Raw genomic sequence first — 124,111 nt, forward strand, 5'->3', positions numbered from 1 at the left:
CAACAAAAAAAATTGACAAAACGTCGACCCCCCCCCCCCCACACACACACACACTTGCGCTGGATACGCCTCTGCTCACCCCAAATAAATGAATTATAGTCCGCGCATGACCACCGCGGACTATATGTGGGTATTTCCAACTAATACTTCAATAAATAAATAAATACATTTAATCAAAACAACCAAATTAATCAAACAATTTCAAATAAACACAGACGCAAACGTCATTGTAAGTTGTACAACAAATATATATTTGAAATTTTTCCATCAATTTTTCCTAATTTTTAAACATTTGTTCAAAAGCTCGCGTTAATTTTTGTGATCCCTATACTTGAAAAAAAGCTTTACTTGATCAAATTATTAATAAAAAACACAACAATTTCATATTAACAGTATTATAAAGTGTGTAATCAATTCATAACCCGTGCATAAAATGTGCTACGCAATAACAGTCCCAAATAAACAAGTACATTTTCACAATGACACACTAATCCGTTAAAACGCTCACTGAAATATACTTTTAGCACGTCTAATTTCAAAAATGAAATTGAGTCGGCATGTACCAAAATTGGTTGCTAACAGTTTGATCAACTTGGTAATACAAAATATTCCGAAAGATTATTTATGATTTATGTAAATCATTTACATACATATACCAAATATAGCATTATGTCCTTTTAAGTCTTAACACACTACTAAAAATATAATTATTTTGTTCACAGTTTTGTGCTTTTCTGATGCATTTAAATTTACAGAATTGGTGCACATTAGTTTACAGAATATCAACACCAAAAAAATGAAAACAATTGAAGACTTTATCCATCACAGGCTGATGATTTTAAAGATTTCACAAGTCATGTAGTACTCAACTTGCATTTCGACTTGTGACAAAATTCGCCTTGAAGACAATAAAGTCTGGCTCGTAACGCCTGTGCTATCAAAACACCGATAACAATCAAATAACAATTTCGTTATGAAATGGTAAATCTTAGTGTTTTCTGTGAATAAATTCGAAAATAATCAGCTTTTATAAACATAAAATTCAGATTTTTACAGAATTTCTTTTTGAATGATCGTTTCAGCATGACAATCAGTGCCTGAACATTAATAACCCTCCGCCAGGGAGGTTATGTTTTCATCGAATTGGTTATGGACGGATTTGCATGAACACACATTTTTGCAAACAAAGCTTTTTTTTTATGATTCAGGTCTTGTAGAAGTATGCTTTCTTTGAATGTTAGTTAACTGAATGAAAAAAGAAAAAAGAAAAGAAATAATCTATTGAGTCCTATACTGCCCACCTTGACATTATTTATGCTTCCTAACCTAATTAGTCGTTTACATGCATACCTATATCTTGATTGCATTGTTTCTTTATCTCATTCCAACCGTTGCTGCTTTTTGTTCATATTGACGATGTCTTTTTCCCCAAAAATATGAATTTGCATAATAGTTGGGGTTGACTCTGGAATGTCGAAATATATGGAGTGATCCTGAAAGACTGAAGATTGTGAAAGAAAGACCACACATTCAAATGTGCAAAAAAAAAAAATAGCATTACATTGTATTAAAATTCAAGTAATAACATTATTTAAATAAATATTTCTCAAAGTAAGCATATTCATACATCAACCATCCTTGTAGAACGGTGCATGTTAAGGGATTTTTTTTCATGCAATACTTGTGCCTTTGTTCTGTGACATCGATTATAAAATCTTATGTAGTCAAAGCAGTCATTGTTTTTGTTCACTTCGTAATAAAAGCTGTCATAACCTCAGATATTAAATTTCATCCTGCTCTGACCCTGCCCACCTTGTACCTCGATCATTCAGCCCAAGGTTTTCTGGAATGTGACCATGGCGACAGTCCCCATGGCTTCTGCCCCATCCAACCTCAATGCTAGAATGTCATCTTCCCTAGAATATGACCCTGACACGGAGATAGTTCCATCGCCCCCCCCCCCCCCCCTGTCATTCCTAGAATGTGACCTTGACGATAAAGGGACTGTCGGGGACATGCTTGTCGCCCCACTTAACGGAAATGACGTAGAAGCCGGCCAGACTGACGTCATAGATGATCTCATACAGATCGTCTCCTGTGTAGACCACATTGGTCTCGTTGACCGTGTGAGGGCGCGGTCCACGGATAGTGACGCTGAGGGAGCCGTCTCCAGCCGACAGCGTTCGAACCTGGTGGGAAAACAGTGCAAAATCAATATGAAGAAGCACTGAGAATGAGTCTGAAATGCACAGAGGCACTTCGTCAAAGAAATAAGCAGCGATGTTTGAGAATACAATAGATCGATTTGGACTTGATGTCCAAGGCCACACATTATCATGAATAATTTTGAGAACTTGTATGATTTTTTTTATTACATCGTGTCCACACAAAAAGAGGTCATCTTTTTATTTTACGGAATGCTGGTATCTTGTCATTGGTCTTTATTTATGCATCTCACCATTTTTTAGAAGAGATTCACACTGCCGATATTGTGCCAGAATCAGCCCGATAAAAGAACCGCACACAAAATGCGAATGTATTTATCGGAAACTTTTTTTTTTCTAAACCGAGAATATCTCCCCTACTCACTTCATTTCTAGCGATCATCATGATCCCTAATGACATTACATACACTTGTTTATGCGAGCTCGTTAACGATCGTCATTTTCTCGCTATGTCTCGTGAGAATTGCAGAGGGCGATGTTTGTTTGAATTTTTTTTTTTTTTTTTGACTTTGTCAACAAGAAAATAACTAACCCTGGTATGAGTCTAAGTCGCCCCTTAAACTCGTATAGCTAGGCTGGATAATGCTTTCAGCTACACGTAATAACGCAATCTAGCATACGCGTATTACACCCATTGTTATTATAAAACAGTAAGTCGGTAAAGTTATGAAGGCTACGTATCTGTAGCCAATTAATATTGTTGCACACAAAACAAAAACGACGCAAACGCAACACTGCTGACATCACACATTTCTTTTATCGAGAATCATGTGTAATATTATTAAGAAGAGAGACAACTTTTAGTTTTACGTTGGCATTTGGAGACCCCTAAGTGCATGCAGTTAAACAATAGCTCAAGGTTGTATTTTTCGCCTGCAAGACGAGGCATTAATGAGATAATATTGTCATCGGCTGCCGTCGCCAATGGCGATGTAGATCCCTTCCTTTCGGTAGCCATAGCAACGCCTTGCATTTCAGCCAATTTAATCAGTGTTCAAGAAGTCATACCGCTACGCATTATGCGTGCACTCCCATATAGACTGGTAATATAATAAAGCATGCAGCATGTATTGAATGCAGTGTGTGTTTATCACCCCACAGCAATAGAACGAGTAATATTTAAACGCAGCAACACAACTCCTCAATCACACTCATCTTGCTTAAAAGCTGAATTTTTTTCCGTGTAAATATTAACTGAAGTGATGGATGCTCAGTAGAGTGTAAAAACAAAATGGTAATAATCGCATTTTTCTGTATCTTTCCTGTGTAGCATTAATGGAGCGACAGAATGAATTATCTGAATGCAATGTGTTTTTTTTTTTACATAATTCACAACAGTCCTGTATCAGGACTGGCTTGCTATTCCAAAGAGAACAAAGTCATTCGAGATGATGACTTTTGATGGGATCTGTTGTTTTAGTGTAAAGATAATACCCGGAAATAGGCCTACAGCAAAACAGCACCCCGGTCCGGAAAAAAAAAACTTCATTACGATAGCCCACACAATGTATTCATCGTCCACTATGGGACGAGGTTCGACGTTCATTGGGAAGGCGGCGAACGTATTTCGGAAAACCAATTTGTACCGTAATGTAGCCGAGGTGTTTGCGCCTTTTTCGTATAGCCGGGGGTTGGATTTCGCCCCCACTCTGTAAGACCCCGGCTACATTGAAGGGTTGTTATTTTTAAAATGTTACGAATGTCTTGATTTCAGTGCGAAATGCACTAGTGTATATGTCTTCAACCGATTGAAACGTTTTGTAATCTTTCTCACTATAAAAAAATACTTTGTGATTGAGCACGTTTTCATAATGCATGTTAAAAAAAAAAGTGTGTTAATATTAACGGTACCTTTTCTTATTGAAAAAATGCATCATAGGAGAAAGGCGCGTCCCAGTTTAATAAATATGACGTCCAAAACGTGCACAAGATAAACCTAGCCTCGACAGGAGCATTGCCTGGCGGTGATGTCGGATTATTGTGGGGCTGAGTACGCCCCGGCTCTGACATATAATGATTGGATTATCGCGGAGTGTTATCTTCTGACCGAACCGTATTTCACCTTCCACTTCCCAACCATCAACCATCGCGTTGCTAGTGGTCGTTTATTTTTGAGATGTTCTTGTCGAAATAGGGTTTTTATTTATACATGGGTTTACGGAATTCTGATGTTTGTTTGTTTGTTGGGTTGTTTGTTTGTTGGGCTGTCAAAACTCACCTGAAAATTGTTCTTTTCCCCGACGATACCATTATACAGTCCCACTCCTGAGGCATGGCATCTTTCCGGTATGGGTTGACTCAATGCTGCCAAACTCTCCTCCTTGGATGCTGTCCTGTTGTCTTGGAAACTGGACACATCAGCTTTCTCTTTCTGGTACTCCTGATGGTCTCCGTCGGGCTCCGTAGTCGGCAGTTGGGACAGTATTCCCAATTCGTCCTCCATCATCGGCCGGTACTTGCGCAGAAACTCCCTTGTCGAGTAATCGGGATCGTTCTCAAGGCTCTGAAGCATGACGTCCAGGGACATCTCCCTCAGTGTCTCGGTGTCTTCCAGGGCTTCACCCGCTGAGACACCGCCGGCAAAGTTGTCGAAAAGCGCCGAGGGGGATTTCCCGCCGGGTATGCCGCTGCTGGTGTTTGACTTACAGTCCGTGAACGTAACGTCTTCCTCGGGTGTTGAGATGTTTCCAACGGAGGAGTCACCAGGCGTTGGGGCAGTCGAGCTGTCAAGGCAAAGTGGCTCAACGCTCAGATGCTGACCGGACACAAACTCTTCCTTGTCACTGTCATTGTCCGACGAAAATCTCAAGACATCCTCAGCGATGGTTCCCTGATTACTTGATTCATTTTTGAAATGGTCATTCAGGGGGGTGATGGGTGACGCTGGCACTATCTGTATGGGAATGTTTCGGACGTCAGTTTGTTCCTCCGCACTTTGTTCGTTGCTGTCTTTTTGGATCGCAACAACATTTGAGTTTGTTGCCGTGCTTCTCATGTTCTCATCGCGATCTAGACCGATCTGGTTGTCCGGAGTAGATGATCGATTGCCTCTGTCCGGTTTACCGTTCACCAGTGGTCCTAGGCGTCGACCTCTGATATCGTCTGCATTTCGCCTGTGCTCCTGCCCGACGATGTGTCCGTTTTCATCAGAGAAGCCACTGTCGAAAGTCGACTGTCGACCTTGGCTGGAGCTCTGTGTTCCAGATCGGCCTCTCCTGTGTTGCACCGGGGCACCGATGGTCCTTCCGCCTGGGTCAAGATCAGCCTGCCGTGTGCTGCTCTCAGATCCCCGTGGCTGGGTCGGTCCTGGCACTGGTGGTTGGTCAGTCGGTCTGCGAACAACCTTGTTGGTTGCAGGATGCGCGTTGTCTTTGTCGCTGGATGAGTTGACAACAGACCCTTCGCTCTCCCCCAGGGCGCTGTCACCGTTGCTGTCTTTCTGCCTGCTGTTGACGTGGGCGTTTCTGTACACGTTGCGTCTGCTTATCCACCCCGTGGCTGTCTTGATGTCCTGGGCGGTGCACTGTGTCGCCTTATCCTCCTTCCTCTTTTTGTGTGTTTTTCGGATATGTCCTGCTGGCGTGTGGGTGGGTTTTACATTGCTTGGCACCTGCCGTGGTCTTGCAACTGTTTGTGTCCCTTCTGATTTGTCCTCGTTTGTCTTTTGAGGTGTCGGATCGGTTGGATGAGTGTCTTTATCGAAGCTTCGTAAGAACTCATTTCGGTACTTCAGATACTGATCAAGACTTGCAGGGTTCTCAGTTTGCTTCGATGGTTGTCCGGATTGCTCTGAAACATTGTGTGGCTTCTCAGCTTCAGCGCCACGGGTTGTGTTTGCGTCTGAAGCTAACTCTTGCGGAATTGAATGTGGCTTGTGATCGACGGCACTCGGCTTTGTTCTGGATGGAATAACTTCCCTGGAACTGCTCGGACTGTGTCCACAAGGCGGTTTCTTGTCCGTCTGAAGGTGGGCATCTCTCTTGTCACTCTCGTCTTTAGCCTGGCGCTTGGCCATCAGATTCGTGGCCACCTGCCTCGAAATTTCGTTGAGCGCACTACCGATGAGGATCTTGGACATGTGGTCGGCGTATTTCTCAGAATGGTCGACGTTCTTGGCGCTTTGTGAACGTGCGAAGGAGGCACTAGCCGCAGACGAGGAAGAAGATGTGCTGAACTTGGGAGATCGGTCATCAATACTCATGGAGGTGGATATGGAAGGAGTGCTGGTCATGCTAGACATCTGAGATGAGGATAAAATGGAGGAGCTTCGAATGTTAGGATAGGTCACCTCCTCCGTGCCTCCAGCACCTTTAATGATTCTCCGAATGACTTTCCTTCGAGTCTTCACAGTGGGTGGCCGTTCGGTGCTGTACATGATGGAGCTACTTCTGCTAAGTATGGAGCCGCTGCGTGAAGACCCTGTACTCACCGAAGAGTTGTGGCGAGACAGGAACGGGTGAGTCCCGGCTGGATGACCGTGGTGATTGGGCAAGAACACATCAGAAGCGTTATCCATACTGTGATCCATGCTGCTGACCATACTGCTACACATGCTGCTGAAGGGGGATGTACTCGTACTCTCGTAGGAGTCTCGCAGCTGGGAGATATGTGCTTGTCTGACCAGGGACTGTCGACGGGACCTGGTCGAGTTACTCTCAGTGTCCGAGGGGGGTGTTTGCTCGGACCCTCCCTCCTGCTCCGCCGCTACGTCATGATCATCCTGGAACGACACTGCTTTGACAATGCCTGGGCTGGCTCGCACGGCAGTCTGCTCGATGTTCTTAGCCGTGGTGGACCGCACTTTGAACGGGCTGTTCTTGATGTGCTCCCCGCCCCATGTGATTGCCACTTGGTACATCCCTAAGCTCCTCGGTATGTAGTTAACCTGATACGACCCCGGTTTGATAACTTGATAATCCAGAGGTATGGGCTCCGGTGGACCGTCATCTTCAGGGTGTTGTTCATCCTTGCTGGACTGGCTAGACTCACCATTCATCAAAACTCCTCGAGTCACCTTGGTAGTCACAATCTTCCTGCGGACTTTCTCTCTGTTGGGCCCGGTGATCTCTACGTACAGGTTCTTGTACTTGTACGTCTGGGTGGTAATAGTAAACCGGGCTCTCTTGTCGACCACAGCCACGACCAGGCCGCTGCCGCTCGCGCTGCATTCCTTCTCGATGGCCGGTTCTATTGGACCGCCACCACCCTCCACAAGTTTGATGGGGGTCTCCGGTTCCTCTATAGGGATGAAGCTGGCGTTCTGCATACTGATGATGTACTGCGTCATCTTCCGCTCGTTGATACGCTTAGCATCTGCCATCTCGTCCGGTGTCATAGGCTGAAAGGTAAAAACAAACAAAAAAGGAAATTGAAGTGACCTCGTGAAATGATATGACAGCACATTAATCGTAGGAACCAGATGCAACCTTTCTTGGGAGAATCCTGTGATTCCTGTCGCTTTATGTTTTGTGAACACGGATTTTGAATTATTGAAATTCATTTAAGCTGACAGCTCTCTTTTACTAAAAATGATTCAAATATATTGTTTGTTTTTATTTTGTTTCATTTGGTTAACTAGTAATAGACTGTTCATTCGTAATAGGCCTATAATGTTTTATTCTGGGTGGTTTTTTTTTAGCGATCTACTGTTATTTTTTCGATTGGTAAATTGTAAATTTCAAATACGTGTTATTGACATTTGAAGAAGTGAAATTTATGACATGGAAAGTTCTCCTACCTCTTTAATTCCCAGGTTTCGTTGCACCAGTCGCATGGCCAGTCTGCAGTTGTTGACGGCGTGTTCCCGCCGTAGCAAGTCATGGCCGGGACACGTGCCGGGCACAACTGCATTGATGAGCACACAGAGTGACCTACCGTCACACCATTGGCTGGACAGGTCGGTCACGTGTTGGAGACTTGGCGCTTGCTCTTTGACCCATCGCAGCAGACGTTTCCTATTGGCTGATTCTGATCGAGAAAAAAAAGTTTCGTCAGGTTTTAAGTCTTTTGAAAGGAGCAAGATGAGGCATAACATAACCGCACAAAAACAAAAAGTAGAACAAAATAGATATCATGAGCGGCTGTTGCAGCTGTATAATGCAACTAATGCCAACAAATTGGGAGTAAAAATTCTGGCGAATACAAATAGCGTTGTACGTGTCAGAAACTGCGCGACAACATGAAACAAAATAATAGGGGCTTATAAAACTAACTTCTCGTCTTTTAAACTGACTTTCCTGACCAATTTTCGTATAATTATGGTTATACCTGTGCTGACGAACTGAAGAAGTCTATCTCGGAAGCCAGACACGTATGTCACGCTGTCATTGACCTCGTACTGTTTCTTCCTGAGTTGTCGGCGAGGCTTCAGGCATCGTGAGATGGTCGGTAAGACATTGAGATAGGTGACCAGACTGAGGAGCCAGACGATGAATGCTCCTAGTGCAATCGAGGCCCGGCGTAGCAGCGTGAAGACAGACCTGACTGCTCTGGAAACTGTATAAGGTGAAACAACAGACAAACACCTGTTTCGTCAAACAAGAGTCAATTATCATGTTGGCCTTAAGTCATCAGGCGGTATTCATATACGAAGGTTGAACGTGACCTACAAACATTGGCGCAATAATTATGTCCTTGGAGACACTTTGCCACCCACAGGATGTGTAATCGCTTTACGAAATGGCGAATCATTATCTAAGAAAAAAATATCAAGACCGGTACGTGTACGGCCGTGTGACGCAGCGCTCGAGAGAACACAACTGTTATTATCATGGTAATAAAAGTTGTGTTCTCTTGAGTGCTGCGTCACTGAAAATGGATGCAGGGAGAGACACCTTGTATAACGTTTATTTTAACTCTTTAATTTGTTTTGTTTATTTACTTTAATTTATTTTTTTTTCAAAAAAAAAGGGAAAGAATCCGTGCTGTAGTCTGGGAGATGGTGGTTCGCAAAGCCATGGAATCCGTATGCTCAAAATGCACATAAGGGCAAACTCGTATCCAGTGCAGACAGACGTCGGTATCAAACTACCCCTAAATTCACATCCGACTTGACAACATTAAAAAGTTGAGCCAGGCGAGCGCAATGTTACGCAAACGCAATTCCGATTTCCTAAACAGTCTAAAAGACATTGCTAAGCTATCCGCTATATTTTTCTCCCTATATAAAAGAGAACACAAACAACAACGCGTCACGGTAAACTCACACTCGAAACACATCGGCAAGAACTTAAAGTTCACAAAGAACTTTCGTGGATCCGGGAACAATTGAGAGAGAAAAAGAACAGTTAAAAACGTCAGGAAAATAAAACCTAATTAATTTTTCATAACTCTCACCGTTTGTCCTGAAGTCTTCGGGTGTATCCCTGTACCTTGCATATGACGCAATAAACCTTTTCCTGCCCATCTTGCCTATACTATAGGTCGAGACAAAAGCGGCTAGCCCAATCACGGATTAAACACTGTGAGCAGTTTCGGCGTCTCTACACTTCCCACTGATTCGGCACTCAAAACCACCTCTGAGGCTCATCATCCAAATTTATCCCCTTTTTAAGGACTGCGATAAAAATCTCTTACTGTTTTTTGACCATCTGCGCGTGTTAACGATGACAGATTTACTTGATTGGGATTGGGAATTCAACGTGACCAAGAAGTCACGTTGGTCTCCTCGCATGAGACTCATCGGGCCTCTCGGGCGAAGATATAACTGCGTACTTGACATAGCTACGGGGGAAGATGATTATCTGAAGTGTCTCATGTGTCTATTTTGCCACTGTTTTCTTCTGTAATGCAAGTATGACTTGCGCAACTTGGAATGAATATTGCATATGCTACTTATGCGAATGTATACACAGATTGAATTTCCGGTCAACTTACTGCCGACCCTGGTATCGTAAAGAAATAGTTATCAAGAAAATCAACAAAATCAAAATTCACAAAGGGAGCAATCTGACATAATTTAAAACTAGAGTCGGTCAATGACCGGGGTTTTAAACATCATTCAAGAGGCACATCTTGGTGGGATATTGCAGCAAATGGTAGATATATTGGCCATTAAGATCGTGCGCCCGTTTCAACATAATAGTTAGCACAACGTGCATATACAAAATAATATATAGTACATAATAGTACGTATACGTACATTGTCGAAGGGGCAAAGGAGTTGTATGAAAATGACACGTCTGTTTGGCTATGCATGCGAGGGGGCAAGGGGTCATATCTAATCATTTCCGAGCTATTAATTTTTTTCTGAATATTGGTTGGTTCTCCTTTTATTAAAAAAAAAAAAAAAAACAAGCAATGTCGCAGTAACTCGTGCGGAAGAGCACGTGGCTAGGCCTGTTCACCACCACACGTGATGGCGGGAGATTGGTCCGTGAAGTGATTCCTATAATTATAGTCTCAGCTGGCGCTAGGACGTATCTGCCAATTCATCTCGGAAATCCCAACTTTCACGTCATTCAACTCATTTTTGGCCACAAACGTGGAAGAAGAGGGTACAATAATTAATTACCTTAATACACAGATACAGCCATTTATTCTGCTGGTCACAGAGATCCAGAGTAGTGTTCTCCCCGACGTGATTGACTGATTCACTATTATGCGTACTTGTAAGACCTTGAGACGTTTGTTTACAAAAATGGATGCTGTGGTCGTGTGATGCCATCTTTCAGCGAACGGGTCTCTTCTGCACTGCTTTTTTCTTGGAATTTGAATGGTTTAAAAGTGTTGAAATCAACTTTTTATTAGTGGGCCAAACAACATGCAAACAATGCTTAAATGTTTGGCATGCCCGGCAATTGCCTGCCGGCATGAGGAACACGGTCTATTTATATTGTGTAGACCAGACGAATGAAAAGAGGCTACCAGTGAATCTGAATCAATTGAATGGAATTTTGTGAGCTCTGGGTCCAGCTTTACTCGGTGTGCCTGGTCTACTTTTTTTCCTGAAAGTGGACTTTGTTTGAGAGATAGACAGCCTGATCAGGTCCGGAGAGTCAGGTTGGCGTAGCGGTACTTTCCTCGCCTTCCACCACTGTGACCCGGGTTCGAATCCCGCCCGGGCCAACATGTGGATTGGGTTTTCAGTCCCTACCTGATTCCGTGGGTTTCCCCAGAAATTCTTCTGGGGTTTTCCTCCCACCGCTTGAACTGTTATTTCTTCTCACTGTCTCCTCTCTACAGGTTTCTTCAGGCTTGCGAGCTACAGTGCCTGTGGCGCTTTTGAGTAATCCTTGGTTTCATTACAATAAATAAATAATAATAATAACATTGATAAAACAGATCCCCAAACATGAGCTGATGCGTCTGCATGACAATTACATCATCTCAAAGATTTCATTCTCAAAGATGTAACGGTGATTATTAGCCTATTGGGTCTAACAACAGTGATGTGCGTCACAAGTTGAGATGGATAAAATGGCAATGCAGAAATTAAATTGAATTTTAGAGCCACACGAAGAAAATTCGCTATACACATTGCAATTACGAACGTCTTTCGGGATTCGTAATTTTGCAATGTAATTGTGTTTTTGAGCCACAAACTAAAAACGGTAATTCACAAACAATACGCAAACGCGAGAAGAAGAAAAAAAGATTGACAATATCTGCGATCTTCGTGAAGCATGATGCGTGGTTCGTGTCCGTTTCGGCTCCATAAATAGTTCGGAAATAGTTGAAGAAACCTGCTATAGTGGTCGAAGTTATCAACAAAAAATTGCTGCGAGTCCCTTTAACAATCCTCCGACTTGGCATTGGCAAGACAGCTATTTGCACATTCAATCTGCGCGAGTCAACATTGTGATTTTTTTTTTCCGCGATCGGAAAGTTTACCTAGTGACGCAGTCGAGTTGACCAACTGCAGTCGCACATGCCTAAAAGCCACGTAGTGTTGCTATGGCAATGCTAGAAAAAAATGGTTAGGTTGATTTAAAATCGTGATCTTTTCATTTTGATTACAGTTGCTCAATATTGTCATAGTCTTGATTCATTATTAAGCATTTTACAATGTACCTTTGGAAGAATTTTTTCTATAGGCTACTATATGTTTGTTTGTTTTTTAAAACTGATTGACAAAAAAAAAACCTGTTTGAGTTAAGGCAGAAGATATCCTTTTGCAATGGCACAGAATATTGTTTACATAATTTTTTGGGGGGAAATCTCACTAGTTTAAAGAAAGACTGAGCAATCGAGATAATTACTGTCTGAACTTGTGCTTACTTTTGAACTTAGGCCCACAGTTTACAATGACTCACCCTCGTATATGCGAATTTCTCATCATGTAAAATAATGGCTTCTGCATTTCTGATAACAATCATGTTCAACTACAAATACTATATTGATTTAGTTTGATTTCCATTTCGTACTGTTCATCCCCTTGAAGATCAGACAGTAATTATTTCAAATTGGGATTCGGATTGTGGACCTGCATTCCATCGACCGCATAAGATGTACTGCACTTCCGCTGGTTTGAATCTGAAATTGGTAATTTTATGCAGGAGCCGTAGTGAAAGAAAGACATCTGCCGCGGCAGCTGCAGTAAATGCCTGAATAACCGAAGAGAATGCTCCCTAAATCGATTGGCTAACAAGCTGCCTGTCAATCATCTAAAGGGAGCTGAACCATTGGTACAAAACGTGTATTTTTTTAGTCACTCACGAAGCGCCAAATTCACGAAGATAGTTGTGGGCAATGGGTTAAATCTGTTACAAAAGCGCTTCGTGCTTATGGACCTCGTGGTTAATTGGCCAACTGAGCGAAATTTATGCTTATATTTTCAGATTTTTTTCCAATAAAAAAAATCACAATAGGTCCTCCCCCACCAAAAAAAATAATCCGTTGTCATTTTCCTGTCATCTGGTAAAACGAAATACATATTGCATTATAATGAGTTGGTTTATTCTGCATTTTGTGTGTAGGAAAAAAACACAAAATATTATTGTAAGGCCTACGGTATATATGACATGCGAACATTATTTGTTTAGTGATGTATACTTTTTTTCTGTTGATGAATGACGATTGCATTCCGGTTCAATCGATGCATGGGCGTCTAATTTTGTGCATCGTAAATTTACCGGAAAACCCGCATCGGCTCGGGCCTTCGGTTATCTTTTCTTCTAGGAAGAAATTAACGTGGCTCAGACTTAAATGATATCAGTTGAAAACGGACTGTGAACAAATTTTTGAATTTAAAGGATACCGAGAATTTGAAAGCAACTTAATTATAACATGGTGGACAGCAAGGTGTATTCGTGCAGGTTTTTGGAAACTCGACGTGTAGGCGTCGGGAGGGGGTGGTTATAGGTGCCCTGGAAAACACGGTAAACAAACAATCCCGGCAAAGATAATTTCCACTCATTGCGTTTGCTTTGATTATTAAACCCACCCTTACAGTTTGCATTTCTCAATATTAGCTTTTTTTCATATTAAGCTTATAAAGTGTTAGAGGTTCCACCGAAGTCTGATAAGTACAATGGCCTAAGGCCAATGACATGAAATACGTCATGACGCCGTGGTAATCTATATTGTAATCATTAGTCACATCGCGATCAGTGTAAAAATGTCGTAGACATTTCATCATTTATCTTCATCACTCATCTAAGAATTATTATTATTGTTCATTTTTTTATATCGTTAGATTTCAATTCCAATTTCGAATAAAATACGCATGAATAAGGACCATTATTTACCTCTTAATATGTCATGTATACGTGAGAGTGATATCATCTCCATTAAATCTTGCGAAAAGGTGTAATACGAACGTCTAAATTTGAAAAAAAGTACATTTTATGTTGAAATATAACTGCCTTTGGAGTATGTTTGCCTATGCAGAAAATTGAAAGCCACTTTAAAGTTCAAAATTTAAAAAGAGTTATTTCTTTAACGCACTATTATTATGTCGAAATCATCTTCCAAATGTATTTATTTCATATTTTAATCGGGTGTTTTTGCAATAAAGAAATCTGACAGACGCAAGCAAAAATCAAAACCTCGTAATCATTTGGTGCAAACCAAGTCATCGTCATACTTAATAGAGACGAATAAACGGGAAGGCCACAGCAAATGAAATAAATGATTATATTGCCTTCGGCATTGTTCAATTTTTCATTAAAAAATTATTTCATCACCACATAATAACGCACAGTTTTGTGCGTATACATTTTTTCACACGGACCGTACCTACACAGATTTAATCATTGATGAACAACATTAGTGCATGAAGCATTATAAAGAAATAGATGATTTTGATTCGCAATTATGATAACAAAATCATGTAGGTATAAATGGATGACAATTACGAAGCCTACCTTTCTGTTTGACATAGGAGGACGGTGAGTATGCGACGGGCGTATGTTTCCTTGCCACGGCACGAGGCATGGTTGATGCGTTATAACGGACATCAGCAAGTAGTCTGAAGAAGAACGACTACAAAATCACTTCTCACGCAGACACACTGCATGGGCAAATAGATTCATAGATTCAACATTTTGTCCCACACGTCGACGACAATATTGCTACGGCAAACCCTCGTCATTGTGCGAGGCTTTCTTCATCCGATGTGTCTGTTTTCCGTACAGCATGAGTCTCTCAAGTGATCGCATCGGTTTGTTAATACGAATCTTCCCCTGCATCCTACGGATCGTCTTCCATACGACCCCACTGATTAGATTTGAATAATGAGACGAGCGCGCGGCCGGTCGGAGATCACTGATGCGGCGGACGTGTGTAGACCTACGTACCAGGTCGATGTGTGTACATAAGAAATCTAACTTGGCAGTTGCACAGCACTGAGAAGCAAGCGTTTTTTTCGTGGAGGCTTGCCTATATTCCCAAGGTCCTGATCAGCTTATTCCGTTATAAACCCTGTACAACTGTACTTTCCGGTAATGCCTACCCATGCCCATTTATTATTACGCATAAGTCACCTGCATATTATACTGGCACACCGGTCAAAATCGCTGCTTCTGATAACACGATGCTTGGAGACAACAAAATGTGGGCTGGCATGATATTAGAAAACCAACCTCATTTTTTTCTTTGTCGTTAAGGGATCGTGAGTTATCGTTTCCACTCTGTCGTGTAAGAAACTAATTTCAACGTGGCCTCGTGGATTCAGTGTCGAAAATAACATCTTCAAGAAAATATTTGTTAAAAGCCGTTAGTTTTGTCATTTTTTTTCAGCAATAAAGAGCATATCACGAGCCGCATGCATTCAGGTCCATAGACAAAGTCAAGAAATTATCGATCAGAAATTATTGATATAATTATGGGTGTTTAAAAATAAAGGAGCGATACCTTTACACAGGCCTACCTTTTTCCATGGGCGTCGCCAGAATTTTTTCTAAAGGGGGGGGGGGCAAAGCACATTTTCCCAAAAAAATCCCCATATTTTCCAGCATTTTTCCGATTTATCATTTTTTCGAGGCTGGGCAGGGACATTTGCTCCCCTCCCCCAACCCATTCAATTAACAATAATATGACTTCGCGCCTCTTTTCCTTCCCCTTTTCCCCTCCTTTTTTCCCTCTTTTTTTTTTGGCCTGTCGGGGGGGGGGGGGGAGCGCCCCCCCCCCGCCCCCTCGCGACGCCCATGCCCTTATCATATTTTGCGAAAATTATTGTACTTTCAGTATATCAAAACAAATTGAAAAGCAATTACGAAAAAAAGTCGTGAACAATTTGAATAAAGTTTGAAAGCAGGGGCGGTTTCGGGTTTTTTTTTTTTCGAACCCCCCCCCCCCCCCGCCTGGATCCGCGCCTGGAAAGGCAAGTTGTTAATCCCGCGTGAAAATGGAGGTATGAGTAACCGTGATAAACAATGGGACTTTTTCATTTGTTTAATTTTTTGGTACTTATAATAGAACTAGTAACAGTCATTTGCCATTTTTTTTTCTTACAAAGTAACAGATCCACCCCTCCTACTGAACAATGTTTATATATAATACGAAAAAAATGACGCAAGTCTTTTTTGTCAGAAAAAAAAAATATCCATTAATTGCCACGCCCCCAAACCTGGATACATTACCTTGCTGGTCAAACAGATAGGCCTAATCAGCCTTCTCCCCTTAAAAGTCACTAGGAAGTCTGAAAAAAAAGGTATGTCTTATTATTATTCTTTATAATTTTTGTAACTCTGGTACGACCGTGCTCCCCCCCCCCCCCTTCCCCCACTGCCATGTCTGATCCTGGGGTTAATTGAAATAAATCTAAATAAATGAAACTTGAAATAAATTACCATTTCAGGTCAGGTCACGTGTATGAGATGAGTGAATAGATTTATATTATAAATCGGTTGTTTTTTTGTGGGCGGGGGGGGGGGGGGTATTTCCCACATCTCAGAAGTTGTGGCTACTGGCTAGCCGACTTCAACAAGTGGGTATCCTATCACTGCACTGTGATGCGTATTGTAATCTGTGCAGGGCATCAGCGAAGCTTTTTCTGCTCTTTCTATAGGAAGCGGTTGCGGATTACCAACGAAGCTCCGTTGCCTGGGAGCTGCAGAGGTAAATCAACATGGCGGCCATCGCTTGACAAGTGAAAATAAGATTTCGTACACCGATGTCAACTGGCAAATAGTTAAATTATGTAATAGTGAAACCTTATACACCGTTTGGAATATCAAAAGTAAGTCCAGTTTGTTTATATTATACATTTTGGGTAAGAAGTTTCGTCACAGATGTGGCGAATTTACGAGGTTTTGTTGTGTTATGATCGTCCCGGTCATTCAAGTTTATTGCGTTGACTGTGCTGTGCACGGGCCAATGCGTAATGCATTGGCAGTACGAACTAGACAATTGTTCAACGGAATGATTTTCGGAAAAAATTGTCCTTTTTAAAAAAATATCACCCAAAGGCAAAGCCACGTATTATGAAGAAGAAAAAGAAATCTAGGCCTAGCCTACTTAATTAAACAAAATTAAAGAGTGATATGATAATTAATACAAATAATGAATTACAAACATGAAAGTAAAAAAAAAAGAACATGAAACTGAAACATAAAAGAAAACTAGGCCTATAGGCCCTAGAAATAAATAAAATAAAAAAAGGAGTCGAAGGTGTACCAATCAAACTAACAAAGCGTTAGAAGGACATTAATATGTAGGCCCCTAGTTATAGATTGGCAATGGACAAATGGTGATTTTGCAATTGGCGTACCATGAAAAGCCCCATAAAGATAGCAGTTAAAATTGTGTTACAGCTGCTGTAACGATAGCCACTTACTTGAGTATAAGTTTATAACTGTGTAAAATTGTTGAAGTGAACAGCAAATTTTATTTTAGATTTCATTACATGATACTTGATAGGCCTATTTGCATGGTCAAAACATCATTGAGGTTAAGCCCATCCCTACGGTGACAAATTCTCTTGGTTGTTTGATTTGAAATCCTATTCCAAGCATTGCCATTCTTTTCAGATCCGTCCAAGTTAAGGAGCCATGTCGCAGCACATGAATGGCACGGCGGCCCATCAGCGCAGTGCCAACACAAGCCTGAACGGCAGCATGAACGGCCATTCCTTCGGTCTTCCAGGAGTCGACCAAGAACAGCTCAAGAGCCGGCTGTATTCCTATGCTCCCAACCAGGTCTCAGAAAATACAAAGGCTCTGAAGTTCAAGAGGATAACTCCAGCACAGAAAATCACTAGATCCAAACCCACATCCACAAAGTTGGAGCCACTGGTGAGTTTTAAGGGTTTTTCTTTCAATCCCCATCTCTGTAACCGATTTATGAATCTGTTTAATAATTATTCGTTTTCAAAAAGACCACACGGCCAATTTCACATATTTGTTTGATGCCAAGCCATTTTGAAATTTTGATTCTGCAAATATAAGAGCAATGCATTGGCACACTTGATAGAAAAGTTAATGAAAAGCGGATTTTTGGCTGAATTTTTTTGACAAATTTTTTTCAACAATGTGTGCAGAGTTAATTTTTGAATATTGAATTGGCCAAGTATTTTTCACCTTTTTTGTTTTGGTGTTTTTGGTAATTTTTAAAATTTTGATGTGTTTTGCAGCCGGGCCTGGCGAAATTCCAAGAACATAATCAGCCCGAGTACATCCGACGCAAGGCTGCCGAGGAGCAGGCAGCCAGAGGGTTGGTGATTGGTCAATCACAGGGGGAGCCTGACGCTAAGAAGCCATGCAGGCCCGGGTCCGTGGAGCCGCTGGAGCGACCTCCAAGTGCGACCCCTTTACCAGAGCTTCCTGATGAACTCAAACAGAAACAGGTGCTGTTATAAGATCCCGTGTTTTATTTGCAAAATGTGAACAATTGCTAGCGTTATTACTTTTTGCTGACCGCGCAGTAATTCAAGTCATAATGATTGTGATGTGATGAAAATTTTGTCTACTAGTGTCAGTATCTATGTTTAGGGAAGTAGCTACTGGCCCAGGGACAGTGCACCCAGTAGTATAATAGGGGTGTAAAAAGTGCCACCAACATCAAAATAGTCTGTCCCCCAATTTTTTTTTCAAAAAATCCAAAATTTTTGCTGCGGCCAAAAATTTTGGGTAACATTTTTGAAAAAATTCAATTTTCTAAAAAAAATTGTGCCCCCCCCCAACCAAATCTTTGGTGCGCTACTGGCCCAGGGATGGTCATTCCCAAGACTGGGATCTTGAGTGCAGAAAAATAAAATCAGGCCAACTTCACTCACTCTGTAGCTGACAAAATTCTCCAAAATTTTCATGACGCAAAGACAAGGTCCTCAGTATTTCACCAACCAAGTTTGAGGTCTCAATTCAATTTTTAAAGGGACATTTTCTGAACGTTTTGCATCTAAGAGTGAAGCCAAGTGATTTCAATTTGAAGCCTAAGACTAGACTGGTACATGTCCAACTTTTTGAAAAGATTGACCCTTCAGTAGTCTGGTGGCATGACCTGATGACTAAGGAGAGAATGTGTAGAAATAGAGACTAGGTACCAGATGTTTCTTTTGAAATGGTTGATGCAGTACTAAAGGGGTGTTGGACTGGTGGTTTCCTGTGCCAGTCTATTTTCATGTATAGCATATTTTCACTACCTTCAATATTGGGACTCTCATACACAGTGTTGAGATTCCCATAACCATAATTTAAAGTAATATTGAAAACGTGGCTATTGGCCGACATTTTTTAGTCACTTTTCTACGATATTTACTAACAAAAATCTGACAAGGATGGCAAATTAGTTGGCTGAAGCGTAAGGTTTGTGTTGAGCAATACTGAGAAAATTTAGATTTTTTGTTGGGGTTCTTCATGCATTTTGTGGAGTTAATAGGTGTTTTTAATAGTTTTTAAAAAGAAAATAATTTTGAAGTTTTCAAGCCCCCAAAAATTCATGAATGCTGATTTATTTGCAGAATTCCTTTGTGGGAGGTGCACTACGGTCCCCGACCCCACCCAAGGAACCCAAGCCCCCTAGCCCCCGTCCGGGGCACACCCGGGGCGCCACGGTCAACATACCGGTCCAACAGGGTCCGGAAGAGTTGGAGGGAGTCCGTGACATCAGTGAGATCATTCGTATCATGAGGGAGAAGCCTAAACTAGGATTTCTGTACATGTCCCCTGCCGTGCCCAAGGCCTCTGTGTTGTACCATCCATACAATCTCAAGTAAGTATCTGAAATGCTAAATAGATAGGTTTTAGGAAAGCCTAATTACAGATAGAAAAGGTGGGTAAAATTCGGCATATTGAAAAATTACAATGATCCGAAAGAGGTTGAAGTTCCAAAGTCAGAACTTTTTTTATAATAAAGTTGAAATAGTTTCCCAACAGTTTGACAGTTTAGTACTAATATATAATTGCTTGAAAAATTGTGCTGAAATGGCCTTATTGACAACAGTATGAAATTTCATATTGGTTGGAAACAGCAAAACTTAGGTGAAGTTCAAAAAAAAATTGAAAGCAAATAATGGAAAGTCAGTTTATGCTTACGTGAAATATTTGTAGTTTATAGTTTTTTCAGTCGGCAAGTTTTCTTCTCACCTCTTAGCCCTCATACCGCCCAAACCGCCCTGCCTGCTGCTCCTCATACAACCCCAGCAATCTATGGTTTTATTGATATATGGAGGAGAAAATGTAATGTAATACAATTTTATACAAGTGCTAAAGGGTTAAGAACCTTGCAGTACTGAACCAATTCTCTTGGCTTGATCATTTATTGATCGGAAAAACATAGAGCTAATAATGAGAAAAAATAATACAGCATCTTGAACACTGTCTTATTAGGAAGCTGCAAGAATATGGCTTGCCAAAAATAGCAAATCTCAATTTTGAATAATACTTATAACAATGTCATAAGTTCTCTTTCAAGGGCTATCAACATGCATTAAGATGTCAAAGCATTGGATGAAAATGAATGTTTCAGGATGTACGTTAAATCAGCTATATTTCGTTTGTCTAAGGGGGGGGGGGGGGGTTTCATCTCCCCAGAGATTGCATTCCATATTTACTTTTCCATTGGTGTTGCCTCACAGAATTGTCGACCACAACGGCATCAACCACAGCGATTACTACACCATCAGTCGTAAAGGCGTCACCCACATGCAGCCCAACGAGACCGTCTTCACTGACTTGGACCGATGGGAGCAGGAGTACATGTTCTACACGCGCCTCGTCAAGATCCCGACATTTGCCCTCTTCCGCAAGTGGAAGGCCTTCACCACGTGGCGCAAGAACGTCTGTTCGCGCAAGATCGCAAACTGTAAGAAGCAACTGCAGGAGAATCTGTTCATTGTGAACCCGGTAAGCGATGACTCATTTGTCTAGAACAGTTTTCCTTAGTTTCGCCTTGAGAAATTGAGAAATGAGAAATTAGAAAAGTTGAAAGCAGATTACTTTCAAAGCATCATTTGCAGATTCCTGAAAAACTTGTTTTATTTTATTTTTGAGATAACTTGTAAACTCTTGCAGAAAGTCTTAGGTTTGATACTTGGTTCACTTATATTATTGGAAAAAGTGATTGACACCGGATCAGTCGTTGACACTTGTTTAGTTCCTGTGTGTTAATTTTGAAAATGCATTTGATTGATATCAAGAAATTTGAAACACTGCATAAAAAAAACATGTTTGGTCTTTCATTAAAATTTAAACTCCATTTGTGTATATGGGTACATTTAAATTATCAAACAAATGATATTTGCTGAGTTTATCGTCAGTGGCTTTTTCATCAGATGTAAACCAAATGGACAATTTTTTAAAATTTTTTTTTGTTCTCCCATCTAACTTTCCCGTTTGAAACCTTCCACACTTGCTACATCCTTCTTGCTGATTTATATGATACATTAATTCTACATAACTTTATATTTCCAATGTTTTGAGGAAATCATTAAACCCTTAGTCTTGAATTTTTTTTTTGTTAATATTTTTTGCAGTCTTTGCGACCAGCTCTCCTGAATGTGCGTGAGATGTGCTACCGCATCAGCGACATGGGTCTGTGTAAGGTAGAGAAGGGAAACACGTACACGCTGGCCGACTTCACTATAGCACAGTTTGCACAGCTTAACGAGGTAAGACATGCGCGGCTAATAATCACTCGAGGGAAAATAACAAGATTTTTTTCCAATTGATTCTACCTTGCCCCTTGAAAAACAACCTTGTCACAAACATGAAGTGGACATTGCATGGCTTTCTACCTTGCCCCTTTGAAAAACAAACTTGTCACAAACATGAAGGAGATATTACATAGCTTTCTACCTTTTGAGTATATATACGTACATTTGCATTACTTGGGCAATTCCATGAGAAATTGGACAAGGCTGAAAAAAAAATGGAAAATTTATACAGGGATACGTGTGTGTCTTCAAAACTGGTTAAGAGTATTTATTGCCCAGAAAACTGCTGGTTTTTTTTTTAGGGGGGGGGGTGTTGGTTGCTAAAATTATGAATTTTTGGGAGTAATTTTTGCACCTTGTGTTTACATGCAAAATACAAGTGTTAGGCCAAACAAAAAAAATAGTCGGTCTCTGGTCAGACCAAAGTTCCGGAATTGACGCGGCCAAGCGGCTTTTTTTTTTTTTTTTTTTTTTTTCTTTTCTTCAAGCTTGGATTGTACAGACAAGGTGGGTACTATTTTGCTTTTTTGGTGTCCTCATGTACATTGGTGTCCTCCATAATTTGCCTTGGTGCTTTCGATCATTTGCCTTGGTGCAATTTCCCATTCCTTGGTGCTCTTTGGTAAAAAGAAATTGAGGAGGTGCGGAAATAGAGGGCGCTGTTGGAGCTACCGCGGAACATTTTGGAAAAAAAAAGATCGACGCGCATGATTAAAATCGACGTGCGCGCTGACCAGAGACCGACTTTTTTTTTTTTTGGCCTTATTGTGAATTTTTTTTTTTTTTTTTTTTGAGGCAGAGAGAAAGGTTCACATTTTATGGGAATCTGAGATTTTGTTTATTATTTGCTTCTTATATGTTTCAACTTGTACCAAAGATAGGCAAACTGTAATGTGAGTTACTATAACGTGAGTTGCCGAAATATATCCCTGTAGAGATTTTATGATTGTTTATTAAACAATCACGAGGTAAGATATGTGCGGCTAATAATCACTCGAGGGAAAATAACAAGATTTTTTCCCAATTAATTCTCAATAGATTTTCTACCTTGCCCCTTTGAAAAACAAACTTGTCACAAACATGAAGTGGACATTGCATGGCTTTCTACCTTGCCCCTTGAAAAACAAACTTAATTGTCACAAACATGAAGTGGATATTACACAGCTTTCTACCTTCCGAGTACGTATACGTACATTTGCATTACTTGGGCAATTCTGTGAGAAATTGGCCATGGCTGAAAAAAAAAATGGAAAATATGATATCTTCAAAACTGCAAGCATCACAACCTCAAATCTGGTGTCAAATTAAAGGGGACAACAAGGCCTTTCATTTGAGTGATGTGGCAGTGAGATGGAATATGATGAAGTGTATTTTTTTTAACACTGTCCTAAGTTAACACTGACATTTGAACCCACGACCTTCTGCTGACTAGTGCAGATGTGGATCGTGCAAACATTGTTGACAAGAATACATTTTTTAAATTACATGCTGAAATGATTTTTTTTCAGGTTGCTGGCCGGTTGGCAGAATTCCGTGAGTTAGTGAAAGAGGTCGTCCGTAGCGCCTGCCGCACTGCCCTGCTTGAAGCCGGCTTCACTCCGGATGACTACTTCCTGGATGCTGAGAGTCCTGGAGGAGGTAAATGAACAAACAAACAAACAGACTCACTAGTGGACAGACAGATGCACAAGCCCAAGCAATGTATAGCTCCAACATTGAATGTCAAAAAAAAAAACTAGTTTCCTGTCCAAATTGTTGAAAAAAGGAGGACGTGGGCACTTTTTTTCCCCCAAAGATGGATCCAAGATGGCGGATGCTGCTTTTCTCAGAATTGCCATCATTTTTTTTTAAGACCAGCTTTTTAACCTCAAAATGGCTACTCTTTTGAAATGGAAACAAATATAATGACACCAGATATTTCTGATGGTGAAAATGTCAAAACCTACAGCAGATTTCGCCGTGGAAAAAAGTGAAAATTAAAAAAAAAAACTTCCGTCTAGTCCCAAGACTGTTGCGTAGCAGCTCACACCCCAAGAAATGCCATCGCACTATTCTCAGATAGCCTTATCTGACCGGGATTAAATTTCCCATTTTTTGTTGTTGTGATTTTTAGAGGAAGGAGGCCCACCAGGCACGGCAGCATCCAGTTACCTAATGCAGAGCAACTTTGACATGGACATCTATGGAGACGCACCGGATAAGATGACCTACACAGAGCAAGCTAATAAACGCAGTCACTGTAGACGACTGACATGGTAAGTAGGGGCCTTTGCACACTGTCGTTGCACCTGCCCGTGTTGAAATCAACACCGGTTCGGGGCAATTCAGCATTATGTAATGTCGGTGACAGAGCTTAGTGAAGAAACCTGAAAACGTATTTTTCCATTCTTATGCATCCATCATTTAGTAATGGTCAAGGAGACTACAGACTAGGGGTTTTGGTTTGTTTCCCTGAGTCTTTGATAAGATGTTGCGTTATTTGGCTCTGTCACGGACATTATACTTCCTTTCATAACGCTAGAATTGCCCTTCACTGCGAGTCTAACACAGTTAGACAACGCATTCAATTCACTCTTACACTGTTTTTATAGACATGTGTCTTGGCAAAAGTCAACATTGATTTATAAACATAGCTGTATTCGTGATGCACTGGGACTCTGCAGTGTCCTCTTTTTGGAAACGCACGGCTCAAAGAGATTTCTGAATGCATTATGTGTATGTGATACTACATGCAAACAAAGAAGGACAATTTACTATAATGCAGGAAAATGACAAGAAACACTAATACAATCACGCCTCACCGTGCATTGGCCGAGGTTTTTTGTTGCATTTTTTTGTTTTTTGAATTTTTTTTGAGGATGCCAGTATTTCTGCTCCTCTAAGGCAATTTGTCTTTTTTTGCTCAGTTTCATTCGGCTGGCCGACTACCTGATAGTCAACACCATGCACGTGTTGGCAGTCAACTCGGTCACCACCTTGCTGAACTACCTGAAGGAACAGCTGCAGAATACGCCCTCCCTAGCCCAGATACAAGGCAAGGAGGAGAAAGCAGAGGAGCCTGAAGACAAGGTAAACGCTAAGCACGAAAAAAATATTTGCTTAGCAAAAACGGGTTACCAGCCAAATTATCATGCAGTGTATATTGCAAGTGACTGGTTCTCCGTTGCGTCCGGCCACATGTCCAGTTGCAAGTAAAAGGGATGAACAATAACAGAGAGAATGCTAAGTTTGAATAGCTTGTGAATCTGGTGTGTTAGTGTGATGTCATCTCAATTCAACCATGCGTACTTCACATGGTGTAGCATAGCATGAATGGAACCGGAAGTTAACGCACCTCAAGCATTTATCCAATGGGCGCTAGAAATCTGTGGTGCGCGCCTGTGTATGGCGTTTTTACTAATGAACCAGATAGAAATCAAATTAGGTTTTGCCCTTCACCGACGTTTTTAACACTGTATACTTAGTGTGTTGCCTCCCGAGTGAAAGTTGGAAAAAAAACACTCGGGTGGGACTCGAACCCACAACCTCCTGCTTTCTAGTGCAGACGTCTTACCACTCGACCACCGAGCTAACGGGATCGGTTGGCCGGTTTGAATCTGATGTACATAGCAGCGGGTACCGCATAAACTATTATTAGATGGAATTTTTGCGCTGGGGTGATATAAATCAAATTAGGTTTTGCCCTTCACCGACCAGATAGACTTATCCATTAGGCCAAAAACAAAAAATTGTTGTGTTTGCCCTCAAATATCAGGGGGGTCAGTCTTTCGGGGCATTTATGTATTTTGTTTGGGGGGGGTAGTAGACAGTTCACATATATATACATGTAGGCGTACCCTTTCTTCTCATTGACTAATGTTAGGAGAGAATGGCAAATTGTCAGGATTTTACTGATTTCAGGATTTTTTGTCAGAATTATTCCTGATTTTGTGATTTTTTTTCTCAAGACTTTTTGTCTGGATTCTTCATGATTTCAGGATTTTTTGTCAGGATTTTTCCTGATTTTGTGATTTTTTTTCTCAGGACTTTTCCCAATTTTAGGATTTATTGACATGATTTTTCCTGATTTCGTGATTTTTTTTCTGGATTTTTGCCGATTTCAGGATTTTTTGTCAGGATTTTTCCTGATTTTCCAATTTTTTGTGTCAGGATTTTTTCTAAATTTCAGATTTTTTAGATTTCCCTTTGAATTCTGGAATTCATGAGGTTTAACCGTATAGGTTTTTTAACTCATGAAAGGAAATCTAGAACAAATGAAATGCTTTTGAAAAACGTCGGTGAAGGGCAAAACCTAATTTGATTTATATCACCCCGACGCAAAATCCCATCTTATAATAGTTTATGCGGTACCCGCTGCTATGTACATCAGATTCGAACCGGCCAACCGATCCCGATAGCTCGGTGGTCGAGTGGTGAGACATCTGCACTAGAAAGCAGGAGGTCGTGGGTTCGAGACCCACCCGAGTGATTTTTTTCCAACTTTCACTCGGGAGGTAGCACACTGAGTATACAGTGTTTAAAAAACGTTGGTGAAGGGCAAAACCTAATTTGATTTATATCACCCCGACGCAAAATCCCATCTTATAAATGAAATGCTTATTGTAAAGGGGTGTCTATAAACAAATACCAACAAATGCCGTAGCCCCTACATTGCTCTGGGCCCTCGGAGACCCTCAAACTCTCTGCCGATTTTTTCGTTTTTTTTTTTTCATTTTCCACCAATCTCACCCGATTCATCCAAGTTCATGGTCTGCACCTTTCTCCAACAGGGTACCTCTGACCTAACCGCCGCCTCCTTAGCCGGCACCAACACCTTAGGCTTCCAGGAGGACACCATCGACCACTCCCTGACGCCCCTCTTCCTGACGGAGTTTATCCTGGAGCCCATTCAGATCCTCTTCGCTCCGGACCTGGACGAGTATCAGGATGGAATAGCTGAGGTCATCACTGAGTTCCAGAACTGTGTGTTAGGTGTCATCAACTTGGTGCCTGACAACTACTTTGATGCGTTCACCAGGTAGGTCTGATGACGAGTTGAGCAAACGTTGGATCAGGTGAGCCCTTTCCTTACCATGGGCGACTTTTGTTGACAAGAACTACCCCCCTGCTGATTCCCATGGGTGACTTTAGTCGACCAGGAAACCACACACAGAACACCCTCAACACAGATATATTCACTACTTTTCAGAAAGGAGGCATGTTGATATGTTTGGCCGCCCATACATCAACTATATACCAGCTAAAAGAGTGTTTTTGGATCGTTCTAATGGTGTAGTTTATTCATAGTGCTACCATTACTAAAAATTGAGAAAAGAGCTTCAGAAGTATCCACTTCAGAAGTATGATAATTGGGACCAGATGAACAAAAAAGTATAACTTTCTTATATTTGCACATATGGACTTCATTTTTACATCACATAAAAGAGTAAGGTTCAAGGAACAAACTTTACACACAACACCTATGATTTGAATCACTCCTTGGCAGTGAAAATCTGGGTTGAAAAAAGTGAGTTTTCAATTTGTGGTCTTTTTTTCACGCTCTAGTGATTTCCGCATGACTAAGCAAACAATTTAGTCCTGGGGAGAGCCAAGTCAATAAACAATGTGGTAATGAAAGGGTTCAGTTAATTTTTATATTTATCAAGCCAAAGAACTGTAATCCTTTTTTTATTTTTTGGCTCTTCTCCAATGTGGAAAGCACTTGCTTAGCACTTAGCCCATGGCGCTTACAAAAAGTGCTTATAAAAAGTATATCTGTGAAGGGTAAAACTCTTTATTAAAATTGGTTTCTCCCTGATACAGATTTCTTTCAAAAGTCTTTGTCTTTTCAAGTTTGAAAATGTGTCCACTTTTAAAAAATATTTTGTCCAAGTTTCTTTTTCAGGAAAAACAAAAACCCGAAACAATTTTTAAAATCCAAGAATCCAAAACAGTGTGAAAAGCAAAACAATTCGAAATATATATGAAACTCAATAACAAAACCTTTTGGTATTTAAAGCTCTTACGATACGCTCCTATCAGAAATACAAGTAAAATAAACAAAGTTTGTGATAGCTGGCTACAAGGACTTGTATTTTTCTCTACCAGACCGATTATCAATGGCAAGTTTGAGGAGAAGACAGCGGGAGATGGACCCAGTCTGACAGCCATGTTTGAAGACGACAAGCATCTACACGGCGTCATACAGAGTCTCAAGGTCAGTTATGAAACTATTTACCTAAACAAATAATTGTCTTAACCCTAACCCCCTAGGCCCTTGTTGCTTACAACCATCCTCAATCCTCCAAAATCCTCCAAAATTTTTCAACTCCGCCTAAATTTTTCAAAATTGTCAGACAGTCCTGCCTCAAAATGCATTCATCCTCAATCCTCCAAAATCCTCCTCATCCCAAAACTTTGCACTCGTGTTTAAATGAAGGATAACCAACGCCAAATCCTTCAAAATCATCAGACAGTCCTGCCTCAAAATGCATTCATCCTCAATCCTCCAAAATCCTCTTGTGCTTCATTCACCATTCATCCTCAATCCTCCAAAATCCTCATGTGCTTCAATCACCATTCATCCTCAATCCTCCAGAATCCTCATTTGATTCAATCACCATTCATCCTCAATCCTCTAGAATCCTCCAAAACCGCCAGGAGGATTTTGGAGGAGTGAGGTGGGTTAGGGTTAAAGCATTTATCCCAAAAATGTGATGTGATCAAGCTAAATGAGTCGTTTGTCGACTTCGGTAAAAAAAAATTTATTACAGATTTGAAAAGAACACAATCTCAGCATTTCTTCTGTGAAAACCACATGCTGATACTTACTTTAGTTTAAAAATTATGGAAGTCGGAACACCAAGAGATGTGATGAAGTGATGTGATGAAGTGGCCCTATTTTGGCCTGTATCTCCAAATGGAAATTCCCGACAAACGACTCATGTAGCTTGATCGCATCACAAATAACCTACCAAATTATTATCAAAAAGCTATACTTGGTTGAAGATCGCACTGGTACTAAACACCCCGGTAAATTATTCTGTCTGACTTGCCATCCTTAAGAAGAAATCAAGTAATGTTCGTTATTTCCAACGATCAGTCAATTGACTGATTTTTGTAAATAAAGAGTTCTATAGAAGAAATTGTGTTTTATAGTCAAATGGTTTTTCACTGTTTTCTTGAAAAGTGCAATATCCACAGAGCTGAAACTTCAACAGATTAGGTTTTGAACATTGTTCTTTGGATTTTGAGTGATGTTATTAGTGGAAGCAAGTGATCCTATAGCCATGAATGCTGTTTCATGCAATGCCATTATAAACTGGGTCACAGGTGCATTTTGAAAGAATCAATTTAATCGCAAACCCTAAAAGCATAGTGTATTAGAATTTGGTTGTCCCTCTTTAACACCATTAGTATAATTGTTGATGATATCTCTGTACAAATGGAGTTTAAAGTAGACTTATCTACTTCGATCTTTACGAATTCCCCCTCCAGCATTGATCATTATCTGCGTGAAGGCATGGTGCCAGAATATTTTCTGAGTGTTACATATCAGGCAACCCAGAACATGTCGTTTTTTTTGTTTTCTTCATCTTATTTTAGTATTACCAATTTTCCAAGATATGACTAAAAAATTTTAAATTTTGATGTGAACTCTCAAAATGTCAATAGTAATCAATAATCAAAAATCAATAGTAACTGCCTTAAATATTAAATCATATTATCATTTATACAACACCTGAATAAATCTCCTTCAACTGATTGGTGAGTCTTTAGTATTCATCCCAACGCACGTCCCGGCTGCACCGCCAAAATAGAAGTTCTATTCCACGGTACATAGAAGTGCCATTGCACGGTCACATGATTCGTGGATTTGACCAATCAAATGACAAGGATTTATTCAGGTGTTGTATAAAGCAAATCATGAATTTTTCACATTCGTGCAAATGGAAAGAATAAATTCAGTCGGTGATATCATAAGGCCAAAAAAAAAAGTCTCCGGTTTTGCGCGTCGGCAAAATTTAAAAAAAATTTTCAATGAAAGATGATGTCTCAAACCCACCAAACTCACTGGTTTGACTGGAATCCTGCTGCTGCACAATTTTAACGTGTTTTAATATGGGGTTATGATCCCGGAATAAGCTTTATGTGGCCTCTCTGGACTCCCATATATTTGCACTAAGTTTAGTCGGGCACCAGTTGCAGTCATCAGCCGACATTTGAAGCAAAAAAAAAGGTAAAAAAAAAAAAAAGCCGCGTCGCCGCACCACTTTTTGGGCAAGCTCCATACCAAAACCGGAGACTTTTTTTTTGGCCTAATCATCCATTATATGTATAATATTCTCTTCTGTTTTTTTTTTACAGGACTGCATCACGAAAGCCTTTGATGCGGCCAACCAGTACGCAGACACCTTTGAGCCCTTCAGAGAGTTCTACCGTGAGAATGAGAGCTTGGACGTGGAGGCCATGAGGGAACAGGAACACGGTAAGCGGAACTGTTACTGACCCGTGAAAAACCCTGCCGTCCAAAATCAGCCACAAGACCGTGGAAGATCAACTGCTACAGCCATCCAAAATGAATCCAGAGTCCTGTAAAGCAAAAATAATACATACAATTTGCCTGTTGGAAACTAAATATATGTGATGCGATCAAGCTAAATGAGTTGTTTGTCGACCCTGGTCAAAAAAAGTATATTACAGATTTGAAACGAGCACAATCTCAGCATTTCTGCTGTGAAAACCGCATGCTGACACCATTTTTAGGTCAAAAATTATGGAAGTTGGAACACCAAGAGATGTGATGAAGTGATGTGATGAAGTGGCCCTATTTTGGCCTGTATCTCCATATGAAAATTCCAGACACACGACTCATTTAGCTTGATCACATCACATATTTGTGTCATTTGACAATATTTTTTTTGAGTAGTCAGTGGAGCACTGTTACTCTGGAGGTCCCAATTTCAAATCCCCTATTTTTCTGTTATTTTTTTCCGTCAGCTTTACACAAAATATTTTCTGCAGTTACTCTCTAAAGTATTTTGAATACAAACCTTGAGCCCTGTTTAATATACTCCTTATGTGCTCCATCCTGACTAATTTGAACAATTTCATGCTATGAAATCAAAAACCATCTGCGATTTTACACACCATTGCTAGTAGCAAGATTATAGAATTTTAGAACTTATTATTTCATTGATAATATTAAAAAATATAAAAGCAGCCAATATGTAACCACACATCTCAGTTGGTAAAGCTTTGGTGTGGTATTCCATATGTTGCAGGTTCAAAATTCACTTTGGCAATTTTTTTTTTTGAAAAAAAGTTCACGAAATTGTTACTTACCTTTGTCGTCAGATGTGGAGTTTTTCTCAGAGGCCCTGGAGCGATACAACAGACAGCATGCCGGGGTTGAGGCCATCGTCCTGAGACGACCCATCGGGATGTTGATGGTGGACGCGGTGAAGATGAGAAATAAGCTCATCCCGTCACCGCTCAGATGTCTTGATGTGAGTACTGATAACAACACCAGAAAAGATGGAAAGATGTACAAAGCAACTTATATGTTTTTCAAGTCTCTGCTGGTGAAGCAACAATGGAATTTTGCATCAATTTGTTTACGGACCATTTTTTTCTCAGGTCATCAACGACATCCTGCCTAAGCTATCCAAGCGACGTGTTGATAAGTTGATTGCGGAGGCCCAAGACGCCCAGTACAAGCTGGAGATCATCCCCAGCACCACCAACGAGTTTGTGGAAGCTCTGACCTTCCTGGATGAGATACAAGAAAGGGTAAGTTAGGTGCCATCGGTGGTCATGTGCCTCATCAGCTGACTACCAACCCCTCCCCTCCAATTTAATCTCATCCCATTTTTTTTTTTACATTTACATTCAGACTTCTGGAAATGTCACACCTGTTCAGCAATTTTTTTAAAGATTTATGGTCATTCTATAAAATTTGGGATCCACTTATTTTCTTGTCCCCGTTAATACATCTGACATCTATGATTATGTAATTCTGGGCACTTCTTAATACAGTCGTCCTCCAAGAGTGATTGTGAAAAGCAAACTACCAACAAATAATAAAAAAACATTTGAAGTCATTCTTGATGATATTTGAATGGCAAATTACAAAGTACCAAGGTAACAGGGACAGGAAAAATGGCACACTTTGGACCCCAAATATTAAGAACGACCCGTGTGAAAGGTGGTGATTTTGGTGTCCTGATTTGAAGTGTGGGTCACTAGACAATATTTGACACCACTCTGTCCACCGCACAAACAGACTTTTAAGCCGTGTCAGAATTATGGGGCTACGGCTTGCGATTACACACGCGCCTATGGAAGCGGCTTAAGCCATTTCCCATAGATACAGTGCTACTGCCAGCCATAGCCATATCTTTGCAGCCTCGGTATCTCAAACCAAGTCCCATTTCTTTCCCTACCCTAGATTGATCCCTTGGAGGCCGAAGCCATCATCATCAAGGACATGTATGACCTCGTGGATCAGTACCACGTCCCTACCCCACCAGAGGACTTCGCCGTCTACCAAACCCTGGCTCCGTCGGTCACTGCCGTACGCAACGCCATTGACAAGGCCGTGGGTGAACGCGACGCCAATGTGGACAAATTCTGCAACCATCTTGACAAGGACATTGCGGAGCTGAATAAGGATGTCAAGAGTATCAAGCAGGAATCACAGGTAAGCACTATTGGGTGGTTGGTAAGCAGTTATATTACAGTAATTGTGGTAGGAGGTAAGCAGGTTTTACATGCTTAGAATTTATTCTTACAGAGCTAGATATTCAAGTGTGGAGTGGAAATGACCACGCATAACAAGGACAGCACTCAAATTTGCTAAGCATAAACAATATTTGCTAAGCCGAAGCAGGTTACCAGCCAAGATACCATGTGGTGTATACAACCTGTAACTGGTTCTCAGCAGATTTCTCCTTAGCTCATAAATTTGCCAAGCAATATTTTCTTCAGCAGCTTCATAAAATCAGGCTCAGGCAATACCCTCAAAGCTTCTGATATTTCGTTGGTTTTTTGGGGGGAATAAGATGATTTTACCTTCACTGTAACATGTTAGGCCTGAGATGTGAAAAGTGTGCCCTGGAAATATTTGAATTAAGAGACCCATATCGCAGGTCATTAGTGCTGTCCCGAATATTCAAATATTCAATCTTTAACTGAATATTGGAATAACTTTTGCCAGTTTGAATATTCGGAAATAGAAAATTGTGCACATGCGCACTTGACTGTTGTGTCATTTTAATCGTAAATTTGTGATTTTGTTGTCAGATGATACTTTTTGTCGACGTTAAGTTTCTTGTCCACACCTATTTATTGGTCCCATAATAGCCATCTTCGCATACAATTTGTAACCGGCGCGCTTTGTATGCTACTTTTGACCAGCGAGGAAGGCAGCTTTAGATGACATGTGTAAGACTTGATCGACAAGTTTTGAATATTCAAATATTTGGTCAAGTGCAGTTTTGAATAATCAAATACTAAATATTTCGAAAACGGAGAGGTCATCATGAAAATCATGTTCCTGCTAGTCTCTGCTCTTATTCAGGTACCCCTGTACTCCTGAGTGGGTACAAGCAGCTTTCTTCAGAGTAAAGTGTCCTGCCAGAGGACACATACACCTCAACCCCACAGGCTGGACGCGAACCCTTAATCCCTAGAAATACTGTTAAACGATTTTGAGTTCAATTCTGCAGACCACGCCACGCCACCGCACTTATTGCAAATAGTCCTAATGTACTTGTCATTTTTTTCTTTACCAGAACCCAATGATCTTAGATTCCAACGCTGAGCAACCCAAGGTCATGGCTCTACTCAACAAGCTAGGAGGCAGACTCGAAATGCTCCAGAAGACTGCGTTCTTGTACAAGTCCTACCAGAAGAACTTTAAGGTAGAGTCCTTTTCTATTTTAAAAGATTTGTAAAGGGGAAAGAGCCCATTCAAGTAATTTACTCATCAATTTAATTCAATTCAAGGATTTTATTGTCTATTCATCACAGCCCAAGGGCTGAATTGTGAACGATTTACAATACAGTACAAATATAACAAAACATTTGAATTACTTCATGCAATAATGATTCATCATGAATTAATAGCTACCAAATAAGAACAAATGAATATCAAATGTCAAATAAAATAGCAATGTAAAAACACACATAAAGAATACATATTTTTTCTTTTAAGTAAACAATAAAGCAACATTAAAATTTGTTTAAAAATTTGCTTCAGAATTTTTAAATGTTTTAGTTGCAAATGAAATTTTTAAAAGGCTCCAAGTTTTACCACAGATAATCTTCACTTTCAACTTTTCAATAATTTGTCATTGGGGGCTTAACTGTTTTGGGTTTTTATTTTGAGAAGCGTTTGTTGCCATTAATTTGCACTGATTAGGCCAACAAAAAAAATAAGTCGGTCTCTGGTCAGCGCGCGCGTCGATTTTAATCATGCGCGTCGATCTTTTTTTTTTCAAAAATGTTCTGCGGTAGCTCCAACAGCGCCCTCTATTTCCGCACCTTCTCAATTTTTTTTACCAAAGAGCACCAAGGAATGGGAAATTGCACCAAGGCAAATGATTGAAAGCACCAAGGCAAATTATGGAGGACACCAATGTACATGAGGACACCAAAAAAGCAAAATAGTACCCCACCTTGTCTGTACAATCCAAGCTTGAAGAAAAAAAAAAAAAGCAAAAAAAAAAAAAAACAGCCGCGTGGCCGCGTCAATTCCGGAACTTTGGTCTGACCAGAGACCGAATATTTTTTTTTTTTGGCCTTACAGAGACCAGTACATATTTAACATGTGGGGTTTTTTTTACACTTTTTTTGCAATTTAAACTTTAGGTGGAAGTGTTCAAGTATGAAGAGTTGGAGGAAACCCACGCTGAGTTGAAACTGAAACAGCTACTGTGGGAGTCACTGGAGGAATGGGACAAAATTGCTGTACAGTGGACAGAGGTTTGTACCAAAAATGCTTAGGAAATAAAAGCAATAATAAATTTTCATTCAAACAGATTTGAACAATCGTCACTTGCATTTCATGATTTTGAGAAATATCAAGTGTGGTGCTGAACATGCACCTGTACTCTGAAGCTTTGTTGACAAAAAACGCTAAACTAAAACCGTCTATTTGGTCAAACGATGTCTGGTGCAAAAAGAAATTAATACATACTAGTATTAACTAGTTTGTATCACTGAGATTTTGAAACAATGTTATGGTTATCATCTTGTGAAAGACAGAAAGTTACAGTTGTTTGAGTGTTTCTGATGGAGCCGTTTTGTTTTTGGTTTAATACTCACAGTGTGAATTTGACAATCTGGATCCTGAGGAGTTGTCGGGTACTGTGGCACGCTACGCCAAGTCCGTGCATCAGCTGGAGAAGGGACTACCGCCCAATCACGTGGTTCCTAAACTGAAGGAGAGAGTAGAAGGAATGAGAGAGAAGGTAAGACTGTGTCCCAATATGTGGCAACGGCTAACAATTACACATGTGCCTATGGGAGTGGCTGAACCCACTTCCCATAGACATGTGTGTAATTGCTAACCATAGCCAAATATTTCAGATGTGGCCTAAGATATTATTGCTTACCAAATTTATCTGCTTAGCCAAAATCAGCAGGGAACCAGTCACAGGGTATATATGTTGCATGCCTTTTAGGCTGGTAACCCATTTTTGCTAAGCAAATCATTTCCGTGCTTAGCAAACTTTCTTTGCTGAGCAGCTCCAACAAATATGGCCCTGAGTTTACTACAAGGCAAGTTATGGATTCGTAAATAATTGATCTCTTCTTAGATTCATAATGGACTGAAACTGAAAAATGGCTTGTCCTTTCCAGACATAATTGACCTATCGTGGTAGAATCGCGTCAACGTAGGTTGTGAAATATTGTCCAATTTACATGATATACAAATGGACGGGGAACGCGCAACATCTGAGACAAACAAAACTTGGTGTACAAAAATTCCAAAGGGTTGTCTAAGGGGCGTGGCTAACTCACAAATGGCGATAGGTCAATAGTACTAAGCACTGTATACGTACTCTAGCCTTTCGTAAAAGCTTGTGAGAAGAAACTTCACAAGCTAACTCAAATAAGACATGAACCCACAACCTCCTGCTTATCTCTGCGAAAGGACGAAAGTCCTCATATCTCTGACACAAAACTGCATCCAAGCAACTTGCTTAGTAGTTCAAGGGGGTCATGTTGGCGCAGGAATATTTTTCTCACCTTCCACCTCTGTGACCTGGGTTCGAATCCCATCCAGAATCTAGATTGGGTTTTCAGTCCCTACCTGTTCTATTTGGTTTCCCTGACATTTCTCCTCCCTCTAAGTTTCTTCAGGCTTCCAAGCTACAGTGCCTGTATATTTTGAAGAAGTTGGGTTTAATTACCAACGGAACCAATATTTCAACAGTTGTTGCCTTTTTGTTCTTACAGTTGCCAGTGATCACCAACCTGCGCAACCCCTCCCTGAAGCAGCGTCACTGGGAAGCCATCGAGAACATCTTAGACTTCAATCTCCTCAAGTCGGAGGAACCCATCTCCCTGGGTCTCCTGACCAACTTGGATGCCTTCAGCCATACTGAAGAGATTGAGGAGGTATCGGGCCAAGCGTCTAGCGAGGCTGCACTGGAAACCCTCCTCAAAAAGGTACATCACTGTAAAAGAAAATTTAACTGAACCTTAACTATTCCAATATGGATATCCGTGAATAACCATAACAGCCCCTTAATGATGACCTTCAAGGTTTTTTTCCTTGGATGGGTTGCATTCAACATCCTGAAGAAACAATGTTGAAAGAAAAAAAATGTTCAACTTCTTGTTTTGCCAAAGATTTCTTAACTATTGAAAAATGTGAAATGTTCTGTCGAAATCAAACTCTTCTGTGCAGCTTTTGAACAAGTGTTAAAAACAGTTTTTTTCCGTATTAAGATTATGCTCATTTGAAGTTCTTGTTGTCACAAAAGAAAACGGAGAAGTGACCTGCAAACTTTTTTGAGTTGTGCATTTCCTGAACTGACACGCCTCTTTAGATAATCAAAAAGTTCCTTCAGAGGAACAATTATGCTCTTCAACTTTTCCAGTATACTACAGACACATGTAGGATTACAAAGTGGCAAAAACAAGAAAATTGTCGAAAGAATAGCTTCACATCACAGCAACTCTGTGGACATATCCCTATTTCAAGCTGTGCCCGAATGCATCTGGTTTTGACAGAACATGTAACATATTTAGTTTCAGATTCTAAAGTCAGATTTGATAATCTCAAAATTTGTTTGAGGGATCTTGCCCTAAATCGTTTACCTTGCCGGGGATATGAAATATTTGCTTAAATGTCATGTACCTCTGGACCCAATTTGTGCAGGTTGAAGATGCCTGGAAGACCACAGAGTTTGTGGTCTTAGCCCACCGTGACTCCAAGGACGTCTTCATCCTGGGCGGCACCGACGAGATCCAGGTCCTCCTGGATGACAGCCAGGTCAACATCTCCACCATCGCAAGCTCCCGCCACGTGGGGCCCATCAAGCCCAGGGTGGAGGAGTGGGTGCGCAACCTGAACCTCTTCAGCGAGACGCTGGAGGAGTGGCTGACCTGCCAACGCAACTGGCTGTACCTGGAGAGCATCTTCAGTGCTCCGGATATCCAGCGTCAGCTGCCGGCCGAAGCCAAGATGTTCATGCAGGTATGGGGCTTTTGAGCTCTGGTTGGATGTGGGAGTGGTTAGTGTGGGTGGGGGATGGTAGACTCTTGGACCAATTTGTCAAGAGAGAAAACCTCTATGATGTGGATTAAAGTGGGAAGGGGGAAGGTGACTAGCTTGAGAATAGGTTCTAATTTTGTTGATTTGGGGGGAATTTCTACGTTTTTTTATTTTTCTGTGCTTACAGTACTAAATATGCAAGCACAAAATCCTCATGTGTGGACAAGCCTTTTTTTTTTACTAACATGTGATTTGTGCTAACCATTACCACAAAATCACAAGATGGCAAGAATTTTCCAACTTTTGGTAAGTAGACCCATGAAATTTGACCAATGCTCAATATAGTTTGTTTAATCTCCTTACAGGTGCTTGATGATGATCAGAGGATAATCAGTTGGTGTTTGTAAGCAATTCCAATCCTTGCGATCGTTTGCTTACGTCCAATTCTATTCCCGCTGTAGGTTGACAAGTCTTGGAAGGAGATCATGCGTAAGGCCAACCGCCTCCCACTAGCCATGCGGGCTGCCACTCAGCCTGGCCTCCTGGAGACCTTCAAGAATAACAACGCCCTGTTGGACCAGATCCAGAAATGTCTGGAGGCTTACCTGGAGTCTAAGAGATGCATCTTCCCCAGGTGAGTTTGCAACTGTGGTCCATGAAATTTTTTGTGTACCCTGGAGTACCATGTGCAACCTGATGGTGTCAATAACTCATGGACCATATGGGCTCCGTGGGCCAACGAAAGAGGGCGCCCTTTTACTTAGCAACGATGTCCCATGGGCGGGACATGTAGCTGGTTGACGCTCACCGTTTTTCGCGTTCCTTGTGCATGATGCACATACACCAGGGGATTTGTACTATGTACAAGCAGTGGTACGGCCGCACGTCACGGCAAAATTGCAGTCAGGCAAGATGGTGTCGGTCGGTCACCCCCAACTGTACTTTCTTTGCTGGTGAGGGGGTACTTGTAAACGGACCAGATTACAGCAAAAAAAAAAAGAACATTTTTCTTATACTGTCGAATGGTTACACGTGAATTCTGAAATATTTCACGTAAGCAATTCTCATCCATAAGAATTCCAACTTCTTTTCCATTTTTTTTTCTAATCGCTTCTATTGTTAAGTTTCTTGTAGTCAAAATAGAACTTAAACCCAACACATGGATTTCTCTTCAGATGTTTTACTTTCCAATTTGTCATAAAAACTACGTCACCTTAAAGGGAAGATACAACATTTGTAAACATCACGAAACGAAATTATCAAATTATCACGAAATACCTTACTTGATTGTTAGAGAATGACAGTCTAAAGCATCCTGTAATATCGTGGCTTCTGGTGTGCTGACATTTTCAAGAAAACTGGCTATTTTTAACAAACTGCTCTGACTTTTCATAATTAGTTATTCTGCATTTTCTTTGCAATTGATTACACACATGTGAAGGGGTACAAGCCTGCTAGACTGATTCTCTGACCTTACAATTTCCCAAAGTCTATAAATTGCTCTGTTTCATCGTGAGTGGGTCAGGGAACCAGACTGCAAGAACGTGATTGGTTTTCTTGGTTTTTCCAGCAGCTACCAGCCCAAAATGTGAAAAAAAAAGTCATTTTAACAATATTTGCTATAACATGCTAATCCTCCAAATCCATTTATTTCTGAAAATTGCAGCAAAAGCAAATGTTGTACATTCCCTTTAAAAAAAAAATTAACGCCCCCCTCCCCAAATAAAGAAATTAATGGTCTTAACCAGGAATGCCAGTGGAAAAAATCAGAATGCCTGTTACCGAGTGTGTGGACTGTCTTAACAGTAACGATTTTTCTCTCCATGGGCAGGTTTTACTTCTTGTCTAATGATGAGTTGCTGGAGATCTTGTCACAGACGCGCAATCCTCACGCCGTCCAGCCTCATCTCAGGAAGTGCTTTGACGCCATCGCAAAACTGGAGTTTGGAACGGTGGGCGCTACCGACGGAAAAACATCACCCTCAGGAGACAAGGGTAAGGGTTGGCTTGCTTTTTAGCATCTTAGGCCAAAAAAAAAAGTCTCTGGTTTCTGGTATGCGCGCGCGTCGCCGTAGCCATGTGCGTCGGCAAAATGAAAAAGTTTTTTTTTCAATAAAAGATGATGTCTCAAAACCGCCAAACTCACTGGTTTGACTGGAATCCTGCTGCTGCACAGTTTTAACGTGTTTTTAGATGGGGTTATGATCGAGAATAAGCTTTGTGTGGCCTCTCTGGACTCCCATATATTTGCACTAAGTTTAGTCGAGCACCATTTACAGTCATCAGCCGACATTTGAAGCAAAAAAAAAACAGGTAAAAAAAAAAAAAAGCCGCGTTGCCGCACCACTTTTTGGGCAAGCTCCATACCAGAAACCGGAGACTTTTTTTTGGGCCTTATAGACACTGGTGCTGATATTTACTTTAATAAGTTTGACATACCTCTTAAACATTCACATACATTCACATTAACCTGAAAACAATTTCCACATAAATCATTGTGAAATTTGCGCCACACCTCTTTCTATGGATTGTGGTATCTGTTGATTTGTCAACTAATATTCCTTTAGTAGTTATATTCAAGAATGCTTAACCCTAAAGGGGCCGGGTTATTTTGACCATCTCTCAGCCGGGGGGGGGCGGATTCCGCCCCCCCCTAAGATCTCGGCCATCGAGCGACGAAAAATTTTGAAACTCAGCACATGCATAGAGCAACTCTTCCTAAACATGCCCAAGAAATTTCATGACTATAGGTCAAAGGGTTTTGGAGTTATGGCTAATTAATTATTCATATGTATGAATGGCAATTCTGCTCGGTGTACACGACATATATGCGAAAATTCAGTTTTTACGGCGCGTAGCGCCGGAAAATTTTTCGCTACAGGCTAACCCGTGGTCCGATTTTTATGTTTTTGGTATCAAAAGATGCGCAAAGCTCGAGGCTAAAAAGTCATAACAGCTCGGGTCGCGAAAAAAATTTTTTTAGAAGCTATCGCGGAAAATGTTGAGGGGGGGGGCGGATTCCGCCCCCCCCCCGGCCCTTTTAGGGTTAAGCATGAATGTAGAAGTATTTCATTTCTGTCATTCTTCTTAAAGCTCCAGTCATTTTTTTTTGGACTTTGGGTCAACATTGGTTCATTGGGTGGAGAAAATCCTGTATCATTATAAACTTGAAGAAGACAAAACTGACTTGTTGAAGAAGTTGTAGAAAATGTAGTTTTTAGAAGAATCCGAGGTGTTAACCTGAAGTTTCCATTATTATTATCTTACAAACATCAGATGCCTAAAGTCTAATGAGGGGAGTCTTAAATAGATAAAAGATGGATCAATAGATTTCTACACACTGAATATTCATGAATAGTTTTGCATATATTTGCATAATGCAGAAGCCGAGGCCGTGAAGACGTCCACCAACGACATCATCGCGATGATCTCCCCCGAAGACGAGAAGGTCATCCTGGGCAAGGGCCTGAAGGCCCGAGGCAACGTGGAAGACTGGCTGGGCAAGGTGGAGGAAGCCATGGTCAGCTCACTGCGCCGGCTGACCAAAGCGGCGTTGTCCGACTTTGAACAGCGCCCCCTGGAGGAGTGGGTGACCCAGCACGCCTCCCAGGTGGTGCTGACGGTGGCCCAGACCATGTGGTGTCGGGACGTGATTGAGATTCTGGACGGGGACTGCGACCGGATCGAGACCATGAAGGAGTTTGAAGTCAAGAACTTTGAGGTGTGTTAACAGGAACAGAACTTCTTGTCTGTCAATCAAGCAGTGGCATTAACCAATTAGGTCACGGTCTTTTGGTCAGCTGACCATGGTAGCTCAGTCAAACACAGAAATGTACACAGGTGGGAGGGGCTTATGACCAATTCCTGATCAGTCCATTGCTTCTAAGAGGAATTGCAGTTTTGCCTTTTCCCTTATCAGTGTAAAGTAAAACATAAGCTTCTGAACAATGTGGCTAGGAATCCTTTAAACTTTGGGGAACAGTGTCAGGTTTTTTTCACTGGAAGGAAAAGCTCAGAGAATAAACCCGGAGAAACCATTTGTTTCTGTTAACAATAACGCATACTGTTAAGTTAATATTGAATATGTACAAAAATGCAAAGAATCAAATTACTTTAAAAAATATGAGTTTATCTTATTTTTAAAGAAGTCATTTCATAGCTTGCCCAGTAATTGGGCACTTGGTCACTTTAGGTGGAATAAAGGCCTCTTTTTGTTCTTCGTCTAACAAGTCCGGAATTAAGACCCCCCCCCCCCCAAATCAAATTTTAAAGTTTGCGTATACGTGCTTTTTGGGTGTGGCACCCTGAAAAATAGTTTTTTAAATTGAATTGATAATTTTCTAGTATTACATTAGTAATGAGCTTTCCAATGAGACATGGCACGAAAAAATCAGCCCGCAACAAGTAATCAATTAATTAATTTCAACTTTTGAATTGAGAGCTCCTAATTCGTTCTAAATAGTGTGCGCAATTTCTGAACTGGAGTGCGCCATTTAAAACCAGTTTTTAAAGCTGTATAAAGGCCTGCAAAAATAAAAAAGCAAACTCATTTGTTGCAGGACGTTATAATCCTTTAAATTTTGTTTGGAAAAGAAAATTGAAATTTTGAAAAAGCACGTATATACCAACTTTAAGAGTCCTGTCACACAGACATCCGCACAAGAAACAAATACACATCCCTCCGTTACATAATCAAACTTCACCCTTTTATGATTTCATTCCCCCAGAGCCTGAACCGACTCGCAGCCATGGTGCGTGGCAACCTGACCAAACTGGTCCGCAACATCCTGTGCGCTCTGATCACCGTCAGCGTCCACGCCCGTGACATCATCACCAGCATGGTCAAGAATGGCGTAGACACCTCCAACAGCTTCGAGTGGGTGAAACAGATGCGTTACTACTGGGACTTGGAGCTGGATAACTGCGTGGTGCGCATGTCCACGTCGCAGTACGTGTACGGCTATGAGTACCTGGGAGCGTCAGCACGTCTGGTCATCACGCCACTGACAGTAAGTCGAGGAGAGAGCCTTCACTCTTTGGATAAGACCTCAGAAATGACTTTCACTGAAACTATACCGAGGATCTAACGCAAATAATTTTCCTGAAGATGGTCAGAGCATGCTGACCGGAACGTGGAGTTTACACTTCTGGTTTTTTTTCAGAACCATTCTCTTAGTTGAGAAATTATTCACACATGGTGTTTCATGCAAAGCCTCAAATCTTACTTATAAATAATTTTGAAAAGTTGAACAAGATTGCCGTTCCGGTGCTCTACCAACTGAGCTATCCAGCCCTGTGTTGGCAGCTCCCCAATTCTTTGTTCAATATCTTTGTTTAATAAAAAGCCGTTTCCTCTCTGACTAGCGCCCCTTGAACAAAGATATTGACAAATATATTCTTGATACCTCCCACGATTTGTCATGTTATGTCCTGAAGTCAATCCTTAACCTTTATTCCAGGATCGTTGTTACCTATGCCTGATGGGAGCCCTCCAGCTCGACCTAGGCGGGGCACCGGCCGGCCCGGCGGGTACCGGCAAGACCGAGACCACTAAGGATCTGGCCAAGGGTCTGGCCAAGCAGTGCGTGGTCTTCAACTGCTCCGACGGCCTGGACTACAAGATGATGGGACGGTTCTTCTCTGGTCTGGCGCAATCCGGCGCCTGGTGTTGCTTTGATGAGTTCAATCGTATCGATATTGAGGTGTTGTCTGTCATCGCGCAGCAGCTGATTACAATCAGAAACGCAAAGGCTGCGAAGGTAATTACTGTAGTCTATCACTATTTTTAAAACTATTTCTGCTAACACAAGATTCATTTTATTAAACTTTTTTTCTTCAAATGTGTATAGGCTTGTTTTACCACCAATTAAATCTTTTCATTCTGTAAATTTGTAATAGTGAAATGAAAAGAATGAATGACTTCTCATTTTACTATTATAATTCTTATATTCTTTTCATTTTACTATTGGAAATTTGCACAATGGAAAGATTTTGTTCCCTTTTTTTGTAAACTTGAATGCTGATCCTGTGGTGTGTTGAGGGCAAGTCCAAGAATTTGCGCACGCTATGAAGAATGTTTATATCATTTATAGTCTTTGCGATGATTATGTAATTAAAGAAAACATGGCGTTACGTTTGGGACAAAAAGGGGACCGTTTCTTGGACTTGCCCTTTACCAGACATTGTTTTGTGTCTTTCTCTAAGGGTCTTAAAGCACTAGACCAACCAATTCCACACAAAATCAAAGTAATTACATGTAAGTGTTTATGAAAATATACACCGTGCCCTCTGGAGACGTGCACACAATAGGGAACAAAAGATTGTATACGTCTTCACAGGGCAATTTCTATAGATGAATACGTCTCCACAAGATTTTCACGAAATAGATATATGGATTTTACTCAAAAACTAGGAATTTCCAAGGTGGGTTAATCCGTCGCAAATGGAAGAGTTTTAGAAAAGGGATATTAAGTCCGAATTTCAGCCAAGGAAATTAATTCTGGTTAAAATAAGAGCATTTTCAAACTTCTCTTTCAAACTCGAAAACTTTACTACACGAGAACAAAGAAATGTCTCCACAAGAATACAAATTTCAGTATGCATGTACTCCAGTGTGTCTACAACCAAACTGCTGTACTTGAGCTTAGAAACAAAGGTCTTGAGTTCCAGTATGATTACTACATTGCTGGGAGTAATATTAAAAAAGTCAGATAGTTGTGTCAGTATAATTTTCATCTTGTTGACGATTTAGTTAAAAACATTTAACACTGTCACTTTTTATATGTGATGTCCAATGACAAAACCAGGCTGCTCTCGGAATCACTGACATGGCTCTCAACTTATTTAAAACAAAAAACTAACTAGTATTCCGAAACCTATTCTTCTCTTTCAGCTGTCCCGGTTCATGTTTGAGGGGCGCGAGATCAAGCTAGTGTCATCCTGTGCAGCCTTCATCACCATGAATCCTGGCTACGCCGGCCGTACCGAACTCCCCGATAACCTGAAAGCTCTGTTTAGACCCATTGCCATGATGGTGCCTGATTACGGTGAGTTCTTATCAATCGGGAGAGTGTTCATTGGACCTGTGCACAACCGCTAGAGGGCGCCATCATATAAGCAATTAGAGAGGATGAACAGAAATGAAATACTTTTTTGTGCAGGCCATTAAAATATTGTTTTCAAATGAGTAAAACTGCTTGTTGTCTATGTTGCTGAAAAATAATATTGTGTCCCCAATCTTCAAAAATAATTGTGGGAAAAGTAACAGGACGTGCAGTTGAAATGTTAGAATAACAGCAAATTATGACTGAGTTTTTAAGGGTCAGTTTGTAACTAGAAGCAAATCTTAGCAATTTTTAAGATGTCAATAACTTTTAGGACATTGCTGGGTTCCTTTTTTTCTCGAATGAATTCACTTTGCACTTAAATATACATGCAGTATAAACGGGACCTTAGCTTCAGTGATCTGTACTTATAAATGATAGAAACAAACTCAAACTTAATTTTTCACAATGAACATTACATTATAATGTTTACGAAACATGAGTAGAATTAGCCCGTTTTTTTTAACAAGGCAAAAACATTGTTACTTTCTTATGATTCTTTCAAAGCGTGAAAAAAATAAAATGACTGTTTGTGAGGTCACAATTGAAAGAGAAACCAAGTAAAATTCAAAAATTCTTCCTGCAGCCTTGATCGCCGAGGTCATCCTGTACTCGGAGGGTTTCGAGTCCTCCAAGAACCTAGCCCGCAAGATGACCCAGATGTACAAGCTGTGCAGCGAGCAGCTGTCCCAGCAGGATCACTACGACTTTGGCATGCGTGCCGTCAAGTCTGTCCTGGTGATGGCCGGGGCCTTGAAACGAGGCAACCCGGATCTAGGGGAAGACATTGTGCTGATCAGGGCTCTTCGGGACAGCAACCTGCCCAAGTTTCTGGCTGATGATGCTGTTCTGTTTGGGGTAAGCTTCTGAGGGATATGATCCAGGGTTGGATTGAATCTTTTCTGGGGAGAGGAAATAACATGTTTAGTTTAAAGTCTGGTAATTCTGTGGTAAATTTAATGCTGGATTAAAGCTTGAAAGAGAAGATTAGAAACTTACAAAATGGAGACAGTGCTTGAATATTGGAAACCATTCTGAAGTAACTCAAATAGATTTAAAATTAATTTTTTTGAACTATCCCTTTAATGTTGAATTAACAAATATAGCACTATTGCAATTTGAAGGCCTTAGTAAGGAATGCTGTTTTTTTTTATTTGATGTGATTGTAGCTCTACGTTGAAGGGCGCTTGCGAGTTTTTAAATCTTTCAAATTGTTGACAGTAGAATACCATTTAAAAGTTTGGTTTAGAAAGATGTTACTTTTGGCTGTTTGGGGGCACATCTGAGCCATGTACCACACGCAGGCACGTTCGCTTTTGTGCCGAAAATGAACCGGCCTTTCGATGCCTTCCAAAGTTGGTTTTTACCTTGCTTGTTTCCAGTTGTCTTCTAAAATAAATTTACTGAGTTTACTCAATATTGTTCTTGATTCACATCTCATAATATCCCAAGAGTAAGTAACGATGTTTGACTTTATCTCACCAGGGCATCTTGTCGGATCTCTTCCCCGGCTGTGTCCTCCCGGAGCACGACTACGGCACCTTGCAGACCTTCATCGTTCAAGCCTTGATAGATAAGGGCCTACAACCCGAGGACTGTATCGTCAAGAAAGTCATCCAGTTATACGAGACGATGATTGTACGTCATGGCGTCATGTTGGTGGGGCCGACCGGTGGTGGAAAGACGACCACGTATGAGGTAGGTTACCCAGACTGCGTAGCTTTTGAGGACTTATTTTATAGATCTTCTAGGCACAGAAATTTAGAATAAAAGCACCGACAAGTTTGGTCTGGCGAATACAGGTTACTGCTTGTCAAATGTACAGTGGAACGCCGCTATAACGAACATCGTGGGATCCACAGAAATTGTTCATAACAGCGATTGTACAGTGTAGCGATTTGAAGCTGCCGGTGCTCCAGTACTCACTTTTTAATAAACAACGCCCTTCAGAACTTCACCCTGCATGCCCTGGTAGTTACTGAAAGACGACTTTGAACATGTGCCAACTATTGAATTATGTAGTTACACATTTTTTAGCTTACTACAGCAATGGGTGGCTTTCCCCTTCTATTCGATGGGGAAATAATAGCCACGTGTCGCTCTTCTGCTGACATTACCCAAATTTTGGGTACAGCGGTGTTTGGTATAATGACTTTCCACTTAATGTATTCATTCATACATATTCATTATTTCCAAAATGCTACCCAAAAAAACAGTATAGGAGGCGGTCCTTGGCCCATAATTGCATTTTATTACATTGTATTTACTCCTCACCCGACAGTGCTTGGGCAGTTTGGGGCAGTACAAGGAGTAACAGGCAGGGCACTTTGGGGCGGTATTGGGAGTAGTAGATTCAATAAATAATATTCAATATTATTCTATTTTCCAGATTTTGCAGCAAGCTTTAACTGAGCTTCACAAGGCTGGCGAGGACAGCCCATACTACCAGCCAGTTAAGACCTACGTATTGAACCCCAAGGCCGTGTCCATGGGCGAGCTGTACGGAGAGGTCAACAAACTGACCTTGGAATGGCAAGATGGGTTGATGGCTACCATCGTCCGTGTTACCTCAGCCGTAAGTCAATTTATACAAATTTCCATTTTTCAAAAAAAAAAATTGCATCTGTAAAACCTTTTGTTACAAAGTATCACGCTTATATATATATTCCTGAGTGCCCTTGTGCGAATGCAGTTATAACGATAAACGGTTGCCTCTTAAGCTGTGTGTGAATGACTTGGCTAGGGCTAGCAGTAGCACACGTGGCTATGGGAAGTGGCTTCAGTGGCTTCCCATAGCCGCATGTGTAGTCGCAAGCCATAGCCGTGTTATTCTGATGCCTTACTCTACTGCTTACATGCTAGCTTCATTCGACTATCGATTTAGAGCTACAAATGCTGTAATGGTATATTTTTACCTACATGGCAAGCCACACAGAAGAAAAGAGTTCAAAATTTCCTTTGCATTTTTTTTCTACACACATTTTTTTAATCCATTTATTAGTGTGTAAACCTCTTTAAGGAAATCCTTGGTGCCTTGTTGCACTCCGAATACCAACAAAAGAAAATTAACTCTGAAGAATTTTTCTGGTCAGGAGCATAACCGAAGTGTAAAAAATCCACAACTGTGCAAGTGCCCAATGACAAATTCTTTGCACTTCAACTTTCAAGAGGTATCAAGAGCTATGTAGATTAATAGTGGCTGGGCTCTACCTTCTTCAATCCCACAAAATCCTCCACTGTGCAGGAACCATGCGGCACACTCTTTGTACCTACCAAGTTTCAGGTGCATCAAGCCCCATGCAAAGTAATAGTAGCTGAACTCTACCTTTCTCAATCCTACAAAATCCTCCACTTTGCAGGCACCCAATGTCACACTCTTTGTACCTACCAAGTTTCAAGGTGCATTAAGCCCATGTACAGAATAGTGGCTAAACTCTACATTTCTAAATCCTACAAAATCCTCCACTGTTCAGGAACCCAATGGCACACTCTTTGTACCTACCAAGTTTCAAGGTGCATCAAGCCCCATGTAAAGTAATAGTGGCTAAACTCTACCTTCCTCAATCCTACAAAATCTTTCAACACCTCCCGTATAAATGTTGAAAACCTGGGAGGGCATGGATTATAAAAAAACTTGACAATTTTGTTCTGAAGGAAACTACCGACGACCACAAGTGGATCATATGCGACGGTCCCGTCGACGCTCTGTGGATCGAGAACATGAACACCGTACTTGACGACAACAAGATGTTGTGCCTGGCCAACAGTGAACGTATCAAGCTGTCCAATTCCATCCACATGGTCTTTGAGGTCCAGGATCTGGCCGTGGCCTCCCCGGCTACCGTCAGCAGGTATGACCCAAGAATTCTACCTCAGAATGCAGGGATAAAAGTTAGAAAATCCTTGGCGTCAGGTATCCGTGGTATCAGGAATTCATTTCATTTCCAGAATCTTTGAGAAATGAAGTTATCATTTGGATGGGGGTGGGCAGGACTCAAACACATAACTGCGGTAGGTCTGGTGTTGAGGTGAAGACGATACTTTGTGCCTTGTGTGCTTGAACCAGTTCTCTCACTCAATGTGTTTCGCATATATGGACCTCTTATGAGTGGTCACGACGCGCCGTCTTTTGACCCCTCTCATAGATAGCCTTTTTCGTAGGTAAATTACAAATGCATGTTTAACGCCATCAGGTGTGAGTACGCGCAGTGTGCTAAAAGTGTTCTAAATATGCGCAAAATTTCTTCAAAATACAGCACAGCTGATGTGCGTCATGAAAATTTGATGCCCAAAATTCCAATGCACTTGGCAAACTGTAGGAAGTGATGCATTTGAGAGAGACCTATTGTGTATGTACAGTCTATCAAAGAACATAAAATCCGTAGTCCAAAAATGAGCTGAGTTCTGCGATCTCTGTCTTAAATTTTTGCTTCTTTTATTCCGTTTTTCCCAGATGCGGTATGGTGTACATCGATCCCGGTGAGCTGAAATGGATGCCTTACGTCCAGACCTGGATCACCCAATTCAAGGGAAAAGTCAAGGAGGAGACCTTCAACTACATCCTGGAGTTGTTTCAGACTTACGTTGAGGACGGACTGAAGTTTGTCACTAAGAAATGCATCCAGGCCATCAACCAGGTAGGCGCTAGGTTTTCATCTAGAAAAGGGACAGTAGTGTTAAGAAGTTGTGATTGAAGTTGAATAACTGTGTCATTTGGGTCATTCCTTTTATAAATTGATAGCAATAAATGATGTTGTTCACACAAGAAGAGACTGTTCTTGAGTAAACTACATTAACACATTGGCGTTTTTAGTTTGTTACGTGTTTTGGTAAGTCTTAACATGCAACAAAGAACAGACAGACTGAAGCATGTGTTTAATATTGAAGGCAGATGAAATTTGAAGCTGTTTCAATAATTAATATTTCAAACATGATAAAGATTGTAAATTTGAAATGTAATTTTCTTAAAAAAATTAAGCCAGTGAGTTTTTTTAAATAATTTGTCTGGGTCACAGTACATGCTGTGTTCTTTGGAATTCGGCAAGAATCCATCATATGTAATGCGATCAAGCTAAATGAGTCATTTGTTGGGAATTTTTATTTTATTTGGAGATGCAGGCCAAAATAGGGCCACTTCATCACATCACTTCATCATATCTCTTGGTGTTCCAACTTCCATAATTTTTGAACTAAAGATGGTATCAGCATGCGGTTTTCACAGCATTAATGCTGAGATTGTGCTCTTTTCAAATCTGTAATAAAAAAAATTGACCAGGGTCGACAAACAACTCATGTAGCCTGATCGTATCATATGCATAATTATACAGAGAGATAAATGAAACACAAGTTGTGTTAGGACAGAATAAAGTGGAATCATTACTTCTACATTTTGCATAAACAACAACAGGCATTTCCAGTCTGATATCTTATGTCCAATTTCTTATGGTGTCTATTTCCTCCGCCCCCTCTTAGGTTGACATCAGCAAGGTCAACACCCTCTGCTGCCTCCTAGAAGCCCTCGTCTTCAAGGGAAGCATTGACCTCAAGATGGAGACCAACCGTCTCCACTCCTTGATCTGCACCACCTTCGTCTTCTGCTATCTGTGGTCGATCGGTGGGAACCTAGTCGAGGGCTGCTGGGATCTGTTCGACACCTTCGTCAGAAACCAGTTTGAGGACAACGGAGACGCTAAGGTAAAGACAAGTGTTGAAGCGAGGTATTTGTAGTGGATCACAAGAATTTCAATGTTAAGTCTGGTCACAAGTACATCACAAGTTTGGTCACAAGTACATCACAAGTCCGGTCACAAGTACATCACAAGTCAATCACAAGTCTGGTCACAAGTCAATCACAAGTCTGGTCAGATGTAAATCACAAGTCTGGTCACAAGTCAATCACAAGTACATCACAAGTCTGGTCACAAGTACATCATAAGGCTAGTCACAAGTAAATCACAAGTCTGGTCACAAGTACATCACAAGTCTGGTCACAAGTACATCACAAGTGCTGTCACAAGTACATCACAAGGCAGGTCACAAGTACATCACAAGTCTGGTCACAAGTACATCACAAGTCTGGTCACAAGTACATCACAAGTCCGGTCACAAGTACATCACAAGTCAATCACATGTCTGGTCACAAGTTAATCACAAGTCTGATCAGATGTAAATCACAAGTCCGGTCACAAGTCAATCACAAGTACATCACAAGTCTGGTCACAAGTAATTCACAAGGCTGGTCACAAGTACATCACAAGTCTGGTCACAAGTACATCACAAGTCTGTTCACAAGTAACAGGGTATGAACAAAGACAAAGGTATACTTTTGTCACAGTTCATTTGGAAAGCTTGAGATTTAATTTGGGATTGGACAACTTTTTATTGATGTGTGATGGACTTGTGATAATTTGTGATCTGTCAAAAGTACAACAGCACCAGCAAACCAAAAAAAAAACTGCATCTAAAAGATTTTACAAACTTCTTCAAATATCTACTCTCAAACATGCCAAGCCTGAAATCACATTTCGTTCCCTGGTAACCGTACCTTCCGCAGCTGAATACCAGCGGTGACCTGTGGAGCTGCTACATTGACTTTGACACCAAGCGCATGGACATGTGGGAGAAGATTATCCCCACCTTCAAGTACGACCCGGAGCAGCCGTTCTTTGACATGCTGGTACCCACCATGGACACCGTGCGTTTTGGCTACCTCATGGAGAAACTACTGAGTGTGAACCGGTCGGTGCTGTTCACCGGTACTACAGGCGTAGGAAAGGTTAGTGAAATATCTCTCTTCATGTTATTGCAGTGTCATTTGTGTATTAACCCTTTGGTCACTGAAACGCCTAGAACCACCCATTCTCAAATTTGTATCCTTGTGGAGACATTCCTTTGTTCTCGTGTAGTAAAGTGTTCAATTTTTAAAGTGAAGTTTCAAAATGCTCTTATTTTAACCAGAATTAGTTTCCTTGGCTGAAATTTGGACTTAATATCCCTTTTCTAAAACTCTTCCATTTGCGACAGATCAACCCACCTTGGAAATTCCTAGTTTTTGAGTAAAACCCATATATCTATTTCGTGAAAACCTTGTGGAGACCTATTCATCTATAGAAATTGCCCTGTGGAGACCTTTACAATGTTTTGTTCCCTATTGTGTGTGAGTCTCCACAAGGATACGAATTTGTGGTCACCCTGCCTACTACTGTAGTGCGTAGTGGGCGAGCTGAAGTCTTATTGTTTATGCTAAAGCTGTGGCAAATTACGTTGCTATTGTCAGAGGTGCCCTCACCCTCCCTACCAACAATGGAACCACCCCCTGCAACAAACCCAGGTGCCAACTTTGCCAGCACATAGACTCCAACACCAGCATTATTGGACCTAACAATGCCACATATACCATCAAAGGCTCATTCAGTTGCACCTCGAGCAAAGTGATTTATGCCATCACTTGCCAACTATGCCCTCCAGCTGTACACATTGGACAAACTGAACAGACACTAAGACAACGCATGAATAACCACAAGTTTGACATCAGGAATAAAAACACAGAGAAACCTGTTGCTGAACATTTGAATCTCCCTGGTCACAATTTAAGCCAGTTAAGAGTTGTGTACTCCAACAAAGGGTATTCAAAACTAGGATGGACAGAGAAGCAGCAGAACAAAGGATCATCCTTACACTGGACTGTGTTGGCAGAGGGCTGAATAGAGATCGTGGCTTGTTGTCACACTACAGCACTGACTTGTTACCATCCTTTGTTTAGATTGCACTGGACTGTATATAAACCTTGGTTGAAGTTGTTTTTCTTCATTGCATCTGATGAAGTAGTTGTTGCTACAAAAGCCTATGCACACATTTTTCTTTAGCTAGTCATTAAAGTGCTACAATCGTTTTTTTTACTGTTGCTATTGTTGACAGTAACACATGTGTCTATGGGAAGTGGCTGTGGCTGTGGCTGTGGCTGTGGCTGCTTTCAAAGGCTCACCTGTAATTGCAAGCCGTAGCCAAAGAGATGCACGTTCCTGGGGCTGTTACATTGACTGCTCTTAATATGAAAGGTTTTATCATAACCCCGGGTCAAATATCAAGGCTATGTTTACCCTAAATGAACAGCTTCACTCTGTACAGCAGAAACATTCGTAGAAAAAGGGTTGTTTATTTCTGAAGTATGCAGGGACTTTTGAGGGTGTTTTTGCATGGTAGATCCAGCAACAAAAGTTTCTTAGGGCTAGTACAAAAATTCTCTGTCGGTACTAAATACCCAGAATTGTGATCACGAAACGCATAATTCATAAACTTTTCCTCGGATCAACTGATTATTGCTCTTTGTTAAATTGCCATGTCTGCCATTAAAAATTGAAAAAAAATATTGCACAAAGTCTTTTGAAGTCTTGGAAATTCCCTCTTTTTTTGTGTGTGGCCTGACTGTTACATGCCTCGGTACTGGAATCAGCAGAACAGATTTTCAAGAAAAAATGACTTTAGAAAAGAAAAAAAAACAGTCGCAAAATCCATGTTCTTCTTTTCCTCTATACTTCCAGTCTGTGATTGCGAGGGGATTGTTGGATGGTATCAGCGAGAAGGTAAACTACGTCCCTGTCTACATCAACTTCTCAGCCCAGACGACCAGCATCCGTACGCAGGAGATCATCGAGGGGAAACTGGAGAAGAAACGCAAGACCATCTTGGGTGAGTCAGACATTCTTCCCAAAATTAAATAATTCTCACTGGGTAGAGCACCCTCACAATGTTTTGGACATTGGGGGTTCATATCCCTGTTCAACCAAATCCTAATATTGATTTAAAAAAATTACTTCGTGGGTAATACTAGCCTATCTTACAATATTGTGCACTTGATAAATTACTATGAGTTTTTAGCAATTTTGAGCAATTCAGCACACAAAATATTTCTGCAGTTTAGAAATAAAAAAATTCATTAATTGCTTGGGTGACACTCGAACCTGTGACCCTCTGCTTTTGAGTGCAGAGGTCTTAACAACTGACCAACTTGTTCAGGGTCACAACATTTTACATCTTACTATAATTCCAGGAATCTCTGTCTGTCTGTCTGTCCGTCGATTATCTCCAGAACCGGGCACCGTATGAAGTTGAAAATCGGCGGGTATATTTTTCGGGACAACAGAATGTGCAGTGCAAAGTTTGAAGTTGTTTGGACCAGCGGTTCTCGCAAAAGCTGCAAACAGCAGTATTTTCTGAGGCAAACGTGGCAGTATATAGCTTAGAACATAACACCCGCACGCACTGCCGTTCTTTTCAATTGTTTACGTCATGTTTAAGCTAAAGCGCGCGTGCTCAATATGACGCAAACAATGCAAAAAGGACGGGCACGCGCACGTGCACTGCAGGGCGATACACTGTCCAGTATGGGTGAATACTAATGGATCAATGGGTGAATAGCACTGCATACCATGTTTTCGTATGTACACGGGCACATTATTTTTGCAGTCGACTGAGCGACCATTGTAGGTGGTCGAACTTCAAACTTGGCAAAAATTTTGACGTAAGTGTGCGTTCAACCTGTGAAAACAACACCATTGAATCGCGTGCGTTGTTTGCACGAGCAGTTCTCCAAAACTCTGCAAGTATGCAACCTATACCAGCGGCAAAGCAATTTGCGTTTCCCGAACATGCATATTTTAGACGGGCACTGCACTAGTTACTCTAAACACGAAATATAATCAAATGTCGGTATTCCAATTAAGTTTGAATTTTGTCCTTTTTTTCTTTAACCAAGGTGCCCCGGCCGGCAAACGTATCATCATTTTCGTTGACGATCTGAACATGCCTAAGCTGGACACCTACGGCTCCCAGCCACCCATTGAGCTTCTCAGACAGTACCAGGACTTCCGGGGGGTCTATGACCGGGAAAAACTCTTCTGGAAAGAGATTCATGTAAGTTTTGATGAAAAGACGCCGTTGTAGTCGAGGTTCTTCGGATGGATCGCAAGTCCTAACAGGTTCCCTACCAGTCCTCACAAGTTTGTCCAGTCCCAAGTCGACTCATAAGCTTTTCCTATTTTGCAACAAAAGCATTCCTCTGTTCTTGTTCATCCCCCGTTACTGGACTTGTGACTGGACTTGTGATTGACTTGCGATTTATTTTGTCTGGACTTGCGATTGACTTGTGATTGACTTGCGATTTACATGTGATTGACTTGCGATTTACATGTGACTGGACTTGCGATTGACTTGTGACAGGACTTGCGATTGACTTGTGATTGACTTGCGATTTACTTGTGACTGGACTTGCAATTTACTTGTGATTTACTTGTGACTGGACTTGCAATTTACTTGTGACTGGACTTGTGATTGACTCTTGATACATCACAATCCCTGAGACGACAATACTGAGAAAAAAAAACACTCAAAGAGGTCAGGTTGTCATAGATTATACAGATTTAATTACTTAAAACAGATATTTCCAAGATAGTACATTGGCAGCACGTGAGACTTCGAAGTATGAATTTCTTCCAAGACTAATGATTTTTTTTAAGGTGTCTCAAATGAATTTCTGGCACCATACACACATGATAAAAGACAGATGACTAACTGCAGGAAAACTGTATTCCATAAATTGGCTATGAAGTTGCAAAGTGATATACTATGTTGTGAATCCCTTCTCTTTAAACAAATTGCTCTGTGTACTTTCTTTGGCCCCAGGATGTGACATTATCGGCAGCTTGTGCTCCCCCCGGCGGTGGGCGTAACCCGGTCACCCCTCGACTCATGAGACATTTCAGTATGCTGTGTGTGCCCACTGCATCGGACCACAGCCTTAAGCATATATTCATGGTAAGTCCACGACAGGGATAAAAGGAATATGGCAAAGTAGACTGTCTTTAAGCCGTCCCATACATCATTCAAATGTTTGGGTATTATTCCCCGTATCACCCAATTTAAAACCGCCGTTCTATCCCAAATTGCTTGAGCACTTTGTGGAGTCATCAGGCAATAAAACGATGGGAAAGAGTGTTGCAACCTGACGCCACTTTTTTCTTTTACCTATCATCTCAATAAAGGTCAGTCATTGCAAAAATGATGATAAGACAAGAATCTGGGACTTAGAAACGTTTCCAATTTAGTTAGGAAATACTAAGACAATTTTCTTGATTCTCTATGGACTTTATGCACAACCGCTTAAGTGGCGTCTGCATAATACATTCTTTCCAAACAATGTACTAAAGATGCTGATGGTTTAATGTGAGGTGAATTCCACATCACGAAACATTCTTGCTCAATAATTTGTTTGTTTGTTTCTAGGCCAATTTCTGTACTTTGCAAACCCTGAAGAATCCCACATTGATTTGTTAACCCAAAAGATCCTTCCTCCCTCCCCCCACCATCTGCTTGCTACTCCCTGTACCGCCCCAAACTGTCCCACCACTCTATGGTTTCAGGAATTCATCGAGAATAAGTACAATGTAATACAATGCAGTACAGGCTCTAATGGGTAAATTTGGGTGTGTTGTTTTTTTCAGTCTATCATCAACGGATTCCTGCACGACTTCCCACCAGCCGTCAAGGGCACGGCCGAAGCCATCGTGGGCGCGGCCGTGGAGATCTACGGTCGCATGAGTACCGACCTGCTGCCAACGCCGGCCAAGTCTCACTACGTCTTCAACCTCAGAGATCTCTCCAAATGCGTGCAAGGTAAACAATTATGATTCAGTGTCGGGTACTTCCAAGTCCAAACTGGAAGTTAAAGGTGGCTAGGAACATCGGTAATTAATCGGAAAAGCACCTGTCGGAGTTGATATGAAAACACCTTGGTCAAAGTGAAGCTAGGGATGGTACCACACACCCTGTGAAATTAGTTCACCAGAAATGGTTCTGATCCAATGAAAACAGTCATTGCAGGCTGCTGTAAAAAAAAGTGTGCTTATGTATGTGTGTTAACAACGGAATTCAGTTACAGGACCCAGAATTTTGTGCATATGAGTTTTCTGTTTTCTCCAAATGTATAATATCCGCTGAGCTATTAACGTCTGCAGGTTAGTTATGTACCCTTCTTAGGATTTTGAGCAATTTTGTGGCTACAAATTTATTTATTTATTTTTGTTTTATTTAACCAGGGTAACCCAATCAGCTTTCAAAGAACTGTTCTCCCTGGAATTAAGTAAACTTAAAAACAACAAACTACAAGAAAAATAAACACAATCTAAAATAGAAGTTAAAAATTACAGTAAAACAACTTGACAAAAATACAAAGAGATTAGAAATTTTATTAGATTATAAGATAGCATAAAAAGGTGACAGGTAAATTAGAATTAATTTGAAGTAAAATAAATAGTCCCCGTCTCCCTTCCAGTACAAGCTTCTGAATGTGTTGACGTTAGCAGTTTAACAGTAGATTGCAGACAATCAATTGAAAAAAATGCAGAAGGAGCAAATGATCCAGATATTTGCATCTGAATGTCTTGACTAGAGCTGTAGTCTAGATCTTTGACAATGAGGCCATTGATGGTGATAATGATGATGATGACAATGATGATGATGACAATACTTCTGGGCAGAGGTTGAAATTGAGATATGGCCAAAAAAAATTAATGTTGGCCGTATTTTTTTTCGATTTTCAAATTTTTGCATATTTGTAATCCTGAACATGTCTAAAATATACTATAAAAGTTTGAAACCCTAATTTGAACTCTAAATATAGTATTTTTTGATGATTTGATAAGGTATATCAGTTTATAAAGAAATTACTGTTTTGTGACGTTCGTGGCCATTTTCTCCGTTTTCTACTTTTCGACACAATGAACTTCAAAATAGCATAACTCTGCCCAGGAATGACCGGTTTCAAAAATTAAACCACCTATTAAAAGGGAAAAGAACATATTTTAACAATATGCAAAAATCTCATTTTTGACCTTATGCCCAGAAAAGTCTGATTTTGACAGAACAGGTCACAATTGTGTTGATGTTTTCAAACTCGTATCCTCTTATTGTGCAGGTGTACTGCAGGCCGACCCGGGCGTGATCCGTGACGGCGTGGGCATGTTCCGTCTTTTCTGCCACGAGTGCCAGCGCGTCTTCCACGACCGTCTGATCAACCTGGAGGACAAGGCCTACTTCAACGAGATCATGGCCGAGATGGCTAGCAAGCACTTCAGTCAGAACATTGAACCGGAGACCTTTGTCAAGAAACCGATCATCTTCGGGGATTTCATGAAGATGGGTGCTGAGGAGAACGACAGATTGTATGAGGACATCATGGACTTGAATAAACTCAAGAACGTCTTGCAAGATGTGGGTAGATTTTCTTACCTTTTTTCCAATTGTCAAACGAAAAATGAACTTGCTTGGAAATTTTTTTGAATAGAGCTACTGAAAAACTCTGACCTTCCACTGATAGAGCAATACATAATCGTTGACCATAATCGACCTTGTTTTGGAGTAATCATTAACTTTCTCATTCAGTAAGGTTAATATTGCGAGTCATCTTCTTTTGTCCACAGTACCTGGACGACTGCAACTTGGCATCCTCCAAAGAGATGAAGCTGGTGTTCTTTGTGGATGCAATCCAGCATGTTGCAAGGTAGGTCAGACTACTCCTCTTTCTAAGCACTTAAAAAATGTCCGGTCAACACCTTAGGGCCCAATTCCATTCATATTCAGGAGAAGTTCCGGACCAGTTGCGAACATTGTATCGGGTATAAGTCGCAGGAGTCTGAACAACTTCCCCGCAATCTTCCCGCAATGAAGTTATCAGTTTTGTTGAGTCAAGCGGTTGCTAATGAAAATCTTCTAATGAAAAATGAGCTTCTTCCAGACAAAGTGAAATCTACCCGCAACGTGTCCAGAACTTGTCAGGATGTGAATTGAAACAGGCTCTCACTGCTGTGCTTATGAAAGTCAAATGCATGATACAAGCAGGAGATTGAAATTCAAAAAAAAAATTAGAAGAATTAAGTAAATTTAAGTATAAGGTCTAGATTTCAGTCCTCCCTGTGAAGATTTTTCTCACTAGTTCTCAGAATCACAGAGCACAAAGATGTTGCGTTGTTGAAAGGCAAATCCTTGTATTAAAATTTAGCGGTGATTACAGGGTTGTGAAATCTCAGCTTTAAAGCTGATTTCAGGTTTTTTTGTTTTGGATTTCAGATTTTTCCCTCACTTGCTGTGTACAAAAGTATAGGAGATTTCCAAAGTTCAGCTTTTTTAAAATACCTTTTCCAGCTGTTTTCAGCTATTTCTATCAGTGGTCACTCACACCCCTGTGATTACTATGGCTCAAAATGTTGACTCTAAACTCATTTGTTTGTGACAATGACAGGATTATCCGCATCATACGACAGCAGCGTGGTAACGCTCTGCTGGTAGGCGTCGGCGGGACCGGCAAGCAGTCTCTGACCAGGCTAGCCGCTCACATCTGCAACTACAAATGCTTCCAGATTGAACTGTCTCGTGGCTATGACTACTCCTCCTTCCATGATGATCTCAAGAAGCTGTACGAGTTAGCCGGTGTCCAGAACCTGAACACCGTCTTCCTGTTCACCGATACACAGGTTGGTTTCCTTTGGGAAAATGTTCCAAAGAAACACCTTTTGTAAGACATTTTAAGAGGGTAGTGTCGTATGTAAGTTAAGAAGTAATTACATCTTCTTTTTTATGATTTGGTTGTCATATTCTGTACAGAATGTATTCCCCACACAGAACAAACAAGAAAACAAAACACATAAGTAGCAAAAAGATTCTAGACTGAAAAAGTTTCAGACAAAAAAATAAATAGATAAATAAACTTTGGAGGACCAAAAACTAAAAGTTTTTAGAAAGTCTTTAATTTAACGGTTGTGGCACTTTTTGTTCTATGTAAGGAAGATCTTTGAATTGTCTTTAGCTAAAAACAACGAGGAAGCAAAACGGCAATAATGAAAGAGTAAGAAAGTCGATTTAGGCTGTTCTTTTATTTATACAATATGTTACATAAAGTTGCTTCATCATTGTTCTACTTATAAGATATTGTTTTGTATGATCCTTGGGGTTTTGGAGCGGCCGAGGTTCTCAAGGTTTTAATACACAGTTCGTACTGAGATGTTTTTTGTGTGTGTCAAAATTGTGACAAGTTAAAGCATTAGAATGAATATGAAAGATTAGATTATTTACCAATCTCACCAGATAAGTCATGATTTGCTTTGCTCTGCACCCCTAGATTGTAGTTGAGGGGTTCCTCGAGGACATCAACAACATCCTGAACTCCGGCGAGGTGCCCAACCTCTTCGAGGCGGACGAGTACGAGCGCGTCGTCATCGGTTGCCGGCCGGCCGCCAAGGAAGCGGGCATCCCCGAGGGCAACCGAGACGAGATCTTCAACTTCTTCATCAACCGTGTCCGGCAGAACCTTCACATCGTGCTGTGCATGAGCCCCGTGGGCGACGCCTTCCGCTCTCGCTGCCGCATGTTCCCTTCGTTGGTCAACTGCTGCACCATCGACTGGTTCACTGAGTGGCCGCGCGAGGCGTTGCTGTCCGTCTCTGAGACGTTCTTTGAGAACGTTGATCTGGGTGCTGAAGGCATGAAGGTATGGAAGTTAGATACTATTCCCCTTTCAATTTCCCATCTCTAAGCTGGGAATCACTGCTAACTGTACGAGAAAACAAACTTATGGTTTAGATTATTACACAGGTTAGCAAGAAATGTTGTCTTTTGTCCATGTGTTCCTAATGTAACGAAGCATCCTGTGCCTACAGGCGCTGAAATTATGTCAGAATTTGACACTGGAGTCCATTTCTCATTTTCTTTGAAATGAAATTTTCTCCCTTTTCAGAAAAAAAAATCTGACAAATTCCTGTAACTCTTTTCTCAAAATTTTGCTGTTTTTTTTCTGAAATTTGTTTCCTGATCAGACTTTCAAGTTGGTACAACTCAAGATATGTAAAATTTCTAAGGATCCTTTGCTACTTTAGATCACTGTTAACATGATAAATTTTGTATAATCAGTGGTGTTTTTTTTTTTTTAAACAGAGTTCTTTTTTACAACCATTGTGTAGCTTCCAAATTTCACCGTGCGATTGAAGATGGAATTATGGACATCATTTTGGTGATTTTCCTATATTCCTGTCGTATTTTCAGGGTAAGATTGCTGAGATGTGCGTGGAGATCCACACCAGCGTCAGCACCATGGCAGAACGTTTCTACTCCGAGCTGCGCCGCCGATACTACACCACACCCACCAGCTACCTGGAACTGATCAACTTGTATCTCTCTATGCTGTCTGAGAAGAGAAAGTGAGTCGTGCAGCATAAAAGCTGACATTTTATCTGACCTAAGGAGCTTGTTCTTATGGGTAGGGCTTGCGACCCTTCATTGGAGGGTCAGGGGTTCGAACCCTTGTGTGTCTCTTCCTCAAGGCTAGGCACTGGCATTGGCTAGGGAGTATACGCTCCGTTCACAAGTACCCCCTCACCGGCAAAGAAAATACAGTTGGGAGTGACCGACCAATGCCATCTTGCCTGACTGCAATTCATTTATTACTGCGTGTACATAGTACGAATCCCCTGGTGTACGTGCGTCCACACACAAGGAACGGTGCGCGTCAACCAGCAAAATGTCCCACCCATGGGATGTCGTTGCTAGGTAAAAGGGCGCCCTCTTTTGTCGGCGCATGGAGCCCATACTTTGTGATAGACTGACATTTCATGAAAGGGAGAAATATTTTCAGTTGTAGTTGAGATATTTGTGATGGATCGTAAGTGAATCACAAGTCCAGTCACAAGTAACAGGAGATGCATAACAACCAAGGAGTGCCTTAGTCATAGGTCATTTGAATAGCTTGTGACTTGACTTAGGACTGGATGACTTATGATGGACCTCTTAAGACTTGTGATTGACTTATGATGGACTTGTGATGATTTCTGATCAGTCTCAAGTACCTTGACCACAACATCACTCAGTCCTTTTATTCATTTAACACTGCTTTTCCTGCAACCCCCCCCCCCCCCCCAGGCAATTGGTGAATGCCCGCGACCGTGTCAAGAATGGCCTGACCAAGCTACTTGAGACCAACCAGCTGGTAGCTGACATGGAGGTCTCTCTGACGGCCCTGGAGCCGGTCTTGAAACAGAAGTCCATCGACACGGACAAGCTGATGGAGAGGCTGGCTGTGGATCAGGAGGCTGCTGATCAGGTAGGTCCGAAGGTCAAAGGTCACAGGTCGTAATGTCAGAGAGGGTAGTCTTGATTTTGATGGAGAGACTTGCGGTGTTTACCGAACTCTGGAAGTTCCTGGCTTCAACTCAAGTTTGGTTTTGTTTCTACCACAAGATTTATAAGAATCCTGCAACATTCTCACCAACAATTGGCCATATGTGACAACATTCTGTGTATCGAAAGCAGAAAATGCACCAATGTTGCATTGGAGACTGTTAATGCAGAGGACTAAAATCAAGCCGAAGCCTGGAGGCAAAGCTGGAAACAAATCCGAGGTTTCATAAACCCTAACCCTGTTGGTCAGAAAGTCAATCAGTTGAATATAACCTTTTGATACTGCTCGCAACAGGTGCGTAAAGTCGTTCTTGACGACGAGGCCACAGCCAAGGTCAAGGCGGAGGAGACCCAGGCCATCGCTGACGATGCCCAGCGGGATCTAGACGAAGCTCTACCGGCCCTGGAGTCGGCTCAGAAGGCCCTGGATGCCTTGGATAAGAATGACATCTCTGAGATCAAGGTGTTCAACAAGCCGCCGGACATGGTGTTGACTGTCATGGAGACCATCTGTATCCTTCTCGGTGTCAAGTGAGTTCCCAGTCTTGTCAGAAACATATCTTGACCCTTTTGCTTCTCATTATTTATGCTTCTCCCTTGTGCTATGAACTCTCTGCATAAACAGTAAGTGAAGCTTTGTGATTACCTGTGAGAGGAAAACATTGCTGCTTGGCACTGGTTTACGTTAGGGCTGTGCATCGGAACCGGGCACCCTAGTACCCGACCGTCAATGTCAGGAGCCGATTCCAAATTATGGGATCGGGTACCAGTAACCAACTTGACAAATTACCGAGTACCTTCTTAGACAAAGAAAAAGAAAGGTTTGAATGTCATTTGTGGATATTTAAAAAAAATGAAAACCAGGCTACATGGTAAAACAAAACATATTTCATGTTTATGGCGTTCATGAAAGTTGCATTTTACCCCGTAAAGCTGTAAGCTCACTGTAGACGCTTGTATCTTGCTGTATCGATGCACAGATGTGGTAGTATTATTGTACGGACCTTTATGAACAATCTGAACGGCAACTGCCAGGATTCAATTTTTTGGGGTTGGGTTTCTTTAACGGGTACCCGTGTTTTTTTTCTTCAGTCGGGTACCTGGTTCCCATTCTATCCGTAAATACACACCCTTAGTTTACGTGCATATGGCCTGAAGTATCTTCACCAACTTTTATTGTCTATGCATGAGCATCAGCTGTACAGTGGTTAAGCATTCTTCAAGTCCCTCTCAACTGTCTCTTTGTAACTGAGTGAGGGGGTACTTTGTGAGACCCACAGCTTTCACCATAACATAGAACTGCAACTTGCCTTTAATAGTGCTTGTAACCGTTGTGAGCCAAATTGATTTTCCCTTTGTGCACGTGTGAACAAGGAAAGCCAAACTCCATTTCGGCCAACATGTGGTTCGAACCTGTACATTATTGCCGATACAAAGAGCTTCCTTGAATCCACACATGGTATTTTCTGGGCTCTGTAACTTATACATGGAAAAGATCCTACTCTGAGCACTTTGCAATCCCCGTCACATATGCTCAAAAAATTTGTTCTGAGCTTGGATTTTTTTTGTTTCTAAATTCTATAGATTTTTTAAAAACCTGGTATTTTCATGTCATTTTCTTCTCATCAGGCCTGACTGGCCCAGTGCCAAGGGTCTTCTGAGCGACCCCAACTTCCTGAAGAGATTGATGGACTATGATAAGGACAACGTCCCGGATTCCTATCTCAAGAAGCTCAAGAAGTACATTGAGAACCCCAAGTTTGTACCAGAGGTTGTCGAGAAAACTTCAAAAGTAAGAAACTTCATTTTCAAGATGTTTTTGTGATGGTATCATTTACCTGTTTTCTGAGTTCTTTTCCTTTTTTGTGTGTTTCTGAGAACAGTTTCGCTAAATCTTTTAGTGCAATGTACTCTGTTTGTCTATAAAATTCTCCTGTTTACAGGTTCTTCTTGGAGTACAACTCAAAAACCTGAAAAAGAGATACCTACTATCACCACAAGTTTGCTTTCTCAGAGCTAAAGATTGTAAAAGTTTTCAAAGTATACTCAAAGTGCTCAAAATTACTCACAGAGTTGCCTGTTGCCTTTTTCATATTTTCATGTTTCTCGCCTCCACTGAGTCAACTCGGGGCTTGCCTAGGTAGGCTTTGGGTGTACTTGAGCTTTCAGACTAATACGCGAATCGTTTTCAACACTAGTGAGGCATAATTGTTTGTCACGTGCATGAAGCCATATCTGATGAATTTTCTATCTCTCCTATAGGCTTGCAAGTCCATGTGCATGTGGGTAAGAGCCGTGGATCTCTACTCCAAAGTGTTCCGCACCGTGGAACCCAAGAAGAAAAAGTAAGTTACACTCAAAAACCCATTATTTTTTTATAGAAACTTCTTTCTTGATACACCCTGCTGATCAATTTGTTTGAGGTTCATTTTTATTTGGCAGTCGGCCGGAATAGCCCATGAAAGACTTTTTGACTTATTTCCAGTGGGGTTCCTTGGTAGAAAATGAAGAATGAAATTACAGTTGTAGAGGTGGGAGGAAAATCTGGAATTACATTCCAAGGAAAAGCCAGGGAAACAAGTAGGGACTGAAAATCCATCCACATGTTGGCTCAGACGGGATTCGAACTAGGGTCACAGCGGTCGAAGGCAAGGAAAGTCCCACTATGTCAACCTGATCCCTCAAATAAGTCTTGCCCAAAGCACAGATCTGTAGTAAGCTTTCAATATTCCCGATGCCACTGCTTCTTTTTTTAAATCGGTCTTAAAGTTGAATGAGTTAAAGTTTTGAATGAGACATCGACTGACAAAATCGTCCCATGTTAAGTTATTGAATTATTACATCAAAATTGTGAATTATTGGCTGCCAGACAATACTTTTATTTTTTTAAAGTAGGCTGGTTCCCGCCCCACAATCAGTATTGATAACGAACGGACCGGGAGCAGATCTTTTTATTGCCGAAACGAAACACAAATTTAGAAGGTTGCAGAAACGGGGAAAAAAAGCGGGGCTTTTGGTTGAAATAAAACATGCCCGTTAAAAGTTAATTAACCACTTCGCGCCGGGCTTATTTTAGCCGAGAATTTCGAAATTTTCAGAAACGGGGAAAAAAAGAGGCTTTTGGTTGGAATAAAACATACACGTTGAAAATTTATTAACCACTTCGCGCCGGGCTTATTTTTGCCGAGAATTTCAAAATTTTCAAAAGGCAAAATTTCCCAGCCAACTTCTGATATACAGCCAAACGCCACAAATACTGATTCGCAAGAGTGATTTCAACAGTATTTGTACGATATTTCTTGCCGATACCTCCTATGTTTCAATACTCGGGGGGTGCACTGGAGCGTTAATTGTACAACAATAGGCATTGCGCAATGACCCACACAAAGGTCAGCACACGGTCCCTCTCCATAGACTTCACAGACTTCGTGGGTGCGTACAAAAAGGCATGAGGGATTAGCGTGTTTAGACGTCACCGGGAGGCGAGTCGAGGCAATCTTGACATCTTAACCCGTCAGTCGTGCCTGTTCACATAAACAGGCAGTGGTTGTTATCACAGCCTCCGACGCAACTGGTTAATAGACAAAAATAGAATTTGTTGTAGAGCAAGGGGAACTCATCTTTTACTTCGAACATCTTTTTTACCCTCACTAACAGGCTGAAAGAGGCAGAAGACGAGCTAGCAGCCACCATGAGCGTCCTCAAGGAGAAACAAGACAAGCTAGCGGCCGTGGAAGCCCAGATCGCCGAGCTGCAGGCGTCTTACGACGCCAGCGTCAATGAGAAGGAAACGTTGGTCAAGACGATGGCTCAGACGGCCGGGCGACTCAAGAGGGCCGGCAAGCTGACCACGGCGCTGGGGGATGAGCAGGGACGCTGGCAAGAGAGTGTTCTGGTGGGTGGCAAGAAAAATCAGACCCTAACATTGAAGATATTTTCTCGCATATTTGACCTGTCATCACAAAGTCAGACTTTTGAAGAATTGGGATATTTATATATTTGAATTCTGCAGAACAAGAGCTTTCCAATGGTATACAACATTAAGGGGTACTGAGTTCAGTAATGGAAATATAGACCACCAACTATCTTCAAGTTGCAAAACTGATTCTTGAGAAGATGGCACTTAAAAATCTTGCAGTTGTGTTACAGTGAATGAACGGTCAATTTATATAAACGGGATGAGATAGGTTTAAAAACGTTTGACAGAACAGAAATTTGGAGAAAGGTAGCACAGGACTTCAGATTAAGGTTCTCCTGAAAATATAAAAGTCGACCATCCCTTCAAATTTTGAATATTTTTTAAATAGAATCACTTAATAAAAAAGATGAAATTCATTGGTTGATGTGAAAGAAAAAGTTTGAATTTTTTGTTCTGTTGTACAGGAATTTGAGAAGGAAATTGGCAATGTAGTGGGCAACGTGTTTGTGGCAGCAGCCTGCGTAGCTTATTTCGGAGCGTTCACCAGCTCTTACCGTGTGGAGCTAGTCAAACGCTGGACTGATTGCTGTAAGGAACTGGAGATACCCGTGACTGATGAGTTGACACTACTCAAGGTAAATTGTGGGATATTCTCCACCCCCTTCCCCCTCTCTCCCCCCCTCCCCCTCCCCACGATGACTGCTGTGAGCCTTTGTAAAGATTTGTTCTCGTCTTTTATTCCTTCTTTTCCACAAATTATGTTTCTGTCAGTTTTATGTTGGAATTGGCAAATTCTTTATTCTTAGAAATTGTGATGGCTGATATTCTTGTTTATGTAGACCATTTTCTAGAATTTCTTAGAAAGTTGTGCTGTATTTGCTTTTATTCATCTTTTATTTTTCTGCTGTTGGATGTCATAAAGTCTTTACGTGACAATTGTTATCTATAAAAAACACCTTTTTTGAAATTGGCAGTAATTTTCTTTGGTAAAATCTTGCATTAAAAACATCGAAATCATATCTTTCATATTCTAGGTCTTAGCTGACCCGTTTGAGATCCGTCAGTGGAACGCAGACGGCTTACCCAGGGATAACGTGTCTACAGAGAACGCCATCTTGGTGACTCGAGGACGGCGCTGGCCACTGATGATTGACCCCCAAGACCAGGTGAGGTTGACCATCCCTTTTCGGCGGGATTTGGCAGGATTGAGCCTGGCGACTATTACCTCACATGATTCCTAGAATTGCTCTCTTCGTACTTCAACAAATTCAATTTTCTCAACAGTTTTTTTCAACTTGGTATGATTCCTTTTAACAAACAAACTCCTTTTGTTTCCTATTTTGGGTATCAGTAACCTGCTGAAAAAGGCCTTTATTTTTGTTGTCGTTATCTGAGTTATTGTTTGGCTGCAGATAATTGAATTATTTTTAAAGAAATTAGTCCAGTAATTAAACTTCAGTGAAGTTTGTGTATGGTGCCTCATAGAAAAAAATCAGCAATTTAAATATAAAATGTATTTTTGGGGGGTTAAAACTTGAAAATAGCACAGGGAGAGGAACTTTAGATACAGCAAATGTTTCATTTAGTTCAGCACGAAGGAGTACTTTTGGAGGATTTTGTGGGAGTGAGGAAGGTACATCCCAGCCGTAGTTACTTTACATGGGACTATACATAGAATCTGTCGGTAGTCCCCTACCATTCCTGGCTGGCCACAAGATGCACACATCCTAATCTTCATCTTTTCTGTATTGCTGACATCTTAAATTTATTAACATCTTCCCCCCAGGCCAACCGATGGATCCGCAGCCGTGAAGCCAAGAACGGCTTGAAGGTGATCAAGCTGACTGACGCCAACTTCCTGAGAACCTTGGAGAATGCCATCCGTATCGGTATGCCGGTATTACTGGAGGAGGTGGGCGAGACGTTGGATCCGGCATTGGAACCCATCCTACTCAAACAGACATTTTCCCAGGTAATTCTCATCTGAATTCCTAAGTTGCACAAAGATATTGACTGGAGCGGGTTGGACCTGCCACCTCCGAATTACAGTTCCGGGGCTCTATTAACTGAACCATCCAGCCATATGTTGGTTTTTGCAATTTTTGTCTTTTTTTTAAAGAGACGCTAGTCAGAATCTTTAAACCTGTATATATGCCATGAAGCCAGGGATCACGCCCTACGTCAATTCCAATCCCGCTCCAGTCAATTTTTTGTTCAACTTTGAAATTATTATAGTCGGTTTCCCTGTGTGGTTTAATTCTCATCTTGTCAGATTTTCTTTTTTACTGGAACTTAAATTTACACCATCAACTTCTGGATCAGCTCCTTCAATTTGGCTCAGCACACCAGTTTATATCGAAATTAAGACCACGTGGAAAGGGTGGATTTAGTCAGTATTTGAAAACTGGGTGTGTGAATTTGCCTTTTATTGAAATAAAACAGGGCGTCAAAGTTGCAGAAGTTTGCACTTTTACACTGACGCCAAAATTCTCCGTTGAGCACATTGTACTCGGACAGTCGGTCAGCCTGTGACTCTTAGGACAAAGGCGGTGGCCTTTCCCGTCCAACGAAAAAACGTCAATGATGGGCAAGTACCAGTATTAGACTCAACACTTGGTATTTCTATATTCCAATCAGGGCGGGCGATTGCTGATTCGTCTCGGAGACAGCGACATCGATTACGACAAGAACTTCCGATTCTACATGACCACTAAGATGTCTAACCCTCACTATCTGCCAGAGGTCTGCATCAAGGTCACTATCATTAACTTCACTGTCACCAAGTCTGGTCTGGAGGATCAGCTACTCAGGTTAGACAAGTGATCGATTTACCAACCTTGTTCAATTTTCAAACGGAACTTTTCCCTGTTTACCAACCAATAGTCATGTAAGTTCTTGTGACTGAACACGTCTTCCAGGATTTCAGAAGTTTTTCTCCAGTGAAGTATCATGATAAGTATTTTTTATTGTCTCGCAGTGACGTGGTGCGTCTGGAGCGACCGGATCTCGAGGAGCAGCGTAACCAGCTGATCGTCCGCATCAACGCTGACAAGAACCAACTGAAAGCTATCGAAGATCGCATCTTGAAACTGCTCTTTGAATCTGAGGGAAACATCCTGGATAACGAAGAACTGATTGACACCCTCAACAAGTCCAAGGTTTGACACAGCTTTAGTTTTTGTCCCCCTAAACCCTTTGAATTCTCTCCACTTGCTCCTTTTTACCAAAAGGGACTTTTCAAGCAGAGTAGTAGTAGAGTCAATTGCAAGTCAATCACAGACCAATTACAGACCAATCACAATCCAATCACAAATCAATCACAGACCAATCACAGTCCAATCACAAGTTAATCACAGACCATTCACAATCCAATCACAAGTCAATCACAGACCAATCACAATTTAATCACAAGTCAATCACAGACCAATGACAATCCTCACAAGTCAATCACAGACCAATCTCAAGACAGTGTACCGTAGGGGTTAGGGTTCGATCCCAGCTGGAGTCAGTTTTGTTTGTTTGAACAGTCCATGCCATTCTTTTTTAATCCAGGTGACGTCTGGAGTGATCTCAACCCGTCTCAAGGAGGCAGAGCAGACAGAAGAGAAGATTACCTTAGCTCGTGAGAAGTACCGTCCCGTGGCTGCCCGAGGCTCTGTCATGTACTTTGTAGTTGCTTCGTTGGCCGAGATTGATCCCATGTACCAGTATTCACTCAAGTACTTCAAAAATGTAAGTCTATATCCTCTCTGATGACAGGCAGAGCATAAAACAACAATCGAAACAATGTTTTACTTCATGTAAATTGAAGAGTCACTACGTTCTCCACCTTTCACTGACCCCAACGGAGTTCACTGTTAATTCTTTACCGTTTCTCGCCTACAGTTGTTCAACCAGTGCATTGAGAGCAGTGAGAAGAGCGACAATCTGGACACCAGACTTAAGATTCTCCTGCGCCAGACTACTATAGCAGTCTACACTAACGTTTCCAGGTACAAGCCATTAATTAGCCCCGTCAATCGATGCACCTGCTGAAACCGACCAGGTTATATCATTACCCACTGTACATCCAAAATTCTTAAAAGTTTAAGGCATTTCATGCCGGATTTTGGAATTGCAGTGATACTTTTGTGTCCCAATCATAGCAATGGCCCCAACTGCACCCCAACTATAGTTTGGACAGTCCTAACTATAGTTGGGACAGTCCTAACTATAAATGGGACAGTCCTAACTATAGTTGGGACAGTCCTAACTATATAGTTGGGACAGTCCTAACTATAGTTGGGACAGTCCTAACTATAAATGGGACAGTCCTAACTATAGTTGGGACAGTCCTAACTATAGTTGGACAGTCCTAACTATAGTTGGGACAGTCCTAACTATAGTTGGGACAGTCCTAACTATAGTTGGGACAGTCCTAACTATAAATGGGACTGTCCTAACTATAGTTGGGACAGTCCTAACTATATAGTTGGGACAGTCCTAACTATAGTTGGGACAGTCCTAACTATAAATGGGACAGTCCTAGCTATAGTTGGGACAGTCCTAGCTATAGTTGGGACAGTCCTAACTCAACTATAGTTCGGACAGTCCTAACTATAAATGGGACAGTCCGAACTATAGTTGGGACTGTCCCAACTATAGTTAGGACTGCCCCAACTATAGTTGGGCTGTTGCTAAAATTGGGGCGTAACAGGACCTCCCTGTGGTACACCGAAAAAAATTCCACAATTTATGAAGAAATTAAGATGTTATTTTATCTAATTTAATACTGATTTGGTAGCTCTGGTTTTGAAAAACCCAAAGTTCAATTGAAAATGAATTGTGTCTTGTCCTGTTGTTTATTTAAAAGTTAAATAAACCTTGAACATTTTACAATTCTTTTCCTTCTTTTTTTCAGGGGTCTGTTTGAGGTTCACAAGTTGGTGTATTCCTTTATGCTGTGTGCCGACATCATGAGACAGGAGGAGAAGATCGGACCGACAGAATGGAACTTCTTCCTGCGTGGCACGGCCGGAATGGATAAGGTAAACAAAATAATAACTCACAATCAGGCCAAAAAAAAAAATAGTCGGTCTCTGGTCAGACCGAAGTTCAGGAATTGATGCGGCAACGCGTTTTTTTTGGGGGGTTTTTTGGTGGCTTTTTTTTTTCCAAGCTTGTAGTGTACAGACAAGGTGGGTACTATTTTGCTTTTTTGTGTCCTCATTATACATTGGTGTCCTCCATAATTTGCCTTGGTGCCCTTTATCATTTGCCTTGGTGCAATTTCCCCATTCCTTGGTGCTCCTTGGTACAAAAATTTGAGGAGGCGCGGCAATAGAGGGCGCTGCAATAGAGGGCGCTTCCGTGTTAATTTGAAAAAAAAAAATTGACGCGCATGATTAAAATCGACGCGCGCGCTGACCAGAGACCGAGTATTTTTTTTGTTTGGCCTTACTCAGTTTTTTTACAGATTGACTAAAACCCTGTGTTTGCTCTGTTTGTTTCTACAATATTTTTGTATGTGTTGAAAGCTACATTTTCAGAAAAGATGGGATGACGTTTTTGAAATCCCTGTAAACCGGTAAATATTTGCCATTGAATGCATCTTCTTATTCACGTATTATGACCAAACCTTATACATGTATTGTTTTATGATGGTGTATATATTGGCATTGTGGTTTTATACATGTTTATTCATGGTTTCTTTAAAGTTGGCAAAATTCCATCTTATGAATAGCTTAATGCGGTACCCGCTGCTATGTAGATCAGATTCGATCCAGCCAACCGATCCCGTTGCTCGGTGGTCGAGTGGTAAGACATCTGCACTAGAAAGCAGGAGGTCGTGGGTTCGAGTCCCACCCGAGTGATTTTTCCAACTTTCACTCGGAAGGTAACACACTGAGTATACATTGTTTATACGTCGGTGAAGGGCAAAGCCTTATATTGATTTTTGAAAGTGTTTATGACATTAAATAGACCTCAAAATAGCTTTTTATAATTTCAAATTAGCAAAATAGAATTTGTAACTTGTTTTTGCAGAATCACAATGGTTTGGCCATATAGGCTGTCACTGAGAAAGAAAAGGGGAAATAAATCATTAACAAGAAATATTCTGTGTTCTGTTCATCTTTAGGAGCGACCACCCAAACCAGACATACCCTGGCTGTCAGATCAAGTGTGGAACACCACTGTTGATCTAGATGACACAGTCCCTGCCTGCAAGGGTTTATTGAGAGACATCCAGGCTACCCCTGTCCACTGCAAGATAGGACGTCTGGAGGTAGATGCACTGCTAATGCAACTCTTAAATTTCTCTTGAAGATTAAAACAGAAACGATTGGCCTACATCAACAAGACTTCAGTGTTTCTTGGCTGTTGTCATTCATTAATGTCAACTTCAGATTAATTTCAAAATTGGTCTATTGGGGTTTTTGAGAAGAAAAGAGTCCGGAAAAAAATGAGCATATCGTGTTAAAATCTCGGTACAACATTTTCGAAAAATTTTTGGTGTGTAGTTTCTTGACTGTTGTCATTCATTGAAGTCAGCGTCAGTTTAAACAGCAAAATTGGTCTCTAGGTTTTGGAGATGAAAGAATCCAGAAATGAGCATAGCATGTGAAAATTTCGGCAGAATATTTTCCATTTTTGTATATTGTGTATTTTTGTGCTTGTTTGGGCATCTCAAAGCTTCAAAATGTTTTTTTTTTTGGGGGGGGGGTTAAAAAACATGCAATTTTATACCATCCTTTTGTGATTTGGTGATGAACGTATTCTGTCTTCTGACTCACAGGTGGCTCCTAATCCTGCCTCCTGGGAAGGCTACGGCCCGCCCCCACCGGCCTACGAACCTCCCCCGCCCCCTCCAGAGGGAGAAGAGGCCCCGCCCATAGAGGACGATGGCAAGGTCAAGGGTCACTGGGAACAGCGCCTCAGCAGCTTCCAGAAACTCATGATGGTCAAGTGCTACATGGAAGAAAAGGTGAGTAGTTTTCTGTGTAGGGTACTTGAAGGGACACTACGTCATGGAATGCGTCTAATTGGGCTACAAAATGCGTTTAAGACAAATTAATGCTAATTGGAACGAACATTTAAAAGTAGGATATAAACATCCACACAACCATTCTTTAAAAACTGGGCGTTTTTGTGTTATTCTTACAAGAACAATGCGAGAACGAATTTCGGGGATCAAAATTTTGACTCTCAAAAATCGAGCTGTTGAGTGCTAGTTGTGAATCCTGCCGCACAGTGAATCGCATTCTGCAGACGTGCGAGAAACAGCATTTGTGTATTGATACTGTGTGTATCATGCGGCACGTGCACAATGTGTTTCCTACATTGTGTGGACACGGCGGGAAATATGTATGCGTATGCCACAAAATGTCCACTGCGTCCATTGTAAACAACCAGGTTTTTCCGTCTATTCCCAGGAATGGTAAGACATTAGGTTGGTTTCCTTTCAACCAGACCTTTGAAATAGGATAAGTGAACAAATCCAAAACATACAATTTTCAGGGATTTCAGGCCGTAATGCCCCTTTAATTATCAACTGAAAAGAAAGGTGATTGAAGTGGGGTTTGAACCTTGACCTGCAGATTACTGTACGGGTGCTCTACCCACTGAGCCATTCAGCCCTATGCTTGGACAATGGTTTGAGTTGTTTTACTGCTTTGACTGTAAAGAATTCTTGGTTCATCAAAGAAAATTTCACTGAAGTGGAATTCGAACCTGCATGACCTCTGAATTACTTCACCAGTGCTTTACCCAGTGAGCTATTTAGCCCTAAGATGGAAAACAAAGTTTGAACTGCTCTGTGACAAAAAAAGTTGGATTCGAGCCTGCCACCTCCGTAACAATTTACAGCTGCTCTACTCATTAAGATATCAAGTCTTATGGTCAAATAAACCATAGATGAAAACCAAATTGGTTCATTTGAAACAACTCTTAGTAGAACTAAGAAATTGACTTCAGTGGGACTTGAACCTATGCCCTCTGGAACACTGAAACAGCACTCAGACTAAGCCATCCAGCTCTATGTTGGCAGTCTTCCAAACCTGGACAATCCATTATCATTCGTTGCAAGTTTTAATTTGTGTTTATATTCATATTTCAACAGGTTGTCTTTGCCGTGACGGACTTCGTCCACGAGAACCTGGGCAAGGTCTTTGTGGAGAGCCCAGCGGTAGACCTAGCCACCCTGTACGAGGACATGACCCCCACCACGCCGCTGGTCTTCGTCCTGAGCACGGGCTCCGATCCCATGGGGGCGTTCCAGCGGTTCGCCAAGGAGAGAGGCTTCATGGAGCGCATTCAGGCCATCTCGCTGGGCCAGGGGCAGGGCCCCGTGGCTGAGAAGATGATGGATGCTGCCGCTAAGATTGGAGACTGGGTCTTCCTGCAGGTAGGGGCAGATGTGGTCATATAGACCCTATCCATTCAGCCGCCATCTTTGAGGGTTTTTGTTTGAATTCGGTAACAATGAATGCACAAGATGTCCACTCATGCGTACCCTGTTGAACAAAAGCACAGACATCCGAGATGGCTGCAGTGAAAAGGATCTACTGTGCTAAGTAGCTGGCTCATCAAGGTTTACCTTAACAATTCAACAAAAGCATTTATTTCCATACCTTCCACAGTGAAAGAAGATAAAAGGAAAATACAATTGTGTAAACACTTATAAAATGCTAACTGAAGAAGAATAAAAATAGAGGAAAAATAAATATAGAAATAAATAAATATAAAGTGCATAATATGTACAAGATGAAAGCATGGAGGCACTTTCAAGAAGCCAAGGCTTGTACAGAAATGCATTTTGTGTAAGAAAAGTAGGAATTTACATTTTAAACACGAACAACAGACAAGACACAAAACAGGATGACTAGGGCAAAACCAAAACACCACAGACAGATATACTAGGACGGGCAAAAACACTGAATGGATTCCGACAACAAAACAAAGTAGTATAACTTAAGATGAAACAATCAATTCAAGACAAATACTGTTAAAGAATGAAAAGATGAGAGAAGAGAAAGAAACTATGTCACATAATGAGAGATAAGAGCCCGTTTAATAGAACTTTTTGAATCGCTCCCAAAACCGTGCTGGGAAAAAAAATCAAGAATTTCCCCAACTTTGTTTCGAATAAAGTGATGGGGAACACTTTTGTTCCGTAATCTCTGGTGTGTAGGCTGTACGCCCTACCATTTTCAATATGAGACAAATTCTTTGACTTGCTTTTCTTTAAAGTGGAAATAGTATCAAAAACAAGAAGCATACATTAACTGCATGATTAGAATCTCAAATATAAACCCTGTTCAGAGTCAGAGATAACAAAACTTATTACCCGAACCCTGCCAGACGCAACACAGTCCATCAGGTGTACAAGTCTGTGGGGCCTTGCTGCACTGAGCCATCCACACCAGTGCATAAACAGCTAATTCTGAAACCTTGGAACTAGTCCCATTGAACAATGCCACAGTTGTATCCTGCTGCAGTTGGTGACCACAGACTCTGAGGCAGTTTGGCCTTGAGACTTTTGACCTGATGGATCTTGCTAACACTGAGCAGGCTTGTCATTTTAACAAGTGTTGCATATTGCTGCATTCGGCATGGTTTCTACTCAGAATAGCCTTAGGGTTAAGTTTGAAAACCGAATAGCTACAGCAAATCAAATTTTAAAGCCGTGTTTCACCTCTTTATCGACAGAATTGTCATCTGGCCGCATCTTGGATGTTGTCCATGGAGGAGAAGATCAAGGAGCTAGGAGAACCGAGCTATGACATGCACGAGGACTTTCGTCTGTTCCTGAGCTCCATGCCTACCACCAAGTTCCCCGTGTCCGTCCTGCAGAACAGCGTCAAAGTCACCAACGAGCCGCCCAAGGGACTCCGGGCTAACGTACGCCGGGCCTTCTCTGAGATCACGCAACAGCAGTTTGAGGAGCACAGTAAGTCCTGAGAAAACAGTCACAAGAGTCTGTAGTCAAGTCAATCACAAGTCAATCACAAGTCAATCGCAAGCTCCTTCTGTCTTAAATCACAAGCTTTTCAGATGAATTGTGACAAAGTATTTTTGTAATGTTGTTCATTACATTGGTGTTACGTGTGACTTGACTGATGATTTTACTAGTGGTTTCGCGTGATTTGACTTGTGAATTGACTTGTGATTGACTTGTGATTGATTTGTGATTGACTTGTGATTTGACTTGTAACTTGACTGTCGTCATGACCTGTGATTTGACTTATGACATGACTTGTGATTGACTTGTGATTGACTTGTGAATTGACTTGTGATTTGACTTAAGATCGACTTGTGATTGATTTGTAACTTGACTTTCAACATGACTTGTGATTTTAATTATGACATGACTTGTGATTGACTTGTGATTGATAAATTGTGATTGACTTGTGAATTGACTTGTGATTGATTTGTGATTTGACTTGTGATTTGACTTGTAAATTGACTTTCGTCATGACCTGTGATTTGACTTATGACAAGACTTGTGATTGACTTGTGATTGACTTGTGAATTGACTTGTGATTTGACTTATGATTGACTTGTGATTTGACTTGTGATTGATTTGATAATTGAATTGTGATTGACTTGTAACTTGACTTTCGACATGACTTGAGATTTTACTTATGACATTTTTTTGTGATTGACTTGTGATTGACTTGTGATTGACTTGTAATTGACTTTTGATTTGACTTGTGATTGACTTGTGATTTGACCTCTGATGGACACAACTTTACTCGAAACACCACAATCATCAAATTTTGGGTCCTTGAGCTAAGCATGCCTTGAGAACATACAAAGGCAGGATTCTTAGGAGAATTGATTAAGTAAGGAGAAGATCTCACAAAGAAGAGATAAAGTTCAAGATGTAGGAGGAATACTTGAAGAAATGTAGATGACACTTTGTGCCTGCTATAAATAATAAAGGAAACATTAGGAAACATTTGACCTTTTTCTGAAGTTCACTTTTGCCACATTGATTTTCTTTTGTCACTGAATGATCATTTATTCTTATTCTTGATAACAGTTCTTGGCATCAAGTGGCGGAAGCTCAACTTTGGCATCTGCCTGTTCCACGCCATCATTCAAGAACGCAAGAAGTTTGGCCCTCTAGGCTGGAACATTAAGGTAAGGCCAAAAAAAAAAAGTCTCCGGTTTCTGGTATGCGCGTCGCCGTAGCCATGCGCGTCGGCAAAAAGAAAAAGGTTTTTTTTTCAATGAAAGATGATGTCTCAAAACCGCCAAACTCACTGGTTTGACTGGAATCCTGCTGCTGCACACTTTTAACGTGTTTTTAGATTGGGTTATGGTCGAGAATAAGCTTTATGTGGCCTCTCTGGACTCCCATATATTTGCACTAACTTTAGTCGGGCACCATTTGCAGTCATCAGCCGACATTTGAAGCAAAAAAAACAGGTAAAAAAAAAAAAAAAAGCCGCTTCGCCGAACCACTTTTTGGGCAAGCTCCATACCAGAAACCGGAGACTTTTTTTTTTTGGCCTAAGCATCAGGAACAAAAATCCATATACATGTACGTGGTGTCTAACACAGTCTTAATGTAATTAATTGGTGGTGGTGTTTTGGGGTTTTTTTTGGGGGGGGGCTCCACTAGACTTTAGCTTGAGTAGCTTATTTAACAGCTATTTAACAGCTATTTTGGATGATAATTTATATTAGACTTCTGAACTGATTCTGATTTTGTTATGAGATGGAATTTGCATGAAAGAGATGTACATTTTTATATTTGGGTTTTGCCCTTCGCCGATGTTGGAGGTTGTGGGTTCGAGTCCCACCCGAGTAAGCTTGTGAATTTTTCAGGTAAGCCCTCGGACAACACTGAGAACATAGTGTTTATAAAAATACATTGTCAAAGTGCAAAAGCCCCCCCCCCAAAAAAAACTATTTTGATTTGATGTTAGAAGAAATATTTTAGGAGAAATATTTAGCCGTCAATAAAAAATAAAATACAAATTTGAATAAAAAAATATGTTGTTTTTTGGGAGTACACAAAATACTTGAATGCTTATTTGAAAGTGACGTTTTAAGAAAAACACCATGTTAAATTCATACTTTGACAATTTGTTACCCTCTTTTTGTGATTTTCAGTATGAGTTCAATGACAGTGATCGTGAGTGTGCCTTGGAGAATCTTCGCATGTTCCTTGCCGACGGAGAAATACCTTGGGATGCCCTCGTCTACATCACGGGAGAGGTAAAAAAAACTGTCGATCTGTCTGCTCCTTGAGCAATTTCCTGTCCCGAATCAACCGTCTCATCACTTCGAAAAGTGTTCTTTGTCAAGTCCTTTTGTGACAGTGTTGTACTCCTCAGATTACTCCCAAGTAATAAGGGTAATAAACAAAATTTGCAAACATCAAAAAAACAAACTACCTAATTATTTTGAAATATCTTACTGGGCTGTAAGTGAATAATAGTCTCAAGCATCCTGTGAAATCATGGCACCTGGTGTGCTGTCATTTTCAAGAAAAGTGGAATTTTGGTATCAATTTCCAACGCTGGTTGGCCGATCATCGTTGGAAAAAACTGACTTTTTTTTCCAAATACTGCCCCCAATTTACCAATTTTAGTTAGTCCACCATTTGTTTGCAATCAGTAACACATCCGAGAATGGGTGCAAGCCAGCTAGTCTGGTTTTCCGACCTGACAATTCACCAACGTAAATTGCTCATTTCGTCTGAAGTAGGGTCTGGGAACCCGACTACCAGAACAGCATTGTTTTTTCTTGGTTTTTTCCAGCATCTATGAACACAAAACTTTAAACAGGTCAGTGTAACAATATTTGCTATGAAAACTTTACCCAAAATCCATCTTTTTCTGAAAATGACATCAAAAGCAAATGTTGTATATTACCCGTAAGCAGTCCCAAGTCAAGTCGCAAGCTATTCAAATGAACTGTGACGACAGCATTCCTTTGTTATTATTCCTCTTGTGTTACCTTTTACAGGACTTGTGACTAGACTTATTATGGACTTGACTTCTACACTTTTTAAGAAACTAGCTATTTGAAATATTCACAGTACAATATGCCACCAAGTATTTGCCTAAAACAGTACAGTGGAAGGTCGCTATACCGAACACAGCTATACCGAACATCAGGCTATACCGAACATCATCCTCGGCTCCCAGTTTTTGTGTGCAAAACGTACCAAACATTGTTGTTGAAAAATGTCACTTTCCCCAAGGAATAGAAGGAAAAGCCACCCATGTAGGCTAAACAAAACTCTCACTTTCCCCAAGGAATAGAAGGAAAAGCCACCCATGTAGGCTAAACAAAACTCTCACTTTCCCCAAGGAATAGAAGGAAAAAGCCACCCATGTAGGCTAAATTACCTGATTTAATAGTCGCACGTGTTCAAAGTCATCTTTCAGTAACTACCGGGGCATACAGGGTTAAGTTTTGCTTACGGAATTGAAAAGATGAATGGACAAGTTTGGCGAATCAGCGCACCGTTTGTAAATGCCACTTCACTCTAACAATGGTCAAAAGAGGGCGCCACTAATGTGTGAAGAACCACAAGCTTGTAAGTATCGACTTAAAATCGCTATACCGAACGATCGCTATTGCGAACAATTTCTGTGGATCCCGAGATGTTTGTTATAGTGGCGTTTCACTGTTTTGGTAAAACTTATTTTTAAGTTGTTTTTTTTCACAGGACTTAAAGTTTGTCACATAATATCATACTCTCTTGACTTCCCCCCCCCCCTAGATTACCTACGGTGGTCGCGTGACAGATGCTTGGGATCAGCGATGTCTGCGAACCGTCTTGAGACGATTCTTCTCTCCGGTAACTCTAGACCAAGACTACAAGTACTCTGAGTCAGGTAAAGACAATCAGAGATGTTGATTGGTCTGTGACTTTGGGTAGTCGATATTCAAATCTTGAGATTTCAATTAAACTGGTTTTTTTTTTCTAAAACTGCAATTCCCCCTACCCCAACCGCGCCCTGGCGGAAAAAAAACTTTTGTTTTCCGTGGACTTTGTTCAGAATAACATGCTTATTCATGAATGGAGCATAAAATTTGAAGGATAACAATGACAAAATGTAACTAACTGTTACATGTTCACCAAGCATGAATGTTTCTATTTAATAATGATAATAACAGGTTCTTATGTAGTGCTTTTAACTAAGATCAAAGCGCTTTACATTATTATTACCCCTTAAATCAATTAAACATTCCAAATACCGTTTCAGCTCCCTGGGGAGTATACAGCTCGATGCAGCCTGTTAGGCGCAAGTAAGCTAACTCAATCACAATAACCATCACTGCCCTCACAGGTACCCATTTAATTCTAAGTGGAGAGAAGCAATGAGTGACAAAGTGCCTTGCCCAAGGGCACGCGCACCATGACGAAAACTTTCACATAATTCAGTCATTGGATTTTCGAGATAAGGGGGAGGGCGAAGATCAACCGCCCACCCACCCACCCACCCCCACAGCTATAAGATGGCCAAAACACAAAAGGGGTCTTTCAGGGTTAAGTTGTTATTTTTTTGTCCCCCTGGCGCGCAGGAATTTACTACTGTCCTGATCTGGACACCCTGAGCGAGTACCGTAATTACGTGGAGAATCTACCCATCATTGACGAACCAGAGATCTTTGCTATGTTTGACAACGCCAACATCGCATTCCAGGTAAGGAGTCTGCCAGTAAATTCACTGTGTGGACATAACTACTATAAATACTTAACGATAAATCTTATTATGAAAATATCGTTTTGTGATCTCAGTATCATGACATTTCGAAAACGTTGTATTCCTGTTAATGTGCCCTTAAGGGTGAAACGAATATTATGTGGGACTTATGGGTGGCATGGTTGGCTTGTGCGTAAAAGCGCTCGCCTCTCACCAAGGTGACCACGGTTCGAATCCTGGCAGCGGATCACATGTGAGTAGAGTTGTGCGTTGGTTCTCTCCTGTGCCACAAGGGTTTTTCTCCAGGCCCTCCGGTTTTCCTCCCTCCGGAAAAATCAAACACTTTCGATCTCAGGCTGTGCTCCGTGGTCATATATGGGTCGATGTGGCCGGCAGCCATAGGCGCCTTTACGTGCCAGCGGCCCGACCACGTTGTAGCCGCGTCCTTCGCAATTCAGCATCCCAGCTGCGAGTAAGGATGATTAGCCTCCCAAATTATTATTATCATTATTATAAGGAGACATTTTTTTTCATGATAAGATATACCTTAGGGACACACCGGACATTAGGGAGGCATTTCAGTGTCTCCCTAATGTCACAGCTCCTATTTTATAGAGGCAAAATGTTATTGTCGCAAATAGGCTAGATCGATTGCTCATGGTCCAAAACGTAAATATACCAAAATTTGTGGGGAGGATAAGGTAAAACGGGGGTTGGGGTCATTATGGTTGGAAACATTTGCACAACCCTATGGGAATTTATAGGTTAGTTATATCACAAATAGGCTAGATCGATTGCTCATGGTCCAAAACGTAAATATACCAAAATTTGTGGGGGAGGATAAGGTAAAATGGGGGTTAGGGTCATTTAAGTTGGACAAACTTGCATAACCCTATGGGAATGTCTCCTGAGGCACTATTTCCCGTAATTATTATTATTACCCTAAAATGAAACTTCTAGCTTCATCCCCCTATTCAGGGTGACCGTTTTAGCCAATTTTCGGCTAACTTTGACATATTTTTTGTTACAAAACGACTTTGACAGAAAATGTGACAGAATGGATTTTTTTGGCAGATTTCTGGCAGAATTCTGCAAAAAATGGTTATTTGACAGAAAAAAACATAGAAAATTTGAAGAAAATGGTACATTTGTTTAAAAAAGCTCTAATCTTTTCAAACAAACCCTTGCATAATGGGACAGGTTGGCTGGTCTAAGACTTCGTTGTGACGCAACCGCATTTGGCCTGAAATTTACGCAATCATTTCATAACATCTTTATGGGACTATAGATTGTTTATAATGTAATTTGAACCTTAATTAAGGCAATACTACAAATCTGCATGTAATTTTAAATGTTTATAGTGTATTTTGAGTAATTCTAGGGAATTTGGCTGATTTTTGATAAATCCGACAGATTTTTGAAGTGCATTTAGCAGAATTTGGCCATAACCTTATGGTCACCCTGCCCCAATTTCTGCTCGTTACTCTAAAACTATACTTTTCTTCCGACTATAACTCATTCTTGTTCTTCACCGCTCAGCGTCAAGAGACCCAGCAATTGATCAACACCATCCTGGAGGTCCAGCCTCGCATGGCATCCGGCGGTAGCGGTATGAGCAACGACGACATCGTCTACGAGCTAGCTGAGAGTATCTTGGCCAAACTGCCGGATAACTTGGATATCGATGAGGCTTATCAAGAAATGTTCAAGGTAAACAAGTCGGACGCACTAATCAAAACTTCACTTGGAAACAAAATCAGGGTGTTGTGGCCTCTGGAATGCTAGATTGACGCAGGGTCTCTAGCAGTTTCCAGATTTTAAGATTTGAAATCTACGTCTGTAGATTTCAAGCTTGAAATCTTCTGAGATTTCTAGCTATAATGATTTTTTTTCGAAAACATTCTTTGCTAAGTAAGTCCCCATTATTAGACATTTCTCTTCAATGCAAATGTAAAGATAATTTAATATCGAGAAACAAAGAACAAGGGAAAATATTGCAGAATGTTGTAAAGTTGCTTTGTATGTTTCCGCCTGAAGTACTCAATGCAAGGAATATATTTATAGCTCTCTTGAAAATAATTAAGAGGAGAAATTCCTCAATACGATTGAGAAGAACCTACACGCAGTATTCGAGCTTTCAACCAAAGAACTCACACCCAAACTGTTATGGGTCTGGTAGGTCATAAGTATTTTAGCATATTGACTACGGAGATTTATTTGTGGATAATTTATCAATTTCACAGGCTGACGACAAGGGACGCATCAACTCACTGACAACTGTACTCTGCCAAGAGGTTGATCGCTTCAATATTCTCTTGAAAGTCATCAAGGTATGGACTCCAAATTAATCAAATTATCAAAACCCAATCTTAATAAGATTGGGTTTTGCCCTTCACTGACGTATATACATGTACATGTATTTCATAAACACTGTATACTTAGTGTTTGAGGGGTTGCGAGAAAAATGTTCACAAGCAATGCTCGGGTGGGACTCGAACCCATGACCTCCTGCTTACTAGCGCAGACATCTCACCACTCTACCACTGAGCTTGCCAGGGTCGGCTGGCTGGTTCGAATGCCTAATATGAAATTTACCTCTCACCAATGCTAATTCCATCCTATTGATAGTTTTTATTTTGTAATAAGGCTATATGGTAACACCCTGCAGCAGACATTAATCTCTTCTTTGAAGAAGTGTTGTTCTGAAAAGAACTGGTTTGAGCCATTCAAAGAATTAAAAACCTTTCACTTTTCAAAAACTTGAGAAAACCCTATTGGCCAAAGGAACATTGAGTATGCATATACCACCTGTGCGCAAACATGGTGTGACCTCAAAAAGGACTTCAAATTGTGGTCGTCGGATTTAATCGACACCAATTTCTCCCTGATGCAGAGCTCCATGCGGACCATTCAGAAGGCCATCAAGGGTCTGGTAGTCATGTCTGAGGAACTGGAGAGCGTCTACCACAGCTTCATCAACAACCAAGTCCCTGAGATGTGGAGCAACGCGGCCTACCCATCCCTCAAGCCGCTAGCCTCCTGGGTCAAAGACCTGCAGCTCAGGGTGTCCTTCATTGGGGTGAGTTACTCTCAGATGTGTGAATTCCATGCGGGAACTGTAGATAGTCTCCTGGCACACTCATGAGAGGCTCAATGGTTTTCCAAATTGTCCCGCTGGTGGAAATTCCAGTTGAAACCAGTTCAACTGGTATCAACTGGTTTCAACTGGTACCAGTTGAACTGTACTTGGTGACTGAAATGTAACTTGGTGACTGCTTTTGAAGTGTTGTCAACTGGTTTTACTAATTTTGAACTGGTTTTGAACTGGTACAAACTGGTTTTGAACTGGTATAATCTGGTTTTGAACGTATAACTGGTTTTGAACTGGTATAACTGGTTTTGAACTGGTACAAACTGGTTTTGAACTGGTACAAACTGGTTTTGAACTGGTATAACTGGTTTTGAACTGGTATAAACTGGTTTTGAACTGGTACAAACTGGTTTTGAACTGGTACAAACTGGTTTAGAACTGGTATAAACTGGTTTTGAACTGGTATAACTGGTTTAAAACAGGCTTTCCAAAGCATTGCCGATGACGCCTGATGCTCACGCGAAGATGCTATGGCGTTGTGTACATTCAGAATAAAATAAGTCGTGCATACTTCGCGCCAGACATGCATGAACCAGTACCGCCATTGGTGTGTCCCGCCCACAGGGCTCTCGAAAGCGGTTAAAAAAGCGCTCTCTCTTGTTTTGCGCACAGAGCCCGTTAAGGCTCGTCCGTTATATTTGTATTCATTTTCTTTGGATCGTTGTTTATTCTTGTCTCCTCCGACTGTTTTACCATGCAGCATTGGATCGTCCACGGCCAACCCAAGTCATACTGGCTGTCAGGTTTCTTCTTCCCACAAGGTAACAATCTGTAACTTCATCCTGCCGAAGAAAAAAAACTTATTCTGGGGTCAATTTCACGGAGCTTCTAGAAAGCAGAAATACCACTTACCCAATATATGTGCTAAGCCAAAATCTGCTGGGAACCAGTGAAAAGTATTAAATGCCACACATGATTTTTGGTTGGTAACCTGTAATTTTACCGGCGAAGCACATAGTATCTTTGCTTAACCAATTTGAACAGGGTTGGAAATCTGGGAAAACCGTGAAAATGAGTTTCCATTTTTCCAGTCGGGCAAAACTTAGGGAATTTGGGAAAAACACAAAAAAATCAGGGACAATGCAAGAAATTTGTAAGTGACCCAGAAGGGAAAGGTTTTCACCAGTTTTTGTACGTGCGTCTTCCTGCTGTGTGTCCAATTTGTGTCCATTGACTGACTGGCTATGGTGGCTTTTTAGTGTTTTATGCAGGGTGAATATTACACACCTCTCCAGACAATAACAATTGGCTGTGCTACACCACCTCTTGAGTCTGTCTCCCAATCATCAATGACAACAACATTGTGTATTCCAATGAAGGTTTCCTGACTGGCACGCTGCAGAACCACGCTCGTAAGTACGACTACCCGATCGATCAGCTCAACTTCAGGTTCACCGTCCTGCCCAACTACCGAGACCAAGCCGAAGTCGACGCGCAACAGGAGAAACTGGCCTTCGGTCAGGTGACAGACTCTGACAAAGAGGTATGTGCAAGGAGGGTAGCGATCTTCGTCTCCCATTCATGTAAACTGTTGACAGTTGCTGCTAGCTTTTTAGATTACATCAGAAAACCCGCAAATTTTCTGTTCTTGTTTTTAGTGAACTATCTTTGACAGGATTAGTGTTCACAATTAGATTTATGCATTGGTAGTCCAAGGAAGGTTTTTAATACAAACTTTGAAAGCAGTCCAAGAGCTTTGGAATATATTACTATAGTATTGATGAGAAAACAGAATTTGATAGGATATTTTTTTTAAAAAATAGTTAGATTGACACTTCAATTTAGCCTTTTGTTGTATCATTTTATAAATCTAGCAAAAATTTCACAGAAAATATACTTTTGTGTTATCCTGATTAGGTACATCAACACACACAGAAATGTTAATCACCATTTTTGAGTTTAGAGAAATGAAGGATTAGAAGGCAATATAATCACACTTAAATATGTCACATAATATTGCAGTTGATATAAGAATCAGTGTATTGTATTCACCTGACTCACGTATTTTCCCATTCAACATCTCAGGGCTTAGGTAGTAAGGGAAAAGGAGATCCACCCTCAAAGGATAGGGAGCAGGCAGAAGGTGGAGAGGATGAGGTGGAAATTACCTGCGTCTGTGTTAAGAATGATGTAAGCTAGCTAGGGTTAGACAGGATAGTACATCGGACAAACAGACTGACAAATAGACAATATGGGACAGGCAGACATGATTCATTGAGTTCTAAAATTAGAGATTTCGCGAGGGAGGTTGTGCACAAATAGCGAGCGTAGAAAAAGCCGAAAGGATTTTCATGCAGGGTTTTTAGTTCTCGTGAGGTTAAGTGCAGTATTGTGCTAGGGAAGACCAGCATGCATGCTAACAGAAAGACAGCTTAGACATTTCAGGCTAGGTAGATTCTCATGAAAAGAAAGGAAATTTGTTGTCTTTATTTTTGAAAGAATTTTAGTTAACCAGGGCGGACAGGCTTGAAAATTTGCAGACAGTGGTAGGAACAGAAGATTTTTTTAGACAAAAATGCGAGAGCCTGCTTCAATGCGCGCACTGGACATTGCAGATCGTCCTGTAACATTGCGGCTGCAATTTGGAGCAATAGCCACCACAGTGCTACAGCTAAAACTGCCTTGTCCCATTGTCCAGTGATCAATGGCTCCAATTGTTGTAAAGGAAAATGAAAACAGTGATTTGAAAAGGACAGAAATTAGTCAGGAAAAGACTTGTAGAAATTGGACAGATCAGAGGACAGACGTGTCTAGACTACTGAAACTGTTTTAAAAAATCTGTTGGAAGCAGACAAGGTTAGTATCGGAAAACTTAGCTCCGTTCCATTAATTCCTGTTTAATTAATTCTTAGTTTTCAGTTCAGGATATTGAGGTCTCCTACATTTGTCATTATTTTTCCTCTTCTAATTCAGTTTAGTTATGTTTTAAATAGATCCCCAAGGATTGAATTATTTTCTTTTCTGTTTCATTTCACATCATTCCACTACTTTTTAAGTGTTTTCCCCTGTGTTTTTGTTTTGTTTTGTTTTTTAATTATTATTATTTCGTTGATTCTTTTTTTTTAATTTCTGTTTGAATTTGAGAATTTTTATTCCAAATTTTTGAAGTGCTGAAGTTTAAACAGATTTGTTTATTTTCTTCTAATTCTTTGTCTATTCTTGCGGAAAGTTTATTGCAGCTGTAGTATGCATAGGCTTGCAATAATCTGAAACTATATAGCCTAATTCATAATAGGCTAGTCTCATCGTAACTTAATTTTTACATGCTCAGCTTTGTAACATTTCATGCAAATGACCAAAACCTGTTTCTTAATTTTTTTTAAATTTCTCAAGTCGCAGTAAATTTTCAATCTATTTTTCTGAAGAAAAAAAACCCAGCTGTACTACATGCGATAACCAAATGCATAACGGACGTTCTATGTAAAGCATCATTTTCAAAATTAATTGGCCGTGATTTTAGTTTTCCTATTCAACTTGCATGTAATCCTGTTTTGTTTCATTCAAGCATGTGTACCTACATCGGCTAACTTTACATTTTGATTTCATTCTTCCCCAAAACCTCCATTCCCCCACCCCATCCTCCATCCAATATTATGGATAATTCCCCTTTTCCCCTGAAAAAAAAATAGCCGAACGAGCCTAGTGTAGATTCAGAAGTGAGTATCGTGTGTGCGTGTGTGTGTTTTATGTCTTCACCGGTAAAGTGGCATTGCAGCACTTTCGATTTGCAGTGTGACACATAATAAAAATATATCAATGTTACAAATCGTTTTTCGTTGTGGCAGTTCCATGCACAGTATCCAAAGGCACGGAATGGGCTGTGTGGACAACTATCTCTGCTTATAGTATCGAAAAATGAAAAAAAAATAATAAATTCATCTAATGTTTGGTAGAATTTCAGACATTTGTGATGCGATCAAGCTAAATGAGTCGTTTGTCGACCCTGGTCAGTTTTTTCTTTTTTTTTACAGTTTGGAAAAGAGCACAATCTCAGCATTACTGCTGTGAAAACCGCATGCTGATACCATCTTTAGTTCAAAAATTATAGAAGTCAGAACACCAAGAGATGTGATGAAGTGATGTGATGAAGTGGCCCTATTCTGGCCTAAATCTCCAAGTGAAAGTTCCCGACAAACGACTCATTTAGCTTGATCGCATCACATTTTGTCCCAATGTTTTTGTCAATGTTTTCTGTGATGAGTCACAAATCACTAGTCATATCCCAAGTTATTAATTCCCAAGTCAACTCACATGTAACATTTTGTCGTGGTTCATCCACTGATTCTGTTGACCGGAATTGTGAATTGATTTGTGATTTACTTGTGATTTACTTTTGAACCATCACAACTGCCTCAACCGCAACATTGTTTGGTCTCAAACAGAGAAATATCCGACATCGTTGGGTTCATGGCGGTGTCACATTGAAAGCCAAACTCAGGTCCATGGGTTTGCCGTGTCTGCTACTATGTGCATGGAATATCCACTATGAGACAATGGGTTGGGGAACATTGACCGCTGGTGGCATGCATTAATGAACGGGCCTTTAATAATGTTAATGAACACAGGAATGAAATGGTCTTCTGTGCACAGATGTAGACTTTTTTTCCCTTTATATCCAACATTGTAATGTAATTCGATAAATAATACCCTTCAACTTTTTAAAGTCAAGACACAAATACAGTGTGCGTACTTATGGTGTAAATCGAGGACACACACATGCAACATCATCGATGAATTGAGGACAGGAACCAAATTAAGGACGACCTGGATTAGAAAACGTGTACAAAACCAATGAGAGCTGTTGCAAAAAAGTTAGTGTATAAACAAAGGAAAACGGAAGAGGAGCAATAGAAAATCCTCGATTTACACCATAAACAAACCTGTATGATTTGGCAAGTGTGGTATGTAAAATTAAGTCCAATTTCCTGGCCCGTTTAAGCACGGAATATTTCGCCTACAGTGTCAAAACTTTACTTTAGAGTTTTAGCACACAAATTCTGCACTAATCCTGTAAGCACAGAATCCTAAGAGACAGGATTCACAAAAGGCCACAAATTCTTACTAACTGGCGGAATACACTAACCTCAAAATGTCGTGCACTCTTTCCTATAGAGTAAGCAAGGTAATTCTTCACTGTACGCAGAGCCATAAGCGGGAACCGACTTTCTGACCAAAATTTTTTCATATCAGTATCATTGGTGTATTTTTTTGTTTTGTCATGTGAGTGATAGAAATGCAGTGTCCCATTCAACATTATGGAAACATCCTTTTCATCAGTCACATGACCTCAATTTTTGATGGACAAAACATACTTTATTTTGCACATTAACATGAGTTTGCTAAACGGTTATGGTCAACTTGGTAGACACAATCTACAAACAAATATTAATGTTTTCGGTAAAAGTGTTTGCCCTTCATTGACGTAATCTTATACGAACTGCGCATTGTTCGTGCTAAGGCTACTGGATCGAAGGGCAACGCACAATTTTGAAACACTAACCCAATCGGAAAGGGAATCTTAAGTGCCACCCTAAGAACAAGTCAATTTGTTGCAAATGCACTTCCAAGATCTTTTCTTTGCGCTGAAATCACTAATTCAAAATCTGAATATTTTCCTCTTTATTTGGTGGTATTGTTTTACTAATTCAGCATCTCGTGACATGTCTTTAATTATTTAAAATAAATATCAATTAACCTTAAGTGAATATACAGAAGGGAAAAAGTGTGGTTTTGAACACAGTCCATCATCCATACTGTTCAGCTTCATAGTGTGATGTGTTTTTCCGTTATGAGTGCGTTTGTGCCTCTTTACAACTGAGGACTACAGAAAAAAAAAAAGATTTAAAAATTGATCAAAGCATGAAAGTCTTTATTGGCAGGGTTTCCCAATAGACCTAGTGTCCTCATACCTGTCACAAAATTGAATTTATTGAACAAAAACTCCTAATCAGGGAGTAAATAATGAACTGATGAACCAACACATCAAGTCATTTCTTTGTTCTCGTGATCTGGTACACGGTACCCTGTGGAGACATGTGCACAATAGGGAACAAAAGATTGTATACGTCTCCACAGAGCAATTTCTATAGGTGAATAAGTCTCCACAAGGTTATCACGAAATAGATATGTGGATTTTACTCAAAAACTGGGAATTTCCGAGGTGTGTTGATCCGTCGGAAAGGGATATTAAGCCCAAATTTCAGCCCAGGAAATTAATTCTGGTTAAAATAAAAGCATTTTGAAAGTACACTTTCAAACTCAAAAACTTTAGTACACTTTTACTGATACTCAAATACTCAACCTCAAACTCAATAGGAGGTAACAGACTTCAAAAATTAAGACGTTCCTTCAAAATAAAGAGGACGTGCACACAGAGTGAGTTTGATTGTAAGCAATTGTGAGTGTGTCTTCAGTTTGCTCAAGAAGTTACACAGCTCCGCCATTGGAAAAAGACAACTTCATGTAGACTCAACCAGTCCCTCACTACCTCTTCACGAAACCAAATTGTCACTGGCAAACAAGCATGTTTTTTTGCCAGTTTCATGTGCATGGTTTTCTTTTTAACAAGAATTTCAAACCCCAGTTCCCTTTTTTTGTTTTTGACAGCACACTTTAATAACTGCACGTTAAAAAGAAATATTACTAACAAAAACTGGATTCATGTAGCAACAAGTCACTTTACAAGAAGTACACAGGAGATACACATAAGGCTCACATGAGGCTCGCATGAGGCGCACATGAGGCGCACATGAGGTGCACACGAGGTACACACAAGGTACACACAAGGTGTGAGGCTCACATGAGGCTCACATGAGGCGCACATGAGGCGCACATGAGGCGCACATGAGGCGCACTTGAGGCGCACATGAGGCACACATGAGGTACACACGAGGTACACACAAGGTATGAGGCTCGCATGAGGTGCACACGAGGTACACACGGAGTGCACATGTGACTTGCATATGACGTACATGTGTGGTATGACGTTAACACAGTGTGACCGGAATGCAGTATATGGTCACTCATTCTATATGTACCATTTCCTTTGATCATAAATTTTCTTCTAATACCTGCTTGTGTTACGCTAGCTTCCTTCACCCGAGAACGGCGTGTTGGTTCACGGTCTGTTCATGGACGCCTGTCGTTGGGACGATGAGACCATGAAACTGGCCGACTCCCGCCCTGGTGAGATGAACCCAACGCTGCCTGTCATGCTGATGGAACCAGAGATGAACTTCAGCCCCGATCCCATCAATTACATCAGCCCACTGTACAAGACTGGGCTGAGGGCAGGCACACTCTCCACAACAGGTGGGTCAGACTGTGCTTAAAATGTGTCATTCTCTTTTCTCATTCCTGTTTTCTCAGTCTCCCTTTCCCTAAAGCCAGCCGGGTGACGTCACTCAAAGCTATAATAGGTGTACAAAGAGCGAGCCATTTTAAGAAGTTTTAACGTGTAGATTTCAGAGTTCTTAAAACTTGCTAACAAGGCCAAGTCAGTGACGGATCGGAATTTTTTAAAAGGAGTGGCTGAAGTTTTCTAAGGTCAAGCTTTTTCCTTGGGGGGGGGGGGGGGGGGGTGGGCTGACATATTGAATCAAAGCATAGATTTGCGATATTTTCTGGGGTTTTTTTTCCAGGAAACTTTGCCATCCCTCCCCCCCCCCCCCCCCCCTCCATATCTACAAGAAGACAAAGACTGATTTCAAAAAGATGCTCCCCCCCAAAAAAATAATTGCTAGCCCCTTTCTGGGAATCAAACTTTTGTTATTTAGACTTGGACGTTGAATTTCGACCTGGGGTCTTGACCGCGTGTCTTGACCCTCATTTGGTTAAGAAAACATGTCATCAACCTTTATTTTCATTTCTGCACTGTAGGTCATTCCACCAACTTTGTCGTGGCTGTCCACCTTCCGTCCAATCAACCTCAGGATTACTGGATTTCCAAAGGCTCCGCCCTGCTCTGCCAGCTCAACGAATAGGAACCAGCCTACCATATTCACCTTCACAAGTTTATGTATTAGCTGGCGTGCTATTGGTGGATTTAAAACTTATACAAAAATTAAGTTGAGTTACAAATGAATGTCTCCAAACCATTTACAATTCATTCCAAAAGGATATTCGGTATATTTAAAAGTTTTGTTACTTGATGTAAAAAGTGGTGTTCTTTTTAAAGGCATATAATTTTGTATTTGACAGATTGAATTTAATCCACCGTTTTACGTATTAAAATACACCGTAAATGTTTTGTTTGCTTCTTGCGAAATTATCGAATTATTACTTGTATATTTCATTCCAAGTTTGTGTGGCTAAAAAAAGAGTGGCAAAAACTAATGATTTGTGATTTGAGTTGATGACCTAATTTGTGTTTTGCATAAACAGGTAAATTATAATGCTTTTGTAAATAGTTTCCTGTGTGGATTTATTGTATATAGTTTTAGATAGTTGGGTTGGGTCCATCTAAACGTATATGCATATAAAGTTATGTAGGAAAGAACTTGAAACTGTAAATAAATACATAAATAATTTTTAGAGAACACATGCCTTTCCAAATTTTTCAATTATAAAAGTAGAAATGATCGTCAAAACCTTGATATTACTATTCTTAATGTTCTAAACTTATTGAAAAGCATTACTTTCCCTTTAATTTCTACTATATTTATAATAAAAATAATACACAAGACACAATTGTTTCTCTATAATCAATTTGTCTTTATTCCAATGAAATTTCAGGCAGTAACATTCCGTCCATTCGCAAACAAATTTTTGTTCCTTGTTGAATTTTGTTATGAATTTTAGTTTTGATTGGCCATGTTATTTCATGAGAGTACAGTGCCTTAATTTCCAAGAAAAAAAAAGCATAGTGATTGGTTTTGTATTACACAGCAAATTAATTTTTACAATAAAAATTGTCTTCATTTTCCATCCATTTGATAGTGATATAAAAAAGTGACTGTTATAATTTTGAAAATAACTAAGTATTGGATATATTTTTTAACTTTCAGTGTGATGCATTGTATATTTGAAAGCAATAAAGTGTTTGACAAATACTTCATTGTTGATTTGTTTGCAGTTATTTTTATAAAAACAAATTGTGTGCGTAGTTTCTACTCTCTCATATCCACATGAATATATCACTTATTTGAGCATCAAAGGCCTTCCTTATAAAAAATATTTAGTTTCAGATACATACATTTATTATTCAATAGTATTCTTTTCTGTGTGTATTAGAAACAAAAAGAAATACAAAAAGTATAGTAAACACATAAAGAATGTTTGTGAATGCAATGGTAAGAATAATTTCATGAGGTGACATGGAATGTTCCATTTCACGAGGCAGCAAAGCCGAGTGGAATGGAACGTTCCACTCACCTCATGAAATTATTCTTTCCATTGCACAAATTTGAAACATTCGTTATTTGTTTTATTTACAACACCTGAATAAATCCTCCTCATCTGATTGGTCCGAGTCACCAATGGTGTGACCAAGCAATGGAACTTCTATGTACCGTGGATTAGAACTTCCATTTTTGTCATGCGGCTGCACTGTGCATTGAGTCGAATAACTCGATGACACATGATCAACGGCCTACCTATCAGATGAAGGGGATTTATTCAGGCGTTGTATAAAAATAATTAGACTTACTGGAATAAAAAGTTCAATAATTAACAAAGAATGCCCTATTAGGCCAAAAAAAAAAAATTCGGTCTCTGGTCAGACCAAAGTTCCGGAATTGATGCTTTTTTTTTTCCTTCAAGCTTGGATTGGACAGACAAGGTGGGGTACTATTTTGCTGTTTTGGTGTCCTCATGTACATTGGTGTCCTCCATAATTTGCCTTGGTGCTCTCGATCATTTGCCTTGGTGCAATTTGCCATTCCTTGTTGCTCTTTGGTAAAATAAATTGAGGAGGCGCTGTTGGAGCTACCGCGGAACATTTTTGGCAAAAAAAAGATTGACGCGCATGATTAAAATCTGACCAGAGACCGACTTATTATTTTTTTTGGCCTTAGTAGGCTTGGAAGCAACGGTCATCCTTTAATCAGGTTTATTCACAGTCAGTTAAAATCCACAATATCCATATTATCGCAAAATACAATTTGGCAGTTTTCATTTAAAATGCCGAAAATCATTTGGTACATTATTATAATAAAAATGTAGGTAATTTTCATATTAGATAAAATTCATATCCAGTGTTTATTATAAAGATGCTCTTCTCAAATATAGATAAACTGTAAATCTAAAAAAGGGCTCTCCAAATTATAAATATCCCTTTTGTGGTAGGCAGTTACAAAATGTATAAAAAGTTACAGTATTCGGCTATATGCCTGTTTCAGATTTCATGCAAAAGTGGAAGTAACAAAGAATTATGATGTCGTCAATTGTGACATTTCATTCACCTTTACCATTAAAAAAATGCACTTTGAAAATTTTGTGAAAAATTTATCAAGATTTACAGGGAAAATATAATCATGCAACTACAATACAAAAAACCTTCACGTGAATATTTCATACATAATATGCTAGATTATTTTATATCGGAAGCACAATAGCACAGTATTAATGCCTCAATGTTCCCTCAAGTAAGTAAGCCAGTTCAGTACTTCAACTGCCAACAGGTCATTTGGGATAATCAAACGGTGGTCATCGAAGGCACACGAACCGCAGGGCGCATGACGCTCACATATTACTACAAGCAGAATGTGCGTCCGCATAACATAACATCACGTCAGCGATTTTATCCCAAATGACCTGACCTGAACTGCTTTGATTAGAAATTTGTTTTCTTTTATATATAAACACACAATTAAGCAAGCATATGAAAACGGTTTAAAAAAATCCACACTGGAATGAGTAAGTAAATAAAATCTTGCATTGATAGACAACTCTCTGCCTCATACCATGCTTAAAATAAGCCGTAAAACAAACGTAAGCTAAATAACAAAAAAAATTGCACATTATAGGCAACCCTGTACCTCATAAAAATGCAGTGACAACCACCGTGGAGTGATATGAACAATAACAATGGAATACTTCCGTCACGCTTCATATGATTAGGTTGCGACTTGACTTTTAGACAGTATAGACTTCTGATGGACTTGTATTGTGCTTTTTATTGATTTTTTTTTGCGACAGAACACCATTTTTGTTTACATGAACATACCTGTAGTAAGAGTTTTAGTCAAGTCATATACCAAGTCAACAAGCCAATCACAAGTCATGACATTACCACGCAAAAATTACAAAAATACAAAACTGTGACAATAAAAACAATTGCACCTTATAGGCAACCCTGTACCTCATAAAATGCATAATGATATTCCAAATACTTAACCTAGGATAAAACCTATCGCCCCAACAAAACATTCAACAGACTGCAAAAGCTGTATTATTTCTTTCTTTTCTTTGTCTGGACTTGGTAAATTCAAAAACAAATTGTGCAGATTTTAAGATGGTTACTGAAAGTAACTTTTTCTATCATCTTACAAAAATAAGCTCCTGTGACTTATTCTGCAGTCATGTTAACAAGCGAAACTTTGACAAGACAAATAAAAAATGCATTATTGGAATGGAAATTTTAGAACTCGGCCTCAAATGTGTTCCTGGTTCTTCAGCTTTAAGGGAAAGTTTTCTGAGACTGGTAGTAACTATCCCATCCCCCCCCCTCCAATTGTGTTTTCTAAAATTTTCTGCAGCATATTTGCAGAATCGCTAAACTTCAAATACAATACTGGACAGGATGTATGCTGCCCTCAACCATCTCAAACATCCCAAAAAACACATAGAATTCAGCCTGCAAAGTTACAAATCGTTGGTCGCACCTAAAAAAAAAACCCAGCATATGTCGTATCTGGTTAATACGCAAGATATGCCAATTGGTATTTGACCAGACAAACAAGATTTGTTGGTTTGTGGTGCGACCAACGGATTTCGCACATGTTCATAGGCAGAATAACATTTATTGGGAAAAGTCCAATTGCCAAAGTTAAAATGTAAATAATTACACCTTGAAAATATACTGATTGAATAACTATCTATTAAAATAGGTTTAATTACAAGATAGTAAAACCATAAACTATATGAAATGCTGTATAATTTTTCAAATAATTTGATTCACTTTTTTTTGGTTCTTTAGCTGGTGAAATAAGACACTTTCAAAAATGTGAATAAATATTCAAATTAGCTTCAGAATCCATGATTTAACCCATGAATACCAGGGCAAAGCACGGCTTATTCGATACTTCCCCCCACCCCACCCCACCCCAAAAATACTTTGTCACAATGCCCATAATTCAATTTTAAAATACAAGGATATGAGTGAAGTTTAGGAAAATAAAACAAATGTCTTCCTATCAATACAAACCAGTAAACTTAAAGGGAATGTACAACATTTGCTTTTGCTGCAATTTTCAAAAATTAATGGATTTGGAGGATTAGTATGTTATAGCAAAAATTGTTGAAATGACTTGTTTCACGTTTTGGGCTTGTAGATGAAACAGAGCAATTTATAGACTTTGGAGAACTGTAAGGTCAGAGAATCAGTCTAGCAGGCTTGTACCCCTTCACAGGTGTGTAATCAACTGCAAAGAAAACGCGCAATAACTTATCATGAACAATTAGGAGCAGTTTTTGAAACAAGCCAGTAATCTCCAACGCTGGTCGGCCGACCAGCATTGCCAAAATACCATTTTCCTTGAAAATGACAGTACACCAGGAGCCACGATTTTACAGGATTATTTAGACTGTCATTCCCTAACAATCTAGTACGGTATTTCGTAATAATTTGATCATTTCGTTTTGTTGATGTTTGCAAATGTTGTATCTTCCCTTTAACAAATTCTTCATGAACATGTGCAAAGCAGCAGCAACTGCTTAACATATACCGGTACACACCAATCCCATTTTGAGATCAAGGTGACAATTGTGGTAGCTATTACTGGCATGCTTCCATGCCTGAGCGCTCATCGCCCATCGGTTAGTAAGAGCTCCGAACGGGTCACGAAAGGTGAAGCAAGCTTTGTAGCGTCCCAGTAACGGTAGCCTTGTGCCAAGGCCATCATGGCTTAGATCATGTAGAGCGGCGGAGCGGAGGGTTGGGTGATAGGGGTATAGGTTTCTACTGTCGCTGTAGTAAAGATAAAAGGAACATTGGGATAATATTAAAAGATTCTGACTCTTGTTTTGAAAATGGAGAGGTTACCTTAGGCCGATTTTATCATGAACAATGCTACCACATTTCACAGTAAAATAGACAAAAGTTTTTGTAAACTGGAAGAAAAAAAACAACATTCCCCCCCCCCTTGGTATTGAAAGTGAGCTTAATTATTCCTTCAAGATTGTCTTAGCAAATATTAAAGATTAGGAAATGCCACAGTTCGCATGAGATTTTGCTTGAGCATTTTCTGGAAGTGTTCCACCCCCTCCCCCCAGTCTTTATTTGTATTTGTGCAATTCACGAAATGTCCACAAAATTGACAAAAACGTACTACAACTGTGCTTTACAATTTGTCGTATAAAATTAAAAAAAAACACTGAAGAAGACAATTGTACAAGTTACAAGGCTTGTGGTATCAACCCTAGCAGTCTTACTCAAAGGCAAAATAAATGGAGAAAAAAAAGACATATATTTTGTTATTTTCCAGAGCTTACCTTCACAGCAGCCTTCAACAGCCAGTGTCTGTGCATATATTGGCCTGCTTGACGTCCATTCACCAACGCTGACCTCTGGCGTACGCTTCAGCCAACTTAGTAGACGGTACTGTAGATCAGACGCAACAAAAATGACAGGCAATGTAACAGGAAAGTACCCCCCCCCCCAAAAAAAAGGACGAAATTCAAAGCTTTAAAAGACTTTACGCAGTGTTTTTTTTTTCGTTTAATTTTTAATGGCTTACAAGGGAATATACAACATTTTTTTGCCGTAATTTTCAGAAATGGATGGATGGGGGGGGGGGGTAGTATTGCACAGCAAATATTGTTTCATTGACTTTTTGGAAGTTTTGTGTTCGTAGATGCTGGAAAAAAACAAGAAAAAATAATCACGTTATTGTAGTCTGGTTCCCTGACCCCACTTACGATGAAACGGAGCAATTTGTTGACGTCAGGGAAGGTCACTGAACTGTCTAGCTGGCTTGCACCCATTCCAAGGTTTGTTATCGATTGCAAAGAAAAAGTGGATCAATATAATCAATTCGGAGTAGTATTTGAAAAAAGCCTCTTTTTGTCAAACGCTGGCCGGCCGACCAGCTTTGATACTAAAATACAACTTTTCTTGAAAACACCAGCACACCAGGAGCCATGATTTTACAGGATGCTTTAGACTGTCATTCACTAACAGTCCAGTAAAGTATTTCATGCTAATTTGGAAAAGTTTTTTTTATGTTTTCAAATGTTGTATATTCCCTTAAAGTGTGAAGTGAAAAATGGAAATCAGCTGATCCAAGGAAAGATTGCTTCCTGAATTGAACTAAAAATGAAGAGATTGAAAACATAGAAACAATGGGGAGGAAATTCAAACACGCTTGGACACAAATTTGAATTTATGGATACTGATGATACAAACCACCTATACATAAACAGGAAAAAAGTACAATGCCTCAATAATTTCTCAATAGCGCAGATAACCTCAGCGTGTAATGATTAAAAAAATGGTTAAATGCCGTGATTTGAAACCAAAAAAACCCAACAAGATTGGCCTTACCTTTATTCTGTAGACATTTTTAGTCCCAATTGCCTGTACGAACAAAATAAAGGCGGGAATTAAAATTATTTTTATGTTGTTATTCTGTTATCTGAAAGTGATACATGAAAAGCATTACGAGCATGGAATTTGCTCATAAATTTCCCTAAAAATTTGTTTTCAAATCCACAAAAGAAGACTTGTAACCCTGTGCGACAATTTGCATTTTGGATGTTTTTCTATTTTTTTTTCACCGATTCCAATCACAAGCACTGATCTAAAATGACATGAAAAGATACTTTGCCACTTCCTCTACACCGAGTTGGTGATGGGCAAAACCTAATATTTTGTTGCCGCTAGATTTTTTCCACTTCCCCCCCCCCCCCCCAGTCCATGTTGTCTTTGAACAGTGCTGACAAAATTGACCATTTTATTCCAAAGCACCAAGGCAGTTTAAACAAGAATCAACAGAAAAAAAAGACAGATCATAGATAAGCTCACCAAATAGCCAACAAAGAATGCATACACGGCACCAACCAGACTGACGACCACGTAAACCCAGGCTGGGGTATCCTCTATCTCCTGAAAATATATCCGACATTTAAAAAAAAACAGGTGAGTTTTCAATAGTCTCCATAAATTTCACAACGCCCCCTCCTACAATTCTACATGTCTTCATCATGACAACTTTTTCCAAAACGTGCCAAATCCACTGGAATGCTTGGGGGTTTTTTAGCACTAAAACTTTTTAGTTTTCGTTAAATCTCAGATGCTCAAGCACTTCGTTTTTATTGGTCCTTCCTTGTGATAGCTTCTCTCACATTTGCACTCGTCTCTATTTCCTTTTTTGCTTTTGCGCTTGAAAGCGGAAAAGCTTTGTTTTTGATCAGATTTTTTTTTTTCTTTTTTCTTCTTTTTACACGTTTATTCGGCCTGCCGTTTTGAACTTAAAACAAAGTCGTATTCTAATAAAACTTAACTTATGTAAAGACCCTCTAGTGAGTTTGTGTCCCGAAGAGTGACGTCATGATTACGTCATCATGGGTCACATGACGTCATCTGAAATGTGCAAACTTAAGACCCTGTATCGAATTTACTCTTTTGTTCGTCTTATAACCTGAGCAACAGTGAACCGTTTGAATTGCCAATCAGAGCTCACGTTTTTGTGAATCTTGCTGGCGTTTCAGCACATCTTCCCCTTTGGTGATATATATAAGAAAAGAAAAAAAAAATTCAAAATAACTACCATGAAACACTATTATACAGGGCGAGTCAAAAAGCAAAACCCTAATATCGGGACCATTGTTTTAGTGAAGTTCTGCATGTAGCACTTTAAATATCTAGGATATAAAGGCCCAATTCCTAAGCTTTGTTTTAGTACAAGAATCATTCAAATCAATCATGTACTTTTCAAGTTACGGAATTTTAAACACAACTACCATTTTAGAGTTCTGTCCACGGATCACAAAAAAGGCGTGCGTTCTTTCAGCAAAACGAAATCAATGCACACACATCCTTATGTGATTTGTTTCATTTTGCTGAAAGAACACTTACCTTTTTGTTATCCATGGACAGAACTTTAAAATGGTGATTGTGTTTAAAATTCTGTAACTTGAAAATTACATGAGTGATTTGAATGATTCTTGTACTAAAAGAAAGCTTATGAATTTGACTTTCATATCCTAGATTTTGAAAGTGCTACATGCAGAACTTCACTAAAACAATGGTCCCGACATTTGGGTTCCGATTTTATTGACTCACCCTGTACACAAACATTACTTCGAAACTTACTTGATAAACCAGATAAAAATTGATGCCCATGACAGAAATGCCCAAACACCATACAACAAATTTGGTGATTCTGTGGAGGAAAAAAAACACAAGCACAAACAATTGTAATCCACCTGTGATTGGGTGTTGTCTCATGAAATGTGGATTTTTAATCAATAAACCACCACTGAATTGAACTAAAACTGAACTGAATGAATCACAGCAAGTTTTGTTTATTCCTTTACCTGCCGTTCTTGAAGTCTCCCATGATTCGTGTGCTGCTGGTGAAATGAAGGACAGGAATCAACGCAAACGGCAGCTGTATACTCTGGAGGACATTCAGGAGGTTATCCAAGACGTCCAGCGTCCCCACGGCAAACACCGACACAAATATAGTGGGCACGATGGCGATGGAACGGGTCAGTAAGACGCGACGCCATTTGGGCCAACGAATCTTCAAAAAGCCCTGAAATGACAAGAAATAAACTTCTTAACAGAATTAACGTTCAATCATCGAACTACATGTACACAAAGTTTAACTTTAAAACTGTTCAGATTTCACACGAAGAAATCATACAAAGTTTTTCGCTCTTTTCTCAAAAGTGAAACATCAACTGAGCTGATAAATCAGCAGAGCAATTCCAGGGTTACTCACATTACATTTTTGATGTACTTTTGAGTTTCCTTGGGCTGCAATTACCTTACTGATAAGGTTTAATAACTGTTATCCCCATCATCCCCATGGTAGATAGCGTAGACCTAGACCTACCTAAGCACCAAAGATGACAACCAGAAAAATGTGTTATGTATGATAAACAAGACGCACAAAATCAGTTACTCACGTTACGCAAATGTAATGTGAGTAACCGTGGAATTGCCCACCATCTTCATAAACATGTTTATTTTGAGTGCCGTAGTGCAAAAAAACACGGGAAAGCATTCCAAACATGGGCATTACTAAGTTTTCCCTGCAATTACCCATCAGCCATCACAAAGCGATAACATTTCCTGAAAAGTCAAATTGAGCAGGGACAATATTGACGCATTTTTACTGAGAAAACACTTCGAATTTTTCAGACCAGTCCCGTAGGTTTGTGCTCAGGGTGTCAAGTGATGGCCACCTTTTGAATTCTTTCAAAAACATGAAATCGAGGATTGTATGGGCCTTCAACTCCGAAATCAGCTTCAATCTCAAGTTCAAATATGTAGCAGTTAATTCTCACTGAAAATTGGGAGATTGATATTTGATCGATTTGAAACCTTGAAGCTTATTTTGTCTGGCACTGCTCAACAAAACAACCAGGAATGCAAATAAAGCAAATAATGTTCACTTACCTCCATAACAAATTGTCCAGCATAAGTTCCCTGCAGAAAACAAAGGAGAGAAGAAAAAAAACCCAGCAAATAAGAACATTTTAGAAATTGTCCGATATTAAAGTGGAGTTCCCCCTGCTCTTAAACAAATTGTCCTTTTTTTGTCAATAAATTTGTAAATTGTATGTTTAATCCAAAAAAAACACCTTACTTTTGTCCTTTCCTGGACGTCTGCAACTTTCTGCCAAAAAGGATTTTTTGTTTTAGGCACAAACAAATAAGCTTTGCAAGCAGACATTTTTGGCTCTTGTGATAACTATCATTCAAGCATGGTTTCCCCAAACCCATTATTAAACAAGAATCTGTGTGCAGGTGTGCTGGTCAAGTAGTCTGTCTCGTGCTTGACCCAAACCACCGCCAAAAAAACATTAAATTCAGTGAAAACAAATGATAAAACCTTGATACAGGTAAATCCGTCCTTACCGTCATAGTTGAACTTTGACCTGCAGCTAGCAAGCCGACACCCCAGATAATTTTCAAGACTTCACCATATCTGTCTTGAATCCAACCACCCTTTCGGGAAGAAAAAAAGAAAATAGAAAAACAATAACTTGTTAAAACATTAATAGAGTTTGGGCACCCATTTTAATTCATTTAAAATAAAGTTTTTTTAAAAGTTGAACAAAGAAATTACTTTGGAACGACCTCCAGATTACCGTTCCAGTGCTCTACCAACTGAGCTACCCAGCCCGTCATTGGCAGTTCATTTAAAAATAAAGTATAATTTCAGAAACACTCTAGGACTATTTTTTTTTATATTTTTCAGTGTCAGTACGGTTCTGTGCTGTCTAAAATACTTACAGCAGCTTTGAGACTGGGGTTAGGTTTGCCGTAGAATGCGGACGCAAACACCGCTACCACAAACAGGTTGATCAGGAACGACATGAACAACGCGATGGCTGTCAAGCAAACAAATTATTGAAAGAATAAAAAAATGTGAATTTCAACACGATGAAATTTGTTATGCTTCCTCACATTTCCTTTCTATCCTGACTGAATAAAAGAAGCTGTTTTCACTCTGGTTTTAACCTTTACTATGCGGGTTGAAGGAAGAAAATTTTGCTTAAAAAGTGGCGGAAAAAGACAGTCAGGATACAATCCAACAAAACCGTTGGGTGCTTGGAAGAAGGTTCTGTGGGCAAAACATGGGTCAAAAGGTCAAATTCAGATTTTTCGGGTAATTGATAGAGCATGGAAATATCTTTCATTTGATATATATTTTGTCTCAAGGATGAGACAGATGGAATGAGGCTTTTCATAGTTTTTTCCCCCAGCCAAACGACGTTAACGTCCCACTGAAGTGAGTAGGTAAAGCCAAGTTTATTCCCGGCAAAAGAACGTTACGATTTGACATGCCGCTTCAAGAAGCACAAAGGCAGGGGGGAGTTCTCGGTAAAAGGTCATTAGCATAAAAAATAACTTCAAAATTAAGTAATACTTTGAAATAAATATAAAAATTTCAATTATCAAATTTCACAAGTCGAAATTTCCTGGAGAAAGAGGAGGGGGAGAATAAAGCCCGCCCCCCACCCATAAAAGAACTCTTTATGACCACAGGAGGAGGCCACTGGATCCATTGGATGTAAGTTTAGTTTTAAGTTAATTGTAAAAAGGGAGTATGTACCTTATAAACATTGGCATTTATACAAGATTCTATTAAGAACGCTACCTAATGTCAAACTGTATTCAGTCCCCCCCCCCCCTCTAGTTTTCAAGTGGCAGCCCTCCGTAGTCGTCAACATATTTTACCAATCCACACATTGGCCCGAGCAGGAATCGAACCTGGGTTATCAGTAGTGACAAGGGCGGATCCGGGGGGGGCCAAAGGGGGCCATGGGCCCCCCCCCCCCCCCCAAAAAAAATGAAACCAATTGGTTTTTTTTTTAAGTGACGTCGCAATAAAGGCAGGCAATGAGTACACCACCATCTTTTCCTCAAAAAACAATGGCTAAAGTGGTCAGAAATTGCCTCAGATCACACCAAAGAGCATCGAGAATCCAAAAAATGCCGTAATTTTTTGACCCACTTTTTGGGAGACACAAAATATTTTTTGGGGGCCCCCCCCCCCCAATTGTGTTCTGGATCTGCCCTTGAGTAGTGAAAGACGAGTAAAGAACCACCGCACCGACCTGATTCAATGGAGTAGTACTTATTCGCCTCTCTCACTTTGTCTTTCCTTTTGTGGAGCACTTTGCGGGACTGTCGGAAAAAAATAAAACAGTCTTTGGTCATTTTAATGAGAAGTCTTGGAAACGCCGTACAATTTCTGTGTAAAAAATAGATTTTGAATTTATTTCAACTGATTTCCCAGTAGGAACCCCAAAATGTCTGAAATCTCTTTCTTTGGGATGAAAAGTCTAAAATGGGAAGAGTATTACAGAAATTGAGACTCATCAATGACTGTGCAACAATGTACCAGTTACAGACATATAGTTGTGCCAAACAGAGAGAGTCAACATCTCCGAGTTGTTAATAGTGTTCATAAAAACAAAATATGTGATGCAGTTTTGGGGAAATATCCTTCAGATGTAAAATGACGAAGCTTTGACAATATAAACAAAAGTTTGCCCCGTGATTTTTATAACAACTGGAGCTGTACGAGTACATCCATCACAAAATTTGGCCTTTTTTTGACAAACGTCCTAGTCAGCAAGTGAAATTGGTCTAAGGGTGTCTAGTAATCACAATAGAGATATTGGGGGGGGGGGCTAATCATCCTTACTCGCAGCCGAGAAGCAGAATTGCAAAGGACGTGGCTGCAACGAGGTCGAGCAGAAGGCATGTAAAGGCACCTTTGGCAGAAGCCATACAACGCATATCTGACCACGGAGCACAGCCAGAGATCGCAAGTGTTAAATTTTGCGAAAAACCCGGAGAAAAACCCTTGTGGCACAGCATGAGAATCAAAGAATAACTCTACTCATATGTGGTCCGAGCTGGGAATCGAACCCGGGCCAAAGTGGTGAGAGGCGACCTTTTAGCACTAGCCACTCAAGCTGAGTCTATTTTTAGGGGGTCAAGGTGAGGCCTAAACAAGTCTAATTCGCAAGTGAACATTAGTCATTGCGTCAGTGAGCAAATCAGTGAGATAAGTACAAAACATTTAGACTAGCCCCCTGATTCTTGCAAAGTTGACTTTTTGTGCCCAAGGGAGGCTTAAAGCAAGTCTAATGCACAAGTGACAGTCAGAGGTGTAGCAAAATCTTTGAACATTTTAGTCCACCTAGCCTGGCTTACCAATACTAGAGCAGAATGCAGGTAGATATTGTGAGGCATAATGACAGCTCCCACAATGCCCACAGCTTGCTGTATGGCCGCCGAGCTACAATTGGAGCACCATGGGATAGCTATGCCTTCTAGGATAGCCACTTGGTCTGGCTTCACCGTGATGTACTGCAAAAAAAAAAAAAGGGGTTTTATATTGGAAACATAATGATACACTATTAGGGACCCTTGCCGTGAGCAAGGGCCGTTTATCATGCTGCCACCATTTCAGTCATGTTCCTGGCATCCATTAACAGCACTGAATGAAAGTTTTTCTGTGCAAAACGGAACCAGACTATTTTTCCTCCCAGCCTCGCTTTGGTTACCTTGATTTGAATGGGAAACGTCCAAATGGCCGCAACATGATAATGGTCTAGTAGTTTCTCAGGTGATAAGAATTGTAACTTATGTTGAGGTTGTATATTTTTCTGTAATAACTTTTTAAACCTTTTTCAATGTAGCAAACTTGTCAAATGAATCACAATTCTGCCTCAGCAGATTTCTGATTTGAAATCTTAACATTATACGCCCCAATATTTGGACAAGTAATTTCATGTGAGACCACTCCTCACCACAGATATCAGTTATGATTCAACCTCTGATTGCAGTGAAATGTACGGGTTGGCTTTCTTGAAATATTCTAAGATTATTATTATTACCGACATACCATATAGAGAAACGAGATTCCCATGGTCATCAAAAGAACTCCAAAGAACGCTTCCAACTTCCTCAGACCTGACAAAAGAAAAACAACGACTTTTCAAATTTTGTGACGATTTTGAAAATAGAAATCATATTTTGATCAATACCAGGAATAAACCCTGTACAAGTACATGAAAATCACTTCGAAAAATAAAATATTACAAAAAATCTAATAAAACAAAAAACTTATATAGTAGTCATATTAATAGTATATTAACTCCTTTTACTGGGTTATTTTCTTCCCTTTATTATTCAGATTATTTCTTAAAATATTCTTACCAGCGTTCTCAAGAAGCAGGAATGTGAACGTGTCAACACCGGTGATCAGACAACCTGCCCAAATAGGAATCCTGACCAAGTAGGAATGAGAATAAGATGCAATTGAGAAAAATATAGAAAGCTATATATAATTTTGACCCAAAAAAACGTATGTGATGCCAAAGTTACATCTGGTTTGAATTTTTTTTTTTTTGGGTGATTTTCTCCACAACCGATACTCTGTGTTTGTCAATCAAAAAATACTCATGGATGCAATTCTATACAGCGGCAGTCGCTATAATGAACATCGCGGGATCCATAGAAATTGTTCGTAATAACAATCGTTCGGTATAGCGATTTCAAGCAGCTGCCGGTGCTCAAGTACTCACTTTTCAATAAATAGCACCCTTCAGAACTGCACCCTGCACGCCCTTAAGCAGTTACTGAAAGACGACTTTGAACACGTGCCGACTTCTGAATTACAATGTAGGTAATTACACAGGTTTTTTTCTACTCTTTTGAGCTTACTAACGGCACCTATAGCAATGGGTTGCTTTCTCCTTCTATTCCTTTGGGGAAATGATAGCCACTTGTCGATCTAATGTAAAAAAAAAAAAATTCCAAAAGTTCATCCTGAACTCATCATGGAAATTTCCCCAGACTGAAATATTCGGCAGAATTTATTTTTCGGATGTTTGTTTTGCATTGTACAGGGAGGACCTCATCTGCATTTGCAAAATTGATAGTCCAAATTTGCCCCGAGTTGAAAAATAGGACATCCAAGATTAATTGCTCACATTTTCTGCATTTTAGCATGTAAGAAAATGGGGTGCTTAAATAGCCAAGGGTCTAGGGACAGGGTGATCTAGACACCCATCAGGCTGTTAAGGGGACCGGCAGGACTCACAAGTTGTTGGAGAGGAGATTGATCGCTATCGCTGAACCAATCACTTCTTGAATGTCCGATCCTATGATAGCAATCTCCATCATGATCCATAGTAGGACACGAGGGAAGGTGGGATATTCCTGATAGCATATCTCTGCCATGTGACGACCTGTCGAATGATTACCGAGAAAAAAATTTGCCCTTGAATTAAATCGCCTGGATCTGCCGCTGAATAACAGAATACAGAAGGTGCAAGATATTCTCAATGGTGTATCTTCCTGTCGTATGATGACTTGTTGCATAATTCAAAAGAGAGTGGTTGAATTGACTACAATTTGTTAAAGGTAGCAGACAAAACTATTTGTATTTTTTTTAATTTTTTTTATTCGCAAAACAAGACTTTCCACTGACATTTTAATTCTGTCGTATTTGGGTATTTTTCTGTTTTTTTTTCCGCTGTGATGAAATTATAATTGCTTGAAAACATAATTCTGTGAATTTGAAAACAAATAACACATACACAACTTAGAATTACTGTAGTCCCAATCCCAAAGACTATGCCCATGTGTAGTGTCCATTTTCATGAGAAGTGTACATCTGTAACTATACCTATATAACATTTTGCCACCAAATAGAAAAAAAATATACAAAATTTGTAACACCATTTTTGTAACCATTCCATTTTTTATTCCTGAATCCTGATCTCACAAAATATAAAATGCAAAAAGCACACAGAGTATAGGCATGATTAAAACCTACACTACGTGAAGTCATAGTTCCTTTTTCTGCTTAGAAAAAGAAAAACAGGATTTAATAAATAGGAAATTAGAAATGTATGAATGTTCCCCACTCCCACCACACTCCTTTGTTCCCTAATCCCCTTTCATCCACTGTCTGCCCCCCCATCACTCCTTTGTGTTTGTTCTTACAACGCTGTCTACGTGCATGACCCCTGCATGTTTGTTGTCATTTGCCTCTGAAGAAGTCTTTGCTAAAGACCAAATATATCAGGCCTCTCTGACTTTTTGATTTTTATATTTCAGGTTAGTCCAGTCAGTTTGCAGCAGCTTAATTATTTTTCAAATTTATTATTTTTTTTATTTTTTTTTTTTATAAAAAAATATTGCCAGCTTTAATTGCCATACAGTACTCATGAACATGTATTTTGCATGTTGAAATGAAACAATGCCAAACATCATAACAAACAAAATTAATCATGATCCCAATCACGACGGAAATGATGAATATGTGCATGTGATCAGATGTTGATATCGTGTCTCACCAAAACAAAATGTACATTTATGCAACGTAACATCCTGGATGAATGTGGCCTTGTTTACAGCTTACGTGCACAGTGTACTACTGAAAACTTATCTAAGGATGGTCACATGGCTTCCTGTTTGACCTTGCCTTTTGTGTAACTGTTACAAAACCAGAAAAATTATGTAATAAAATGCTAGTAACTGTGTGAAAGTACCTACTCCTCAAACTTTGTTTAGACACAAATTGCTGGAAAAATGTTCATGAAATCATCCAAAAGTTTACTGATTTTACTTCTACATTGGCGTTTTTGGAGAGAGTTAAAATAGCATAAAACAAACCAAAGATTTATGTAAAATTATGTAAAAATACTAGTAACTTTGTGAAAGTACCGGTACCTACTCCTCAAACTTTGTTTAGACACAAATTGCTGGAAAAATGTTCATGAAATCATCCCATAGCCTAGTTTACTGATTTTACTTCTACATTGGCATTTTTGGAGAGAGTTACAATAGCACAAAACAAACCAAAGACAAGACTTCATGTAAGCATTTGTCTTCCAAGATAATTTTTTTTAACAAAAACCTGGTGTGTGTTTTTTACTGAATTCTCTTCACTTGTACATTGTCATATTTTTGAGAGAGTCAAACTTACGCAAAAAAAGCAAAGGCCATGCACATGTATTCATTTTTTTTCCAAGCTAACCTTTTTTTTAACCAAAACCTGTAATTTTATTGTGGCAAAAACAAATATGTTGTAACTAATTTGTATTCCTCGGTTTACACTTTTACCAAAATTTCTTTGTACATGTATTGACAAGACTGACTTTGAATTATTTCTCACAGCTGTTTATGCACTATTCACTTTGCACAAAAACATTTAACTTTGGGCGTTGTGGTTTATTTTAATCCTTGCTTTAGTACAAAGGTTATTGCTGTCAATTGGTTTCGATAACTGACTATATTTGATCTTTGTGTGTGCACAGTGAGTCCCACACAACCCGTTTCTTGTTTTTTATTAAATGACTTCCCTTAAAATAAATATGTATTTGGAAATTGCCAAAGAAACAAACTATTTGTGTACTGTATGAGCATAAAGGGAGAAGAAAAGATTTTCTACTCTCAAACTGTTTGTAAAAATGAGGGAGTCAACTTACATTGCCTATTCTCAGTTGAGACCATTAAAAAAGCATGACAAGGGAAAAGGGGAATGTAAATGTAAAATCGATATCAAAATTACACATCCTGGTTTCATAGAATTACACAATCTATTGACATTCAAATGTGTCCTGGAATTTTCTTTTATTTCATTTTTGGTGAAACATTTTTAGAGTGCAACATTTTAAGCTTAAGTATGAATGCTTCCATAAAGCTTTAAAAACTGTCACAAAACCTTACTCCTATGCCCGTTGCTGTAAATTAAGTTGTAGAGTTTTCTACAATTCACTGGCGTACCACAAATAACAAACACATGAAAACAAAACCTACCCAGCTAACTTCGCTTTTGAACTGAACTGAAGTAAATTACAAATCGACCTACATTGTACAAGTAAGTTGTGAGTCGTGTTCGCAACATCCACGCAACAAACGTGTGAAATCTCTCTGTTTGCAATAAAATATCTTTAATTGGCACAATGGTTTGTAGAATTTCTGAAGCAGTAATACGCGGGCACTAATGTGCCAATTTCAAGCATTCCCTCTACATCAATATCGTAAATCAAAGAGATTTATGATATTCTATATTGCCCACTGTGACTTTCAAGCACTTTATGCTAAAGCAACTGAAAAAGGACCATCTCTGACAGGCTTCAGGGTTAGATGCACAAATAGCCAAAATATAACAGATCTGCATCAAGCTAATCATGCCATACATCACGAGTTACAATCACTTGACCCGCTTGACTGACTTCGCCCTTTGACCCTCATATCTGAATGCCGAGCAATCAAGAACACAATCAAAATGTCCACCCGTCCCTGGAAAATATGTCGTAGTAAACTTTGACTCATTGTTAAAGGGACAATGCACTTTTTGTTTTTATTTAATCATTTTTTGACTCACCCGTTGCATTGCCTAATCTTGCTGCTAACAGCTGCAGGACCAGACCAAGAACTGTAGACCACCACAACACCCACAGAAGCTGAACGCAATCAAATATAATCAGAAATATTAGTGAAATTACAAATATCTGAAAACTAAAACAAACTAAGAATGGCCAAACATTCATGGTGTCACACTTGGGAAATCTCAAGTATTAAGACTAGTGCTAGGCGAGTAACCCGAGTACTTGAGCACTCGTGAGTAGTGTTTGCTACTCGGTGTTCTACTTGTGGTATTTCATCTACTCGTTCCTGGCTTGAGTTTCTACTCTTAGCGAGTAGCAATTTTTTTTGGTGATAAAAGGCATTTGAATCTTGATTTTTTTTAACTTTAACACTGTGATTAGCAAGTCCACTGGTTTCTTTACAGACAGAATTGTACCAAGGCAAGACACAATGGCCCATTTTTGTCTACAGATAGCTTTTCTATACTCAACAAGCTGTGTTTTTGTTCTACATTTTGTTTTCTCCTCTATTAATACTTCCAACTGAATTTCCTTTCTATAATTTTCCTGCCATTTTCTTAACTTGTGATGACTTTAACAAAATCACCTACTACTAATCTCCCTGCCCACCCTATCTTTAACACAAGCTCCCTCAAAAATACCAGTGAAATGTATGTGCACAGTTTCAATTAAAAAAATCATTTATTTCTGGACTCACTTTGTATTCTGCAATTGCACCAGACTGCAGATCCGACTCAATGTTACCAGGATCCAGATAGGCTATACTCATCAGAAACCCTGGCCCAGTGAAGGCCCACAACTTACGGAAGCTGAATTTAGTCTGCAAATATAGTGAAAAAAAAGTCACTGAAACGGGTCTGGAGAGATTTTTTTAAAGAAACTGCGAACCCCACACTATCTGATATCGTTTTTATGGGGATTAAATAGGCCCATCTGTTATATGCATGAAAGTGCCCATTAATTTTGGGTTTTTTTAGTTATTACAACGTGAATTTCAGACATTTCAGCTCAAAAGATGGAAATTTCAGAAATTTTGAGGTTCTAAGTGATTAATTTACAACTCTTTTAGAGGAAGTAATAAATAAAATAAATTGTAATGCTTAAGCGCTCTCCAGCGTATCAACAATCTCAAGGCACTTTTATTCCCCCGTTCATCAGGCCACCAGACCACGCGGCAGCCGATATCAGCACAAACTCGGTCCTCTACCCTCACAGGAACCCATTTGTACTCCTCCTGGGTGGAGAGAGGCAATTGTCGAACAAGTGTCTTGCCCAAGGGCACAAACACCCTGTTCCTGGCAGGGTTGGACTTCGAACCCACACACCCTCATATATGAGTCACAACACCGTAACCACTGGACCATGGCATTCGACCACAGCATTTGCAGGCTTACGAAGGATGTGTTCCGTGAGAACTTTTACCTTACAATTTTTACTTTGTATTCTGATCAGAAATATCTGCAAATTTGCATTGAGAATACCTTTCAAAACTACACACTGTGGGCTTATTGATTACACACACCACAAAATGTATTTGCTGCAGTTTTCAAGTCATCAATCAACAAACAGAGTTTCAGGACTTAAATGTTAACAATGGCGTCAACTTCAATGACAGATGAGGTTGTTTTGCAATTTGCCAATTTTTTTTTGGTAAACCGCCAGATAAAGTTCGGGACCCTAATAAAGTGTCAAGGCCTGGAGTTCTGGGCCTAATTCACAGGCATTGCTAAATTGGCCAAGCACGGGTTTCTAGCCAAAATGTCATGTGATCTGAACTGACTTATGACTGGATCCAAGCTGATTCTTAGGCCGTGTCCGAATTACTTGGCTGCGGCTTGAAATTACACACAGGTCTATGCAGCCACTTCCCATAGACATGTGTGTTATTTATAGCCGTAACCAAGTAATTAGGACACGGCTTAACCCTTACCCTACTTGACCCTCCAATGCATGCCAATATGTGCCTCAAGAAAATCTCCTATGTTTTTTGCATGGCCCTCCAATATCTGCCATGTCATTTCAAGGGTAACTGGACAGGCACTCCAATACATGCCACAGAGAACAATGAGAGTCCTCTGATAACAAAGTGAGTGCCCCCAGCTGGTCAGTATCAGGCACCCTCCAGGGCCTCCAACTCCTGCCAATTGGAGCCTTCACTGTTAAGACTTGTTATCTGCCAAAAAACTGCAGCTGGAGGGCATTGGCATAACCAACTGACATGCAGTAAACTACCCTCAGAGAGTAAGGGTTTACTTGGCAATGTGCTAAGGCAAGATTGTGGCTTAGCTGCAACAAGAAATTGGGCCATGATGATTACAACTGGGCACTTTAAAATGTAACTTGGTATGTCAAAATCAAACACTTTTGGGTAAGAAGTCAGTGCAATAACTAACCCTCCAATAAAAACATACATCTGTGCCAGTCAAAATCAATCAAGTGACTGTTTTCGACAGTTAAAGATTGACTAGCTGTGACTGTTTATGTAACTTGATATGCTTTGACTGTAGGTGATTGATAAGCCGGCTGTGCCTACCACTTGCCTGTTTTTTTGTCTGTTGACTGAATTTGACTGGTCACAGTGTTTGCTTGAAATATGATCTGACTGTTGGTGACTAGCTTGTGTAAAAGGCATGGCAGGGGAAGAGGATTAATTGTTTTTTGACTGTCTGTGACTGTTCAGATAGCAGGAGGGTTAATGAAATATAGACCTTGCTCTTTCACATGCCGCTTTGTTATTAAATTTTGAAATCGGACTGTCCGAAATGTCACGATAGTTTTGCTCCTGAAAGACACTCCTGAAAGCTCATCTGTTTTCAGGAGGCGTACCATCAATAATTTTTCTTCTTTTTGGTGCTCCATCAGCGCCTTACAGCAAACTTTTTTTGATTTTGGCGCTTTATAAATTTCTTTTGATTGATTGATTGATTGATTGACAATAATCGTTAGTCATCATTAACATATGGTTAAAGGGAAGATACAACATTTGCAAACATCACAAAACGAAATGATCAAATTATCACGAAATACCTTACTGGATTGCTAGGGAATGACAGTCTAAAGCATCCTGTAAATTCGTGGCTCCTGGTGTGCTTTCATTTTCAAGAAAAAGTGTATTTTTCCAATGCTGGTCAGCTGACCAGCGTTGGAGAAAGGTGGCTTTTTTCAAAAGCTGCTCCTAATTTTTCATAATTAGTTATTCCGCGTTTTCTTTGCAATTGATTACACACCTGTGAAGGGGTACTACAAGCCTACTAGACTGATGCTCTGACCTTACAATTCCCAAAAGTCTATAAATTCTCAGTTTCATCTTAAGTGGGGTCAGGGAACCAGACTACATACAAGAACATGAATAGTTTTCTTGGTTTTTCCAGCATCTACAAACCCAAAACGTGAAACATGTCATTTTAACAATATTTGCTCAGTATTACATACTAATCTTCCAAATCCATTTATTTTCGAAATTTGCAGCAAAAGCAAATGTTGTAAACTTGTACATGTACACATTTCCTTTAATATGTTGTGTGAACATTCATACCCCTTCAGTCTCCGGAATATCGATCGTTCCTGGGTTGGATGTGTCTTCATCATTGCCTTGTAGCGCAATGTCCATAGTGCAGGGGTGAACGCCATCACCGTTTGCGGATGAAGCGTCACTGCTATGGAAGTAGCATGTTGCTTGGGACTCGTCACTAAGTAGTGGCTTGGCCTCCTCTGGGCTTCCCATAACGCTGGCCGGTCCAACTCCTGCAACTTCTGTATTCATTAGAGAAAAAATTACTAATAGTAATACAGGGCGAGTCAAAAAAGGAAACCCAAATGTCAAGATCATTTTTTTTAATGAAGTTCTACATGTATAGCACTTTCAAAATCTAGGATACGAATTTAATAAGCTTTCTTTAAGCACAAGACTCATTCAAATTGTGGCAGTGCCAAGTTTTACTTGTGAAGTTTCATAGTGTTTTAAACAGGAGTATAAGGAGTAATACCGACGCGAGGGCCACCGGATCGGAGCACCCTCTGTACATCGAGTATGCCCGCGCCGCGCCGCGCCCGGGATCGGTGCTGCCATGCAACTTTTTCTGCTCCACGTGTATACATTTCCATTAAGTCGAGCTGTCTCAATGGTCGAGTTGTCCCGAGTCGAGTTGTCTCAACGGTCGAGTTGTCTCAACGGTCGAGTTGTCTCAACGGTCGACTTGTCTGACATTCCAGTGATTCCAACCGCGTAGCCGGGGATTTTAGGGGTGTATTTCCGAGTGGTGGGGTATTCTGCAATTACTCCAAATTGTACTGTGTATATAGGCCTGCGCTAGCCCAGGTTGGACGACGTCTTTATTGCATTACGACTGATGGAGTCCAACCTGGGCTAGCCTAGGCATAGTTAGCTCTACTGAGTGGAGCGTTGAACTACGGTACCCTCCGCTACCTCCATGGTACTGTTACGCCCCAACTATCGCACCGGTCCCAACTATAGTTGGGACTGTCCCAACTATAGTGCGGCAGTTGGGTCGGCCCAACTATAGTTAGGACTGGAGTTGCGCCGGACGCTGTGGCCCAGCTATAGATGGGCCCCACCCATAGCTAAAGTCAATGGTCCCAAGTAAAGTCGGACATGTATCATTCAGAGCTGTAGGGAATGTTTTATAGTTGTACATCAATGTAAACTATAGTTGGGACCGCAAAATTAAAATATTGCACTGTGGCCCAACTATAGATTGGCCCCATCAATAGCTAATTTCAATGGTCCCAAGTAAAGTCAGACGTGTATCAGAGCTGTAGGGAACGTTTTATAGTTGTACATCAATGTAAACTATAGTTGGGACACCGCAAAATAAAAAGATTGGAGTGGCCTAGTCCGAGTAACTTGGACCCAACTTATCGCCTTTTTTAACATTTTGGACATGGTCTGGCGATCGCCAGACCATGTCCAAAATGTTAAAAAAGGCGATAAGTTGGGTCCAAGTTACTCGGACTAGGAGTGGCCCAACTATAGATGGGCCCCCTTGATGACTCCCAACTATAGTTGGGCCAGCCAAACTGTGGAACTACAGTTGGGACCGTCCTAACTATAGTTGGGACGATCCCAACTATAGTTGGGACCGATACCATAGTTGGGGCGTAACCCGACTGCGTCTGGCCGTACAGTAGGCCTACTACCAGACAGGGCTCTGGAGTGCTCTGAAACGTGCAAAACTAAATCAGGCCCACTTTACTCACAGTTTAGCCAGCAAATTTCTCCAAAAATTCCACTGGGGCAAAGAAAATGTCCTCAGTATTTCACCAACCAAGTTTGCAGACCATATTCAATTTTTAAAGGAGACTTTCTTCAATATTTTACACATGAGAGGGAAGTCAACTGATTTCAAAATGGGGCTAAATACTAGACTGGCACATTCAACCATGGTCCAACTATTTGAAAAGACTGACCTCTTCATTCAGTGTCAATAGTCTGGTGGCTTCACTATGGAGAAATGTGTAGTAAATTGAGACTAGTTCCCGCTTCATGCCACATGTTTCTTAAATTCTTTTGGCATGGTTGATTGATGCAGTACTGAAGCTGTGTTGGACTGGTTGTTTTAGGTGCCAGTCTATTTTCTTGTTTTGCATGTTTTCAATACCTTAAGCTTTGGGACTCTCATACACAGTATTGAGAGTCCCAAATTTTCGGACTAGCCTACTACTATCGCAAGCTCTGTAGTACGCCAGACGCTCAATGCTTCCCCACAGACTGAATTTTTTTTCACTCTGATGTAGCGATTTTGCTACAGATTTTGATCGAGATTATGTGTTTTATTTCTCCATGGTACAACCGTTCAACGCTCCACTCAGTAGAGCTAGGCATAGTATGCTAATTCCTCTACCGTTTCAGTGACATTTGATAACAATCCAACATTACCTTGAGAATTAGGCGACGGTGTGAACACTCAGCCCAGCAGCAATTGCGGACAGTGCGGACAGGTCAAAGATGGCCAACGCTCCTGTGTCAGCTTGTGGCGAGCATTTCACGTTCATCACATGCATGACATGTCACGTGCATTATCGTAAACCAAGTTACGCAAGGATAATAAAATAAGTCCATAGACTTGAGTCCAGTCTGAAATCCTTAACACATTAGCTCACACAAAATGAGAGGTTAATTAGGTACCTTAGAGCATTATACAGCTCTATGTTAGGTACACATGTCCATCATCCACAACAACATCAAAATAGCTCAACATGTTTTCTAATATAGATGGACAGAAACTGATATTGCGCGCTATGCGATGGTGTGCAGATGAAGGGGGGTGTTGTGATACTTCATGAGCACTACTTTGTATGCGCGCAAGCACATTAGGTGAACAGTTCGCCCGCGCTCACTCTTACATTATGTCTGATGAATAAAGCTGCAGTGGCACAGAACCTGAGAATAATCTCCTCTGAGTTCTTCATTGATTCATCTCACTTCATGGTGGCAGCGGTGGTGAAAAAGGCCAGAGAACACCCATCACTCTCAACTAAGCAGAGTAACTGAAAACTACCGGAAAGCAGCAGAAATTGTCTCCGCGACAACAACGTTTCCGCTGTGATCGCCAGTGTGAACTGTACATATCCATATGTGTACTCGCCGCGTGCGTAGATTCAGCGCACCACATCACACACTGTATGCCGCACACCCACCGTCGCCAAGCCCACTGCACACCGCACGCAACGTAACTGAAACTCAGCTGCGTGCGTAGCCTAGCCCGGAGTCATCGCCGGACTGAGGCCAAGCCTAAGCCATCACCGAGCCAGCGCTGAGGCGGACCGCTACACCGTGCTGTGGACAGCACGGACAAGAGAAAACCCCTCGCCCCGAGTCGACCATCGGCATCATAGCGACAGAGGACTTTTTTCGTCTTTTTCGTGGAGCTGAGTGAAAGCTGATCGAGCTCCGATTTGACGCGACCGCACCGGGACTCGACCGAGCTTACTCGACCCGTACACACGGTTGACCGGTCAGGGACCAGCCCGTCGCACCATCGCGTGACCAAGGCAAGTCACTACAATAACTTTGTCAAAAGTTTGATCTACGGGAGTGATCATCAGCCCCCCCCCCCCCAGCCAGTTCACGTAACAATGTACACCTTTGAATCACCTTCATATTGTTAAACATTGTTTCGCTATCGTGCACACATTCTTGTAGCTGTGCGTATGAACAAATAGTTCCGTGAACATCACAAGCCCTGTGAACCGCTTCACGCATCTTTACGTCAAGTGTGACCTTTGACCCTATCACTCCGCATCATCGCCGGAACTGTGCGCTTCCCACTCATCCCAGTGAACATTCGCCGTATTCATCCGCCAGTGCCGGAACTGTGCATCAATCATATCTACGGAGGCCTGTACGGGACATCAAGTCAAGTTGGAAAACTGACAGTACATCGCTCATTTCTGTGGAAAAGCAGGACAAACTGTGTTTGGACATTCTTGGAGAAAGGACTGCTCACCAAAAGAACACTGGACATTTCATATATGAACAATAATATGTGTTTTGACAAATATATTGTTGAATAGTCAAAATTATTATTGAAATAATTATATTGTTGTGATTTATTGTGATCACTAATCGTAGCACTTACCTTTAAGCTACATTGCAGTTGCTACTGTTTACAATTTCGTTTGCTGTAGCATATTGAATTGTATCCCAGAGATTTCTATCCCACAGCCCTGCATCATGGCCAAGTTCCCAGAAATGAACTGGGGTGCCACAGACATCGCAGAAGAGTTTAAGCTTTTTAAACAACGGATGGACCTGAGCTTCAGGGACCAGGAAATCACCGATCCTGCCAAGCGTGCTGTTAAGATACAAATAGCAGTCGGAACTGGAGGCCTCAAAATGATAAATTCTTCAAGCCTGTCAGCAGAAGAACAACTGATCCCCAACCAGTTATGGGAGTTGTTCGAGAAGCAGCTACACATCAAAGTGAACTTCCGCATACATCGCCTGGAGCTTATGCGGTATCGCCAGAAACCAGATGAATCCCTGGACAACTTCGTCAACAGATGCCGAGCAAAGGCACACGAATGTAACTTCGGACCAGAGGAAATGACGGAACGCATCATCGAATTAGTTATTGCGTCTACCACATCTGAATCTTTCCAGAAAGATCTTCTAGACAAACCCATTGGTTTTAGCATCGATGACATGCTACAAGAGGGACGGAAGTACGAAGCCATCCTTGCTGGCAAAAAGTGCCTTGAGACGTTGGAGGCGTCACATACAGCTGTCCATGCTTTCCGACCCACTGGCAGAACCTGTGGCAACTGTGGTCTATCCCACCCACCAAGACGGTGTCCTGCCTACCGGGACACATGTAAATCATGTGGTTCCAAGGGCCATTGGGCCAAATTCTGCAGAAAGACCCGAAGCCAGGGTAAACGCAAGGGCAAATCTCCGTCCAGACGTGGCCGCAGCCCATCGCGAGGAAATACAACTCGCAGACCAAGATCCAAAAGTCGATCCAATGCCGGCAAGCAGAAGCCAAATGACACCAACAGAGATGAACAACCCATCCATTCAGCAGAAGCTTCAGAGGAATATGAAACAGTATTCCACACAGTTACTGTCTCGAACCTCTGCATGAGCTCGATAGACAACAACAGGGAGGCATACACAACGCTTGACGTTATCTGCCCCGACCTCATCGGCAAACACCGACTAATCACAAAAGTTGACACTGGAGCCGGAGGAAACACGTTGCCACTCCGTACGATCAAACAGATGTATGGAAGTCGATGGAAGTCTTTCGTCCAGCCTGTGAAGACCAAGCTGACGGCATACAACGGTACAGAGATTGTATGCCTAGGGTGCATTGAGCTTTTATGCCGCTACAAGACACCGAAGTGGACAAAGAACAGATTCTACGTCGTAGATGTACCCGGACCAGCCATAGCCGGCCTGCCCATGTGCAGCGAGCTTGAAGTGGTCACCATCCACTCCACTGAATCGTCACCTCAACCCCCTGCATCACCCAAAGAACCAGGAGTGGGTGAACCCCAAAATCTGTCACATGACACCATCAAGTCGGTCCACGACCTCGTGAGGTTGTACCCCAACCAATTTGACACAATTGGAAACTTCAAAGCCAGAGCAACTCTTCATCTAAAGGAGGATGCTAAACCGAGCATTGACGCACCCAGGAAGTGTAGCATACACCTGAAGCCGAAGCTCAAAATAGAGATCGACAAGATGGAACAGCAAGGTGTAATTAGAAAGGTCACCCATCACACCGACTGGTGTAGTTCGATAACCACGAGCTTGAAACAAGATGGGACACTTAGGGTCTGTCTGGATCCTAAGCGGCTGAACCAGAGCCTCAAGAGATGTCCGCACAAAATACCCACACTGGAGGAACTCAACCCAGCATTTTCTCAAGCCAAATTCTTCTCGAAGCTTGATGCTAAAGCTGGGTATTGGGCCGTCAAGCTCGAGGAAGAATCCCAAGAGCTGACCACCTTTCGAACGCCATTTGGCCGGTACTGTTTCCAGCGCCTTCCATTTGGTCTCTCCATCAGCCAAGACATCTTCCAGCAGTGCATGGACGACATCATAGAACAGGTCCCAGGATGCGTCGGCATTGCTGACGATGTTGCTGTATACGGCCGTACTGAGGAAGAACACGATGCCAACCTCCTGAATCTACTTCAAACAGCCAGCCGTGAAGGCTTAGTTTTCAACAGCAACAAATGCCACATCAAGACCAACCAAATCAACTTCTTTGGGTCACTGTACTCCGACACCGGCATCCGGCCGGACCCAGGCAGAATTGAGGACATCCACAGCATTCCAACACCTCAGGACAAGGAAGACCTGCAAAAATTCCTAGGCCTGATCACATACGTCTCTGCATATATCCCTAACCTAGCAGACAAAGCGGCGACCCTCAGGGATCTTCTGAAGAAGAATGTGCCATATCTGTGGCAGGATGACCATCAAGCAGCATTCGAAGCCTTGAAATATTCCATCACCACTGAAGCGTGTCTCCAGTACTACAACCCAGAGATACACACTGTGCTGGAAGTCGACGCATCACAGAAGGGTCTGGGAGCCTGCCTCCTTCAAAACAACAGGCCGATAGCATTTGCGTCGAAGAGTCTTTCCCCGGCACAAGCCAACTACTCTAACATAGAGAGAGAAACACTAGCCCTAGTGTTCGGCATCACCAGGTTCCATAGCTATCTCTTCGGGAAAGAGTTTACACTCCACACTGATCACAAGCCACTTGAGATGATCTGGAAGAAACCCCTCTCGAGTGCACCACCTCGTCTGCAACGCTTGCTAATTAAGGTGCAAGGATACAACTTTGACGTACAGTACAGACCAGGGAAAACAATGACGCTATCAGATGCCCTGAGCAGATTGCCAAACCCGACAAAGAGTGATGACATACCCCTAGACAGACTGGTCGGCAGTTTTGATGTCTATGAAGGCCAAGACGCCATGTGCATGGACCTTGTGCATTTTGGGCAGTCTAAGCAAGAGCAACTGCAGAGAGAAACAGCAAGAGACCCTGTACTAAGTGCACTGTGTCAGATAATATACAGTGGCTGGCCAGACTCCGTCAAGGAACTACCTCGAGACCTACGGGTCTACTGGCCATACAGGGATGAGCTTGGTATCTCCTGGGGAATAATCTTCAAAGGAAGACAGGTCATCATTCCAGACTCACTTCAGACGGATATCTTACAACAGCTCCATACAGGCCATATGGGTATAGAGAAGACAAGACGTCTAGCCAGAGAGTCGGTCTACTGGCCCAACATCAATCGCCATATTGATGAACTTGTCAAAGCGTGTTCCTACTGCCAGGAATCCCAACCCAAACAGCAAAAGGAACCATTGGAGCCACATCAAGTACCTTCGACCCCCTGGACCAAACTTGGCACTGATCTGTTTGAAATCCACGGAGACAACTATCTACTGATAGTTGACTATCATTCGAAGTACCCTGTCGTTCACAAGTTGAACAGCACTACCAGTGCAGCAGTTGCTGGCATCACTTCACACACATTCAGCCTCCTTGGAGCACCAGCTGAGGTTATGTCAGACAACGGCCCCCAATTCGTAGGCAAACACTACGAAGACATGTGTAACACATGGGGCATCAAGCACACAACTTCGTCTCCACGTTATCCACGTTCAAACGGTTTCGTGGAACGTTCAGTCAGAACCGTCAAGTCAGTGATCAAGAAATGCCAGAAGTCTGGACAAAATGTCGACATAGCACTCTTGAACCTCCGTGCAACCCCTGTGGACTCCAAACTACCGTCACCAGCTGAAATTCTCTTCGGCAGACCGATACAAACTACCTTGCCAAACAACCGCCTGCAAGCAAACCCCCAGAAAGCTGAGGATATCAGAGACCAGCTAGAGGCAAGACGACAAAAGATGAAGACCGACCATGATGCCAAACAAGCAGTAAAAGAACTCCCACAACTCTATGTTGGCCAACGAGTGCGAATCCTGGACCAGCAGAACCACACTTGGTTGCCTGGTGAAGTCACAACAGTCTGTAAGGAACCTAGATCATATGAAGTCACCACACCCAATGGACACAGACTACGTCGCAACCGTTCGCACCTACGTGAGATGCCCAGCCAGATGAAATCCCTGGCTACGCCCAAACGAGTTCGATTCGCTGATGAATCACTTCCACTGTCCAACAAGAAGCTAGACACAGAAGCTGTGAAACAAACAGACCAAAACAAAACAGACCGAAACAACACAGATCGAAACAAGTCTCCGACTGTCACTCGCAAAACAAAATCTGGACACACAATCCGAAAACCAGCCAGATACACTGAATAATATCGCACACCCAGATTATACATAGCAGATACTTCAAACAATTGGTTCAGAAACGATATTTCACATTTAATTTCATATGGAAACAAACAAATAACCAACACGATTTGAAACAGAACTCAAAGTTTCATATGTTTATTAAACCCGTTTCAGTACATTTATTGTTGTTTAAAGTTAAATTTGTTAACAGTTCAAAAAGGAAGAAAGCAAGAAAGTACCAAAGTCAAATTTCAAAAGAAAGAAAGTACTAAAGTTCACTTTGTTACTGTTCAAGTTAACTTTGTTACTGTTAAAGTTAAATTTGTTACCGTTCGAAAAGAAGGTACTAAGACTGTGTGCCACATATTGCAGAGAAACTATTGCAGAGAAACAAAAGTTGTAGTTGTCAGTAAGATATGACCACCAATGTTTCATATGTCTGTCAATTGAAAAGCCATCACTACACATTTCATGTAAATGCTTGCTAATTAAGTAAATTCCAGTTTTATGTGTACACCAATAATTATTCCTGAAATTGTACTTTCAAAAGGGGAGGGATGTTGTGATACTTCATGAGCACTACTTTGTATGCGCGCAAGCACATTAGGTGAACAGTTCGCCCGCGCTCACTCTTACATTATGTCTGATGAATAAAGCTGCAGTGGCACAGAACCTGAGAATAATCTCCTCTGAGTTCTTCATTGATTCATCTCACTTCAGGGGGGGCCGACTTGAGCCAAGTTTAGGAACAAGTCAAAGAGGAACCACATTATAAACTAAACTTCTTTGAATTGTTGTTTTGTGTGTTCAACTTGAGACAGTTACACGGAGTTTCTTTTCTATGATCCCGGCATGAAACAAGTCAGTTTGGTCCATTGAAGGTTTATTAAAAAAAAATAATAATAATAATTGTGAAATTGTGTCAGTGTGTTTTTTCCCCAAATACTTTGGTAGAGGGCGCACTTTCATGCTACGTAGTTGAAAACTTAAAAACGACTCCTTTTCTGGCCACTCTTCTGTCACTACCCACAGAACCATTGGTAACATCACTTGTAACACCCCTAATGTCATATATCTCATTTCTTGCAGGGTCTGTGGAGTACAGTATGTAGGTGAGACTAAGAATACGCTCAAGAAGCGTTTCTAAGCCCACCGGTCAACGGTCAACACCAAGAAACTAGACACCCCTGTTGGTCACCACTTCAACCTGCCCAACCACTCCATTTCTGATATGATTTTGCAGGGCATTGAATCTCTTGGCCATCGCAAGGACTCAGTTCGCCTCAGCAGAGAGAAAGTGTGGATGAATCGTCTTCGAACTATTCAACCACATGGTCTCAACATCCAACTTGGAAATGATTAATCTTTTTCTTCCTCCATTCTCTTCCGTTACAGATAATCCACCTGGTCTTCATTGTTTGTGTTTACCCATCTTCCCCCATCTTTCATCCCTTTCCACCTCCATACTGTTCCCCCTCCCCCCCCCCCCCCCCCCCCGCATAATCCCCCTTCACTCCCACACTCTTTTGTCCGTTCCCACTCCCTGTGACCTTTGATCCTTCCCCTTTCTGGTCCCTCCCCTGTTCATACCAGACCCCTTGTGGTTTGCCATCTCCCTTTGTTTCTTTGTTCTCTCATCCACCCTCCCCCGCATCTTTCCACACCTTTCCCACCTAATCCTCCTTTTGTGTTTCTTCTTTCACCCCTGCATGTTTGTGTGCGCCCCCTTGTTAATGTATGTGCCTCTGTCCTTTCTGTTTTAGCCTCTGAAGAAGAACTTGCTAAGTTCGCAACGTCAGGCCACATTAATTTTTAAACTTAAAAACGAATTAAACTGCTGCAAACCGCGTACCGACTGGATGATCTGGATTGACCTCAAATATACAAATTAGAGAAAAATGACCCAATAACAAAAGTCACTTGCCCCTCAAAATGATCTTGTAAACATCGATATAGCAGCCCTCTCACTTTTGTTTTGTTTTTGTATTGTTTTATTTTTGACTTGCGAAGTGGAAGGGAAACGCGGATGCAATTACTTTTTACGCGTAAAACGGGGACTTCATACAACCTGAGAACCACGGTTTGCCACACCATGACTTTCAACTCGGAAGGAGTTACAATTAAAGCGCCACAATTTGTTCAAGCGGCGGACGAAAAACAAACACAATTTGCCGCAAGTTGGTTTCATTAACCTCTTTTAAAGTTCAATTAATGTAAATTAAGAGAAGCACGTTCACAGATACCTCAGTGGTGGCTATCAAGCCAATTAGGGCAAAAAATGAGGGTTTTTTCAGATATTTTTAAACGGATGTTTGCGTCTTGTTATTGTCCTATAAGTCAATACCTTGACCTTTGACTCTGATCATTAGACGCTGCACCTTAATGACGTACATCGGTGCGCTAATGATGATCACTCACGTCGTGCAAGTCATTTCCAGCGAATGGGCTGGAGTTAGACAAAATCAGATCGTAACAAGTCGGCCTATACGCGATTTTTATGTTCCCCCAAAGTAAAATTTTATGCCCCCCTGGTAAATCTGCCC

General features: G+C 40.7%; 3 protein-coding genes across 6 annotated transcripts; 1 reads left to right on the forward strand and 2 right to left on the reverse strand.

Annotated features, from left to right (window-relative positions):
• Positions 1 to 1,971: 1,971 nt before the first annotated feature.
• LOC119729894 (serine-rich adhesin for platelets-like) lies at positions 1,972 to 14,871 on the reverse strand. The gene is made up of 5 exons (XM_038202691.1): positions 14,531 to 14,871; positions 8,493 to 8,720; positions 7,963 to 8,192; positions 4,444 to 7,563; positions 1,972 to 2,189 (listed from the first exon to the last, which is right to left on the reverse strand). The coding sequence occupies exons 1-5, from the start codon at positions 14,598 to 14,600 to the stop codon at positions 1,977 to 1,979; spliced, it is 3,861 nt and encodes a 1,286-aa protein (XP_038058619.1). The 5' UTR covers positions 14,601 to 14,871; the 3' UTR covers positions 1,972 to 1,976.
• Positions 14,872 to 16,707: 1,836 nt separating this feature from the next.
• Positions 16,708 to 92,062, forward strand: LOC119729603 (dynein heavy chain 6, axonemal-like). 3 transcript variants are annotated; one of them, XM_038202232.1, is made up of 72 exons: positions 16,708 to 16,845; positions 17,636 to 17,899; positions 18,238 to 18,450; positions 19,564 to 19,814; positions 20,680 to 20,947; positions 21,577 to 21,711; positions 23,265 to 23,394; positions 23,870 to 24,011; positions 24,663 to 24,825; positions 26,526 to 26,773; positions 27,844 to 27,952; positions 30,103 to 30,223; positions 31,093 to 31,244; positions 31,375 to 31,527; positions 32,186 to 32,437; positions 33,531 to 33,659; positions 34,609 to 34,722; positions 35,067 to 35,210; positions 36,202 to 36,414; positions 37,130 to 37,447; positions 37,927 to 38,099; positions 39,297 to 39,460; positions 40,849 to 41,186; positions 42,193 to 42,474; positions 42,925 to 43,224; positions 44,358 to 44,511; positions 45,155 to 45,426; positions 46,054 to 46,266; positions 46,958 to 47,143; positions 48,223 to 48,419; positions 49,022 to 49,205; positions 50,041 to 50,262; positions 51,122 to 51,343; positions 53,109 to 53,256; positions 54,323 to 54,480; positions 55,249 to 55,380; positions 56,067 to 56,238; positions 57,539 to 57,834; positions 58,044 to 58,123; positions 58,862 to 59,093; positions 59,738 to 60,106; positions 60,658 to 60,812; positions 61,531 to 61,711; positions 62,084 to 62,319; positions 63,418 to 63,580; positions 64,051 to 64,133; positions 65,446 to 65,683; positions 66,172 to 66,342; positions 66,742 to 66,873; positions 67,494 to 67,679; positions 68,345 to 68,517; positions 68,685 to 68,865; positions 69,260 to 69,439; positions 69,593 to 69,699; positions 70,608 to 70,734; positions 71,826 to 71,972; positions 72,483 to 72,671; positions 73,806 to 74,090; positions 75,395 to 75,635; positions 76,731 to 76,831; positions 77,810 to 77,914; positions 79,431 to 79,545; positions 80,237 to 80,358; positions 81,898 to 82,068; positions 82,602 to 82,688; positions 83,252 to 83,437; positions 84,210 to 84,270; positions 84,829 to 84,992; positions 85,535 to 85,639; positions 87,139 to 87,165; positions 90,598 to 90,820; positions 91,388 to 92,062. In XM_038202232.1, exons 2-72 carry the CDS (start codon positions 17,657 to 17,659, stop codon positions 91,489 to 91,491), a joined length of 12,738 nt encoding a protein of 4,245 aa, XP_038058160.1. In that variant the 5' UTR covers positions 16,708 to 16,845; positions 17,636 to 17,656; the 3' UTR covers positions 91,492 to 92,062. The 3 variants fall into 3 exon arrangements, with proteins under 3 accessions (XP_038058160.1, XP_038058161.1, XP_038058163.1); XM_038202233.1 differs by lacking the exon at positions 85,535 to 85,639; XM_038202235.1 differs by lacking the exons at positions 85,535 to 85,639; positions 87,139 to 87,165.
• Positions 92,063 to 96,244: 4,182 nt separating this feature from the next.
• On the reverse strand, positions 96,245 to 115,826 carry LOC119729561 (metal transporter Nramp3-like). Of its 2 annotated transcripts, none has more exons than XM_038202171.1 (18): positions 113,752 to 113,899; positions 113,301 to 113,518; positions 110,463 to 110,585; positions 109,762 to 109,840; positions 106,465 to 106,612; positions 105,579 to 105,649; positions 105,265 to 105,332; positions 104,571 to 104,726; positions 103,463 to 103,532; positions 102,135 to 102,232; positions 101,757 to 101,846; positions 101,295 to 101,324; positions 100,205 to 100,425; positions 99,981 to 100,050; positions 98,691 to 98,771; positions 98,211 to 98,243; positions 97,160 to 97,268; positions 96,245 to 96,635 (listed from the first exon to the last, which is right to left on the reverse strand). In XM_038202171.1, the coding sequence occupies exons 1-18, from the start codon at positions 113,867 to 113,869 to the stop codon at positions 96,574 to 96,576; spliced, it is 1,845 nt and encodes a 614-aa protein (XP_038058099.1). In that variant the 5' UTR covers positions 113,870 to 113,899; the 3' UTR covers positions 96,245 to 96,573. The 2 variants fall into 2 exon arrangements, with proteins under 2 accessions (XP_038058099.1, XP_038058100.1); XM_038202172.1 differs by lacking the exon at positions 113,752 to 113,899 and adding an exon at positions 115,662 to 115,826 and having other exon boundaries at positions 96,246 to 96,635.
• Between the last annotated feature and the right edge of the window lie 8,285 nt (positions 115,827 to 124,111).

This window comes from Patiria miniata, unplaced genomic scaffold, assembly GCF_015706575.1.
Source record: "Patiria miniata isolate m_02_andy unplaced genomic scaffold, ASM1570657v1 HiC_scaffold_21, whole genome shotgun sequence".
Classification (NCBI taxonomy): Eukaryota; Metazoa; Echinodermata; class Asteroidea; order Valvatida; family Asterinidae; genus Patiria; species Patiria miniata.

Bases quoted from the DNA above. Each gene is read 5' to 3' on its own strand.
- LOC119729894 (XM_038202691.1), bottom strand. From the start codon at position 14,600: ATGCCTCGTGCCGTGGCAAGGAAACATACGCCCGTCGCATACTCACCG. The intron at 8,193-8,492 runs GTATAACCATAA...TTTCTCGATCAG, and splicing joins TCTTCAGTTCGTCAGCACAG to AATCAGCCAATAGGAAACGT. The intron at 7,564-7,962 runs GTAGGAGAACTT...TTTACCTTTCAG, and splicing joins GAAACCTGGGAATTAAAGAG to CCTATGACACCGGACGAGAT.
- LOC119729603 (XM_038202232.1), top strand. From the start codon at position 17,657: ATGTCGCAGCACATGAATGGCACGGCGGCCCATCAGCGCAGTGCCAAC. The intron at 57,835-58,043 runs GTGGGTAGATTT...TTTTGTCCACAG, and splicing joins TCAAGAACGTCTTGCAAGAT to TACCTGGACGACTGCAACTT. The intron at 67,680-68,344 runs GTAATTCTCATC...TATTCCAATCAG, and splicing joins TCAAACAGACATTTTCCCAG to GGCGGGCGATTGCTGATTCG.
- LOC119729561 (XM_038202171.1), bottom strand. From the start codon at position 113,869: ATGGAAATGTATACACGTGGAGCAGAAAAAGTTGCATGGCAGCACCGA. The intron at 106,613-109,761 runs GTGAGTCAAAAA...ATCATTCGACAG, and splicing joins AAGATTAGGCAATGCAACGG to GTCGTCACATGGCAGAGATA. The intron at 103,533-104,570 runs GTAAGCCAGGCT...TTTTTCCGACAG, and splicing joins TGCATTCTGCTCTAGTATTG to TCCCGCAAAGTGCTCCACAA.